A 138829-nucleotide genomic window follows, 5' to 3' on the forward strand; every position below is an offset into this window, starting at 1 on the left:
AGGTAGGCCAGAGACAGCCAGTGGCAAGGCTAGGCTGAGGCTGGGGTCACAACGGTGGAGTCTGAGATGGGAGCTGCCTTCTTAGCAGCCAGGATACCTGTGGAAAATTCTGGTCTTATAGCTGTGAAGAGATAGGTTTTGGTGACTCACAGAATTGGGGGGCTCCAACCCAGCGTGACCACTGCAGTGTCTGTACACTCACTAAGCCTCAGGTCCCACCTCTGTCACTTCCTACCTGATAACCTTGGAGCAGTGACTTCACTTCTCTGAGCCTCAGTTTACCAGTCTGCAAAATGGAGAATAGTAATTGTCTCTCAAAGGAGGATCAGAAAATATTGCGCCGCTTTTTAGACATCGTCTCTTTTACTTCTCACCCAGGCCAGGTTGAGTCCTGATAAAATTTAGTATGCATTTATGACATGCATCCTCCCCAGTGGGCATATGAGCACAAGATAAGTTATCATCAAAAGCTGACAGGAGGGGGCTTCCCTGGTGGTCCAGTGGTTAAGGCTCTGCCCCTCCACTGCAGGGGCGCGGGTTCAAACCCTGGTTGGGAAGTTCTGCGCTGCGAAGTGTGGCCAGAAAAAAAAAAAAAGCTGAAAGGAACGGAGGCGGGGGTCGGGGGGGGCAGCTAAAACCTCTAGCACCACACTTCTTGGAAGTGGGTGAGCTGGGACTTGAACCCCAGATTATTCGCATCCCAAATGCCCACGATTTTAACCACCGCATTGCTTTGCCTGCAGTTCTCTACTGCCCCGTCGTTTATTTTCCCCCTTGGGCCCTGTGTTTTGACTTTTACTCCCATATGGCCTGCATTATTAAAAAGTCATGACTTCCCTTTCCCATTCTTTATTAATCACAGACACAGAGATGGCACTCTGCGCTGCTAATGACATGGGCAGGCAGGGAGGGGCAAGCATCAGCTGATGCTTGCTGTGGAAGTCATTTCCAACTCAGGCTCACAGATCCTCTGAGCCAGCTCAAAACCTGTCCTGAGAAAGTGACTACCAGGGGGACACATCGGGAGGTGCCCAACTGGGGCCCACAGGAGGGAAATCCAGGTTCCCCTCACCTCCCAGAGGGGAGCTCCAATGCAGTGGCTCTGGAACCACTTCTAAGTGTCATGCCCAGTGTGGCCAGCAGGTGGGGCAGTGACCACAGAAGGCCCAAGAGCAGCAACTCCCGGGGACTGGCCAGGGTGTATATGTGTGTGCATGCCTAAGTTCCATCTGTGCTCGAAAGTCAGAAATGAATCAAGAAATGAAGATAAAAGTGCATAAAGTCTCCTTGAGGGAGACAGACCCGTTCCCAGCGTATCACTTCTTGACCCCAACACCAGACCAGAGCGGGCGCCTCCCTTTCACTGTGTTCTCGGTACATTCCGCGGCTTGTAAATTTGTATTTTTGTGGCCTATTGTAATACATATTTCTGTGATTATTAAATTCTCACCACCACTGAATTGTGAGCGAGGTAGGGCCAAGGCGGTGTCAGTCACTGCTATTTCCCCAGCAGGCACAGAGCAGCCGTGGGTCCAGAGCTGGCTCAAGGGAATGTGTGTTGAATGAATGAATGAGACGAAAGAAAGGAGGCATCAGAAGCCAGAGTCAGAACTGTGAGCACAACAGAAACACCCTTCTTTACTTGCTTCACTTTCTTCCAATCCTCAGGTCCTGGCTCAGCCATCTCCTCCTCCAAGAAGCCCTCCCTGATGTCCCCCAAGACTCCACCCTTCCCAACATCCAGCCCTGCCCACTCTGAACTGTGAGCTCCAGGAGAGCAGGGCCAAGGCTGTCTGTCCCTGCCATGTCCCCAGCATCATACGGACAAAACCTGACATACAGTAAGCCTTCAATCAGAGCCTGCTGAATGAATGAACAAACGTCTGTGCCACAACAGGCTGCAGTGAGGACCACTGTGGAACCCCAGATGCGCTGAGAGCGCCTGAGAGGAGTGATTAAGTCTTCAAGGAGGAAGAATAGCCTAAGCAGGAACTTGAAGGGCAAGGGAGCTTTTGATGGATGCAGAAGGGGAAACACTCTCACGGGAAGGGTGAGCTCAGTGAGCTAAGAGGTGGAGGCCCCAAAGGTCATGGGCTCTTTGGGGAAACCTCGGTTGTCTGCTGTGGCCAAGCAGAGAGCGTGGGAGTTGGCCTCCGGGCAGTGGGAGCCCTTGGAGCTCGGCAGGCAGGGGAGGAACCATTCAGACAGGACCTCCAGACAGGACCATAGCAGCCAGCGGAGAGGCTACCCGGGCAGTCAGGGGTCAGGAACCAGCCAAGAGAGGAGCTTCCAAATCATCCTGGAGGGGCCGAGGGAGTTGTTTGAAAACCCGCGCCCTGGCAGACAGTGTAGACATCCAGGCCAGAGCTGGTGGGGGGTCTAAGATAAACAGTGGGATGCAGAGGAGGGGGCAGATTCCTGGATGTTAGGCCTGGTGGGTAAAAGTCAGCAGAAAACCAGCTTCAACACTTAATCCTCTCCTCCCCTTAATCCACATCCGAAAAATAGGACTGATAATGGCACCCACCTTTGGTGAGGATGCTGTGGGTTCAAAAGCCCAGCCCTGCACTGCCATTCAGCGAATGCTGAGGCCAGAACTGACCCACCTTCCAGGGGCGGCACAGAGAGAGGAGGCAAGCGTGCCCCCCATCCCCGGGGTCTTGCCTGGACAGGCAGCCCTGCCCCACCTCGACTCCTGCCTGAAACGCAGCCCCTCCATCCCATCCCTTCCGCACGGTCCTCCAGGGGCACCTTTGGGCTGGTTCCCACTGAGGCTGGGCCAGGATTGGTAACAAAGACCGGACCCCACCTGATGTTTCTTGAACTGTTTTTTGGTTTGTTTTGGTACAAGTCAAATTTTTACTATTAAATTCAAGCAACAGGACTTCCCTGGTGGCGCAGTGGTTAAGAATCCGCCTGCCAATGTGGGGGACACGGGTTCAATCCCTAGTCTGGGAAGATCCCACATGCTGCAGAGCAACTAAGCCCGTGTGCCACAACTACTGAAGCCCGCGTGCCTAGAGCCCATGCTCCGCAACAAGAGAAGCCACCGCAATGAGAAGCCCGCGCACCGCAACGGAGAGTAGCCCCCGCTCGCCACAACTAGAGAAAGCCCACGTGCAGCAACGAAGACCCAATGCAGCCAAAAATAAATAAATAAAATAAAATAAAATATTTTAAAAATAAATGAAAAATAAATTCAAGCGATACAATATTACTCTGGCAAGACTGCTATAAAAGTTTCTAAACTTCCTCAATTTTTTTTTCCGTATTACATTTTTTTTTATTGTGGTAAAATACCCATAACACAAAATGTACCATTTTAACCATCTTAAAAAGTACAATTCAGTGACATTTAGTACATTCACGATGTTGTACAACCACTGCTGCTATCTAGTTCCAGGACATTTTCATCACCCCAAAAGGAAACCCCATACCCATTAAGCAGTCGTTTGACCTGTTTTTAACTCTCGCAGACACCCCTTCAAATGAAACATAATGTCTGGTGGGAAGAAGTCAAAACAATGGAGAAAAGTGTTTTCAAACCGCATTTGCCCAGATGCCAAAGACCACTACAATAGCCACAACAACAACAACGGCAGTAACAGTAACACATATTGTGGGCTTTACTCCAGGCCCTGTGCTAAATTGCTTTTCGGGGGAATTAATCCTCAGCACAGCCTTGTAAGCTAAGTATTAGATTATGATCACCATTCTACGCAAAAGGAAACCAAAGCAAACTCATCAGCCCAGCAGTGATCTGAGCTAAGGAGATAAAAAGATAGACCAGGGACTTCCCTGGTGGTCCAGTGGTTAGGACTCTGGGCTTCCACTGCAGGGGGCACGGTTTCCATGGCTGGTCAGGGAACTAAGATCCCGCAAGCAGCGAGGCACGGCCAAAAAAAAAACAACCTTGGAACCCTCACAAACCCAGCTCCACCTGCAGGCTGAGCTTTCTCCTGGGGCTGGTGATGGCCCTCTCCGGACCTTGATTCCAGCCTGGGTAGAAGGGCTCTAATAATAGCAGCCTGGAGCGGGAGGGTGCAATTCACGAGCGGAGGACTCACTTTAGCCACCTCTATTGTCTTTATAGGAAGCTCATGCCTCATCTACTCCTCCAGCCCTCCTCAGGGGCAGATTTATTGTTTTAACCCTGAAGCCAAGTGAGAAAGGGGAACCCAGGGCTTGGGGTGAGTCTGGGGGCTTTCCCATTCACCTCCTCCCACCACCAAAAGTACCACTTCCTTTCATGTTCACTCCTGGAAAACCCTGAGGGCAGGGGATGGCAACGAGAAGGGGGGAGGGGTGGATGGCTGGACATCACCCCAGCAATCAGAAGGGGAACTGAAGGCTGGAAATCACCCCAGAGGAGTCCAGGGTGGGGCCGAGACTGCTCTGTGTCCCCAGCACCTGGTAGAGTCAGCGCCCACTATTTGTTGAATGAATGAATGAATGAATGACATTTTTGTGGCAGTTCCCAGGACACAGGCGGTGAAGTGATGCTCTGCGAGGGGGCATAGGGACAGGCACAGGACTTAGGTCTGAGTTCTTGGGCCGTCCCTGGGTTCCGTACCTCCCACCGCTTCATTCTCCAGCTTCTCCCCCAGCCCAGGGCCCCACCATCCACATCTTGCAACTCACCAAGCCATGCAGTTTCCAGGCACCTGTCCAGTGGTGTCACCCACAATGCAACAGTCTCCCCTTCTTCACCTCCCCTGCGGGGACCAGGCCTCCCAAGTCTGATGGGGAATCAGAAGTAAAGGGAAGCAGGGAGCTTGTTGGAGAATCCTGGGCTCCCATGAGGCAGAGAGAGGGTGGCTCTTGCAGTGGACTGGGAGAGGGCAGGGCTGTCCGCCGGGGGTTTGGGGTGGGCATCCAGGGCACCCTGAATGAATGAGGATCAGAGCCAGAAGCCTCACCAGATGAGACCTGAGTGCACAGAAGCTGCTGGGAACTTTTCTGCCTTCTAAATATTTAGACAGTGAGATGGATGGGCAAAGCGAGGGCCAGACCAGGCCACCCAGGCCACCGGATATTTTGAGAGAACTGCTCTTTTTATGCTCCAGGATAATTGTTTCCTCTCCCTCTCTCCCTCCTCCCACAGCCCATCGTGGCCACCCTGAAGGAGGAGAAATAGCAGCTGATCACCCCCTGAATCCAGGGGGTCAACATTCTGACCGGCTGGGCTCCAGGATCCATCTCTGGGCTTGTCCACCCGCAGCCATCGGTCATGTCCCTGAATTTCTGGCTCCTGCTCCCGGAAGACAGGGCAGGAGATCACGGGGCAGATGTCAGCAGAGGGAGCAGGCTGTCGCGGACCCCACTTCGGACGGTGTTCCCACGGTGCTGCTGGATGGCTGTGGGACAGGCAAGGGTGCCCCCTGCCCCTCGCCCCAGGCTGACAAATGCACCCAGCTCCCTTCCTTCCCCCCGAGAGCAGTGGGGGCCCTTGAGCCCTTCCTCCCCGAGGCCGGCTGGGAGAGGGACGTCTGCAAGTTGCCCTGGCCGGGCCTCGGGCACAAGCAACAGAACCAGAGCTTGAGCCGCTGGAAGACGGCCTTGCGGAAAAGGATGAAGACCCAGGGGTCCAGGATGGGGTTGAAGGCATTGAAACGGAAAGCGAGGAGGTCCCCCATCTCACTGCTGTCCGGGGCGATGGCCTGGGTGAAGCCGCGGATCTGAGGGCAGAGTGAGGGTGTCAAGCAGCACCCACGAGTCCTCTGCCCCCACCCACACCCCACCCTCGATCCCCTCCCCCCACTTGCTCATTGGCAGAAATGAGGGAGGGGTGGCCTGTTGGAAGGGGCAGGAAATAAGATAAGATGAAAATTAACAAACAAGTGCGTCCGGGGAGCAGAGGGAGAGAAAGCCCCAGGAGACAGCCAGCAAAGCCCTAGAGGGAGAGAGATGGGGCGGTAGGGCTGGGTCCCAGGGCTGTGTCTGTGTGTGTCCAGTTTCTGAGTCCTCTGTAACCCCCAAAGGTTTGATGACCCTCAGATCTAGCCCAGCCCTTGTGTTTTACAGAAAGAGAAACCAAGGCCCAGAGTATAGACAGGATGACTGGGTGCCACAGGACCAAGGTTGGCCCTGCTGCAATTTGGGAGGGGCAGGGCAGGAGTTCCTGCAGGAAAGGGGCGAGGCCAGGAGATGCCAAGGGCAGACTCATGGGTGGGGCTGGGGAAGTGGGGAGCATGGTGGCGGGGAGATCAGACTCTGGCATCAGAGGAGCCCAGGGTGCAGACCTGCCTCTGCGTGATCATGGGCAAAAGATATCATCACCCCTCATCTGTAAAAAGGGTGACAGGGCAGAGACTTCGTCACATTTCTTGCTAAATGCTTGTGGAATAGATGCATAAGATCATTTTGGAGATTATCGGAGAAAGGATTTCTAAACCACTGAGCACAGGGTGGACAGAGAGCAATGAATGGCGGATCTTATTATCATTGCAGGGGTAGGAGAAGGTTGGTGGGGGGTGGAATTGGTAGGGTTGGGGGGCTAGAGATGTGGAAGGGGGAGACAAGGGTCAGAAGGAGTCAAATGGGGCCGAAGCAAATGGGGAGATTTCTCCAGCAAGTTGGGAGTTGTTTGACTCTGGACAAAGCCTCTCACCTCTTTGGGTCTCAGTTTCCCCATCTGTGAAATGGGTACAAACGACGGAGGATGGCGCTGGGCTCTGCCTTCCTGCCCACCGCCCACCCCGATCTGCCGAGGGGACTCACCGTGAGAGGCAGGGAGCACACGGCCATGATGCCCGTCATGAGGGCCAGCAGAATCAGGTGATCAACCTCATCTTCGCCCGCCCGGGGGCCGGGGACCAGCGAGCCGTGGTGGCGCCTCTGCTGGCGGTACATGCGGCAGAGGCTGAGGGTGACCGAGCCGTTGCAGAGGATGATGGCGGCCACCAGCAGGGCCACGAGGCTGGCGTAGGCCAGCGAGAATGCGCAGCCGCCCAGCTCGGCCGAGCGCATACGGATGAAGCACCAGCTGCCCGGGCAGTACTGCTGGTGTTGGCCCAGGCCCAGCAGGGGCAGCGAGCAGAAGACGGTGCAGAAGGCGTAGATGGCGGGCAGCGCCAGGCGGGCGCGGCGCGGCCCGTCCAGCTGGGCGTAGAGGTAGGGGTGGCTGAGCGCCAGGCAGCGCTCCACGGCCATGGCGAAGAGGATGAGCGTGGAGGCCAGGCCGAAGAAGGTCATGGCGAAGGCGAAGGCATCGCACAGCGCCGGGCGGCCCCGGGCCAGGCCCAGCAGCGAGCTGTTGCGGGCGTAGGCCGCGAACACCGCCGGGCTCAGGAAGCACGTGCCCAGCAGGTCGGTGACCGCCAGCCCGGTGACCAGCACCGCGAAGGCCGAGGAGCGTGACCGTCGCCGCGCCCCCAAGATGCCCAGCGCCAGCCCGTTGCCCACCACGCCCGCCACGAACATCAGGGCGCTGGTGGCCGGGCCCACCGAGTCCCGCACGTACGTGAGGTTCTGGCACGAATCCGCCATCCCCGGTCTCCCGCAGCCGCCCGGGCCGGCAGGGTCCCCGCGGTGGGAGGTGGCGACGGAGGGGTAGCCGGGTCCGCCCCTGCGACGCCCACCACCGCGCTCCCCTCCCCGGGGTCCTCGCTGCAGTTGGAGGTGGGGGGGAGGGAGGGTCCCAGTCAACCCACCGCAATTCTTGTTGTGCGACCGTCCGTCTATTTCTATTTCTCTCCCCTCTGTCTTCCCCAGGCTCCCGTACTCTCTCTCGCTTTCCCTTATTTCTTTCTTTCCCTACATCTGTCTCTCTGTCTAGTCTTTTCCTCTTCAAGCCCCTAGTTCTTTCCTTCTCTGTCTCTGTCCCCTCCCTGGTCCACCCCCTCTGCCTCCCTCCCTCCCTCCCTCTCTCTCTCCTGACAGCCGTCTATTCCCTTCTCTGCGTTTCTGCTTTCCCAGCCCCTCCTCACTGCATCTCTGCGGTCTCTCTCAGCTCCTCCTCTGTCCCCTCGCTCCTTCTCCGGGGTCTTGCTCGCTGGGTCCCTCTCCGAGTGTCAGATTCTCCCTAATTCCCTCCCTCCTCCCTCCCTTCCTACTCATCTTGCCTGCTCACCCCGGCTTTTTCATTTCCTCTCTCTGCCCCACGTTCCCGCCCCCTGCTTTCTCCAGAGGGCCCTGGCCTCCGTCCCCGCCTTCCCTGGCACGCTCCCTCCATCCCCTCTCCCCAAGACATCCATCTCCCGCCTCCACCTCCCCCTCCCTGTGTCCTCTCACGGTCCCCATCACCGAGCCACCTGCCACCTCGAACACTCAGGACTCTGCCAGCTTTCTTCCCTTCCCAGCGTCGGCCCGGGTGGGGATCACCTGAGTCATCATCACCCTGGAGTTGGGAGCTTGCCAGCAGGGACCTGGGCGGGACCTGAGGGGCACAGTTGACTAGTCTGCAAGGCTGTCTGGGGTGGCTTCTGGCATCTATTCTGGGCTCAGGCCCCGTGGGGTTAGAACATTGCCCAAGGATTGAGAAATGACCAGGAAATTCCTGCCTGATGTAGTGTTTTCCAGGCACTACTGAGCTTTCTTTTCCCTGGACACAGTTCACTCCTTCCATGAGCCCTGGGGAGGGGGTGTGGGGGGAGGAGAGACTTGGCATCTGCTGGTAGGGGACCGGCGCCCCCCCGCCAGGATTTCCACTGCTCAGTATCAAAGGGGAGCACCCTCCCGCCCTCTTGCCTCTCACCCTAGCACTCCCAGGCCTCAGGCCAAGCTCTGGTGACCTTGACTTCAAGGAATAATATTTTAGCCACAGACAGCCGTCCAGGGCTCCAACACTGCCGTTCCTTAATTTCTCCCACTCCTCCACAAACACATCACCAGCCGCAGAGCCGCCACCCTCCAGCCAGTGTGATCAGCCTGTGTGTCCCAGACGCCAGCACAGCGGTCACCAGTCCCTGTTGCCACTGAGCCCATGGCTTCCCATGCAGCCTCCCAACCCATAAGGGCCAGATGGGACCTCAAAGACCTTCTCAGACACCTCTTGTTTTTCAGGGAGTCAGTTTAAATGCAGAGATGACAAATTCAAGGTCTCACTCCATTTGACTGGAGTTTCTGTCCCAAATCGACCACCTCCTTGCTATGGGATAGTCCCAGGCCAGGATGGGAAGCCAGTGGACCTCAGTTTCCTAATCTGTACAATGGGCTTCATGGGCCTGGTGGCTGACCATGGCCAGTGGCCCATCCCAGACCCCTCTTTGTAACAAGGAGAGAGCCTGTGTACATACTGTATCCCATCCAAGGCCAGGAAGGATGCTCCTGACCCCAAGGACTGGACGTTGGGCAGCTACAGACTTCCCCTCTCCGTCGCCATGCCACCCCCGCCTCCATGACCACAATCCCTTCCCCCCTCCCCCTCCTCCATCTCCCTATCACCCATGCCCAGCTGGCACCCCCAGCTTCCGCCAGGATGGATGCCCCAGCTCCAGCCACACCAGGGGCTCCGAGAATGACCACTCAGCCCCACTCTGAGGGCGCCTGTGTGTGTGTGTGTCTCAGGCCTCCTGGCCACGTGGTACCGCCCTCACTCTCTTCGATCCCAGGCAGAGCAGAGGGAACTCAGGAAGTTCTATCACATTAATGAAGGATGATGCCTGGCAGGCTTGCGTCCTGTCTCTGCATCAGGGATGTTGCAGGGGTGCCGGAGGAGGTGGGGGTGGAGCTCTGGTTCCTGGAACTTCCCTCCCACTGGCTTCCTGCCCCCACCAGGCACTGCTGAGCGTTCAGAAAGTCCACGCTGCTCCCATGCCCAGCGGGGCCTCAGACAGGCCCCCCCACAGGCCTCAGTTTCCCCACCTTTGCCGCTGGGAGCCGGGAGCGCTGGCGACCCTGGCATCAGTTCTGGGCTCCAGAGCAGGCAGGAGAGGTGGCAACTGTAACTCATTCCTAAGGAGAGGACTAAGGGTCCCTGGGGTTCGTGCCAGTGTTGGACACGCTTACCCCACGACAAGGGCACAAAGCGTTCCCCTTCCACCCAGGTGCCCTGGGGTGAGAGGTCACCCCAGCTGGGCTGGGCTGGGGATGGGGTGGCTTCCGGGGGTGGGAAGAGCTGTGGGAAGGAACTGCTCTGGATGGGTGAGTCAGCACCTCCCCCTGCCACGAGTCAGGCCTCCCCAGAGGGACCCTGGGGCAGCGCCACAGAAGAGAGAGGACAGCCCAGAGACAACTGGAAATGGACACACAGCTCTGGGAGGGGGGGAAGAACGGATACCTGGGAGGGGGTGTGCTAGGGACTGTGGATGTGTGAACTTCATGTGTGGGTTTGTGTGACCTAAGCGAGCATCGTATCAGCCTAGTGAGTGTGATGTGTGTGTGTGTGTGTGTGTGTCAGTGGAGGGCATTCTTTCCTCTAAGGTCTCTTTGTGCATCTGTGTCTACTGGTGCGTCCATGCGTGTCTGTTTATTGGGGCCCACCTGTTTCTTTATGGCTGTGTTGGCCCACGTGGGTCTCTAAGCCTCGATGTTCTTCATCAAATGGCTGCCATGCCCTTGGGATGTTGTTGGAAGGTCAGAGACGGAATTCACCCTGCCTGCCTCTAGGAAGTCCTCAAACAGCTACCGTTGGTGTTGTTATTCATCCAGCGAACCCTAACCCACTCACCGTGTGCCAAGGGCTGGGGGCGCAGAGGGGCTCAGAGGGCACCATCCGATGGGGGCGCGGTCCCAAACGGCAAGCGACAAGTGATGGGAGAGGAAGGTCATAGCTGGAGCCTGGGCAGGCCCTCAGCTGAGTCATTCCATCTGGGTGGGTGTCCTCAAGAGGGCAAGCACCAACCAGGGCAGGAAATGGAACCGGGATGGGCTCTTCCACACCTGCCGCCAGCACCTCCTGCTGTCTGCCCAGGCCTGCCTGACCTAAGATGCCAGCCCGCCCTGCGCCCGACCCTCTCCTGGCTCCCTGGTTTCTGTCCTTCTGGCCCTGCCCTGGGAGGAAGCTGGCCTCACCTCGTACCCCACACACGCCACCAGCTGCTCACGCCTGCCAGGCCCGCCTGTCGCCTGTGCCCACTCACTGCTGTGAGAAGCCGCTGTGTGTCCATCCTGACCCATCCTTCCTTAGCAGGTCCCAGCCGCTCCAGCTAGGGGCCAGTTTTCTCTGCCCGCCGCCGTTCCCTCTCCGGCTCCTGGTGTCCCTGCTCTGTCGCTCCTTTCCCACCTTTGCCTGGGCTGTGCACCTCACCTGAGATCCCCTCACTTCTGTCCTTCAAGGCCCCCTTTGAACCCCTCCAGCCCCTCCTGAAGTCATCCATCGACTCCTCCCACTCCATCCTCAAGCCCCAGCTGACCAGGTGACATCACTTCTCCATGCCGGTCTTCCATGTCTGTAAAATGGGGATAAACAGAGTCTTTTGGGGGCTACCGTGAGAATTAAGGGAGATGGGGCTTGTGAAACCGGACTCCCAATAAGTGATGGCCGTGATTATGGCTCCTTCTGGCTCTGGGCTGCCCCACCCCTTATCCCCGGCCCCTCAGTGCCAAGCACATGGGTGGGGTGTGGAGGGAGGACAGCTGGGTGGGGCAGCCCCCAGCCCTGGGGTTTGGGGTGAAGTGGGAGAGAACTGCTGGGCGCAAGCACTACTCCAGGCGTTCACCTCTCTGCCTCTTGGCCTGGCTCTGACTCCAGCCTGGGCCTGACCCCAGAGCTGACTTCAGAGCTGGGGGTGGCAGGAAAGAGCAGCGGGTAACCAGAAGCGGGTGCTACGGAGTCATACCCGCTAATGAGGTTATCTGGTTTGCAGGCTGGTCACCCAGGACCTGCTCTGGCTTCTCCCTTCTGGCTTCTCCTCCCTTCCAGCCTCAGTCTGGGTGCAGGCTCACCCAGCACCCCCTCCTTCTCCAGGCAGACATTTCCTCCCACTCCCTGCCCCGCACCAGGTCAGCCAGCCCCACTTGCTTCTCCCCAGCTTCCATTCCCCGAGACCAGCTCCAAGATCCCAGGGCTCAAAGGATCTAAATCCCAACAGTCCAGGCTCAAGAAATCTTTACACCCCTGAAGTGCCGAGCTCCGGAATCCTAGCCCGACAAGGGGGCTGGACCCCAGCATCCTGGCCCCACACTGTTCAAAGACTCCAGAATTCCAGCCCTCCAAGTTCCTGGGATTCTAGATACCTTTGCATTTCAGGTTCTAAGATGCAAGGATGTTGGGTCTGTGAAATTCCAGAATCCTTCTGGCAACTTCCCTCCCAGCATCCCTCCTCCCCCCCACTCCCCACCCCGAGCTCATCCTTGGCTCTCTCTGTCCTCCGTCTCCCCTGGGGCTCCCACAGACATGATGCAACCAGACCGGAGCCAGCTGAGAGGTAGGAGACAGGAGGGAGATATAATTACAGCTTCTCTTGCCTCAATTCAACAGGAAGCTCAGAGTTGGGACCCAGGGGACCCTAATCCAATGTGAATAATGGAGCACTTGCCAGACGCAGGCACAGTCTCTCTCTGGGGAGGGGAGGCCCAGTGAGCCATCTTCATCCAGATCCAGGGTGCAGTCTCAAGACAAGAGAGAGTGAGGAGAGGGGAGAGGTTGCAAACTCAGTGGCCCTTGGACCAACCAGGTAAAATAATTAACCAAGCCCACAGGTCACCCAGTCTGCATTTCTTTTTTTTTTTTTTAAATTTATTTATGTATTGTTGGCTGCGTTGGGTCTTCGTTGCTGCGCGCGGGCTTTCTCTAGTTGTGGCGAGTGGGGTCTACTCTTCGCTGCGGTGCGCGGGCTTCTCATTGCAGTGGCTCCTCTTGTTGTGGAGCACAGGCTCTAGGCACACGGGATTCAGTAGCTGTGGCTTGCGGGCTCAGTAGTTGTGTCTCGCGGGCTCTAGAGCGCAGGGTCAGTAGTTGTGGCGCATGGGCTTAGTTGCTGCTCCGCGGCACGTGGGATCTTCCTGGACCAGGGCTGGAATGCATGTCCCCTGCATTGGCAGGCGGATTCTTAACCACTGTGCCACCAGGGAAGTCCAGTCTGCATTTCTTTATTTTCAACAGAGACATGGGTTCAAGATATTTTACCTTTCTCTTCATTCCTCTGTAAGAAGCCCTCAGCACAGGCTCTGTGATAAATAGTAACTGACTCTCAGCTTCCTTAACTGGGAGACAATAGGGTATGGTGGGGACTTTGGCAAACTAGAAGGCCCAGGGCCCATCTCATAGCCTCTGGTCACCCTGCAGGGTTGTGCAGGTCTGAGGTCACCAGCCCTTCCAAATGGAAGAAGCCAGAAATATGGACTTTTATGTGAAGTACTCCTATCTAACTGCAGGCTATATAGGTCCTGCAGACCACCAATGTGTGACGTGGGAAACACAGGACAGGAACCAGGGCTGTCACAGTCACCTGTGTTCCCAGAACAAAGGAAATCGGGAGGAATGCATACACTAATTTGTCTCCCGTAGCCACACATCTCTCTTCTCTGGGTCCCCAAGTTTTTGTGTTTGTTTTTTTTGGGTTTTTTTTGGCCACATCCCGCGGCATGCGGGATCTTATTTCCCCTGACGAGGGCTCGAACCCGTTACCCCTGCAGTGGAAGCACACAGTCTTAACCACAGGACTGCCAGGGAAGTCCCCTGGGTCCCCAAGTTTTATTATCACCATGTCCCAGCGCAGATGTTCCCTCCTCCAGGAAGCCCTCCCTGACCTTCAAGCTGAGTCAGGCATTCCCTCTGAATTCCCCCATCCCAGCCTTGCCCACTCTGAATCATCACTATCTGGGGACAGGTCTGTCTCTCCCACTGGATTCTGAGCCCCAGGAGCCCAGGGCCAGGACTGTCTCAGTCATGGCCGTGTCCCCAGTTTCAACCAGCACAGGGCCAGGAGTGTTTGGAAGAATGAATAAATGAACAGAGAAAAGTTCAGTGCTTAAGGAGAGGGGGGGCCTGTGTCAGGGACTAACCAGATGTGGGAAAAGGGGGTGGAATCATTCAGGGGATGAGAAAGGTGGACACTGGGGATTCTAAGAACCTCCAACCCAGGAGGCAGGAGAGAAGAGAGGCCAGCTGAGAGGTTCAGGGAGCGCTGGGGTCCAGTTTTCACCCCATTATCTCCTAGCCACCTTTGGCTTAGTTTCCTCATCTGTAAAATGGGTGTCATACAAGTAGCCAGCTGCTTTCTGAGGCTGCTGGGTCGATTAAATAAATTCAGGATCGCGGAACACTCTGTGGAGGCCAGAGCCAGGAGCGCTCATTTCCTCCCCTACCCCCTCCGCATCCACAAACCCTGCATAACCTCACGCCCCGCCAGACACTCCACACACACTCAGAAGGGGTGAGACGGGACACCGGCTCCCCTACGGTGGCCCCAAGCTCTGCGCGTGCCTCAGTGTCCCCGAAAGCACAGGCACCACCACAGTCACCACGTTTATTGGATTCATACTTTGACAGGGGAGGGTAAGCTGTCGGGAGGGCTCAGAGCAGGACGCAGAAGAGGCGCTTGTCGCGGAAGGGGTTCTCTGCGGCGGGTACCGGCGTCACCAACGGGTCGTCTTTGGCGTGAGTCTCGCAGAAGGCCAGGAGCTCGGCCGCCGCCTGTGACACCTGCGGGCACCCGGGTGGAGATGTTCACGCCCCGCCCCGCCCCGCCCCGCCCCGCCCCGCCCTGCCCTTTGCCTGGGCCCCTCCTCGGGTCAGGCCCGCCCCTTATCAGACCCCGCCCCCTTGTCCGGACCGCTCCCATTACCCGGGCCCGCCCTTGGGCCCCGCCTTAGCTCTGGCCACGTCCCTTATTGGGCTCCGCCCCCTTGTCTAGGCCCCCTCCCCGGGTTCTGTCCGGTTCCGAAGGGGATCTCTCCACGGCTCCTGGCCCCACTCCCAACACTGACCGGTCCAAACACCAGCCCCGGAGCCCCCGCCTTCCTCCCCACCCCGACCCAGCACCTTCATACGGTCGATGTTCACCTCCAGCTTCAGCTGTTCCACCGTCTTCCGGGCCTCCGCTATCTTGGCCATGTTGTTGGACATGGCTGCGGCGGGGACAGGGTTAAAAGCCGGCGGGAGTCGGGGCGGAGGGACAGGCTAGGGCAAAGCTGGGTCCCCAGATAGGGATGGCGGTGGTGATGGGACCCAGTAACAGGGGCGTGCGTGGAAGGGCGCACGAAAGGGGTGCCCAGAGGAAGGTGGAGGAAGGGACAGGAAAACAGAAGAAAAGGGGAGAGATGAAGATCTGCGCAGATGGGGGACCAAGAAGCCGGCCGAAAGAGGGACAGATGAACAGAGAGGAGAGGGGCAAGTGGAGGGATGGAGGGGTGCACGGATGGGGTACCTAGAGTCAGGTGGAGGGAGGAACAGAGAGAGGAAAGGGAAGCCAGGAGGGAAGCACAGATGGGAGGCTACGAGGCAGGTGGAGGGAGGGACAGAAGGACAGGGCCACAGGTGTTGGATCAAGATCCAGGGATCCAGGTGTCTTCACCTCCCGGGGATAGAGCATGAGCCAGGAGGGGGTCCTCCCCAGGCCAATTAGCGGTGGCTCCAGGGAGAAGGAGGAATTAAGATCACGGCGGGAGGGGCCCAGAGGGGGCCTCATTAGGGCCTTCGCAGCAGCTGCCCCCTCCGCCCCCCTCGGGGAGCCCCCCCAACCCCAGCTCTGGCCACCTCAAAGGCTCCTCTTGCTCATTAGCAGCCAGAGAGAGGGCTGGAGAGGGGGGCAACCCAGCCATGACTGGGAGAGGGGCAGAGAGGATGGAAAGAGGGACAAACAGAGGGGCAGAGGAAGAGACAAAATGACAGAGGCAGAGACTGAGGCACAGGGGGGAATAAAGAGACTGAGGAGGGATAGAAAGATGGAGAGATGGGGAGGGACGGAGTGATGGAGGGAGCAGAGAGAAAGGGAGACAAATAGAGGGGTAAAGAAAGGGACAGAGTGATACAGGGGGAGGGAAGCACAGAGGGGACGAAGGGACAGAGGGAGGATAGAGAAGGGGAGATGGAAGGGTTGGGGAGGGATGGAGTGATGGAGTGGGAGAGGATAGAGAGGGACAAATGGAGCGGTAGAGGGAGGGACAGCGAGGAGGGGGAGAGAGAGGCACAGAGGAGATAAAGGGACAGAGGAGAGAAGGGGCAGGGAGACAGAGAGAAGGAAGTGGAAGGGCAGGAGGAGAGATGGAGTGACAAAGGGGGAAAGAGAGGGGCACATGGAGGGACAGAGGGAGAGACAGGCTGATGGAGATGCAGAAGTGTAAAGTCATTCATTCACTCACGCATCCATTCATTCCCAGGCAGAGGAACTAGCTGTCGGGGCCAAGACCGGAGCCTCCTACCTGTTGCTGCTCAGGGCTGGGATGGCGGGCGGGTGGCAGAGGCTGGGAAGCAGCGTCTGGGTCCCCCCTCAGCCCCGCCCCGCCCCCTCTCCTGGGGCACAGTCCCTGAGGACCCGCCTCCTCCTGCCACTGCCACCACCATCCCCTTCGCCCTCGCTGCCTCGCCTCTGTCTCTCTGGGTCCTCTTGTTATGTCTGTCCGTCCCCCTCTTTGTCTTTGTGTTTCTGTGCCTCTCTCTCTCCCTCTATCTCTCTCGCAGTCTCCCCTCTCAATCTCTGTCTCTATCTCTGTCCCTCTCTCTCTCTCTCACACACACACACACGCACACACATACACACACTCACAGGTAAAGTCTCTCAAGATGTGCCCCATGCTCTGCTGCATTTATTCCACAGTCACACAAATCTCTCCTGTGGGTCCCACACAGCCTCTCACTCCATTACATATGCTCTGCCACCCTGTCACATCCCCCACCTCAGTGTCACCCCATCCCAGACGACCCCTCTCAGCAAGCAGACTCAGTCCCTGGCAGAGAGATGCACAGTATCTCGCTGTGTCACACAGTGCTGCACACAGTCTCCTGAACCAGCTGTGCTCAACACACAACCTATCAGAGCGCCACAGTCACACAGCCTCTCAAAATGCCACACACTCCCTCACAGTCTCTCCAAGTCTGGCCCATCCTCACCGGTGACATGTTACACAACTCAAGAGTGTCACGTATACACACACAGCTCCGCACAGGATCGCACACAATCTCTCAAGATGTCATGCCGAGCCTTACACAATGTGTCACACACAGCTGTCGCCCTCACACCGCAATCTCCTGGTGTCACACACGTACACTTACACACACGAGGTTTCTCTCGTACACCCATCTGAGTGCCCAGGACGGTTGAACACTCTCTAATGCACTGTCATGACACTGGGCCAGTCTCAGTGTCCCACACGATCTGTGTTACACACAGTCCTACCCAGCTTCTCATACGTCATCAGTGTGGCTGACACATCCTGTTTCACACTCACATGGTCACTCTCTCACACCCAGCTCCCCCGCCCCTGGGGCCTCTCACACTGCTTCTCACATCATTACTTGGTGGATCACACTCATTCATTCTCGCCCTCTCTCACACATCATCCGCCCGTGTGACACACACAACTCTCCTGTCCTCACCATGTTGCACACTGTCACACACGATCTCTTGCTCACATATGGTTTCTCGATGTCACAAACATCCCCCAAATAGTGTCTCAGGGACACCCAACCTCACGGTGTCACACGCAGTCACCTATAGGTCATATCAGTCACTTCACGTACACTGTCACACACAACGTCTCGGTGTAACACGATTTCACAGTCACACCCTGTTTCTGGTTGTCACAGAAAATCTCACAAGGTCACACAGCCACACACAACCTCTGGCGTCACACGCGATCTCAAGTAGTACACACTCACACAGTGAGTCTCTTGGCGTCACACACTACCTCCCGGTGTCACCCACGGGCGGCCACAGTGTTCTGCACCAGGCTCACCCGTGCGGGCGCGCACACTCAGCCTGCTGTCCTCTCCTTACAGCCCCCTGCGGGCCACACGGGGGCGCCCGCGGCCCGCCGAGCTGCCCACCCTGCCGGCGCCAAAGCCGTAGGAGGCTGTGGAAACCCTGAGGGCAAGGCGCCCCCGCTGTCCGGCTAGGCATGCAGACGTGGGAAAGAGACACAGAAAGGTGGAGGGAGCTAGAGGGAGATCATTGAAGATGGACTGGGACACAGAAATTCAGAGAGGGAGAGAGAGACGCAGGGAGAGACAGAGGCAGAGAGAGATAGGGACACAGAGACGGAAATTTGGAGAGACAGAGACCTAGGGGCTAAGAGAGACAGAGACAGGCAGAGGGTTGCAGAGAGAGACAGACATAGAGACGTACAGGGTACAAGAGAGACACACAGAAAAGTACAGAGACAGAAATAGTGACCGAGAAACACAGACACCCAGAGACACAAAACAGAGCGGGGTAGAGAGACAGACAACTCAGACCGCGCCCTCCGCAGGGGACCTGAAGGCGGAGGCGCGTCCGAGGGACCTGACCTCGGGGCCTGACCTCCGGGAAGCCAAAGGGGCGTGGTGGTTCGGGGCGGGGTTTATAAGGGGAGTGTTCGGGGGGGCGGGTCGGTCGGGGCGTGGCCTGGGTGCGGCGTGTCGCCCGAGTGGGCTGCGGGAGGGGCTGAGGCAGAGCCCGGGGAAGAGGTGGAGATGGGGGAGAGCCTCGTCTCTACTGCACTCAGCCCATCCCAATTCGGTATTTACCGCTTGAACAGGGAAACGAGACCTGCCGGGAGGGGATACGGGCCGAGGTCCCTGGTAGCGATTTGATAGGGGGGGTATCGGACTCTAGCTCCCCTCCCTCCTACCCCGCGGGAGCAACGGGGCCAGGTGGGGGAGGGGAACCAGGCTCACATCTGGAAAGCATCAGGCGCGCCGGACGTGCCAGGGCCCCGGGCCCGGCTGCGGAAGAGCGGAGGGGAGTTAGGGCGCCCCCGTTCCCCTCCCTTAGCGGGGTCGGCCGGCGCCGGGGAGGGGCCTGGGCGTACGCCGAACCTCGGCGCCTTCCGCAGCTGGTTTCCATCAGCAGTTTTGGCCCGGGCAGCCCCCGAGGAGGAAACGCAGCTTAGAGCGGGGAAAGACAGGGTGACAACCCAGTCTCCCCTCCCTCTCTCCGACGGCAGCCAGAGGCTGGGGGCGGGGGAGACGGACAGGGGGACATTGACTGAACGGAGCGTAACCTCCATTTCTCTTCCCAGTTGCGGACCTTTCCACCCTACGCATAACCTTAGTTTCCAGATGTGCAATCCTGCCCTGTGTTGCACAGGAATTTCCTAGCCTCATGACAATGGTATTACTGGCCCCATTTTCTGGAGGGAGAAACTGAGACCCTGGATTCGGATTCAGTTCTGACTTTAATTATTCAAGAAACATGCAGTGGGACTTCCCTGGCCGTCCAGTGGTTAAGGCCCAGCGCTTCCAACGCAAGCGGCACGGGTTCAATCCCTGGTCGGGGAACTAGGATCCCGCACGCTGCCTGGCACTGCCAAAAAAATATATTAAAAAAAATGAAAAGAAAAGAAAGAAACGTGCAGTGAACGCCAACAGTAATTCTAGTATCGAATACCCAATCCCTATTGAACACTGTCACCCGGATGTCTAGAGTATCTCAAATTCAGTGGTCCAAAACTGAGCTCCTAATTCCACCCGCCAAACTCCTACCACAGTCTTACCCATCTCAGTTGATAGTAAATCTTTGGGGTCAATCTTGACTCCCCTCCTCTTCTCACACCCCACAACTGATCTAGCAACAGATCCAATTAACTCCATCTTCAAAGTCTGTCCACAATCCAGTCACTTCTCACCTCCTCTGCTGCCCCCACTCTGGTCCAGGCACCATGCCCTCCAGCTTGGACTATTATAGTCGCTGCTCACTGGGTTTCCAGCTTCTAACTCTGTCTCCCTCAGCCTGTTCCTCACAGAGCAGCCAGAGGAACCCTAACAAAGTCCCCAGATAATAATAGCAAGGGTTAGTGAGAATGGCGAAACTGGAACCCTCATACACTGCTGGTGGGAATGTAAAATGATGCTGCCATTTTAGAAAACAGTCTGGCAGTTCCTCAAAAGATTACAGAGTTACCAGATGACCCAGCAATTCCATTCTTAGGTATCTACCTAAGAGAAATGAAAGCATATGTTCACACACAAACTTGTACATGAATGTTCATAGCAGCATTATTCACAATAGCCCCAAAGTGGGAACAACCCAAATATCCATCAACTGATGAATGGGTAAACTAAACGTGGTACATCCAAACAGTGGACTATCATTTGACAATAAAAAGAAATGAAGTACTGACACATGCTACAACATGCATGAACTTTGAAAACATTATGCTAAGTGAAAGATGCAGTTACAAAAGACCGCATATTGCAGGATTCCATTTATATGTCCAGAACAGGCAACTTTACAGAGACAAAAGTAGATTAGTGGTTGCCAGGGGCTGGGGAGACTGGAGGATGACAAGTAAGGGGTGCAGAGTTTCTACTTGGGATGATGGAAATTTTCTGAAATTTACTGTGGTGATAGTATAGTCACAGCACAACTCTGTGACTAGAATAAAAGCCATTGATAAGACATTGATAAAAGACATTGAAGAAGACATAAATAAATGGAAAGACATCCCGTGTTCATGGATTGGAAGAATATTGTTAAAATGTCCATACTACCCAAAGCAATCTACAGATTCAATGCAATCTCTATCAAATTTCCAATGGCATTTTTCACAGAAATAGAACAAACAATTCTAAAATGTGTATGAAATCACAAAAGACCCTGAATAGCTAAAGCAATCTTGAGAAAGAAATACAAAGCTGGAGGCATCATGTACCCTAGTTTCAAACTATATTACAAAGGTATAGTAATTAAAACAATATGGACCCAGCAATCCCACTACTGGGCATATACCCAGAGAAAACCATAATTCAAAAAGACTCATGCTCCCCAATGTTCATTGCAGCACTATTTACAATAGCCAGGACACGGAAACAACCTAAATGTTCATCAACGGAGGCATGGATAAAGAAGACGTGGTACATATATACAATGGAATATTACTCAGCCATAAAAAGAAACGAAATTGGGTCATTTGTAGAGACGTGGATGGACCTAGAGACTGTCATACAGAGTGAAGTAAGTCAGAAAGAGAAAAACAAATACCATATATTAACGCATATATGTGGAATCTGAAAGAAAATTGGTATAGACGATCTTATTTACAAAGCAGAAATAGAGACACAGATGTAGAGATCAAATGTATGGATACCAAGGGGGAAAGGGGGGGATGGGATGAATTGGGAGATTGGGATTGACATATATACACTATTGATACCATGTATAAAATAGATAACTAATGAGAACTCTACTCGATGCTCTGTGGTGACCTAAATGGGAAGGAAATCCAAAAAAGAGGGGATATATGTATATGTATAGCTGATTCACTTTGCTGTACAGTAGAAACTAACACAACATTGTAAAGCAACTATACGCCAATAAAAATTTTTTAAAAAAACAAAAAAAACCAATATGGTACTGGTACAAAAACAGACACATAGATCAATAGACCAGAATAGAGGGCCCAGAAATAAACCCATGCATACATGGGCAATTAATTTACAACAAAGGAGCCAAGAATATACAATAGGGAAAAGAGAGTCTCTTCAATAAATGGTGTTCTGAAAACTGAACAGCTACATGTAGAAGAATACACAAAAAGTAACTCAAATGGGGCTTCCCTGGTGGCGCAGTGGTTGAGAATCTGCCTGCCAATGCAGGGGACATGGGTTCGAGCCCTGGTCTGGGAAGATCCCACATGCCGCGGAGCAACTGGCCCATGAGCCAGTTGTGGCCCGTGAGCCACAACTACTGAGCCTGCGCGTCTGGAGCCTGTGCTCCGCAACAAGAGAGGCCGCGATAGTGAGAGGCCCGCGCACCGCGATGAAGAGTGGCCCCCGCTTGCCGCAACTAGAGAAAGCCCTCGCACAGAAACGAAGACCTAACACAGCCATAAACAAATAAATAAATAAATAAATAAACCCAAAAGTTAACATTAAAAAAAAAAAAAAAAGTAACTCAAATGGATTAAATACTTGAAACTAAGACCTGAAACCACAAAAGTCCTAGAAGAAAACATAGGCGGTAAGCTCCTTGACATCAGTCTTGGAGATGATTTTTTGGATTTGACACTAAAAGCAAAGGCAACAAAAGCAAAAATAAACAAGTGGGACTACATCAAATTAAAAGCTTCTACACAGCAAAGAAAATCTTCAACAAAATGAAAGGGCAACCTACAGAAAGGGAGAAAATATTTGCAAACCATGCACAGGATAAGGGATTAATATCCAAAATATATAAAGAACTCATACAACTCAATAGCAAAAGAAAAAAAAATCTGATTTAAAAATGGGCAGAGGATCTGAATAGACATTTTTCCAAAGAAGACATACAGATGGTCAACAGGTACATGAAAAGGTGCTCAATGTCGCTAATCACCAGGGAAATGCAAATTAAAGCCACAATGAGATATCACCTCACCCCTATCAGAATGGCCATCATCAAAAAGACAAGCCATAACAAATGTTTTCGAGGATGCGGAGAAAAACGAACCCTCGTGCACTATTGTTAGGAATGTAAATTGGTGCAGCCACTATGGAAATCAGTATGGAGTGTCCTCAAAAAATTAAAAATAGAACTACCGTATGATCCAGCAATTCCACTTCTGAGTATTTATCTGAAGAAAATGAAAACACTAATTTGAAAGGATATATGCACCCCTGTGTTCATTGCAGCATTTCTTACAATAGCCAAGATTATAGAAGCGACCTAAGTGTTCATCGATGGGTGCCTGAATAAAGAAAATTTGAATATAATGCAATATTATTCAGGCGTAAAAAAGAAGGAAATCATGCCATTTGTGACAACATGGATGGACGACAAGTGACATAAGTCAGACAGAGAAAGACAAATATCACATGGTCTCACTTATATATGGAATCTAAAAACAAAAACAGGCACAACATTGTAAATCAACTATACTTCAATAAAAACTAAAACTAAAAATAAATAAAATACAGTCCTTCAGCTAAATAAATAAATAAATAAAAACAAAAACAAAACCAAGTTCATAGGTACAGAGAACAGACTGATAGTTGTCAGAGGGGTGGGGGGGGGGGATGGGCAAAATGGGTGAAGGGGATCAAAAGCAAATTTCCAGTTATAAAATAAATGTCATGGGATGTAATGTACAACATGGTGACTATAGTTGATAATCCTGTATTGAACATTAGGAAGTTGCTAAGAGTCAATCTTAAAGGCTCTCATCACAAGGAAAGGAAAATAAAGAAACAAAAGCCATTGAGCTCTATCTTTTACATGGGTGAATTTTATGGTAGTGAATTATATTTCCATAGAACTGTTAACCCCCTCTTCCCCTCCAAACACCTAAGTCCCTCTTCTTCTCTGAGTTCTCCCATGGCTCCCATCTCCAGAGGAGTAAAAGCCAAATTCCTCACCATGGCCCACGAGGCCCCACAGGATGCAGTGGTCCCAATCATTCTTTGCCCTCGCTTCCCCCTCTTCTCCCCCTCACTCACTGCTCCAGACATGCTGGATTCCTGGCTATTTTGCCAACATACTAGGCACTGTTTTGGCTTCAGCAGTGGCTGACCCCTCTGCCTGGGAGGTTCTTCCCCAAGAGATACACAAGCCTAACTCCCCCACCTCCTTCAGGTCTCTGTTCAAATGTCACCCTCTCAATTAGACCACCTCTGATCACTCTACTTAAAATTACAAACTCCTCTCCTCCCCCATCCCTCCCAATTCCGTCATATCTCTGCTCAGTTTCCCCCCACAGTCCTTATCACCTTTAAAAATTATAGAATTTATATATTTATTATGTCAACATCCCCTCCTGCCCTCCCCCCCAGCCCCTATCCCTGTGAGCAGTTCCTTGTATATCTGTCTAGAGATGATCCATATAGAAATAGGCTTATAGGGCAATGGCTAACAGCATGGACTCTTAGACAGTCTGAACTTAAATTCTGGCTTTGCTACTTATTGGTTTCAGGTAAGTTACTCAAGAGATCTGTGCCTCAGTTTCTCCATCTGTAAAACGGGCATAATAATCATATCTACCTCCATGAAACTGTGAGGATTAAATGAGTCACTGAGAATAGAGTCTGGCATATAAAATAAGTGCTCATTGAGTGTCAGCTGTTATTTTTTATGATTAAGCACTAAAATCTTAAAAAGGAAGAAAGGTCAGCCATCTGTACTTCAACCATCTTGACCACTGTGTGGCCTGTGTATCCTTAGACAAGTCCCTTCCCCTTTTGGCTTTAGTTGCCCCTTTTATGAAACAGAGATGGGGCAAATATTCCCAAGGGCTTGAGAAGCAATGACTTTTCCCGCGAACTTTAAAAAATAACTTTGGGAGTTCCTTGGCAGTCCAGTGGTTAGGACACAGCACTTTCACTGCGGTGGCCCCGGTTCAATCCCCGGTCGGGGAACTAAGATCCTGCAAGCTGCGACTAAGAGGCCGCATGCTGCAACTAAGAAGCCCCCATGTCGCAGCTAAGAAGCCTGCATGCCTCAACTAAGAAGCCCGCGTGCCACAACTAAGAAGTCCACATGCTACAACTGAGACACAGCACAGCCCAAATAAATAAATAAATAAATATTAAAAAAAAGAAAGTAGGGAGACATGCTAATTAAAACAGAACACCATTCTGCACCCTCCCCCCCCCCGCCAGATTGGCAAAATGAAAATGATTAATAGCATCTCTTGTTTGGTGAAGGAGTGGAAAAATGGGCATCTCAGAAATTGCTGTTGGAAATGTCAACTGAGGGCAGTCTCAGTGGAAGGAAGTGTGACCATGTCAATTAAAAATTTTTAAATGATGGTATTGTAATGACCAAGCAAGTCTATTTCTAGGAGTGGATCCTACTGAAATACAGATATGTAAAAAAGAGGCATGTACAAGGACATAACTGCAGCAAGGTCCAAAATAGCAAAGGAACTGAGGAGCTGACAACAGGGTTAGATTATGGGCACCCCCGACCCCATGGAATCGTATGCAGCTACTACAGTGATAGGAAAATATGTCATTTAAATTTAGATGAAATGAACAAATCCCTAGAATACAACTTAGTAAAACTGACATAAGAAGAAATAGAAAAGCATAAACAAATAAAATAAAATAAATAGAAAAGCTAAATAGTACTAAACCCTCAGAGATTCAATTAATTAAAATCCTTCCCATATAGAAATCTCCAGGCACAGATAACAAAAAAATTGATAAACAATGCATACATATGGCTCAATTTATGTAAATATATAGTTTTACCTATACAGAGTATAACTATATGTATATGCACATAAATAGTTACATATATTTATATAGCTACAAGAGTCATATATGTATGCAAACACATAAAGGAAAACATACAAGGATGCACATCAAACTGATTATGATGACTTCTGAGAGAAGGCATTTGGGGATGTCCCTTTACCTATATTATTTCCATTTTAAAAATTTTTGTTTTTTATTTCTTTATTATTTCCATTTTATGAAACCATATTTATGACCAAACAAAACTCAACCAAAGGGGCTTCCCTGGTGGCGCAGTGGTTGAGAATCTGCCTGCCAGTGCAGGGGACACAGGTTCGAGCCCTGGTCTGGGAAGATCCCACATGCCGCGGAGCGACTAGGCCTGTGAGCCACAATTGCTGAGCCTGCGCGTCTGGAGCCTGTGCTCCGCAACAAGAGGGGCCGCGACGGTGAGAGGCCCGCGCACCGCGATGAAGAGTGGCCCCCACATGCCGCAACTAGAGAAAGCCCTCGCGCAGAAACGAAGACCCAACACAGCCATAAGTAAATAAGTAAATAAATAAATAAATAAAATTAAAAAAAAAAAAAACTCAACCAAAGGTCAGAGTCATTGAAGTAAAATATTCAATGGTAAGAAAATGCTATTGAGACCTACCCTGGGATCTGCCATCTGGTTCTGGACACTACCATACCCAAAGCAAACAGTAGTTGCTCAATAAATATCAGTCCAAAGGAAAAGCCCATTTAGCCACAGAAGGAGAGTCCACCACCACGTATGTAACACTGTGCATTTATTTACAAAGAGGTTAGAGAAACACACAGATTCTGGCCCCCCTGTGCACTGGGGAGTCACCATCGTCATAATAAATACAGTAAGTTTAAAAAAAGAAAAAAAATACTGGATCGGAACTGAGGGTCATCCTGTTCTCCCCCCACTCCCTCTCACAGAGGGTGGCACGAGATAGAAGCCATCTTCCTTCCCCTCTTCTACCCCCCAATCCTCCATATCTGTCCAGGGAGGGAGGTGAAAGAGTCTTTCTTTCCAGGTGTTACCAACTCCTACTTGACCCTCAAAACCCCAAAGTCAGTGCTCCTTCCCTTCCCAGGGCACTCTGCAGGCACCGTCTGGGTCAGACACAGAGTCTCTGACCAGGGTGCTAAGGGGGTATCCTACGGGTCCAGGGACATGGAGGGGGGCACTTTGTGAATGAGGGGGGGCCATATCTGGGCATGGAAAGGAGGAATAAGAAGGCTCAGCGAGAGAAATGAAGGGGAACAAACGGACTAAGTGTCTAAACTAAAATGGGGAAATTCAAACTGAATTACCCCTGCTGCATACCATAGTACACCCATAGTACAGATGAAGAAAGTGAGGCCCACAGAAAGGGAACTTTCTTGCCCAAGGGCTGCAGAGCCAGCAGCTGAACTGGGTCAAACAGGGCTCCTCCCCCATTCCTCCCTGTGGTGGAGGGGGAGCCTTTTCAACCAAGACTGCAGTGGATGGGACAGTGAGGAAGGGTCTTTGGAAGCAGAGAAAATGGTGGTCTTTGGAAGGGAGGTGTAGAAGGGTCAGTGATTGGGGGTGTGGTGGTGCAGAGGCCATGAAGGGGGAGCCCAAGCAAACCTCTAAACTCACACTGTAGTCATGACCTTGAGAGAACCCGAACGGAAACGCAATATCTTCTTCTTGAGCGCGTGGGAAGCCTTGATCTTCACAAAGACTTTGGCGGGGCCCGCGGGCGCCCCTCCACCTGCACCAGCCCCTGGCCCGGAGGCCGCGGTGGCTGCCACCAACTGCTGCGGCCACACGAGGCCACCGCTGCCATCGGAGTCGCTGGATGCGGAGCTGAAGGCAGGCGACTCCCCCTCGCTGGCGCTAGATTCACTCTCCCCGTAGCCGACGCCGATACCGCCTGTCGGGCCCCGGCGTCCGAGGGGCCCCAGGCGCCCGGCCGAGCACTCCGAGTCGCTGCCCGCGCAGCCATAGAGCAAACGGCGCTGAGGAGCTGACGGCGATGGGCCAGGACCCGGGCCTCGGGCGGCGGGACCGCGGGGCCGGCCTCGGCGCCCATCGGCAGCGTCGATCTCGGCCGTGGAGCGCCAGCGGCGGCAGGACCCCGCGGCCTGAGCCGCGAGAGTGGGCGCTGGACCACGGCGGGGCCGTGGCGGCCGAGGCTCTTCTCTTTCGGCTGTAGGGTACTTGGGGGGACCCGGAGGAACCGCGGCGGCGCGGCCCAAAAGGCTGGTCTCGGACTGGGAGCGAGCGGCCTTGCGAGCCCTGGGGGAGCCCCGGCGGCCCGAAGCCTCGGTCATGCGTCCGCGGCGGCCCGCGGCCCGGGGACGCTCCCGCGGTGGGGACTGCTCCACGCTGCGGCCGCGGGTCAGTGGGGGCGCTTTGCGGCGCGCCGCGCGGCCGGGGAGGCCGCGGGTGGCGGCCTGCGCGCCTGGGATGTACTGTGCCTTCACCAGGCGGCCCTCGGCCGGGCTGTCGGGGGGCTCGGGGGCAGCGGGCGGTGCGGCGGGCTCGGGGGCCGCCTCCGACTCCCATGGCGAAGCCCAGCCGCGGCCCAAGGGGGCCGGGCTGGCGGGACGGCCCACCGCGCGCTCCACCGGGGGCTCCGGCGCGGACCGCGCGCCTCCGGGGGGCGGGGACGCGTCGGGCGGCCGCTGGCGCACGCTGTTCTGGCGCCGCGGGCCCCCGTCCGCGCCCCCGGGACTGGTCCGGGGCTGGCCCGCCCCCCGGCGGCGGCGCCTGCGCAAGAGCGCCGAGATGTAGCCGTCCAGGGGCCGCCCGGAGCCCGCGGCGTCTGGCGAGTCCGGGGGAGGACGGCTGCACGGCCGCGGGCTGCGCAGCGCCACGGCGTGCAGGGGGCTGGGGGTCAGGAAGGGCCCCGCGCGGGCTCGTCGCTCCGCGGAGGAGCAGGCCTCCGGGACCGCAGCCGTCGGGTAGGGCGCCGAGAAGGACCGGGGCACGGCTGCCCGAGCGCCCACCGCCTCGTGTGCACTGGGACTGGCGTCTCCTAGGGGAGGGAGGCAAAAAGGAAGAGAGGCTCTCAAAGCCCTTTCCCAGTGAGCCTAGGAGGGGCAAATTGCCCACCGCCTCTCCTACTCTCCCACTCCCATTAAAAACAAGACAAACACACACACACACACGACCTGCTCTCACCCCTTCTCGCACACTAGGTTGATAACCAAATCTTAACAGTGGCCTATAAGACCTTGAATGGTCTGTCCTGCATCTGTGTCTCTGACCTCCAACTCCTCTACATTTATAGGTTTTCAGCTACACTGACCTGGATGAACGGGCCAGTCACGCTCCAGCCTCAGGGCCTTTGTACTTGCTGTTCCTGCTGCCTGAACTATTCCTCCCTCAGGGTATCTGCTTGGTCCACTCCCTCACTTACTTTAGGGCGCCACTCAAATGTCACAGTCTCAATGACGTCCTCTCCGGCCCTATTTTCTAAAATTGGAGTTCCCTCCCCAACTCCAAGGGACACGCCGTCGTCCCCTTCCCTAATTTTCTTTACATGGTACATGTCAATATCTAATATCCCGGGTATTTTACTTATTTGTCTTGTATATTATCTATTTCTCCCACTAGAATGTCAGCTTCATGAAGACAGTGATTTTACTGCTGTATCCCTCACCCCTAGGATATGTGCTAGGAATGCACATAGTAGGGACTCAGAAACTTACTTGAATAAATGAACAGCAATTTTTGTTTACCTAATGGCTACCATGTGCCAAGTTCAATGTCTTAGGGCAGAGGCTCACTGAATAGTCAAAACTTCCCTATGAAGTAGGTGCTGTCATTAATCCCATTTTAACAGATGGAGAAACAGAGGGCCAGAAAGAAGCAACATGCTCAAAATCACACAAAAAGGGACTGTCACAGCCAGAATTCGAATCCAGGTTGGTCTGACTCAGATGCTTGTGCTTAAAAGCATCCTCTTACTGTCCATTCCCTGGCTCTCGGGGGGCCCAACCCCACCCACCTTACCTAGGGACTTGGGCCTCTCGCTGGCATAGATGCCCCGGGGTTCAGAGGGACCCAGGCGTCCATACGAGCCAGATCCGGAGAAGCCACTGTCCCCACAGAAGGTCGAGGGTGGTGAGTCCGGACCTCCTGTGGAGCTGGGGTCTTCATAGAAGCCTGGATTCCAAAAAGAAGGGGAGAGACAATCAGGGGGGCCTGAAAGGGGAAACCAGGGGTGGGGAAGAAAGGAGGAGATCAAGAGGCATAGAGTAGGGAGCCTGAGAAACAGGAGACAGCGGGGTGGGGTGTCCCAGGCAGACCCCACTACCTCTAGCCATGCTTACCCGAGCTGCGCCCACTCTCCTGTTCCAGGCCCCCAGACTCCAGGCTCAGGTCTCCCAGCTGCTGGCCCAGGTCCCAGATGAGCCCGGGCAAGGCCTCCTGATGAGGTGGGGAAAGCAAGATGGTCAGAAGTACCCCCGAGTCCTCTGCCAGCTGGTCCCCTATTCTAGGAGCTCATGGGCAGAGTTTCACTTTGACAGGGAGGCTGTGATTTCTAAAAGGTAAAAGAGTACCCAAGTTCCAGGATCCCCCTCAAGATCTCTGTCCCTTCATCCCATTAGAAAGTTCTCTGGCTGTCTAACTCTAGTCCCTCATGCTGCAGTCACCTCGTTCCCTCTTAAGTGTGAGTGATAAGTCTTCAGAAGTCCGCATCCCTTGTCCCCTCCCTATCAGCTCTTCCCTCTATCTGGCGCTCATGGCCCCTTAACCCCTATTAGAATGTCCCTCTTTGAGTGTAACTTCAGGTCTTCTTGCTGTAAGGGCAGTTCACTGCTAAAAGTTGGTGTTGAGGACCTAGCAGATCTCTTAGCCATTCATTCGTCTGCCTTCTCCCAGACTTTGACTCTCGTTTCTCACATGCTCCTATCTTCCCCCCACTGCTCCTTATCACCAATGGAAGGTCCTTCTGCAAGTCTTCCTTAAGTCCTTCCTGCTGCAGATTTTTAAAAAAATAAATTTATTTATTTATCTCTGGCTGAGTTGGGTCTTTGTTGCTGTGCGCGGGCTTCCTCTAGTTGTGGCGAGTGGGGTCTTCTCATTGCAGAGCATGGGCTCTAGGCGCACAGGCTTCAGCAGTTGTGGCACGCGAGCTCTAGAGCGTAGGCTCGGTAGTTGTGGCGCAGGGGCTTAGTTGCTCCGCGGCATGTGGGATCTTCCTGGACCAGGGCTCGAACCCGTGTCCTCTGCATTGGCAGGCGGATTCTTAACCACTGCACCACCAGGGAATTCCCCTGCTGCAGACTGACTCTTTCCCTCATTTGGATGACATAGGCTGACCATGACTCATAAATCTTTGCTCCTCCTCTCAGAAAGAATCCCCCCCATGCCTACTGGAAAGTCCTTCTGTGAATCTAGCCTTAGTGGTATTGTACTACAGCGGTGAACCCCAACGGGTTCCTTTGCCCCCAGCAGGGACCACATCCTCCTCCTGCCCTTGCTCCATTCCCACCCAGAAGCCCCCATTGTCTGCCGCAGCTCTGCATCCCCATGGGAAATTTCGATGGAGTCTACCTTGGATCCTTGCTGCAGGAAAAGACCATTTCCTATCAGATGTGGATAAATGAAGGTGAAAACCCTTTAAAAGGGGAGTGACTATGACGCGGTGGGGGTAGGGGCTGAAGCAACACAGATGGGGTCTCCAAGACACTAGGACTTAACCCCATTTTGGAAAACAGGGCCAGAGCCAGGAAGAGTCTCACGCGGATCTGGGTGAGGCCAGAGGTGGTGGCAGCCTCAGGCAGACGGTTGACCCTCAGACAAAAGCGGCTTGTCTGGACGGCAGGCGTCAGGAGGGAGGGAAGGAGGAAGGAGGGGCTGAGAGGGCAGACGCCCAGCCTTGCCTATTTAGGGCAGAAAGACTGGCCGGCTCCCCCGCAGACAACGCCCCCCCCCGCCCCCGCCCCGCAGCTTCCTACTCCTTTGGCTGCTCTCCTGGGCCCCAGTCCCCACCCCTCCCCCCTAGAACAGAAGCCCCCATCTGGGCTTGTTTATGGGAGGAAAGTCAACAAATCGTTCCACTTTGGGCTCCTGCCCTGGGTGTACAGAGATGCTCAGGGTGGTGTCATCTTTGAGCAGAAGCCAGGAATGCAGCCGAATTGTGCAGCCTCAGGGGTGGCTAAAAAACATCAAGGACCGCCCCTATACCCCATAACCTGTCCCCCACTAATCATGCCCCCCACTCTGCTGGAGCCACACTGGCCTCCTTGCTGTTTCCTGAACATATCACACATGTTCCTACCTCGGTGGGATGTGTTTCCCCAGCATACCCTCCTGGCTCTCTCCCTTGCTTCATCCAGATTGCTACATGCTCCCTTCTCTGACCACTCTTTCCAAAATAACTCCTGACCATTCTGCACCTGAGTTGCCCTGCCTTTCTTCCAACATAGCAGTAATGACCTCCTGACTTAAAGTGACATATCAGGCTATTTGTTTATTGTCTTTCTCACTAGATTGTCAGCCCCAGCCCCAGGAGGGCAGAGATTTTTGTCTGTTTTGTATACTGCTGTGCCTTCCGCCCCCTCCACACGCACCCCCCCAACCCGCCCCAGTGTCTAGAACAGCTCCTGGCACAAAGTAGGTGCTCAGGAAATGTTTGGGGAAGGAATGAATGAATACTGCAGAATACTATACAGCTGTTAAAATGGAACGAGGCAATTTCTATATAGAACCATCTCCAAGACCTATCATGGAGTGGAAAAAGAAAAATGCAGAATGTATAGTATAAGGGTGAATCAGAACTACCTGGGGGTCGTGTTAAAACCTAAATTACTGGGTCCGACCTCGAGAGCTTCTGATTCCAGGCAGAAGCCTGAGAATTTGCATTTCTAACAAGTTCCCCAGTGATGCTGCTAGTGGTCCAGCGGGCCACACTTTGAGAACCACTGCCCATAGTCTCTGACACCTCACCCAAGAAACTGGAATTTGAAAAAAAGCAAAGTGAACTCTACGTTTCTTGGTATGTAAGCTGTTTCTGCGCATAGATGCAGAACTCACACCAGGGTGACAATGGTGGTGATCACAGGGGAGAAGGTGCATTTAGGGGGTCAAGGGAGGGATGAGGGGATTGGATGGTAGGATGAAGTGTTTATGGAGGCATGGCTGGGAGCCAAATTGCCAGGGTTCAAATTCAGCTCTGCCACTTCCCAGCTGTGTGACCTTAAGCAGGTTACTTCACCTCTCTGGGCCTTAGTTTCCTCATCTGTAACATGGGCATCATTCGACTCCCTCTCCTATGAGGTTGTTGTGAGGATTAAATGAGTTTAAACAGCAGTTCCTTTTAGGCACTTAATAAATGCTGGCTTTTATTATTACATGAAAGCTATGAATTTCTAACAAGGAAAATATAAAATCATGTTTTACTTGTGTAATTAGAAATAAGTGAAAAAAGATTTTTTTTTTTTCGGTAAGTTCTGCAGGTCTAATTTCAGTTCTTCCACTGCAGGGAAGAGTAGGAGTTTGGAAGGTAAACAGCAGAGGCCTCCTCCTCCCCTGTGCCTGGACCCCCGCAAGCACCCCCCTAGTCTACATCCCCCCCCATTTGTAAGTCTGACCTCATTTCTTCCAGCTGCAAAGGGATGAATCTTTAAAAGACCAGAAGGTCCTTGGCCTGAGTCTGGCTCCCTGCCTACCCACAATGCCCCTTATCCTTTTTTTGCAAGCCCTTCAGCAAGTGGGCCTGAGGCTCTCCAGCTCAGGCAGGTTTAACACGAATGTGGTTCAGACCCCTGGAGACCCCTTTGCCCAAACTTTCCCAGACCTTGGCTGCCCCCACTCACATGCCCCTAATCTGTGTCCAATTCCCTTTATCTCTGTTAGGAAGTCCTTCTGCAAGTCTAACTTTAATCCTTCTTGCTGGAAGGGGACCATTTTCCTTGGTGGGAGAGAACAGGACTCCTGCCCCCATTCAGGATTCTTGCCTCTTTTCTCTGAGATACCCCTAATCTTTCCCTTCATCCCCATCATTCCTATTAGAAACGAATCAACTCTGGCTTCCGTCTTTCTTGCTTCAAAGGGAGTGTATTCCTGGGAGGGGGGTGGAGGAGTGGGAGGGGTAAGCATCACACAACAGAGACTCAGGGATCAGAGGAGGCTCCCACCCCCTCTTTGGAAGGACCCAGGAACCCCCAACACCAGAGGAGTTTATATTTAGCGCTTCTCTGCTCCTCCCTCAGTGGCGCTGTCTCCTTCCCGTTGCCTGCCACCGCCTCCTCCCTGACGCTGGGACGGAGCTTTGCCTGGAGATTGTGGGGGGAAGAGGCCCCTCCACTACCACCTCGTTGGGGAGATACTGAGGGCTGGGGGGTAGACAGAGGGGCAGAGAAGGGGGAGACTGAGGCAGAGAGAGGCGGAGGATGAGGGAGAGGGAGGCAGGACACAGCTGGCCCATCCGCATGCTTTCTCCCTCTCCTTGGAGGGGTGGGAGGTGCCTTCCCAAGCCCAGCCAGCTCGGGGTGGGGTGAGCTGGTGAAGGCCCCTACAACGCGTCTCTAACTTTGGGAGGGGGTGAGGCCTCCCACAGCTGTTTCTGTTTCCAGAGAAGAATGTGCAGGGTCCCTCTCCCCGCCGGGGGTGGGGGGGCTGGGGGGGAGGGACTGGGCTTGCAGCCCCAGAGTCTGGCTTCAGAATTCCTCCCCATTCTCCATCTGGGGAGGGGGCAGTCGAGGTCAGTAGCAGGGAGAGCCCCCTCCCCCCACTACCTCGGCTCAGGTTTCCCCAAACGGGAAGCTCTGACCACACACAGGCTTGGGGATGGGATCAGCAAGTGAAGCCCGGGTCTGGGGCCTGGCGGGCTGGGGGGAGGGGAAGAGAGAGAGGGACAAGGATGTGGGGCAGGAAGAGAGAGAGGTGCAGAAATGCGAGAAGGGAAGGCCAGGAAGACAGAGATAGAGAGACAGAGGATTGAGAAAGACGGAGAAATAGACACAAAGTCACAGAGATGTGGCAGTTGGGAAAAGAGTGCAAGAAACACAGGAAGAGGTCAGGAGAATTAAGAAATGGCATAGAGAGGGAAAGAGGGGTGATGCTCCTTAAGTCATTCTGGAGACCTCTGCCTCATCTTCCACCATCAGAGCACCCAGGGAATCTAGAAGTCAGACACCCATGCTGCCTCAATCTGCCACCTCTTGGCTTAACCAGGGCTGTGGCCAGGTAGGAAAGGAGGGAAAGTGTCACAGAGGGTCAAGATCACCGTGGATCCTAAGGGACTGTGAACTTCCTCTCAGCAGCAATCCCTCCCTCAGGAGGCCCGAGGAGCCCCTCCCCCCTCCCCGCCCCCTCCGGAGATCTCCAAGCACACCAGGACTTAGGGAAGTCGGGGCCCCGGTATGGAGGCCGGGAGAGAGGCATGTTTGGATCCTGCCGTGTGACCTTGGGTGAGTCGTTTGCCTTCTCTGAGACTCAGGGTTTTTTTCTCTGTGAAGTGGGAACTATCACCCCCTGTCCCCCAAGCTGCAAGAAGACAACGCCTGCCAAATACTCAGCCTGGGCTTGACACATACTTGGTGCCCAGATGGATTTTCTTTGGGGAAGGGGTGTAGGGAATGGGCCTGAGGGTCCGGCCGAGGCAATGCAACCCCCTTCCCCAGTTTGGGGGCGGGGAGGCCTGATCCCGCCCGCCGCCCCGACCCTCCAGCCCCACCCCCCCTCTCCTTTCCCCCTCCTCCCTCCCCCACCCGGACGGGTGTCTGAGCATCCAACCGAGACAGGCGGACAGACAGACACAGACGGGGGCAGAGGGACGGACGGACAGGCGGCCCCTCACCAGCTGCTCTTCCAGAGCCGCTGCGGCCCGGCGCGCCGCCGCCGCATCTTCGTCCTCGTCGGCGTCCTCCTCGTCCTCGGCCTCGGCGCCCCCCATTCCGGGCTGGGCCAGCCGCAGCGCCTGCTGCACGCGGTACTCCTGCCTCTCCCGGAGCCAGTGTAACTCGCAGAGCCCGGCCAGGCTGCCCTCCAGCCAGCCCCGCAGCCGACCCCTCTCGGGGCTCACCGGGAAGGAGAAGGCCCGGATCATGGCTGCGGCCCCCCGCCCCAGCCCGGCCGGGCCCCGCGGCCACCCCTCTCCCGGTCCCACCTCCCCGCCCCAAGAGCCCGCCTGCCCGCCCGCCCGCTGGCCCGGCTGTCACCGTCTCATCTGCATAGGCGCCCGCCCATTGGGCCGCCCACCAGCGCCTTATCTGCATGGCCACGCCCCCGGCGACAGAGCAACCATCGCTTATTGGCTGGTACCCTTCCTTACGAAGATGCTCGGCTCTGCACCCGCGCCCCCCAACGCGACGCATGCTCGCAGCTCCCTACTCGCTCTGCTTACTGGCCTCTTCGCCACGCCCCCCTTCTCACCTCCCTTTGGGCCCTGGCCATGCCCCCACGCGTCAGAATGAAACAAGTCTGCCCTTGCCCCGATGTCATTGGTCCTTGTCTCCCCCGCAGCTGGTTCCGCCCCCTTGCAGGAGAGGTCTGGCTACCATTGGACTGTCCCGCGAGAGGGGCAGGGGTGATCTATAAATAGAGAATCTGTCCCCGTGACATTTTGGCAGCTGCTCCTCTCCCCCCACCCCTCGTAACCTTCAGCTTCTGAGGCTGAGCGGGGGGGCGGAAAGGGTTTGAGAGTCGAGTGCTGATTTTGCCTGCTCTTCCAGGAAGCCTTCCCAGACATTCAGCTGTAAAACTAGAGGGCCAGACCACTAAAAATTGGTAATCCTCCCATAAAATTGTGCTTCTAAGCGAGGCCGGCTTCACGGGCATACGACCGGCTTAGAAGGGCCCCGAGCTTGGTTTAATATTCTGCTGTTACTGTCTTGAAATTCTTATTTTTTTGAAAAGGGACCTCGCATTTTCATTTTGCACTGGGCCTTTCAAATTCGGTAGCCAGTCTTACGTCTAAGAGTTTAAGATCGGTCATGTCCCAAATTCTGGAATTATAAGACCCTGGCTGTAAGATCCTATGATTCCACCCGAACAGAATCTAAGCGTCTTTTGTCTCCCCGATGCTGTGAGGCTTTGCGCTCACCATTCTACGATTCCAGGGGCCTTTGTTCTACGTTCTAAGAGGCTTTGTTCTCAGCCTTCTAAGATGCTCTGTTCTCAACGTTCTGTGGTTCATAAGAGTCTGAGCCTGACGTTCGTTTCCAAGGTTCTCTCCTCCCTCCCCTGGCTCCGCGAGCGGGGCTGGCGCCCCCTCAGGCGGCCAGCCAGTGTCACTACGCCGAGTGTGCGTCCCTACAACCTTCAAGATTCAGCTTCAAAATTCATACCCATTTCTCAGACAGACCTTGACTCCCTAAAAGCCAGGGCCCGGAAGATCATGTAAGACCCTCCCTCTTTTATGATCCCAGGTTACCTTCTGGTCCTGAACTGGAGAGACAATGTTGGTGACTGAGAGCAAAGACTCCAGAACCAGACTGCCTGGGGTGAGCCCTAGCTCTGCCACTTTCTAGCTGTGTGACCTTGGGAAACGTGCTTAACCTCTCTGTGCCTCAATTTCCTTAGCTATATAATCGGAGTTGTAATACTGTCTACCTCATAGAGTTGTTATGAGGATTAAGGGAGATGTTTGTCAAGTGCTTGGAGCAGTGCCTTCCATGTATAAAGAGCCACAGAAGGGTCTGATAAATAAGTTAAAAATAATCTAGTGAGTCCCAAGGAGAAAAAATGAGTCTGGGTTTTAGTAGAGATAAACTTTATTTAATCCCCCTCTTGTTTTATTATATTATTATTATTATTATTTACTTATTTATTTTGGCTGCGCCGGGTCTTAGTTGCCGCACGCGGGATCTTAGTCGTGGCATGCATGCGGGATCTAGTTCCCTGACCAGGGATCGAACCCGGGCCCCCTGCATTGGGAGCATGGAGTCTTACCCACTGGACCACCAGGGATGTCCCCCCTGCCTCTTGTTTAAGACAGATGTAGACTGTCCTTACATTACCTTAATTTACCAACAATGGGGAGATGATCAGGCTGATGAAAGGGGACATGGAAAACTCTCTCTCAAACAAGATTTTCTTAGTAGTAAGTATCTGGGGTGATGTCAGGATTGGTTTTCATCTCTGCTGTTTGTGCAAGACCAGCTGAACCATTTGCTGTGTAAAATGTTGGATCTGGAGCTGACTTAGGGTTCTGGCCATTTGAAGATGGGTATTCCTAGGAAGACAAAAAGAGAATTATTCATGGTTGAATAAGGGAGTAAAATCAAGATTTGAGACCAGAGGGCAGCCATTTGAGAGGGTTCCAAGAAGGAGGTGAAGAGAGATCCTTGGTTGGTGGAGTCAGAACAGCGGTAGCAATTTTGTGGATTTCCTTGTTGGCCTTTTGATGTTGATGACGATGATGTCTGCAGAGTTCCTGGGGATGAACCTGGAACTTCCTGGTTCCAGGAAGTTCCTGGGGTTACTTCCAACCGCAGCACACAAGTCCCTTCCCTGGAAACCCCTGAAGAGTTGTCCAAACATGGTCAGAGGCCAGATGAAATCCTTGGAGTTTACTCCCAAGCATTTGGTTTCTTATCCCAAGGTTTCTTTGGGTCCTGATGAAAAAGGAGATTACAGACATCCTGGATCTTGTGTCTGCATGATTTTCAGCCTCCACAGGATTTGGCGGATCTCTCACGTTTGTGAGGAGTTGGGGGTTTGACAGGAGAAAGAGTAAATTCTGAGGTATTGATAGAATGAAGGGAAATTGAAACGCTGATAAGGGCTGCGAAGTCGCCACGTGTAAATTACGAATCATTGGGGGGCAATCCAAGACTCGTGGAAATAATTGCCTTATGTATTTGAGTGGTCAGAAAACAAATGTTGATTAAAGGTGGAAAACCAAGGAGAAGATGCAGGGACAGGACTGGGACCATGAGATGAGTCACAAGAGGCGCGATGCCACTGACACCAAGAGACATTGTCAGTGACATCTGTTGACTCGGGATTAGTAATATTGTGATAGCTGGAAAACCCAGGCGAGTTCAATGAGGAGGTGGTTCCTGCCATTATGGTTGTTATGGCGTCATTTAAAGTTCAGTGATTACAGAAACTGAGTCCCATGAAGGGGCCATTAGGGAAGTTGTATTGAATAAAAGGAGCACATGAATCCTGATTCATAGATGGTGGGGGCAGGGAGAACTTCCTGTAACAATGGAGCACTGAGTTGGGAGGGGTCTTGGAAGGGAGTATGTGGGACAATGCTCAATCCATCTGCAACGATCCTATTTTCCAAATCAGGTCACATTCTCCGATACTGGGGGATAAGACTTTCACATATATTTTGGGGGACACAATTCAACCCGTAACAGACCCAGAAACCACTGGAGTTGCATTTCAGTCTTGGGTGAAGATGAAATTAATGATGGGATAAATGCGTTCTGTGGATAAGGTTTTACCTTCAGGTGCAAGGTCATGTACTAAATAGTGTACTTGTGGCTTACATAGTTGTAATTTGTCCCCAGATATCTTGCGTCCCTATGGGCAAGGGCACGGGGTAGATATTGAGTGGCAGTGAGTGAGCTGTTGAAATGAACAGAACAGACAAGAAGATGATCCACGTTTTGGATTAGAGAGGAACTGCAAGGGAAAACCAAATCCTTCAAATTTACACTCAGCGTCTGAGAAAAGTAAATAGGAGCTTCAGTGAGTCCTTGAGACATACCTGTCCGTGTATATTGTTGACGTTCCCAGGTGAAAACAAAGAGAGACTGTGAATTGGGGGGTGTTGGAAGGAATAGAGGCTGGCCAGGAAGGTGTATGGATCGGGAGCTCTCGGGAACCAAGGTTTGACTATTTTATTTATGGCCTAGAGGTCTCGAACTAGCCAGTATCCCAATGGAAACATTGGGGTTCTTCTTGGTTCCCCGACCAGGGATTGAACCCAGGCCCTCGGCAGTAAAAGCACAGAGTCCTAACCACTGGACCGCCAGGGAATTTCCAACATTGGGGTTCTTGACAGTCAAGATGGGAGTGTTGCAGGGGCTGGAGGTGGGTATGAGGAGGCCTTGAATGATGGGTTGAGTGTGTCAGAGCGTGTGAAGGTGGTTTCAGGAGGGACATGAAAAAAATCTATTTCCACTTTAAGAGGCTCAGCCTCTGAGATGCACCCTATGTTTGCTGAGTTGGAGGCCCAAAGAGAATCAGGAGTTGGGGTCAGCATATCTTGACTCTGTGGGCCTCAGGGAGAGGTTGATGGGTTTTTTTCTGAGGGGTGAGGGAGATTAGTGATCTAAGATGGACAGTGGCAGTCAGGGACTGGGAAAAATAGGCTCTCTTGTGAACATGAAATGTTAATGTTCCCAACTGATAAAATATCCCTTCCTGAAAGACTTATTGGAATAATCTGAGTAAGAAACTGTGCTGGGTAGTAAGGGGCCTAACGAGACGGACGGAGAGTGGCTTAGACAACGGTGTGGCAAATTGTGGCATCTCATGGCAATCATTGCTGGGCAGGGGGCTTTTCTGGTGGCGCAGTGGTTAAGCATCTGCCTGCCAATGCAGGGGACACGGGTTCAAGCCCTGGTCCGGGAAGATCCCACATGCCGCGGAGCAATGAAGCCCATGCGCCACAACTACTGAAGCCCGCGCGCCTAGAGCCCGTGCTCCGCAACAAGAGAAGCCACTGCAGTGAGAAGCCTGCACACCGCAACGAAGAGTAGCCCCCAAGAAGCAAGCCACTAAAGAAGCAACGAAGACCCAACGCAGCCATGAATAAATAAATCAAATAAATAAATTTAAAAATCATTGCTGGGCACCGAGGGAGGGTAAGGGGTGGGGGGACTATGAGATACTTAAGGGGGTGAGGTGGCCCCTGTATCTACAAAGCCGGGGCTAGCACATCCATTAATAAGAATGGTTATTTCTCTCTGTGGGTTGAAGGGTGTTTATGGACACAGAGGAAAAAATCTGCTGGGAGTCCCTGAGGAGACTGAATCCAATTCCGTTCTGTATTTTAAAGCTGGACAGTCTCAAATCCAATGTCCCTTTTCTTTACAGTACCTATAGCTGTCTCTATCAAGATTTGGTTTAGTGTTTTGTGATGGCCCTGAAAGGATGGACCTTTTTTTTTTTTCTCCCATTGTTTAAGTAGCAGGGTCTTAAACTGGATTGTGTGGATTTTTTTTTTTTTCCTGCATTCTCATGTTGGGCTCTCTTGGAGTTCTGGAATCAAGGCATTTCTCCAGCTAACATGATGTTTTTCATCACGTCTCTAATTTTTGGTCTCAGAATGTTGACAAAACTCGTGGCCACGATAGAAGCAGTGTGATTGTCAAGGACCAGGCCTTTCCCTACATTTCCTGGACTGGCTCTATCATTGCAGATGGATTTGGGTCTCTGTTGTCTACACTCCTGGATTTTAGACCAGTCAGTTTTAGGAGAAGCATTCAGGATGGAGTCTAAGAGATATTCCCCCATAGTATTGGCTTGGATTATGCCTCGGAGGTGTTCTGGCTCATTTGGAGATCCTCATTGACTGAAGTTCATTTAGCTTTTTCAAACTAAAGAGGTGCAACTCTGGAACCGACCAGCAGATGGACTAATTGATATAAATTGGGAAGACTTGGAGCGTAAGCTCTGGGTACTAGCCTAAATTGGCTGCTAAATACCACCCTGTTTTTATGGGGCTCAGGAAAATCTCTAACTATGGCGTGTAACTCCAAGCGTGACCAAGGTGTAAAGAGAACTTGTCTAAGTGCATGCTCTGATCGCTTGCCTTCAGCTGTAGGGCCAAAAATCTGAGTGACAATGGGGAGCTAGGGAGCTGAAGGGCAGGGGTCAAAGGAGGAGAGAGGTTCCCTCTGTCTACAACCTCAGGGCCAAGGTGAACCTTAAGAAGTCAGCTCAGGGACTTCCCTGGTGGTCCAGTGGTTAAGACTCCGCGCTCCCAATGCAGGGGGCACAGGTTCGATCCCTGGTCAGGGAACTAGATCCCGCATGCCTCAACTAAAGATCCGCCTACCGCGACGAAGATCGCGCATAACGCAACTAACACCTGGTGCAGCCAAAATAAATAAATACATATTAAAAAAAAAAAAAAAGTCAGCTCAGAAGAGCTGCCCCACAGACCCCCAGGCTCCCTCTAGGCTGCCCCACCCTCTTGGGCTCTCCCATTCCAGCCCTCCCCACTCTGGGTCATCACTCACAGGGAACAGGTCTGTCTCCTCCACTGGATGGTGAACCCCCCTGAAGGCAGGACCTGGGCTGTCTCAGTCACCACCGTGTCCCCAGCATCATCCAGCACAGTGTGACAAATGGATGAACCAACGAATGAGCAATTCAGTGTGTAGACAAGTCATTGCATCAATTTAAAAGAAAATACCAACTATTGTGTATCAGCTTTCTACCATGGACCAGACTTGTGCTAACCGCATTGTTATTAATAGTTGTGATTAGTAGAAATAACACCAAATAAAAAATTAAACCGTTAAGCCATGAGATTACTTGCTTTTCTATAAATCCTTCCCCCCTCCGATCATATTCCTTCCATCTCTCCTCCATTACTCTTCCCTCTCCTCTCTATGCTCCTCCACACTGTTCCCCCTTCTCGTCTTCCCTCCTGGCGGTGCTCCCTCTGTATATTTTTTACCCCAGTTAGTCCTCCTTCCAAAACTCCTCTCCCTTCAGTGCTCCTCCCCCATCCCTCCTCCATCACATCTTCTTTCCAGGTGAACTCCATCTGGGTGAACAACAAACTAATGATAGGAGAGTGGGGTGTGGCCAAAGATCAAGGCCATTGGGCCAGGGATGAGTCCGTTTTAATTGCTGGGGAATTAGCTTTGTAAATAACCCCGGCCCCTGCCCCCAGCCCCGCCATGCCCCTCCCCCGGGGCGTGTCCAGTTTGGGCTGGAAGCTGCTTCCCCTAGAACAGTTCATCGCTGGGAAGGCGTGGAGGGCCCCTCTCCGAAGACAGGAGGAGAGCATCACGAGGCAGCCAGGGCGGGAGCACGAGGCCTCAGAGGACACTGATGCGCTCGGCCAGCCCCTGCATCTCGTGGTCCCGGGGTGGGAGGCTCCCACCGAGCTCCCCGTCGGCTGGCAGCCCCGGCCCGGGCAGTGGGTGCTCTGCCACGAACTGCTCCCAGCGCGCATCGTCACTCTCGTGCGTGATGTACCGTTCGCCCATCTTCCCCTCCAGCTCTCGGAGGTCCAGCCACGTCTGGTACTCCTGGGCGGAGGAGAACAGGGGTTAGTTTGGGTGCTGCACCAAGGGCAGGCAGTAGCGGCCAGAGCTTCGCCCCCATATGATCTGCCCTGCCAGTGAGAAGCCGGGTACGAGGGAAGGTGAAGGCGCACCCTTCACAAACTACCCAGCCAATTAGCTCCACCCCCTTCTACAGCCCAGCTAATGGGAGACTCAGCCACGTTCCACGTCCATGAAAAATGTACCTACCTCCTTCACTACCTTAGCAGCCAATAGGAGATATGGCTCCACCCCTTCCTCTAACCCAGCCAATGGGTCAGCCCCTCCCACTTCGCTCTCAGCCCCGCCCCTGCATCACCTGTAACCAGGGGTGGCTGAGAGACTTGTCCACGCTGTAGCGCTTGCGCATCTTCACCTGCAGCAGGTTGTTGATGAGGTCGATGGCTGCACCGGAAGGAGAGAGACAGCTCAAGCCCTGCGGGGTGAGGGGCCATCCCTCCTCCAACAGGCATCCCAGCCTACTCGCCTGCCATCCAGGCCTTCCTTTGCACCGGCATGGAAGCCTCACCTGCACTAATCACTCACCCACCCATTTCCTCATTAAATGACACATATATCCCCACCCCTCATGAGGCACACACACTAGATCCTACATCTCTTCTCCAAGTCTCTACCTCAGTTTCCCCATTCCTATGTCACCTTCATAAGTTTTGTCATACACAAGTACATACAGGTACATCTGTACTATTCTTCACTTAGTATTTTTCTTTAAGCCAACTCATTTACCCAAGATTGCTGGGATGTGGACAAAGCAAGTTGGAAAACATTGTGTATAGTATGCTGCCATCTGTGTAAAAAAGGGAAAAAAGAATATATGTCCACATATCTGCTTGCATATATATATATAAAGAGACTCATAATAGCCATTGCCTTTGGGAAGAATGGAAGATAAAGAGTAAGAGAGAATTTTCACTTTAGACCCTTTTGTATATATAAAAATTTGAACCATGTACATAACCTATGTAAAAATAGATAGAATTTTGTTTTAAATCAATTCACTTTTTTCAACTTTTTAAGGTGAAAATACACAAATATTATATATTTATATAATGTATAAATATATATATATATATAAATTATATAAAATGGAAACTTTACATCACCCTGGTCAGTGGAAACCCTAAGATCTCTTGCCATGTCCACAAAAATAAAATGAAAACAATGCTATAAGATGGTAGTCACCGGTTTCCTACAGAAGGCCCAGAGTCAGAGGCCTGCTCTTCAGGAAAAGGAGGATTAGTGAGTGTCAGGCATTCAAGACAAGCCAGCACTCGTCCGAGGCTCCCTCCTTGATCATAAACCTTGGAAGACACCACTGTGTAAACCCCTCTGAGTACAGGCCTTGTCTACACAGGCTCCCTCTCACACACCCATCCACCCTCAAATTCACTCACATACACCGATGACACACTTTTACCGGGGGACTTCCATGCAGGTCCCAAAAGACCACTCTGCGGACCTCCAGTATTACTCCAAGACTCAAGTCAATCCACATCCCCACTGCACAGTGCTTACCTCTCTTAGGCCACCAGCACCTTCTCCTTCACTGCATAACCCCTCTCTGCCTGCTGCATGAGGTCACACCCTTCTAGGGCCCTTCCCCCTCCTCTTCACAGACCACTCAACAACCGTCTCGATCCCTTCTCTCCAACTCATCCCAGTATTCCCAGAACCTTGGACAGTCAGTACCAGGCACAAAGTAGGCACTCAGCACATACTTGTTGAAGAAACTGTTATGGGTAAATGATTGCCTTTTTTTTTTCTTTGGCTGCGCCCCGTGGCTTGCAGGATCTCAGTTCCCCGACCAGGGATTGTGCCTGGGCCACAGCAGTGAAAGCACGGAATCCTAACCTCTAGACCACCAGGGAACTCCCAAATGATTGTCTTCTTAACTAACCTCCCTCCCACACTTCCTTTGTCTTCCTGAGCTTCTGGCTTCAGGACCTGCCCCTTGTTCTAACTTATTTTAAGGCTTCTTGATGCACCCCAGTGTCTTAGCCCTGCCCTTGGCTCACCCTCATACTTGGCTTTGCCCCAAAGCCACAGCCTCAGGACTTAATTTTCCCAGGCCCATCTTGAAGTCGGCAGGGGTATCACAAGGCCCATCACACTATCAGGCCACAACGCCACAGCCCCTATATGCAGAGATCCCGAGATCTGCCTCCATCCTGGCCCCCAACCCCTGCTGCCCCATGCTTCTCTGACCTCCACCTGCTCCCAGGTTCCAGGTGTGACTTTGTTCTCAGGGCCGGTCAGTCCTTCTCCTGGACAGCTTCAGAAACCCTCCATGGCCCTGCCCCTCCTCTAGCCATGCCCCTAAACCAGCTCCCTCCATCACTGGATCCAACACCATGGCCCCAGGCCCATCTCCATCCCAGTCACAGACCCAATACCCAACAAATTAGCCAAGCCCTTGTTCCTCAACCCTGCCTCATGGTCCCACCGCTTCTGCAGGACTAACCCTTTTGGGGTCATAACCCCAAAGACTCCAGGCCCCAGCCAATGCCTTGGGAGGATCTGTTCCTTCTTTTGGCCACCCCAGCCCTTTGGCTTTCTCAGGTCTAGTCCCTCTCCTGGTCCCACCCTAGACAAGCCAAGTCTTAGCCCCCAAGGCGGCAAGTGTCGGTCTTAGCGCTGCTAGGGCACTTCCTTTCCAAATCACACGACCTAGTCTAGGCCTGAGTCTCGGGACCCCGGTTCCATACACCCCCTTGAGTCCGTACCCCAAAGTCCCAGGTCCTGGTGCCTCCCTGTTTAAAAGACGGCCCTCCCCATGCCCTTGCCCCATCATTAGGCTCCACCCTCATGACACCAGGCTCTTTTAGGGCCCAACCCTCCTGCGGCCCCGCCCATTCTTCCCACCATGCCCCCACCAGGGGGCGTCGCCCCTCGCCTCCGCCCGGGAGTCAAGTGCGTCCCACACCTCCTGCTGAGATGCAGCTCCAAGGGCAGGCTGGGTACATGAAGGCAGCGTTCTGAATCTGGTCTTTGATGTCCTCATCCTCGTTGAAGGGAAACGTGCCACTGAGGCTGACGTACATGATCACGCCCACTGACCACATGTCCAGCGAGCGGTTGTAGCCCTGGTTGAGCAGCACCTCGGGCGCCAGGTAGGCCGGCGTGCCCACCACCGAGCGCCGGAACGACTTCTCGCCGATGATGCGCGCGAAGCCGAAGTCACACAGCTTCACCTGCGGAGGCGAAGGGTAGAGGGTCTGAGGGTGTGTGGAGGTCGCGCTTCCCGCCCCTCCGCAAGTGTACCCCACCACGGTATTCCAGACAAAATCGAACGCTGGTTCAAATCCAGGTTCCTCTGTTCACCGGCTGGGTGACCCTGGGCCAGTGACTTCCTCTCTCTGTGCCTCAGTTTCCTCATCTGTACGAGGAGGAGGAGGAGGAGGAGGAGGAGGAGGAGGAGCGTACCAACGCCTATATCAAAGGGCTGTCGTGAGGATTACATGAGTTCATCCATCTAAAGCTCACAGGACAATAAATGCCCGGCATGCAGTGAGGGGTCCATAAAGGCTGCCTGCCACTATACCTCTGTCACATCGAGCAGGTCTCAACCTCCTCGTGCCTCTGTTTCCTCTTTTGCACAGTGGAGATGCTAACAGTTCCTACTTAAAGGGTAGGGTGTATGAATTGAAATATACGGAAAGTGTTAGGACCAGCGGCAGGCATAGAGCGAGCCTCGGTGATCTCAGCGGAGGGACCTAACTTCTCCCAGCCCGGGTTTTGTCTTCTGGATTGGGAATGTTAACAGCAGCTGCGGCTCAGGCTTCCCTGGGGATTAAATGGGACCGAACATGTAAATCGCTGACGATGGTATCCAGACGGTAACAGGTGAGAACTTACCTTGCCCTTGTTGGGGCAGTCTAGGGTCATGGACAGGCTTTAGAGCCAACAAGATCTGGGTTCGAGGTCCTGTCTGCTGCTTAACAGTGCATGGGCAGCTGCTACCTCTATTCACATACTGTCCCTCCCCTACTCAAAACCCTTCTCTGGCTGACTATTGCCCTGAGCCTCTGCTGCCTTCAAAAACAGCCACACCCCAACCCCTGACCCAAATCTCAATGTGACAGCCATACCACCCTTTCCTAAGATCCTTTGCCCTTTTGACAGACCTTATAATCTTTTCTTTTTCTCAGATCCACCCTTTTCTACCTATCTTACAATGGAATATTATATGGCCACAAAAAGAAGTGAAGTACTGACACATGCTACAACATAAATGAACCTTGAAAACATTAACTAAGTGAAAGAAGCCAGTCACAAAGACCACATATTATATTATTGTATATTCCATATATTTAATTCCATTTATATGCAATGCCCAGAACAGACAAATCCATGGAAAGCAGATTAGTGGTTGTGGGTTGGGGGGATGGTGGGACTGAAGGATGTTGGCTAAGAGGTATGAGGTTTCTTTTGTGGTGGTGAAAATATTCCAAAATTGATCGTGGTGATGGTTGCACAACTCTGAATACATTAAAAGCCACTGAATTGTATACTTTAAATCAGTGAATTGTATAGCATATGCATTATATCTCAATAAAGCTGTTAAAAAAACAAAAGTACAGATCTTTCCACCACAGGGCCTTTGCACAGGCTGTTCCAGCTGCCTAGAACACCTGTCCCCCCAAAAAACTCCTCTTTCTTCAGATAGGTTTTCTCTGACTCTCCACTGGGCTATACAGTTATGTGAGCTCATAGAACTGTGTCACGGAACTCATCACAGATATAATTACATTTTTGTGACAATTTGATCAACATTTGCTCTTCCCTCTATGATCTTTGCTGTCCAATATGGTGGCCACTGGCCACATGTGGCTGCTGAGCACTTGAATGTGGCAAGTGCAACTGAGGAACTACTTTCTATTTAATTTTAATTAATTTATATTTTAAAAGGGATCCTAGGGACTTCCCTGGCAGTCCAGTGGTTAAGAATCCGCAGAATCCACTGCAGGGGGCATGGGTCTGATCCCTGGCTGGGGAACTAAGATCTCACGTGCCGTGCGGTACGGCCAAAAATAAAAAATAAAATAAAAAATAAAATAAAAATAAAAAGGGATTCTAGATTTTGTTATTGGAAAACTTTTAAATATGCTTGGAACAACTTGGGTGTGTCAATCTACTTTCCCAACAGTTAATTTTATGAAATCTAAGTACAAAACCGAGTATTTCTGATAGAAATTTAATATCTGAATTGAGATGTGCTGTAAGTGTAAAATACACACCGGATTTGGAAGACAGTATGAAAAGAAAGAATATTTCATTAATAATGTTTATGCTGGGACCTCCCTGGTGGTCCAGTGGCTAAGACTCCATGCACCCAGTGCAGGGGGCATAGGTTCGATCCCTGGTCAGGGAACTAGATCCCACGTGCTGCAACTAAGACTTCACATGCTGCAACTAAAGATCCCGCATGCCGCAACTAAGATCCGGCACAGCCAAACAAACCAATAAATAAATAAATAAATAAATATTTTTTTTTAATTAAAAAAAAACTCAATAATGTTTATGCTGATTACATGTTGAAACTGTCATATTTAGATATATTAGAATAATTATTAAAGTTAATTTCACCAGTTTCTTTTCACTGTTTAAAATGTGGCTACTAGAAAATGTAAAATTACACATATGGTTCACATATTTCTAGTGGATATTACTGCTCGAAGTCAGAGTTTCTCATTCATTGCACTATTGACATTAGGGAAAGATAATCCTTTGTTATGAGGTTGTCCTGTGCACGGTAGGGTGTTTAGATGCCAGTAGCAACTGCCCCCCTAAACAGTTGTGACAACCAAAAATGTCTCCAACATTGTCAAATGTCCCCCGGGGGGCAAAATCACCCCCCCACCCCCTGCTGTAAACCAGTGGGCATAGAGATGGGGATGTCTCTACTTACCACAGTTCCTAATGCCCCAGCATGGAGCCTGGCACAAAGTAGGCACACAGTAATTTTTAGTTGGTGACCAAAATGAACTTTTAAAATGAAATGAAATAATCACAAAACATAGATAATAAAGCAAAAGCTTCACAGGGATGTGAAAGGGCTAAATGAGAACCTGTAACTAAAGGCCCTTAAACACAGTAGGCACACAATCAACTGTAGCTGTTATAATCATCACTCTTGCTTAATCTGGTTCTGCCCCAAGGGGGTTCTCATCGACTAGTCAGAGGCTCATCAAAACTCTTTTCCTGGGGAGGGGGAAGGGTAAGCTGTGACAAAGTGAGAGAGTGGCATGGACATATATACACTACGAAACGTAAAATAGATAGCTAGTGGGAAGCAGCCGCATAGCACAGGGAGATCAGCTCGGTGCTTTGTGACCACCTAGAGGGGTGGGATAGGGAGGGTGGGAGGGAGGGAGACGCAAGAGGGAAGAGATATGGGAACATATGTATATGTATAATTGATTCACTTTGTTATAAAGCAGAAACTAACACACCATTGTAAAGCAATTATACTCCAATAAAGATGTTAAAAAAAAAAAAAAAAAAGAACCTGTTTTGGGGAGCTCAGAATTTATAAGAATACAAATAATGGACGTAAGAATTTTAAAATATTTCTTATTTATCTGTCTAGATCTTCTTTGCTTAGCTGATTTTAAACTTGAGAAGCTAATTAGGCATTACTATATTTGGGTTTCAAAATAAATACATTTCTTGGGCCTTAAAAAACAAAAAAAACAAACCAAAAAAAACTGTTTTCCTAAGAGACCCACAGAAGAAATTACCAGTGGCCCCCCCTCTGATATCTGTTCTCTGCTTCTCCCCTTAATAAAAATGCTGAATTTTTAATGAGCCACATGGCTACCCAGAATGAAAACTACATTTCCCAGTTCCCTTTGCAGCCAGCCACGACCATGTGATAAAGTTCCAGTCAATGGGATGTGAGAAGTGCCCCCATGCAACTTCAAAGTATTGCCTTAGGGAGGGTAAGGGGTGTATCCCCTTGTATTTCTTCTACCCTGTTTCTTTCCTCCCTTCCTCCACCCCCATTATCTTTTTACAATTGGGGGCACGGCAGCAGCACATCAGACCATGAAGACCAGGCAACACCATAGAGAGGCCAGAACAAGACAGCAGGAGCTGTGGTCCCAACACCATGGAACTGCTTTTTCACCCTCAAAATGCTTATGCTGGACCCTACACGAGTGAGAAACAAGCCTCTATCTCATTAGGCCATTATCTTGGGTCTCTGTGTCTGATTAATTATCTTGATTAATACAATCCCCAGCCACCACCAGTATTGGATGGACTTCCCCAAATCAGGAGGAGAGATGTCTGACCTGAGGAAATGGGTCCGCTGATGCCAGCAACACATTTTCCGGTTTCAAGTCACAGTGGACGATATTCTTGAAGTGAAGGTGTCTCAAAGCCACCAGGATCTGAGGGGAGGCAATGGAGCCAGTAAGAAAGTTAGAAAGGTCCCTGCCCCAAGAGTCTGCCCTCAGCAGCCAGCCCTCCAAACCCCATCCATGCCCCACTCTGTACCCCTAAAGATGCCCCCCAGGACTAGGGGAGGCACTGGAGCACCAACGAAGAATTTCAGAACCCCAGAACCATTTCCATCAGAGATAGGAGTTGGACATATAATTCTAGGAAGGCTGAACTGGAGCAGAGATTTGGGAAGCTCCTGAGACACTTTGGCATGTGGATCATAATGAAAAAGTGCTATGAATAAAGCAGTGGCTTTCAAGGAGGTACTATTGTGTGATTCCATTTTTAAAAAAATATTTTTCAGCCATTAAAAAAATGGAAACAATACAAACGATACCAATATGACATGTTATAAATTAAACGTAACACCTTTAAGAGGTGGGGGGATTGTAGAGCCAGCCTACTAAGGTAGCAAACCCGGCTCCACACTTACTAGCCTGTTGCCTAGGGCAAGTCTCTTAACCTCTCTGGGTCTCAGTTTTCTCACCTGTAAAATGGGGGTAATAGCAGTACCCATCCTCATGGGTTGCTGTGAGCTTTAAGTGAGTCGAGGCATATAGAGTGCTTAGGGCAGTGTCTGGCACAGAGCAAGCACTCCATGTGAGCTATTATTATTGTTGCTGTTTTTAGTTATTATTCTTGTGGTGGTCTGTTAGCAGACATATTCCTGTGAGTGTTTCAAGTAAAACTTTTCCTGCTGTATGTATTAATTCAAGAGTATTCTATGAAGGCAAGGTGAGCTGACTTAAAAAAAAACAAAAACAAAAAACTGTTACCATTTGTTACCACTAATCTATGGGAGCCATGATTTTCCTTGATTCTAGGTAACCCAAACAAAATGCCAAATACACCGGAAGTACAGAGTAATATAAGCATGAAGTTGTAATCTATATCTTAGAACTGAAGTATTTGTACTTTCTCATTGTCTTTGCTGGATGATTTTCGAGTACGGAAATGCTATTTGAAAGCTACTGCTGAGGTCCAAGCTCCTCATTCTACAGACAGGGAGACTGAGATCCAAAGATGTATATGGACATCCTCTTCTACAGATCTTCAGTTTTTTGATTTTTCCAACCCCTAGTAAATGTGGTGAATAAAAAGGGCAGATTGGAAGCTAGACAGACCCAGGTTCAAACCTTGGCCAGATTGCTACCTAGCGATGTGACCTTGTAGCTGTGTGACTCTGGGCAAGACCTAGGAACCTCCCTCCACCTCAGTTTCCTCATCTGTAAGATGTGGATTATAGTAATACCTACCTCAAAGGTGGTTGTGAAGCCTATAAGTTCACGAGGTATAGGGCTTAGCACAGGACTTAGGGTGGGGCAGGCAAGAGGCAAAGAGCAGAAATCTGCAAAGGGAAAGAGAAAGAGAGAGAAGAGCACAGGCAAAAAGAGAGGAAGAGATGAAAGACCAGAAAGAGAAAGTGCCTCAGTTGCTGAAGGCAGGCAGTTTCCTCTCCCCACCTGAAGTCTGGATGAGTCTGCCTCAGTGGGTTTCTATCCCCACCCTGCAAGCCAGCCTGACAAAGGCACACAGCTTGGGAGAGGAAGGGTGCTGGGGCTGGGGAAAGGAAGCCAGCACAGGGGACTTTGCAACCAACACAGAATATGAATCAGGTGTGGAACCAGCCAGGTGGGAAGATCTTTCTAAGAAGGCTGTGAAACTCAGAAAACGAAAGTAAACACCATGAACAAAATAAAGAGGAAAAGAAATACTGGGATTAGAGATGGGTACAACACAAGCAGCAAAGATCCAGGGTCCTTCATATACAAAGAGCTCTTACAATTCAATAAGAATAATCCAATTGAAAAATGGGCAAAGAGTGCATAAAGCACAGGTCAATAAACATGTGAAAATATGCTCAACTTCACCCATAATTTTTAAACCAGCAAATGAAGCCACATGAAGTATTATTTTTCCACCTTTAAAACTGGTGATTGGGCTTCCCTGGTGGCACAGTGGTTATGAGTCTGCCTGCCAATGCAGGGGACATGGGTTCAAGCCCTGGTCCAGGAAGATCCCACATGCCGCAGAGCAACTAAGCCAGTGCACCACAACTACTGGGCCTGCACTCTAGAGCCCACTCGCCACAACTACTGCGCTCACGTGCCACAACAACTGACGCCTGCGTACCTAGAGCCCGTGCTCAGCAACAAGAGAAGCCACTGCAACGATAAGCCCACGTACCGCCAGGAAGAGTAGCCCCCACTCGCCACAACTAGAGAAAGCCCACCCGCGGCAATGAAGACGCAATGCAGCCAAAAACAAATAAATAAAATTAAAAGAAAAAAAAGACTGGTGATTATATTGGGAATTCCCTGGCTGTCCAGTGGTTAGGACTCGGTGTTTTTACTGCTGTGGCCTGGGTTCAATCCCTGGTTGGGGAACTAAGATCCTGCAAGCCATGCAGCATGGCAAACAAAAAAACAAACAAACAAACAAACAAAAAACCTGGTGATTATATTATCCAGAGTTAGTAAGGAGTGAGAAAATAGACACCCTCAAACTTTGTTGGTGAGAACAAAGATTGAAGGAGGTTTTAGAGGACTTCCCTGGTGGCACAGTGGTTAAGAATCTGCCTGCCAATGCAGGGGACATGGGTTCGATCCCTGGTCCAGGAAGATCCTACATGCCACGGTGCAACTAAGCCCATGCACCACAACTACTGAAGCCCGTGCTCCTAGAGCCAGAGCTCCACAGCAAGATAAGCCACCGCAATGAGAAGACTGCGCGCAGCAATGAAGACCCAACGCAGCCAAAAATAAATAGATTTATTAAAAAAAAAAAAAAAGAAAGAGGTTTTAGAGAATAACCGGGCAACATCTTTTTTAAAAATTTAAAGCACATTTCCCTGGGCTCGGGAGTCTACTCTTCGAAACGTATTCTATTGAAATTCTGCCACCAGAACCTGTCGATGTTTGTAGACCAATGTTCACAGGATGTTGTTTGCAGTAGTGGAATAGTGAAACCAACTACATGCTCAGCAACTGGGGAATTTGGTGATATCCGTCATGGGACGCAATTAAGAAAAAGAGGCAGTTCTGCTAACTACACACTGAAATAGAACAGTCTTCCAGAAGCACTGTTAAAGTGAAGAAAGTAAGAAGCAGAACAACGTAGCGTTATATATGTGAAATCAATTAAAATGCATGGACTTGTGCACGTGCGCACACACACAAATAACACAAATTAGTTTGACTTTACTCAGGAAAAGCACAGCTCCTAGGTTTAAATCCCACCAGCTGTGTGACCCTGGGCAAGTTACTTATAAAGTCTCTGAGCCTCAGTAAAATGGGAGTAATAATAACCACTACCACATAGGTTGCTATGAAGATTAAATGAACTAAAACAGTGCCTGGCATAGAGTAAGTGCTCAATAAAGTTTAGTGACCACATTATTTGTCATCCTCATTATCAGCATCCCCCGTCCCAGCCCTGCCCACTCTGGGTGATTACTGTCCAGGGCTGGGGCTATTTTGGTCACCGCTGTGTCCTCACCTTGCCCAGTATGGCCAGGCACAGGGGTTCAGGCAGTGTTTGTTGAACCATTTAATAAATGAATGAATGAATGAGCTCCTCAGAGAAAGGCCTCTCTCCCCTTCCTTTTTTCTTCATGAATAAAGTCAGGCCCAGTGAACCTGACTCATTATATAAAGTAATAAAAAATATAAAATAATAATCATTTATTACTTTTCTATAATAATAGTTATTATTACCACTCTTATTTTCTACTTATCCTATTATGTTTCTATTGTTATTACTCTATTATTATTCTATTAACTGTTCTATTATAATCTATTATAATTTTAAAATTATCACTCTAATACTTTTTCTATAATTGTTATTATTACTCTATTATTACATTTTCTATTACTCGCTATTATGACTCCCACCCAAGGTCTGCCTGCCCTTCGAGGCCACAGGGCACATGTGCGTCTTGCAGGGCAGGTGGGGAGCCGGGGCGGGGAGGCTGGCGTTGGGCGAGGCAGTGGGCGGGGCAGGCGCACCTGGGTGATGAGGAACTTGGTGAGGCGCTCAGGCAACCGGCCCTTCTCGCTGGAGAGGATCATCTCCAGCATGTCCCCGTGCAGCTTCTCCATCACCACAAATACCTTCTCCGGGGTCTCGAACATACACTCCAGGTTGACAATCCCCGGGTGCCGCAGACTCTGGGGTGAGTGGGGTGGGGGGGCGGGGCGGGGGTCAGAACCCAGGTCACCCGCAAACTTGGGACCCCAGAGGGCAACCATAGGAGCAGGCAGACGACAAACAAGACAGGTATCCCCGGAGGGTCGGCTGTTCCTTCCCTGGGGGTGCCACTGGGGGAGGGGAAAGGGCTTCCACAGCCCCAGACAGAACCACCCCTCCAGCGCCACCAAGTGTCCAGAAGGATCTTTACATCATGAAATTCTGCTGAAGGTCCAGGGTTGCGGGAACAAGAGAAGGGGAGCGTGGACAAATGGGAAGGAGCTTTGTACATCTGTATCTTTTAAATCCCTGCCCTCCTTCCCTCCCCCAGCCCTTGCCTAGCTGAACCCCATCTCTCCCACCCAGGTCCCCACCCAGCCTCCTCCCTGGGGTCCAGGTTCCAGCCCCACACCCTTTCCCCCTACCCTCCAATAGCAGCCAGAGGGATCTTTCGAAAGTTCACATCTGACCCTGTCCCTTCCTTGCTCAAAATCCTTCCATGGCTCCCCAGCACCCTCAGGAGAAAGCCCATAGGGTGTGACCCCCAGCCTCCCCACTAACCTCACCACCCACCACCTTTCTTCACATAAACCATCTAGTAACCTTGAACTCCTTCAAGTTCCTAGAAGACTTCGTGTTCCCTCTCACCTCTGGACCTTTGCACGGGTTGGCCCCTCTGCTCAGAATACCTTCTCTACCCCTTCAGTCTCAACATGCATGGTGCCTCCGCTAGGAAGCCTTCCCTGACTACCCCAGACTGGAGGAAGTGGGAAGGGGGCAAAGGAGGAAGTGGGAAGGGAAGGCCCTTCCTGGGTGGGGAGGGGGGCAGAGCTGGACCACAGATCTCAGGGGTCACCTGCAGAATGGCCACTTCGTTCCGGAGTTGGCTCTCCTGCTTGGTGGGGAAACGCAGTTTGTCGATGACCTTTACTGCCACGTCCCGGCCTGTCTTCCGGTGCTTTCCTGGGCAGGGGGTAGGGGAGATGGGGGATGAGGGGAGCAGGACTTTCCAGTCCTGGCAAGAGGAAGCCCCCACCAGAGAGACACAGCCGGAGTTGGGCAGAGGTTGATGAAAGGCCATCATGGGGGCTCTGAGGGGTCCCCAGGAGAGATGCGAGGGGTGGGGGGCCCGGGGAATAAAGGTGGAAAGTAAAGACAGAGCTCCGAGGAGGGGAATCTATAACATGGGAAACTAGATTTATAACCAATCAGAATCTAGCATCTAGCTCTGTGGCCAATCAGCGTAGAATTTACCTTCCCTATTAATAATGGGAGAAAGTCATTGGCCTTTCCCAGTGAGAAAAGGTGAGCCTGCAACCATCTGCCCCCAGGATCTAGCTTTCTAATCAACTAGAAAAAGTGGTGAGCATGCAGGCAATCAAAGGGAAGGTCTGGGCTCAAGACCCCTTCCTGGGTCAGCTCTTGAAGCATCCTTACCGCCATAGACCACTCCAAACTGGCCCGAGCCCAGCACCTCATCCGGGAAGATCTGGTAGACAGTGGCAATGTCCTGCAGGGTGGGGACAGGGAGGGTGAGGGGTGCAAATGGAGATGGGGAGGTCAAGGAGACTAGGAGGGTGGGAGAACTGGGAGGCTGTTTGGGAGGGGGAGGGGGAGGGGGAACACATCCTTGGGGCTGTGGGATGTGGGCAGGGTCTCACCACATTCTCTTGGATCTGGCTGTTAGACACAGAGATGCTCAGAGAAGCTTGTCCTGGGGAGAGGGGGAGGCGGAGGTGAGGGGACCCCAGGCTCAAGATCACGTTCACCCATAACTCCACCCTCTGGAGCCAGTAGTCAGGCTACTGACTGACTTGTCCACGAAGAACCTCAGTTTCCTCCTCTGGAAGAATGGAAACAATAAAAAGACCTCTCTCCTAGGGCCAGTGAGAGGAGGAAATGAGACAGGAGCTCAAAAAGTGATGCCATGAATGAGTTCACAGAGCATTTCACTCTGTGATCTCAGCACCAAGTGATGATCCCATTTTACAGAGGAGGAAACTGAGGCTCAGTGGGAAACTCCAAACTGACTCCAGCATCTTCCCCTGCATTTGCCCCACTACTAATCCAACCACGGTCAGACATTTCCAAAGTCTTGATCCTTCTGCCATTTGAACCTCTGTCCCCTCCCTGAGGAACATCCGGCCCTCGCCCCTCAGTCTCCTCCCTGGTCTCCCTGCCCCGTTCTGCCCTCTCCTATTCGCCCTCCATAAAGAAGCCAGAGGGATCTTGCTGAAGCACAAACCTGACTCCATCCTTCCCCTGCTCAAAACCCTGCCATGGTCCCCCAGTGCCCTGAGGAGGAAGGCCAAGGCCCTTAAATGGCCTAACAAGCAGAGTTTGGTCCCTCTGCCTCTTTGACTTCATCCCCTCCCTTCCTGTTGTGTGTATTCCCGACATGCTGGGCCTCCGATACAGCAAGTTCTCTCCTATCTCTGGGCCTTTGCATTTGCTGTTTCCTCTGCCAGGAATGCTCTTTCCCTCATTGTGGACTTAGTTAAATTCTCCTCATCTCTCAGTCTCAGCTCAAATGTTACTCCTGGGGCCATGGCAGTTTCCTTTAGCACATGTTCTACGTCCCACTTGTCTTTCATCCAGGATGATCTGATGAATGTCTGTTACTCGCCCCGGGCTATGAGCTCCCTAAGGCAGGAACCTGGGACTCCCTGATCATCCTTTGCCTCTGCGTGAAAGGATCTCCCACTTCCTTTCCCTTCATTTCACCCCTCTTCAACTTCCAGGTCTTAGCTCAGAAGTTGCCTCCTTCAGGAAGCCCTCCGGGACACCCAGGCTGGGTTAGTCACCCGCTCTGAGCTGCCACAGCCCTCTGGCTCCCCTATCCCAGCCCTGCCCACTCTGAGTCATCACTGTCTGGGAACAGGTCTGTCTTCCTTACTGGACTATGAGCTCCAGGAAGGCAGGTCCTGGGCTGTCTTGGTCATAGCGGTGCCCCCAGCATTACCCAGCACAGGCCAGGCACAAAGGAGCATGAATTAAAAAGTCTGAACTCACAGTTTGGAGGAGTTGGCACCCCTGGGAAAAGACTCAGAAAGGGAAAGTAACATGCCCAAGACTGTACATTAGGTCTAGGCCTTAATGATTTAGACCCAGGCCTGCTGAGTCCAGAAGCCACATTCTCCACTCTGACATTCCCTGGCTCTTCCCTTCTCCAGGATCCCACCCAAGCCCTCCAAGACCCATCCTCCCAGGGACCCAGGGCGGGGGACTTACTGTGGGGCGCATGGCCTGGGGCACTGGGTGCATCCTGGAGGATGACAGGCATCAGGGCCTGGCGGATGGCTGTTTCCCAGCCCCGGGCAGTCTCGGCCCCCTGCCCGCTGGGCCCCCCTGGGGCCCCGCCAGGGGTTTCGCCCACAAAGTAGGTGGTGTTGGCAGTGACAATCTCGAAGCAGTGTGGGTTGGTGCCTGGTGGCACAAGGCTGAAGTTCTGGGCAGGCTCCACGGCAAGGATTTCAGACAGTGGAATTTCCTGGCCGGACACAGAACCAGCATCCGTGAGGGCTCCAGGCTGACCCTGGGGCTCTCCACTTACTCAGATGAGCACACAGAACCCAGTGTCATTGCAGAAGGGGCTGGTTTGCATGGAGTGGTCAGGAAAGGCCTCCTGGTGGAAGTTACATTGAAGCAGAGATCGGAAAGGTAAGAAGAGGCCAGCTGGTGGAGGAATGGGGTGGGGGAGGGGGTGGAGCATGTGCAAAGGCCCTGAGGTAGAAAAGGCTTGTGTTCAAGGAACATGCCATATCCCCATTACATGGATGGTGCCTGGCACACAGTAGGCATGCCATGTTTGATGAATTAATAAAGGATAAAAATAAAATAAATAAATAAATAAATGAATGAATGAATGAAATCAGGCTAGGGCCAGGCCTGCAGGGCCTCGTGGGCCACAGGGAGGAGCCTGAGCTTTGTCTCCAGGGCCTTGGGGAGCCACAGAAGGGTTTAGGGCAAGGCAGGGAGCAGTTCTCTCTGGCTGTGTGTGGAGGGTGGATGGGAGAGGATGGGACTGACATAGGAGACCAGGAAGGAGGCAGAGGGGGTCCTGGGAGGAGAGAGGGTGCAGGGTCTATGGGGAGGAAAAAGAGTGTGCTTTGAAAAGTGTTGAAAGACAAAGGAAGGGAGGAAGAAAAGAAGGAAAGAGTGAGAAAGAGAGACAGACTTATGTAGCCAATAAAACCAGGAGACAGAGACATTGTGGTGGGGATGGTATTTTAGATAGCGTGGCTTGAGGAAGACGGGAAGCATAAGAAGGAAGCAGCCATGGGAAGGGTAAGGAAGATGCTCCAGAGCAGGTAAACAGCGAGGTGTCTGGGTTTTATTCCAAGGGCAGTGGGAGCCATTGGAAGGTTGTGATGGTTTTAATGGACTCCTCTGGCCGCTGCGTGGGAAAAGACTGAGGACAAGGGCAGAAGAAGGACCGGGGAGGAGACTGGCTGGAATGCAGCGCTGGCATGGGAGGCGGTGATGAATGAATACAAAGAAAGAATTCAATAAATTAATTATAAAGTTATAATGATAACACACTTATAGTTACTGGGAGTTTAACGGAGCTTAACATATGCCTGGCCTTAAACTAATTGCTCCACGTAGATTATCTCTTTGAATTCTGGCATCAGCCCTGAGGAGAGGACTATTCTTTGAGGCCTTTTACAGGTGAGACACGTGGGGTGCAGAGAGGTGAGGTAACTTGCCTGGATCCCCTAGCTGGAAAGTGATGGAGCTGAGATCAAACACGGGGAAGGGCGTCCAGGTAGGCGACACTTGCTGATGGGATGGAAGCGGGCAAGCAGGGGGTGGGCAGAGAGTGTGATTCGCAGGTGTTTGCCTGAAGCAACTGGGAGAGGAGGGGAGAAGATAGCGGACAAAGAGGAGAGGTCTGGGGGATCTGGGAGCCAGAAGGCCCACCTTGTAGTATCTGTTGGTCGTGTTGTTCTGGAAGAGCGTGATGCACTTGCAATCCAGGCGCCAATAGTGTCGCTTCCTCTGTTGGGAGAGGTGCTTGAGAGACTGAGGTTGTCTGCCCCCCATGCTGCTAGGGCTCTGACTCTAATCCCAGCCAACCCCCGCCCCGCCCCTGACCTTGCCTTAGTCCCGCCCCTCCCCTAAATACTGTCCCTCCCCCTTCATCCTTATAGCCACCCCTCTAATTCTATCTCAGCCTTCGGCATGACCCCGCCCACTCCAAACCCCAACCAGCTCCGCCCCCTCAAACCCCGCCCCCCAACTCTAGCCCCACCCACCTGGCCCCGCCCCACCCACTCACCAGCGTGTCCTTGTTGCTGTAATGAACCACCCAACCCTCACGAAGCGTCGTGCTGGATTTCCGTGTTGTGTGTCGCACTGACTGCACCACCCTCATTAGGGGGATGTACCCCAGGGAGCTGAGGGTGGGGGAGAGGAAAGGGTGAGAGGTTACAGGCAGAAAATAGCCGTAGTGCCTGGGGCCGCGGCGGGTGGTGGTAGGGGCTGGTGCGGGCGGGGTGGGGGGGGGCGGGGCGGGTGCATCTCTGGGCAGCCAGGGGGTTTTTTGGCCACACTTTTTTCCTTTGTGGTTTCCAGATTTCCCATAATGAGGAAGGGACTCTTGAGAGGCCCACATTAAGAGGCTGCGTTCCGAAGCCAGGCTGCCTGGCAAATTACCTAACCACTTCGTGCCTCAGTTTCTCCACCCAAAGGGGTTGCTGTGAGAAGTGAAACCTTTCTTAGGAGCTTAGCACGGTACTTGGCACACAGTGGGCCTCCAATAAGTGCTAATTAGTACTGAGCCCATTGATTGTGGAGCCAGCTGTGTGACATTGGGCAAGTGACTCAACCTCTCTTGTGCCTCATTTCTCTCATCTGTGCACGTGCTATTACGACAGTGAGGAAATGAAGGCTGAGAGAAATTAAGTGACTTGCCCAACTTCAGAACCAACAACCTCTTGATCCCTGCGCTAGACCTGGACTTGAGAGGCCTTGGCCACTTCTCTTTGCCTCTCTGAGACTTGGTTTCCTCATCTGTGAAATAGGCTGCCTCTCCCAACAGCCCTCCCCTCCCAAGTCCTTCAAGGTCCAACTCTGATAGCCTATGATTCTGTTACTAAACACTCCCAGGAAAGACCTGGGAGAAAGGGATTCTGAGGTTCCAGGTGGCTAGGGCCAGGTGGCACTAGTAAGAAACTCTCGGTGACCACTGTGACCTGAATACCCGTCCCACCTCTGGCCTCACTTCCCATCCTCTTCCCATCACTCTCCCTGCTTCAGCCATCCCAGGTTCCTTGCTACTCCTGCAACATTCTTGGTTCTACCTCAGGGCCTTTGCACTTGCTGTTCCCTCTGCTTGGTAGCCTCTTCCCCCAGATATCTTCCACACCACTCCTTCCCTCCCCTCCCTCAGATCTCTTTAAAGCTACAATATTTCCTCAAAGAGGGCTCCTTTAACGACCCTAAGTAAGACAGCATGTCCCCATTTTCTATCCCCTCTCATTTCCTTTCTAATTTTATTTTTGATAGCAGTTATCAGTATCTTATAATAACCTAAAATGGAAAAGAATCTGAAAAAGAATACATATATTCTTCTCTCTCTCTCTCTCTCTCTCTCTCTCTCTATATATATATATATATATATATACTGAATCACTTTGCTGTACACTTGAAACTAACACAACACTGTAAATCAACCATACTTCAATTAAAATTTTTTTTTCTAAAACATATGAAAAAAAGTGAAAAGGTTCAAAGGATGAGATTAAAAATAGAGAAATGGAAATGCAAATATTTTCTTCTCATACCTCCAAATGGATCATCTCTCACCCTTCCCACTTTAGAGATTCAAGATTCAAATACTAGGGATAACTCCTTTTCCATTTTCTGAGCACTTATAACCTGGCAAACACTTTCCCTGCATGATCAAATAGAATTTGCACACTCTGTAAGGCACGTCCTCAGTCCCCAGGAGGAAACTGAGGCAGGCAGAGAAAGGACCAGCAGTTTAAGTGATGGAGCTGGGACCCATCTCTCAGCCTCCAGTGCCCTGTGCTTTTAGCCCTGCTGCTTTCCTGCCACCTCAATAAACAGTCATCCATGGAGGAAGCCAGGCCTTGTCCTAGGCACTTGGGAGACGGATAAATATCCTTGCCCTCGAGCACTTGAACTCACATTCTAGTGAAGCTGAAGATTAATTCCATTTCTAATTTAAAATGTGTAATTAAGTAAAAGTTATTATTTTTCAGAGCTTCCATGCCAGAAGAAAGCCATTGCCTGTCAGTTCGTTGGGGATATTTTCCTTTCCCCATTTTACAGATGGGAAGACTGAGGCACCAAAAGGAGAAGGGACTTGTTTAAGGCCATACAAATCAATCCAAGGCCAAAATGGTTGAAAGAAAATGGATATTTTCCCTTCCTTTTTAAGATTTAGGGCTCTAGGATAAGAGTTAAACTAACACTTACTGTATACTAGGTACTCTTTTACATACTTGATTTACATTCATTTCATTCTCGCAACAACCCTATACGGTAGGTACTACTTTATCCCCATTTTACTGATGAGAAAACTGAGGCCCAGAGAGGTTAATCTCTTGCCTAAGGCCATACAGCAGTCTGGTTCCAGAGTCCATATTCTCACTCACTCTTTGTACTGTCACTTTGTCATATGGACTGTTTCTGGAAGGACCCACCAGAACCTAATCCCACTGGCATCCTCTGGGGAGAGGGGCTGGGCAGCTGAGAGGCAGGGAAGTGGGAGGGGTTGACTATATACGTTTTGAGTGACTGTATTACCAGTTCCAATAAAAGAAAAACAATATAAGTTAAAATAGGCTTCCATTAAAACTTGTTAAAAATGTAAATCAGGAAAAAAGGTTAGGTTAAAAAAATAAAGTTTGGATGCTTGAAAAAGTTCGCCTCAGGAACCTGGGAAATTTATAAGAACGGGGTGATGTCAACCCATTGTAGGGACGGAGAAGGGCCTTCGCTGGAGAGGGCCCTGGGTACCTCTGGGCCTTGCCTCCCTCGCCTTCCTCCTCCTCGCTGGCATGGAGAGCATTTTCTGAGTGGGAGCCCGGGACGAAACCCGAGTCATCTGACTCATCCATGAGGGAGCTCTTGTCAGCCTCGCTGAAATCAGTGGCCTCCTCCATCGGCACATCTGGGAGGACAGGGGCATCAGAGGGGCCTCCGGAACCCAGTCCTGCTGCCCTTTCCCGCTCAGCCCCCAGCCTCTTACCTCCGTTGATGAGTGCCTCCCCCAAACAGTCATTAGGGACTCGGGTGGCGCAGCGTTTGTGACAGTTGAACTTGCAATCTGGTAGGAGGACAGGGAACATGGAGGCGGGTGGGAGGGGGAAGAGAGGTCACCTCTAAGGGTTGACCCTTGACCCCTAGCCCCCAGTCTCAAAAGAATTTGGTATTGCTTTTTGGGGCAGGAAAGCTAAATGACCCTTCCCTGGTCATCCCTCCTTTAAGGCACAGTCCCCAACTATGGAGAGGCTTGATTAAATAGAGGAGGGCCAGATGAAGTGTCTGTGGCTTGATAGCCCTAGTACTCTAAGGGTCTAAAGTTCTAACAGTGTAAATATCCGTCACCCTAGATTTCTACAATTATAGAGTGTAATCGCATGTAACATTCTATGATTCTAGACTTCAGGCTTTTGAGGGAGGGGTTTCTCAACCTTTGGCACTATGAACATTTTGGGCTGGAAAATTCCTTGTTGTGGCGGACTGTTCTGAACATCATAGGATTTTTAGCAGCATCCCTGACCTCTGCCCACCTGATGCCAGTAGCACCAGCCCCATATGACAAACAAAAATGTTTCCAGACATTGCCAAACATCCCCCCTTGGGCAAAACTGTCCTTGGTTGAGAAGCATTGCTTGGTTGAGAAGTTTGAAGACTCCGAGGTTCTGGGCTGCTATACATCAAAGATCCTGGAATTGTATGAAAACTTATTTTGCTAAGGTCCTTATGATTCTAGATTTCTAAGACTGCAGAGTTTGATGTCCAAGTTTCTAGAACTCTACACATCTATGCTTCTACAGTTCTACAGTTCTAGACTGCTCAGATTCTTTGATGTCTGAGGTTTTAAGGTTTTATGTATCTAAACTCTAGAATTCGGTGACTCTACAGTTCTATGATTCTAGACTTCTAAGCCTCTAGAATCTGATAGTTCCAAAGTTCTTGGGTTCTGTACACCCAGGAATCTAGAACTTAATGTTTCTATGGTTCTTTAGCTCTAGACATCTAAGATTCTAGAATTTGATTGTTCTGATGAATTCTAGAATTGGATGGCTCTAACTTTTTATGGATCTAGACTTCTGGTATTCCAGAATTTGATCATTCAAAGTTCCAGGATCCTAGATTTCTAGGACTCCAGAATTTGGTGTTTCCAAGGCTATATGATTGTAGACTTCTAAGACTCAAATGTTTTGCTTCTAGGTTTCTATTCTTCTCAATTCCTATGGTTTTAAAGTTCTAACATTCTGAGAATCTATAATTTGATAGTTCTAATATTTATGAGTCTAAAGTTCTATGATTCTTTTTGCTGAATCCTATGATCTAGAATTCTTGAAACTTATGTTTCTAAGGTTCTCTGATTCAAGAATTCTCAAGTTCTACGGTTTTAGAATTCCATGCTAAGTATCATATGAATCTAGATTTCTTAGGTGCTAGGATTCCAAGTTTCTAATGACTGAGGTTCTAGGATTCCAGAATTCCAAAGGTTCTAGAACGTCAGGATTCAGGGCACTCCCTTTCCAAGGCCCCGTGCTTCTAAGGATCGGAACAGAGATTTTTGTTTCCTTCCACAAGTCCAGCTGAGATCCTAAGCCTCTGAGTGTGTCTGTGTGATGGGGGGTGTTCTGACTCTGTCCCTCGCCACCCCCCAACGTGGGGGGCCCCCGCTGACCTTTGCACTGCAGGCCCTGGCGAAAGAGGCCCTTGAGCAGTTTCTTGCAAGCCTGGCAGACGGTGGGCCGCGTGTAGCTGTGGATGAGGAAGGTGTGTGGCACCTTGACCTTGGACAGCAGCATCTTGTCCAGCTCGATCGGGCGACCGGTGTAGGATGAGGCAGAAGATGAGTAGGACGAGGACGGAGGGCGGCGAGGGATGAGCTCGGTGGTGCTACGGCTCTATCAGATGGCAAGTTGGAAAGGGACACCTCAGCGCGTTGTCCCTGCGCCTGGGCCTCATCAACCCCCAACCCCCACCCCTTCCCACCCCTCCCCACTCCCCCAGCCGCTCACCAGGTCATCAGCCATGCTGAGCAGGGACTCAGAGGTGCCGAGGCGCACCGAATGGCCACTGGCCAGAGACGTGGACGACAGGCGTCGCTTGCGGGCCCCACTGCAGTTGTTGGGGATGCTGAAGGCGCAGCGTTTGTGGTAGTTCAGTCCGCAGCCTGTGTGGGGCGCCCGACGGTCAGAGACATAGCCTCCACCTGACCTGGGCACTAAAGCTCAGCTCCCTCCCCCCAGCCACCTTCTCCTTTTCTGAAGATCTGGAACACAGCAGGTCCCTCAGGATGCCTCTTCCTAGTGTAATTAACGTCAGCGGAAAACTACAAAACCCAATGCAGGCAGAACTGCTAATGGCTGAGAGCCTTCAGGAATAAAGGTTTGGGGAACTCCCTGGCGGTCCAGTGGTTAGGACTCCGCGCTTTCACTGCCTAGGGCGCGGGTTCAATCTCTGGTTGGGGAGCTGAGATCCCACAAGCCACTCGGTGAGGCCAAAAAAAAAAAAAAGGAATAAAGTTTTGGGCCACCCCAACAGACAAAACACCATAAGCAGGTGAGGTGCTGGCTGAGGGCAAAGGGAATATGGACCAGGCAGTGGAGAAGGAAGAGAAGGAAGCCACAGCCACGTGACCAGTTGCAGCCGTGAGGACAGTCATAGTATTTCTTCCTTACTTTGTTATGAATATGTGCGTACACCAAATATTTTTGTTTTCTTCCCTCTTCTACCCCCTTATCATCTAACATAAGATATTAATAATAATTAACTTTATACCGTGATATTTGTTACGGAATATCAAAGGAGAAGAGGGAATATCACACAAGGACATCGTCTTATGGGGAAAGAGAGCATTTTCAGTTGTACTCGGGATGGTTGTATCATATCATGTGGAAGTGTGACTTTGTTCTTTCTTTTCTTTTCTATTTTTAATCCTTGACCATGAAAGAGTCAGGCTCAGCTTGTCATTTCCTACTGGACTTCCTGAACGCTTCTCCATACATCTCTGGTGATTCCAAATGATTCCAGGATCTCTTTCTGGAGTAAAGAATGTTCCTCCAGCCTTTGGAAGCTTCCTTCGGACATTTTATGAAGCCTGTCTTCTGGCAGCCGGCCTGTTATAGACTTTCCTGCGCAGTAATTCCTCATCATAGGCACTGTCTCAAATGCACAATGTCACGCTGCAGAGGCAAACTTGGGGATTGCTGTTGGTGCTACGAGGAGAGTTTCAGGATGGCAAATTGCGCACAGGAACCATGTCCCAGTTTTGGCCTTTAATCACTCACATGCTTCACAGAATTTCAGAATCTCATCTATGGCTCCTGTTATGAGTATCAAGGTAGAATCAAACTCCCGTAGGAAGGCGTCGATGGCATAAAGTACAGGCATCTGGGCCTCTTTTGGAACCCTATGAACTTGGACCATCATCTGTGATGCTGGGCCGATCAAGTCCATTCGGAGAATGGCCATTAGAACTTGGTGATACCAGGGTTGCTCCATGACAACGGTTACATAAACCAAGACTTCAAGAGTTGGATATGGCATGTGGACGATGGCAATATTGATAGCAGCTTTGAATGCAGTAAACTGGTTTTTTGCAGGCCTGATACAGCTATTATCCCTAGAGTCCTTAAATAATGCCACAAGTGTATTTAACTTTTTTTTTTTCCGTGCCGTGTGGCATGTGGGGATCTTAGTTCCCTGACCAGGGGTCGAACCTGTGCCCCCTGCAGTGGAAGCACAAAGTCTTAACCGCTGGACCACCAGGGAAGTCCTCCACAAGTATATTTAGGGCTGCATGATAACAATCCTAGTCGATGCTGTGGGTCATCTGGAACACAAGGTATCAGGGACTCCGGATCTCTATAGGAGCATGACAGCCACAAAGCTGGAGATCCTTAGGCAATGGAACATCTGAGAATACGCCTCTAATAGTGGGGCACACTGAGCAACAATGGAGATGCAGGTCGTCATCATATAATGGATGGTCTTCATCCGCTGTGTGTAGAGCAGAGCCAAGGCGGGTGTGCGGCCTTCCACTGCAGGGGAGGCGTGATCTCAGCATTCCCCCTCAGAAGCATCAAAGACAGGAACAGTAAACCTGAGGATCCTGACACTTGGGCTTAACCTTGAGACATCTTGTCTCAAAGGAACACACTGTGTTCCTTTATTTTTTTTAAGTATGATTTAGGGAGACGTGTATGGGTGCCTGTTATGGACTGAATGCTTGTGTTCTCCCCAAATTCATATGTTGAAGCCCTAATCCTCAATGTGACTGTATTTGGAGATGGGGCCTTTAAGGAGGTAATTAAGGTTAAATGAGGCCATAAGGATGGGGCCCTGATCAGTGGGATTGGGGTCCTTATAAACGGAAGAGACATGAAAAATCGCTCTCTCTCCATGTGCTATGTGAGCACAGGAGGAGGCGGTGGCCATCTGCAAGCTAGGAAGAGAGCTCACCAGGAACCATATCTTGTCAGAACCCAGATCTTGTTTACACCACCCAGCCCGTGATCTTTTGTTAGGACAGCCCTAGCAGACAGAAGTGCCAAGTTGCCAAGAGGTGGACTCTGAGAGTCAGCTTTATGTGTCACATCCGCAGTTAGTCAAACGATAATCTGCGTGTTGCTGCGAAGGTATCTGGAGATGTGATTCAAGTCCACAGTCAAGGTGACTTTAAGTGACGGAGATCATCCTAGTTAATCTGGGTGGGCCTGTTTCAATCAGTTGAAAGGCTGAAAGAGCCGAGCTGAGATTTCCCAGTTGGAGAGCAGCTTCATCTCCTGCCTGCTCTCCCTGACGACCCGCCCTGCGGATTTCAGAGTGGCCAGCGCCCACAATCCTGTAAGCCAATTCCTTCCAAAAATCCCTTACTATATGCCTCCCTACAGGCTCCGTTTCTCCTGTTGACCCCTGACTGATATAGGCTCCGTCCTCTTCCCCATCACCCCTGTTCTCCCCCAAAGCTCTGCCCCTTACCACTCCCTCGGAGCTCCACCTCCCAGTCCCCACCCCCAAACGGAGTCCCACCCAGACCCCTCCCTCCACCTAAGCCCCGCCTCCTGTTCCCACCTCCAGTTCCTCCCCCAAGCCCTGCCTCTGGGCCCTCACCTCTCCCTCCGAACCCCACCTCTTAGGCCCCACCTCCTGGCCCTGAGCTCCATCCCGGCCCCGCCCTCACGCCCACACCCTACCTCTTGGCCCCGCCTCCAGCCCCTCCGCCTCTCACCGTCACACTTGAGGCCCTGGCGCACTAGGCCGAAGAGCATCTCTCCGCAGTGGTCGCAGAAGGCAGGCGCTCGGTAGGAGTGCACCGTGAGGGCGTGCGGGCGGATCTGGAAGTCCTCGAAGGTGGCCGAAGCTGCAGGCAGCAGGGAGGAGCGGATGGTTGAGTCGGGACCAGCGGTGGCCATTTCAGCCTCCGCATTCCCAGGTTTCACACAGTCCTCTCAACTGCAATGTCTGATCTTTCCTTCAATCATTTACTCGCATCCTACATTTCATTCGACCTGGGTTCAAATCCCAGCTCCACCATTGGCCAAAACACCTATGTACCTATGCCAGGGACCGGGGAGGGGGAATGGGGAATTGTTTAATGGGCACAGAGTTCCAGCTTTGCAAGATGAAAACAGTTCTGGAGGTTGGTTACACAACATTGTGAATGTAATTAACACTACTGAACACTAGACTTAGAATATGGTTAAGATGGTAATTTTATGTTGCATATATTTCATCACAATTTTAAAAAACTTAATTAAAAAAACACAGATAGGGCTTCTCTGGTGGCACAGTGGTTAAGAATTCGCCTGCCAAAAAAAAAAAAAAAAAGACAAAAGACCTGAAAAAGGTAAGGGTCTGGACCATGCAGGTATCTAGGGAAGAACATGCCCAGTATCATAATAGTATCGCCTTATAGTTCTTTTCTTAGAAAATTTATTTTGATGAATGTTCCGCTTACACTTTTTTATTTCTATTTTTTAAAATTAATTAATTTATTTTAATTTTTGGCTGCGTTGGGTCTTCATTGCTGCGCACGGGCTTTCTCTAGTTGCGGCGAGCAGGGGCTACTCTTCGTTGCAGTGCGCGGGCTTCTCATTGCGGTGACTTCTCTTTTTGCGGAGCACCGGCTTTAGGCCCGCGGGCTCAATAGTTGTGGCTCGAGGGCTCAGTTGCTCTGCAGCATGTGGGATCTTCCCGGACCAGGGCTCGAAGCCGTGTCCCCTGCATTGGCAGGCGGATTCTTAACCACTGCACCATCAGGGAAGTCCCTATGGTTCTTTTTTATGGGTTAAATGGATATATGGAAAGCTTTTTTTTTTGGCCGCGCCACGCGGCTTATGGGATTTTAGTTTCCCTACCAGGGATCGAAACCGGGCCCTCAGCAGTGAGAGCACGGAGTCCTAACCACTGAACCGCCAGGGACTTCCCGGAAAGCTCTTAAAACAGTACCTGGCTCAGAGAAAATGCTCAATAAATGTTAGCTATTATTTGTTTTTAATTTTTATTTATTTATTTATGGCTGTGGTGGGTCTTCGTTTCTGTGCGAGGGCTTTCTCTAGTTGCGGCAAGCGGGGGCCACTCTTCATCGCGGTGCGTGGGCCTCTCACTATCGCGGCCTCTCTTGTTGCGGAGCACAGGCTCCAGACGCGCAGGCTCAGTAATTGTGGCTCACGGGCCTAGTTGCTCCGCGGCATGTGGGATCTTCTCAGACCAGGGCTCGAACCCGTGTCCCCTGCATTGGCAGGCAGATTCTCAACCACTGCGCCACCAGGGAAGCCCAGCTATTATTTTAAAGTTTCATTTTTGGACTAAATCTTGTTCCTCTCCCCACCCCCATCCCCCCCCCCAATTTCTGTCTAATATTAAGCTATTTTTCTTACTATTATGCAATGGAGAGGGGACTCTGTTCTATGTGCCAAGCACTGTTTACACGCGCAGGATAAAGCTCTGAACAAGAGAGTTTCACCACTCTCAGAGATCTGACATTCTTTTGAGGAGAAGGAAAAGATACATAAAACAAACAAACAAACAAGGACATTTCTGACAATGGAGGAAATGGCATTTAAGCTGAGATCCAAATAACAAGAAGGTGCTAGCTATGAGAAGACAGGACAGGGTCGGGGGTGGGGGAGAAGGACAGCAAGTGCAAAGGCCCTGAGGTGGGAGGGAGCTTGATTTCTTTAAGGGACAGAGGGCAGACAAGATGGTTGGAACAAAGAAAGTAAGAAGGACAGTGTTAAGAGATGAATTTGGGGAATTGGCAGGGCCCAGGTCATGGACAGCCTTGAGACCACGTTGAGGAGTTTGCATTTTGTTCCGAGGGTAATGCAGAGTCAGGGGAGGATTCTGAGCAGTGGAGTGTCATGAGCTGACTTAGGTGCTACTGCAATAGTCTAGGCAGGAGGTGATGGTGGCTTGGATCAGTGGAGGGAGTAAAGAAATAGATTCAGGATGGGTGAGACCAGTAGGTTTGAGGATGGACCAAGTGAAGGGGTGAGAGAAAAAGAGGAGCCAGGGATGGCCCAAAGTTTGGGGCATGAGCACCTGGGTGAATGGTGATACCCTTCACCAAGCTGGAGAAGACTGTGGGAAGAGCAGGTTTAGAAGGGCGAAATCAAGATTTCTGTCTTGGACAGGCTGTATCTGAGAGGCCTGGAGCTGCCGAGTAAAAGTGTCAGGGAGACAGCTGCACGAACAAGACTTGGGTTTGGGGAGAGACCAGGATGAAGATAAAAATCCAAGGGTGGCAAGCCTATATGAGGGACGTAAATCCAAACTTCTTCTTTTTTTAATGATTTATGCTCTTTATTTATTTATTTATTTTTAATTTATTTTTTGGCTGCGTTGGGTCTTCGTTGCTGTGCGTGGGCTTCCTCTAGTTGAGGCGAGAGGGGGCTACTCTTTGTTGCGGTGCGCGGGCTTCTCATTGCGGTGGCTTCCTTGTTGTGGAGCACGGGCTCTAGGCGCCCAGGTTTCAGTAGTTGCGGCACGTGGGCTCAGTAGTTGTGGCTCACAGGCTCTAGAGTGCAGGCTCAGCAGTTGTGACGCACTGCGGCATGTGGGATCTTCCCGGACCAGGGATCGAACCGGTGTCCCCTGCATTGGCAGGAGGATTCTTAACCACTGCGCCACCAGGGAAGTCCCATTAATCCAAACTTCTAACTGTCATCCATCCATCCATCCAACAAATTTTACGGAGCATTGCAGTACTCCGGGTGGGGGTGGGGGGCAGGGGAGGACATACAGCCATGAGTAAGGTACCTCCCACCCCCCTACACCACCCTCCTGAAGGAACCAAGGGCTAAAGAGTCCTCTAAGTGCTGAGAGCTTGCCCATCCATCAAATGGGAATGGCCAGTGGGTGGACTAGATTCTGGCTGAAAATACAGGTACCCGGGTTTCATCTCACGCCGCAGAGTCTGATTTAATTTAGCATTTCACTGGGAGGAGGCACAGGCAGCAAAACATTTTTAACTTTACATCAAAGTGTAACGTAGGTCTAGGAAAGGACATATCAGAAATGCACAGCTCAATGAATTGTCAAACTGTACATGCCCATGTCACCAGCATCCTGATGGATAAATGGAAGTTTAAACCATTGTGTCCCCCCACCGAACTCCAGCTGCCAAAAAGGTACCCACTCTCTTGGCTTCTAACAAAATAGCGTAATTGTCTTTGTGCTTCGTAAATGGAATGATACAATATGTAGTCTGATGTCTAGCTTCTGTCCCTCAGCATTAGGTGTGTGAGATTCATCCGCGTTGCCGTGGATGGTTTATGTTCAGTGCTGTGCGAATTCCACAATGTGCAGGCACCACACCTACCCATTCCGTAGCGGTAGTTTGTAAAAAGCTCCCGCGGTGATTCTAATTTGCAGCCAAGGCTTAGAACCGCTGGTCCCTAACTTTAAGAACTAAGTTTCTGGGCCCACCTCCCCTCCCCCTCCTCCGGATGCCCCGCCCCCGCTCGAGGCTGCGCCCCTAGGCCTGCCTCGGCCTCTCACCCGACAGTACCACCTCCACCAGGTCGCCCTCCTGGATGTCTCCGGCGGAGCGCACCAACTGCAGGAGGTTGGCCGACGTGGGGTCATGTTTGAAGAGCAGGATCTTGTCGTAAAGGCCATAGAAGCCACACTCGGGGAACTGAGGGGCGGGAGAGGGAGGTGGTGACGGAAAAGCTCAAAGCAGCGGTCTGGAACCCTCCCAGGGCAGGGCCGGCTGTTTCCCCCGGAAACTCAGAGACCCCGCAGCCCCTCGCTTCCTGCCCGCTCCCTCCCAAGCCCAGCTCGAGCTGAGCTGGGCAGGGTGCCAGGGCCCCAGGTGTGCTGGGAGAGAGCGCTGGTCAGAGTTTGGGAGAGTGGCTCTGGGAGCGTGGGCACCTAGAATCTTCTGGAGATGGAGGGGGGTAGGGCTGAGTGAGTACCCCTTCCCTTATCTCCCCACCACCTCCCGCTCCCCCTCACCCCCAGCTTCCTTCCTGGATCTATTGTTGTCCCTGTTACCTGGCTCCAGGCCCAGCACTGGGGCTGGGCGATCTGGAAGGAGGGGATTTAGGACTCCTAGTTTGGGGGGGGAGGGGGGTGCGGAAAGGCTAGGGCTCAAGGGAGCTGGAAACTGGCACGGTGTCCCCCACCCAATGCCTCAAGGACCCAGGTGTCCCGGTCCCCAGCTTGGGGAGGCGGGGCAGGAAATGAAACCTGGTAGAACAGAAAGTGAAACCGCCCAGGTGGAGCCACTGGAAGGAAGGAAAGGGGCCCTACCACACCTGGACTGGGTTTGGGGGGGGGCAGAAAATAAAACTGCGGTGAGGCCTGAGGGGGTAGGCTGAGGACTTGAGCATCGGATAAAGAATTTCACCCAGGGGACAATCTGCCCTCTCCCCAGCCTGTTTTCCCAAGGAGCAGGCTGAGTGCGAGCTGGGCCTGCTAGTTTTGGGGTTTGGGGTAGGTGGCAAAGGAAGCTCTATCTGTTCTTGTTGCTGGGAGAGGGTCCACAGGTGGCCAGGACTGCCAGGGTCCTGACTGCCTTGGAGGTCTTTCTCTAAGCTTCAGTTTCCTTGTCTGTAAAATGGGGGAGTTGGCCCAGTTCCTAACGTTTTGTCTGCAGCCCAAAGAATTCATTCCCAGGAATCTAAGAAGATTCTACAATTTGGGTATTTTGGGATTCCAGCATGCTCACATTATAGGATTATACATTCTAGATTCCAACAAATTATCATGATAAGTTTTAGGATTTTAATAACCTAGATTAGTAGTAGTCTAATATTTTAAAGTTCTAGGAATCTGCCAAACTAGGATTCTAATATTTGAATATCTTAGCATGAAAGGATTTCAATGACCCAGCATTCCAGAATTCTAACATTTTTATGCTCTAGGAGTCTAACAACGATGGAATCAAATATTCCAACATTTTAATGTTTTAGTATTTCAACAACCTCGGGTTCTAATGTTTGAACACTTTAATATCAGAGGAGTTCAGTTACCTAGCAGTTGCATATTCCAACAATTTAGAATTCTAACATTTTAACACTTTTACAGTCCAAAATTCCAACAATAGAGTAGCCCACTATTCCAATTTTTTTTTTATTCTAACTTTTAACATTCTAGAATCCAAGCATTGCGTCCCACCTGATTTCCCCTTGCCGTGCTCCCCCAGGCCCCAACCCCAGTGACCCTGGTGTCCAAAGTGAAGAGTGGGGTGGGATTGGGGAAGGTTCGTTTCAACAGACTAGCATCAGAACTGGGGGGGGGGGGAGACACTGATCAGGAGAGGGGACACAGACCTCAGAGCCTCTGGGGATTGTGAAGAGGCGCACCTGCCCCTCCACACACACTCAAGCCTGGGGGAGGGCAGAGATTGGACTCTGAGACCTCACTTGCCCCTGGCAGCTACTGCAGGCACCCGCACCCACACATGTCACTTGATCGCCATGGCCAGCCTGGCTTCAATTTCTACTGTTTCCACCAAATGGGAGGCCGGGGATAGGCCTGGACAGGGAGGTCCCCCGACATCTGTTGCTCCCACCTGCCCCTTCCTCTCGGCTCCTACACCTCACCGGTCCCTCCCTTCCTCCATGCTGTCTGCAGCAAACAACAACACTCAGGGACATGCAATTTGGGGAGGCCTCTGGGGCACCCCACCCGTGACCAGGCCTCTCTCAAAGGAGTAGTGGGGTGAGGAGGCAACTGGGGGCCAATGCTCCACCCCCACCCCTCAGTCGCCCAAGGCTTATCCCCCTTCTCTCCCTCTTCCTTATACTGGGCTGGAGATCGCCTCTGCCAGCGCCTCCCCCCTCTTCCAGACCTCTCCTCAAGCTAGATGGGGGGAACCCTGTGCCCTCACCTTCTGGTCAACGATGGAGCAAGCCAGCTGCTTCACGTGGGCCAGATCGGAGGCGGTGGGCAACAGCACGAACTCGCGGGTCAGCCCGATCTGGATGTGGAAGGACACCCCCGAGCCCGGCGCCGGGACATGGGGCAGAAGCGGTGGCGGCGCTTGCAGTTCCAAGCTGCCAGAGGGCGGAGGAGACCCCGGCCCGGGAGAGCCCGGGAGCCCGGCGGGATGGGAGGGGGCGGCGGCCATAGGGCGAGGCCCGGGACCCGCCGCCCGGCGCCCACCCGGGATCCGGCTGCAGGAGCCTGAGCAGGGAGGCTCAGGTCCCTGGATCCGAGGTATCTTGTTAGCTGGTGGTGGGAGCGCGGGGATCCCGGGGATCCGAGAAGAAAATCCTGGCAGGTTGAGGGAACTCGAGGATGGTGGGACCCTGGGAAGTTAGAGAAAAGGAATCTAGTGGATCAGACGCCCGCCCGGGGATTAAGGGATCACAGACGATCAGAAAGGAGAAATCTAATGGTTTGGGGGGCCCAGCGATTGGGAGATTCCAAGAAATAAAAAAAGAAAATCTAGTAGGCCGGGGTCACAGGGATCAGAAGAGCCCAGGATCCAAAGGCTCCCTGGAGAAAGAAGGGATTGGAAAGGGAGCAGGTGGGGCCAAGAATCCAGTGGCTCTAAGAGGAGGATCCATATAAGAAGGGAGCTCGAGGGATTCACCAGATCTTGGGGTGGAGAGCAGGAGTCTCTGAGTCGGGGATCGAATGGATCCCAGGGATCCGACGGCGGGCCTGGGAATGGGCAGAGGGATTCCGAGGGCTGGGGTGCTAAGGCGGGAATCTCACGGGTCTCGGAAGTTGGAGAAAAATTCGGTCGGGGGCCGCGGAGAAGGGGGTGTTACCGGCGGCAGTGGGGTGGCGGGGGGTGGGAGGGAAGGGAGGGTCGTCCGGCGCCGGGCGCCGATGGCTCTTTTTCCCACTCCAAAGTTTAATTCGGCGGCTGCGGCCCAGGAGGAAGTGTCCGGAGTGACAGTTCAGTCGGCCAATCGGCGCCGGCCTCGGTGACGTCGAGCGGGCGGAGCCTGATGAGGGCCTGCGGGCGGAAGAGGAGGGCGGGCTTAGCGCCTCTGAGTTGGGGGTAGTACATCCCGCTCCCGGGTCTGGGGACCTGGGGTGGGAGATGCGGGGAAGGGAGGCGAGACTGATTCCTTCCCACCTCACACCCAAGTCTGGAAAGCTGACTTTTCCCTGAGCTGGAGAGGGAGGGGCAAGCCACCCTCACCCCCACCACAGGTCGCGAGGCCGGGGCTGAGGAGGCGTCTGGCCCTTTAAGGAAGGGGGCCGTTCTGCCTGGCCTGCATCCGGCGCCCACCGCTGGGGCAAGGGTGGGAGGCGGTGTCAGGTCTGGCCCGCTCTCCGGGCCGGGCCTGCCTCTTCCCAGGGCGTCACCACGCCCGCCCCCTCCCCCCACTCCCGAGCCCATTACACAGGTGGGAAGACCGAGACCTCCAGATGGGCAGGGGTCCTTGCCTCAGGTCTGTCTCCAGCGACCTTGGCCAAAGTGCCAGGAGCAAACTGCAGGGGCCAGGGCTGGGTTCCCCGTGCGCAAAGAGAGTCAGGCACAGGGCAGGTGGAGAAGGGGTGTAGTTTCCTTCCATCAGCTCCCCACTCCACCCCAGTGTTTAGGAGGGTGAAGAGCCAAAGAAAAGCCTGGGGGGTGCCTGGAAGGACCATAGCGACCAGGGAGGACCACACATCCACACCACTTCATAGAGGGAGAGCACATAGTTCTCCTGGGGAAGTGTGCACGTGCCTGTCTCTGTGTGACTTTAGGTTGGTGACCTCCCCCCTCTGAGCCTGTTTCTCTCTTAGATGGGACAATAATAGGACTGACCCCAGAGGGTCTTTGTGGGGATTAATGAGATAGTTTAAGGGTGCCTACAACACAGCAGAAGCTCAGTAATGGTGACCGTGGCTATAATGCGCTGAGATAAAGGGGTGGGCATCTCAGGCACTCAGGTGTTTGTGGGTGGGTTTGTTCATTTAGTCATTCAGCAAGTATGGATTGAGGCCCTACTATGTGCCAGGCCTGTCATAAAACACCTCTTCCAGGACCAATTCCAACTTGATTTCTTCTCCCCAGCTAATAATGAGTGGCTACCATTTAGTTTACGTACAGGAAGCTGAACCCTCAGAGAGGCAAAGTGACTTGTCCAAGATTGCCATGCGAGTAGCTACCACCCACTGGCTTCACTGAGGGGCCAAGGCCTGGCTGAGCCCCAGAGGCATCCCAATAGAGATGGGCCACCGGCACCTAGGCTCCCGACCAGCAGGGCTGGGTGGGGATGAGGAACTCATGATGAGCCCCCATTCCTGGTAAAGGGCTGTTGGGGGTAGCTGAGGTCGGCACAGTAGCGAATCTGTCACCACATCCGGGGGCTGGCTGGGGCTGGGGAAGGAAGTCTGAGGCTGGAGCGAAACCCTAAACCACCACCTGGGGAAGCTGCACAGAGCCCAGAGGGATGAGGGGGCAATGAGGCCGCATGGCACCCATAGCTGGGCTCCTGTCAGCCTCACCTGGTGGCCATCTGCCCACCTGTGCCCTTTGTCCAGACCGGCGGACGACCACCACAGTGAAATCCTAACATGAGTGTGCACTTCTCAGGCCTTCATCCTTCCTCAAGTGTTCATGGGGCCCTGACAGGAGCCAGGCCCTGTTCCGGGCACTGGGGTGCAGCCCTTGATAAGCCAGGAGGTGGGCATTACTGACAGGCTCACTTTCCAGGGGAGGCTGAGGCCCAGGGAGGTGCCAGGACTTGCCCAAGGACCCCTGGCTGGTAGGCAAAGAGGCCTCATAGCAAGTAGAGGGAGTCACAAGGGACTGGATACAAATTCTGATTTGTACCCTGCTGGGCCCTGAGCAAGCTCCTCGAGCCCCCGCCTCCATCTCTCGTCCTTTGTTAACACGTGCATAATGCTCCGCTCCCCACTTTTTGAGGTTGTGGGGACCTAGTGAAATGGCACGTGAAGAGCTCTGAGGGCACAGCCGACTACTGTGATTCAGCCACCGCAGAGAAGGGAGAAGGGAATGGACTCCTCCGGGCGCCTGCAGCGAGGGGTCAGGCACTTGCGTCTCCTCCTCTGGCAGCTCCCAGCAGGGCAGAGGCGTTCCGCGCGGGCACGTCCCAGGGTCTCTTCCTTCCCACTCCATGTAGGCCCAGGCGTGGGGCAGGGAGAGAAGGGGGGCGTTCAGTACTCTGGGTTAGCACTTTGGCCTCACTACCAACCATCACACGGGGGGCGGGGGGGATGAGGAGCTGAACCGTCACATCGCTTCATCTGCTAGTCAGGGCTCTGCTGTAGCCCCTGGGGAGGGAGCGCTTAGGGACAGAAAGGAGGGGCACAGGGAGATTCGGTCCTTGCCCCCACTTCCGTCCCTCCACCCACACCCCACCCAAGATCTGGGCCCCTCTCTCCACCCCCGCCCTACCACGAAACCCCAACCCATCACATCCCCTCGCCAAGCTCCACCCACCCCTGGCAGAGCCAGTTAGAGAGTCCCCGGTCCCCTCAATAGTCAGCACCGCCGCCCATCTTACTCCAAAGGGTTTATTGAGACAAGGTTCACAGGCAAGTCCAGGGCAGAGGGGATGGGGCTTATAAACAGGAACCTGGAAGGGGGCCCGAGGGCACAGGGTGGAACCCAAAAACGAGAGTGAAATAAATAGAGGAAGAGAGTGGAGGGTCAGGAGAGGAGACGGACGACTATCACACAGTGATAACAACATGGGTGGGGGTGGGGCTCCATTAAAATCCCATTTATTTATACAGATATACAGGGAGTTATGGGGGACCCGGGGACCCCACTCCACCCTCCATGTGCCACGGAGGGGCAAGAGAAGGCCATCTCTCCCCATGGGTGACCCCACGGGGGTTTGGGGGGGCTGCCCGTGGAGGAGTGTTGGGGGGAGGTAGGGGCGGGCACCTCCCCCGAGGGCATCACCAGCTCCCCAGGCAGTTACTGGCCCTGGCGGCGTTGGGTAGTGTCTGGAAAGCTGTGCTGAGGGAACTGGAGGGGAGGGGGTTTACTGGGCGCGCTCCCGGGGTGGGCCAGGCCCGCACCTCCCTGGAGGACAGCCCAGCCTGCAGCTGGCTCCAGGGCCCCGGGAGACCCAGAGCAAGGGCATCGGGGGCTCCTCCCGGCACAGCTCCCACCCGGGTCCAGGGAGGTGGAAAGGAGGGGTCAGGGGTTCAAAGAGAGAACCTGGCACCTTCTGGCGTCTTGGAAAAGCTAATCCCTAAGGACACCCAGCCCTGGCTGTACGGCCCCTGAGAAGGCAGCTCAGAGACCTGGAGTGGGTGTCAGGGTGAAGAGAAAATTCCCAGAGACCATCCTGGAGGGCGATTCCTGAAGGAGGCCATGCCCTGGTGGGATGCCCGGGGAAGGACGGGTCGAGGGGAGGGCCTCCTGGGGAAAGGGCCAGTTAGCACCACCAGGCTCCAAGGCAGGCAGGAAGAAGCCAGGCCTTGGGGCCTCCAGACCAAGGCTGGGAGTCACCTATGGGGGACAGAAGGGAGGGGAGAATGGACCATGACCTCCAGGGTGCAAGAGGCCAGGCAGCTCCAGCCCCTCTAGGCCCCAGCCCCTCCTCTGAATGCCCAGGGGCTACCTTGGCAATTCTCACAGGGCATCCCTACTAGGATTTCGGGTCTTGGCACCCTCTAGAAATGCCAAGCGAAGGGGTGTTTGTGAGGGCCCCATTGGGAGTGAGGATGCAGGGGGCTTCTGCCCTCCCAAGCCAAGCCTACCTCCCATCTGGCCCCTCACCTCAGTCCCACCTGCCCAGCCCCGCTCCCCAGCCAGCGTGGCGGCCTGGGCGGGGCCAGGTGGGCATCATACGAAGACCTTGGCCAGGGCATCGGCGCCCGCGCTGGCGATGAGGGCCTTGCTGGGGTGGCAGGCGACAGCATGGATGGCCTCCTCGTGCTTCTTGCGGTGGGCCGTGATCTCCTGAACGCATGTCTTATTGTCCAGGCTCCACAGACGCAGGGAGCAGTCGTGGCCTGTGCAGATGTGGGAGCAGGAGGGGCCGTCACCCAGCAGCTCCGGGTCCCCCCGCCTCCTTGCCCAGACCCGCCCCCCGAACCTGGCCTCGTCCGAAGGCCTGGGAGTTGGGTGGGGCTCGCTCCTCTGCCCAGTTGCCTCCAGATGCCCAGTGTGAAGGACTGCCCTTCTGACCAGCCTATCATCCAGCCATCTAGGCACCGAGTGTTCACTGAGCACCTACTGTGTCCTGCACTCGGGGGCGTGGTGAACAAAACAGGCAAATCTCCCCGCCCCTGTGGTGCTGCGTCCCAGTGTGCGAGAGACAGTTAACAAGAGAACAGGATAAACGAGGCCAGGTGGTCACAAGTGCTGTGAGCACAAGTCAGTCAGTGTGAGGACCGTGTGGCCCAGGGGGTAGGGCAGGGGGGAAGAACCTTCCCGGCAGCGGGGACAGCCAGGGGCAGGCCCTGAAGACTGACAGCCTGAGCAGGCAGGCGGGGGGTGGGGGGGAGTAGACTGCGCCGGGCCTTGGGGCCATGAGCCACTGCGGGGAGACCGCCGGACTTAGGCGTTACCGGGATCCGGTGGGCTGCGGTGGGGGGACCTGGGCCCTGTACTGAATTTTTGCCTGGGCCTGGTCTCACTGACTGTTCCCTCAACCGGCGTCCTCCCTGGAGACAGCTGTAGCACCGTCCTGGGCCACCCCCGCCCTCCACTGCCACTGCTCACGCCTGTGTGTGCACTCGCTCGCTGACACCCCGGGGCAGGCTCGGTCTGGTCAGGCCTCCGTGGCCGCCAGCGCACACCCTTCCCCCCCTGGGGAGCTTCAGCCCCTTCTCCATCTGCCCAAGTCCCAGCCCATCCCGTTGAGGCGCAGCCCCACACTCACTGGGGCTCAGTGCCTTTATCCACAGACAGCAGGTGCACCAAATGCTAAAATTTCTCGTGGGGACTGAGAGTCAGATAAACCTGAACTTCAATTCCTGCAACCCAGTGGGCTGTGACCAAGTGAAGTGACTTCTCTAGCCCCAGTCACCACATCCGTGCAGTGGGAATAACAGTACCAACCTCATTCAAATCCAATGAGATGATGCGGGAGAGGGCCTACAGTGGGCTCCGGGGCACAGTGCTTTGCTGTCCCCACCCTCGTGACCACTGCCATTCCAGCCACGGAGGGGCTCCAGGCCCCTGCTCGGACAGCACTCCCACCAGCTCCCCCCCCTCAGGGAGCCCCCGGAGTACTCCCTCGGGACCAGAGCCTGGCTCTCTTCCTCTTCCTCTCCCCAGCCTGCCGGGAAAGGCACACGCCCTCACTCCTTAGGAGCCAGGAGGCTCCCGACTTACTTCCTGACATCAGGAATACGCCATTGGGGTCCACGGCTAGGCAGGTGACCGCATCCAGGTGGGCAACCATGGAGTGCACGGATTTCCCTGAAGGGAGAGAGGGTGGGCAGCAGGTTACTTTCCACGCTGCGCCTTGCCTGGGAAGGTGAAGGGGCTAGAAGGGACACTGAGCCTTCAACGTGGACACCAGGAGGTCTGCCATCTGAGCCCGGTTAACCCCTGCTCCCCGTGAGCACACGTGAAGGGGCGGCCAGGAAGGTTGGGCCTCACCTGTCCGGTTGTCCAGGAAGCGGATGCCTCTGTCGTCATGGGCGGTGATGGTGAGGGGCTGGCTTGGATGACTCACCACCTGGTTGATCTGGGTTGGGCCTGACAGGAAAAGGAGGGAGAGGGGAAGAGGTCAAGGGTGGGAGGGAATCAGGGAGACCGGGACAAAGAAAAGAGGAGAACCACCATCCCATGCCCGTCCTCTGCTTAGACATCAAGCAGGGCTGGGCACTCCGGCCACTCCCTCCCGGGCCCAGTGCTTCACCCGTGCGGTGGGCACTGCGTGGCCCTGGGGCGAGCAGGAGGCGTGACAAACACGAAGACGGTCCTTCTGCGCCGCCAAGTGGCCCACGCGCGAGTCCCTCGTGATGCCTCTCCAGTCAGCCCTCCCGAGCACCCTGTGCCGTCCACAATGGCAGTGACCGGGACCTGATCTCCGTCCCTCTCAGAACCCCCAAGGGGGCAGGGCAGCCACCTTCCGCTGACTGGGCAGCAGGTCACCAAAGCCACAGGAGAAACTGGGGCCCTCCCTTACTGCTGTTCCCCCGGGAGTCCAGTGTGAGGACGGCACTGCCAGCCTCCAGGTCGTACAGGACGGTGTCGCCAGAGCGGAAGGAGGCCACAATGTGGGCAGGCTCGGTGCTGGTGAAGGCTACTGAGGTGGGGGTCCCGTGATCTGAAGGCGGAGGGGAGAGAAGGCTGCCTAACAGCCCCGCTCCTCCCTGGGTGCGGGGGGTGCAGGGGGTGCAGGGGGGGCACAGGAGGTGCCCATCCTCTGGGGGCCTCCGGCTCTGTACGACTCCTGTGCCACCTGTCAGGGTCCCGCACGACCCCATGTCCCCCCCACTCACCGCTGGCTGTGGGGAAGGTACAGAGGCAGGTTGGGCTGCTGCCGCTGGGGTCCCAGATGCGGACGGTGCCGTCAGCAGAGCAGGAGGCCAGGCGCTGGGAGGTGGGACTGAAGGCCAGGCCCCACACTGCGTCCCCGTGGCCCTCCAGGACGTGGCTCAACACGCTCGGGTCTGGACCCGCCGGAGGGAGAGAAGGGCTGCGTCAGGGCCGCCAGCCCCGGCCCCAGCCGGGACAGCCCCAGAGCACCAGTTCTGCCGAGACGCAGGCACTGAGCTCGAGCTGCCCTTTCGCCTGGCTTCGTACCCGAATCCTCACGCCCTCAGAGCTGCTCCTGCTCTGACCACTAGCTGTTCTGTGAAGGTTTTAGGGCTCTGAAGGTGCCCCAGAGTGGGAGCTCCAGAAGGTAGGGATTTCCTTGTTCCCTGCCGTCCCCGGAGGCCCGGGATAGTGCCTGGCACAAAGCCGCTGCTCGAGACACACCTTTTAGGACTTAGTTAAGGGGACGAGGGACAAGGGTGGCTCTGTGGCCCTGGGACCCTTTGCAGCCTGGCCCCTGTGGGTCAGCCCCACCCTCGGTCCCTGTGGTCTTTTCTGCCCAAGAGCACGGCCTTGCCCGGTCTCTCCAAAGCCCTCTGGTCATTCCCACCATTGCCTCCCTGGTCACTCGAGTCCACACAGGGTGCTCTGGCTGGGTCCTGCTGACACCCAACGTGTGACAACTTGCTTGGTCTAGAGCAGATACTGCCTGGGACTGACCCTTGACCTTTGAAAGGGTGAGACTATTCTTCAGAAAACAGTATACATTCTCTGAGAGGAAACACAGACCTCTAAACTCTGCCATGACAGCCTGTAGTATGGAGCCATGTGTGTGATCAAAAGGGTTATCAGAAGAGGCATCAGAGGGCAGGCACACGGACACTGAACAGATGTGACAGTCTGGTCACTTCTCCACTTAATCTGAAAGGTGGCCCAAGGATACAGCCAAACTCCCTACAGCCTGGCCCAGCTACAGTCTCCGTCTCACCTACTCTACCTGCTCCCTGCCGGCTCCCTCCGCCTGACCATGCAGACGCGGGCAGAGCTGAGCGGAGAGCTGCCAAGGCCCACCACACCTTCGCCCGGGCTGGTCCCCGGCCCCAAAGCTCAACCCCAATCAGCTCCTCTGCGACACGCTCCCCCACCGCCCCCCTGCTGCCTCGCCTTGTCCCACCCTTGGGCACGTGCTGAATCGCCTTGGCCCGTGCTTCACCAGACCGGGAGCCCTTGGCACGCCCACCCCCAGTACCCAGTGTGAAGCCTGGGGGCTGCGGGAACCAAGAGGCCCCGGTGGCAGGTGGGTGGGGGAAAGGAAGGCAGGGGAGGGAGCTGTCCTCACCGTAACCGTCGTACGGGTCCATGTTGAGGTCTGGAATCTTCCAGCTATGGATGCGGGCATCTGCCCCACCGCTGTAACAGTATTCACTGTGGCTGCCCATGGTCACTGCCAACACGGGGCCCCTGGAGGATACCAAGTTGGGTGAAGCGGGGAGACGAAAAACTCCAGGCTCCCCCTCCCCCACGGGACCCTGAAGTGCTCCACTAGCATTTTTCAAGGCTGGCAAAAAGGAATCCAGCGTCTGGACCTCTGGTGGTGCCATCCAGGCAAGGTGCCTGTCCCACTCCCCGCGTCTGTTTCCTCCTCCGAAGGCTGTGCTGAGAACCAGCTACGGGGGCACTGAAAGTCTGCAGAGTGCCAGGAGCGAGGTGGGGTGTGTGCAGAGGGTCACAGGGACTCAGAGCCCTCCTGCCACCCTGCCTCAGCCCCCAGGATGGCAGTGAGTGGGCCAAGGGGCAGGCAGCCTTTGGGGGCACTTCCCTACCTGTGAGCCCGGAAGGCATGGATAGGTTCCACGTCTAGCGCGGCATTCCTGGGGGGAGACAGAGGAGCTGGATGTCGCTGCGAGCCCCTCATCACCCTGTCCCCTGCGCCCAGATGCCCTCCCCAGCCCCCCACCCTGGGGCTGCTGCTCTCACTTCTTGGCTGTGACCGCCTTCTGCAGGTTCCAGAGCTTGAGCGTGCCGTCCTCGGAAGCAGTGAGCAAAGCCGACTGGCTGTGATGGAAAGCCAGGGAGCGGATGCCGTCATAGTGGGAGCGGAGGGTGAATTTGGGGTTCCAGGTCTTCTTAAAGGCATCCTTGCTGTCAGACAGCTGGGGTGGGGGAGCTGCCTCAGTGTCTGCTCGTGCATCCCAGCTGTCCTGCAGACACCAACTCCCAGCCCCACACGGGGCACCTCACAGACTGGCCTCCAGCCCGGCCCTCTCCCACTTCCTCCTTGCCCGCAGTGTCCCCTCCCTCACTCAGCAAGTGCCTGCAGTGTGCAGGGACTGGGCTGGCTTCTGGGGAGGCAAAGGTGAGCCCAAACCCTGGGGATCTCACCATGCAGAGGGAGCCTGGGGGAGACAATCAGATCGTCTCCACAGCGCAGAGGATTATGACCTGCGAGCAGTGCCACGAGTTACAAATGCACTGAGAGGAGGTGTGGGGCAGCCTGTCCTCCTCTGTGGGGGGTCAACAAGGCTTTCCTGAGGAACTGACAAGCCATCAGGACGTAACCAGATAAGGGGAGGGGACAGAGGATGGAAACTGCATGGGCAAAGTCCCTGAGGCAGAGGCAGCAAGGGCGGATCCTGAGCCTGAGAGGAGGCCTGGGATGCAGAAAGCAAGGGAGAGAGCGGCAGGAGATGAGGCAGGAGGGCTGGCCAGAGCCACAATAGTGGCCCGCACTCAGGAATGTGCAGCTCATCCCAAGCGACAGGGGCGCCACAGAAGGGTTTAGAGCAAGGAAATGACACAGCTTCTTCCGGCCGCCCCGTGGGGGGGCTCGACTGGGGAAGACAAGAGTGCCTGTAGAGAGGGAGGTGAAGAGGTCCTGAGGGAAGTCTCCCAGGGAGAGGTGAGGCAGACCAGATGCTGCGGAGTGGAGATGGGGACAAGCACACAGTGGGGAGAGACTGGGAAGCTGAATCAATAGGCCTCTGAGGGAGAGTCCCAGAGACACTCCACAGGTCCTGGCGGACGATGGTGTCACCCTCCAGGTGGGGTACCTGGGGAGGGCCGTTCGGGAAAGGAGACGAGCAGATTGTCAGTCAAGCCTCAGTGCTCTGCCCCAAGATGAGGTGTACCCCTGATGAACCCCTTCATCTGGGCTCTGTCCCCCAAGGTCACCACTTCTGCCACAGAGGTTTAGGCCGGAGGGTCTACCCCCTCCCATGCACGCTGCCCCGTGGGGGTGGGTCTCACCTCGGGGAGAGCAGAGGCGCTCTGCAGCGTGCTCCCTGCTCAAACCCTCCGCTCCAGTCTCACTTCCCAACACCCCACAGCAGTGTCCTACCCTTGCTGGGATCACTTGAAATCTTGCTAGAAGCTGTGGTAAATGTCCTGCTACAGGAACATGCCCACACGTGCCGGTTTCAGAGATGCCCAGATAGCCAGAGGCCCGGCCACGGATCTCAGGACACTGGCCCTAAGGTCTCCCTTCATTCCAGCCCAACATATCAGATCGGCCTGATTTTTTGTTTTGTGGCTTAAAGTCACCTTCCCTTCCAAAGTCAGCTCAATTCTCACCTCCTGCACAGACTTTCTTACCCGAACTGCCGCCAGCCCAAAGCCCCCTTCCTCTGATGCTGTATTTTGACTCAGCACCCCCTTCACCCTTGCCTCCTGCCTGCGGTGGGTCCTGGACTTGAGGTGCATGGAAGCCCAGGGTGGGAGGGAGCATCGCCGGGAGAAGGAGCCTGGCAGCATGATTAAAACACAGGCGCCAGAGCCTTTTAGGCCAGGCACCTCGGCGACCCCAGCCAAGTCCCACCGCCTGTCTGTGTCGGCACCCTCTGTGAAACAGTGAGCTGGCGAATGATCTCACATCGTCCTCATGTGTGAGGGGCTGGGCACAGGCCGGGCACACGGTCAGAGCTCAGCCAGTCCCGGCACTGCGCCGACGCCTGATGGGGGCCTGTAGGGGGTGGGCACCCTGAGAACTTACATCACAGCTGAGGTCGTTGTCGTTGGTGACGGTGAGATCTGCCAAGTCCCCCAGGCTCACCTCCCCGCCCCCGATAGTGTCCATGATGAAAACGTCTGAGGAGAAGCCAAAGGAACCTGGTAGGGGGAGGGGAGGGAGAGCGCAGAGAGGGGCAGGGAGAAAGAGAGAAAGACAGAGAGAGGCAGAGAGAGAGGTAAGGAGTGAGAAAGAGAAACAGGGAGAGAACAAGATCAAGAATCACAGCTGGAAAGAAAGAGACAGGGAGAGACAGACAGACAGGGCAGGACAGACAAAAAGAGAGGGAGACAGAGACAGACAGACGAACTTTTGGGACAGGGAGGCTGCAGACTAGAGGCTGGGCCTCGACCCTGAGGACACAGAAGCCCTGGGCTTAGCTCTGCAGCCTCCCTCTGCCGCGGGCCCCTCAGGACTGGGCCAGGGTGGAGGGGCCTCTTACCTTCGTGGGGCCGGGGCTGGGGTGTGCCGGGAGGTGGGCCGGTCACTTTGGGTGGCAGCCCATCCACATCCCGAAGGTCGGCCAGAATTCCCTGGAGTTTGACCCGCCGGCTTTCTGCAGGGACAAGGCACCGGGCAGGAGTCACTGACTGGTTCACTCAGCCACGTGCAGGCGATGCCTTCCCCACCTCCGAGAGCTCTCCTGCAGCTGTGGGGAGGCCGGGAAGCCCTGGGCTCCGGGTGCGGATGGCGGACAGGCAGAGAAGACAGACTGAGATGGGACCCTCTGTGGGCCGCCCTTGCCGGGGCCTCAGTCCCCAGCCATCCTCCATGACCCCGAGGGCCTCGCAGCTTGGAGTCACAGGACAGGACGCGGCGGCTCTGCCCCGTCTGCCTCCCCCACTCTGGCTCCGCATCCTGTCCACCCCGCCCCCTCCAAGGTCGCCAACAACTGGCTGCTCGAGTGGAGGGCTGGAGGCCCTGCCTCAGGAAGAGCCGGGCCTGCCTGTGTCCCCACAGGGGTTTTCCAGGGAAGGAGTGAAGGCCTGGCCATCGTGGTGCAGGCCTCCCGCTCTCCTTGGCCACCCTCCTCTCAGGAAGTGTATCCGTCCGGTGGAGACCCTGGGGCAGGAAGCAGCTGCAGGCGGCTGTGTGTGCCTGCAGTGAGGAAGGTGGGCCAGAAAACCCCCAACTCACCCAGTTCATGGTGGGTCCCCTCTCCGGCGCATCGCCGGGGGTCTGGAGAGCCCTCTCCGTCCTCTCCTGAGCCCAGGAAATCAAATTCGTTGATGGCATCCTCTGAGTCGTCCTCCTCGTCTTCGTCCTCCATTTCAGGAACCAGGGCCTTGGATGGCAGCTGGGGCGTGGAGACAACCAGGGGTCAGGGGCTCTTGCATGGGCGCAAGCCCACCCAGTCTCCAGGAACAGAGAAACCAAGGCTCCTGGCCTCGGCCCGCAGGGTCCTCCCCAGCCCCACACTTTGATGCCATGCTCCCCCTGCTGGGAGCGTTCAGGGCTGCTCCTCACTGGAGGAGCTGCTCCCCCAGCCTGGCTCTGGAGACCCCTTGCGCTCCTGCTGCCTCCAGCAGTGATCCCCGCACAGGGCCCTCCTCCTGGCTTTCACTCAGGCTGTTCCTGCTCCCCCATGCCCCGCCCCCCAGCACAGTACTTCTCATGAAAAAATGTCGGATAATATGACAGCCTGTTTCGGGGGCGAGGGAAGATGTATGTGTGTCTACGGGTGTGAGTGGAAGGAGGCGCTCAATCAAAGTGAGAACAGATCCATGAGTACAACAGTAATAATAATGAACACTTACTGTGCCAGCCTCTCTGGGTTATTCAGTGCACTGAGTAAGCTTCACATATATGATTTCACAACCCCATGAATAATTACCATTATTGTAATTATTATCCCCATATTACAGATAAGGAAAACTGAGACTGAGCAGAGTGAAGCCCCTTGCCCAGGTCACCAGGTCCAAGCTGTTCCTTATACACTAAGACGGCTCTGGGGGGTGAGATTACCTGAGGTTCTCCAAGTCTTCCTTATAACTTTCTACACTGGCTGAATTTTTGTTTTCTTACATAACAAGCAGGAGCTACTTTTAGAATGAGAGAAAACACCCCAATTCCTCCATTTTGAGAAACAGAATGCTGGGCGAGTGAATACTGAGTTTGCTATTTCCCACAGTCGGTCTTAACCAGGAGCAAGAACCAAATCATCCTGTTTTCCTCAATTCACAAGCTTGGACCAAATCCCAGTCTTGTGAATTTGGGAGCAGCATCACACCTGTGTTTCCCCACACGGACACCTTTGAGATGCAGCCTCATGAAGTGACATCTTGCATATGATTCTTTACCCTCTTGTGGCGTAAGCATCACTGTGTTTTACATAAAGTGCCATCCGGGAGCTGTGTACTTGGCACTTCAAAGGCTGCACTTAAATGGCTTAAGGGAGTTTCAGAATTTTCAAATACAGTTTTGAATCCGAGTTCTGCTTTAAGTGCTTCGGAGACCACTGGTTCCAAACACCACCTCTTCCAGGAAGGCTTCTCCCTCCTTAGTGTTCCCTGCCTGGGCCCAGCCTCAGTCAGACTGTGAATTCCTCGAGGGCATGGCTGATGCCCCTCCTCCCAGAGGCTCAGCATCCTGAGCTGGGTCTGGAGGGTAGGAATTTGGAGCAGCTATGCTCAGGCTCAGGCATCATGGAGGGCCAGCCTCTGGCCTGTGTGGGAGGAGGGGGATGGGACGTGAGTGCCTTCCTCTTCCTTCCTGGGAGAAGACCCAGGGTCAAGGTTCAGATAGCCTGCCCAGAGAGGTAATGGCAGGGCTCAGTCCACGAGAGGGGCCCTCTGCGGTTACGTCCTGCCATCACTGCCTGGGACTGTTAGTGCCAGGCCCCTGCCAAGCACTGCTAATACTGCTGCCGCCGAGCACCTGGCCTGGCAGCCACCGTGCAGCCAAGGGCTTTGTACACATGAACTCATTTTAATTAATTCCTCAACAACCCAGAGACAGGGACTATTAGCCCCTGAGACTGAAGCCAAGACAAAGAGAATCACGTGCCCACAGTCACAGAGCCAGGCCACGGCCACTCTGGGAGTCACGGGCAGGTCTTCTGAATCAGGGTCTGGTCACTGAAGGTCTGCGTGTGGAGACAGAGGGCTTGGGGAAGCATGGGACCCCTACATAACGAGCCACCTGACAGGGCATGTGGGACAGATGCGGTGACTGACGCAAAGGCCGAAGGGAGTACGCGATCATTTCTGATGGGAGGAGCGGAGAGGAGTGGGAAGGTTTCCCAGAGGAGGCTGAGGGGAGACCTGCAAAAGGAGTGAAAATCCCAACAGGGGGCAGAAGGGACCAGGTGTTCTGGACCAGGCGAGAAGCTTAGAGACCCCGGACTCAGTGACACCCTGCTTTTCCTGCAACCCCAGTGCCAGTGTGCCGGCTCTGTGCATTCCATGCCCCTCAGTGCGTTCACTGAGCGCCTGACCTGCGCGGGACCCTGCGCCGAGCCACGCCGGGGACACTGGACACAGAGCTGAGGCCAGGACAGACCTGACACCAGACAGGGAGGACCCAGAATGGTCCCGGTCAGGACAGGGGAGCCCACAGGAGCCTCCTGACCCTGTGGGGGGAAGGGGAGCAAGGGCGAGTCAGACAAGGCTTTCTGGAGTAGGGGCGTGTCTGAGGTGAGTCTGAGGAGGGAGGGCTGGAGTTCGGGTGGGAAGGCCGGGTCAAGGAAAGCCCCTGAGGCCGTCTCCCACAGGCTCCCCTTCCCGGGCACGTGTCCCTGCATCCACTGTGGCACGTCGCTCTGCCTGTGACTACCTAGAAGCCCGCACTGGCCCCAAGCTCCTCCACGCCGGGACCGAACCGGACCTCGGTGTCTCCATGTCCTCACTGCCAGCACAGAGCTGGGCCCATGGAGGCCCACATGGTCGTTTACTGGACAGATGAGACCCGGCCTCTCGTAAGGACGGCACCATCAGGATGGCGGGAGCACGGGGCTCTGGCAATTAAGGAGTGGGGGGAAATGCGGTGGGAGCCGTATCTCCAGGCCAAGCTGAGGAGATGTGGGCTCTACCTTGCGGGCAGTGTCCCTGGGCCTGGGTCCTGCCACCAACAGCAGACTGGACACGCACATCCTATGAAGTCCCCCCTGGAGTCCCCCGACCTGGCTCCAGGCTGAGCCCTGGGCCCGGCCACATTCCCTCAGGGTGCTGGGGAGGGAACAGTAAAAGACTCGCACAGTCCCTGCCTCGTGGAGCTCACAATCTACTGCAGGAGACAAGTGGCAGAGTCACACCAAAACAATTCTAAGTCCGACTGTGGTCAGGCTGGCCGGAAGGAGAGCACACTGTGAGAGGGCATCTCAGAGCTGGCCTAACCTGGAGATTCAGGAAAGGCCTCTCGGGAACATCTGAGCCCAAGGAGGGAGGATGGAGAGAATGACGGGGGTGCAGGTGGAGAAGGGGCCGGCCCTGATAGAAAAGACCTAGGCGCCTCCCAAGGTACCTGAGGCAATGGCACGGCGGGACAGGAGATGGGGACCCAGGGAAGGGACAGGATCAGGACACAGACCAGTCCTTAGAGGCAGCCCCAGAGCACGCACAGAGGCACTCTGCTCTGCACACAGCAGGGGTCCGCTTGCAGCAAGGGGGAGGGCGCCCCCTGAGCTCACGCGCTCACCTTCACGCGCTGCTTCTTGGGCTGCACGCTGTCCAGCTCATCGTCCTCGTCGCTGTCCTCGTCCTCGCAGTTCTGCAGGAAGGGAATCTGCTCCAGCACCGAGCCACCCAAGCGCTCTTTGCCGTCTTTGCCGGCCGCATTCCTGCCCACGACAGGGGGGCAGAGGGGGCATTAGTCCTGCCAGGCGACAAAGCTCAGATGGGAGAGCGCCGAGGCTCGGGGGCCAGAGCCTGGACCCGGCTCTCAGGAGTGCCGAGCCCACCCAGACCCCAGAGGAACCTTGACTCTGACCACACGCAGGGCTTCAAGCCCAGCCTCTGCCTGACACACCCCAGCTGGAACCCTCACTGGGACCACAGACCAGGCCCAACCCCTCACTGAGCTCTGACCCTCCCTGAGTTCCAGACTAGCCCCCAACCCTGACGGCACGGCCCTGGCACATGCTGAGCCAGAAGGAGAGCTGGACAGCAAAGCGCCACTGACTCAGCAGCCCCCATTCCCACGGCCCGCTCAAACCACGAGCACAGAGCAGGCGAGTGGCGGGGACAAACCCAGCAAGAAAGAGGACCCGGTCACTCCATGGTCACTCCACGACCACTCGGGCCCCTCACGCCGGCACTCTCCCCACTGACAGACTCCCCTGTCCACCCCGGGCCCGCTGTTTAACGGCTCCATCGGGATGACAAGTTTTAGCGAAGGAGGTTATTTTCCAAACCTGACTCCAGGGCAGAAAGGAGGGTAGAACTTGACGTTCAGATAAATGCCAACATCCTCCTTTTCTGCCACTGGGCTGATGTCCCAGAGAGTTCTTGTCAACTGCCCGGGTGGACGGCTGCCACTCCGCCGGGACGCTGCGCCCAGGCTCTCCTCCCGCTCGCCAGCTGCCTCGGCCTGGCCTCCTCTGCTGGACCGCCCCAGGGCTCGGTCCTCGGACCTCCTCTCGGCACCATCGACACCCTCTGCCTCAGCGACTGCCGCGTCCCGTGGCTTCCCAACCCGCCCGTGTGCTAGTGAACTGGAGGTGCATTTAGGAATCAAGCGCCCCCACCCCTCCCGCTGGGGGCCAGACAGGCACCGCAAACTCCACTCGTCCTCAACGGCCCCCGTGAAGCCCCCCAACCCTTCGTCTCCTGTATCTGGGTCAGCGCTGCTCCCAGCTGCTCAGACCACACCCTTCAGTCACCCCTAGTTTCTTTTCCTCTCCCCCCACAGGCAGTCCTTTAAATAGTGTCGGCTCACCCTAAAAACCCACTGAGAAGCGGCCCCCTTCTCACCCCTCCACTGCTAATGTCCATCATTTCTTACCTGGACGTCTGCAGCAGTCTCCTACCTGGCCTCCCGGCTCCCACCCCGACCCTCCGTCAGCCTCTCCTTCTCCAAGCAGACCAAGTATATCAGATGATGTCACACCCCTGCTCGAAACCACTGGCTTCCCAACCCCAGACTCCAAGCTCCTTCTCGTGGCCCGTGAGGGCCCGTGTGATCTGACCCCCGAGATTTCAGTGCACCGCAGACCACAGCCCCCATGTGCTCACGCCACTGCAGACACACCGGCCTCTCTGCCCGCTCCCGAACGCTCCAGGCCCTTCCCGTCCCGGAACCTCTACACTTGCTGTTCCCTCCGCCTAGAACATTCTCCTTCCAGCTGCTTGGGTGGCTTAGCCTCCACTCTATGCAGTTCTCTGCCCAAATGTCACCCCATCCGAAGCAGTACTACTTCTCCCATCATTCTTTCTCACTGCGTTTTATATAGCAACTCACGTCACCACCCATTAAGTTATTTATTTTGACAAATTACAATTACTGATGAGAGAATGAAAAAATGAGAGCTCCCTGGGGGCGGAGACCACATGCCGTGCCCCCCTCACCCCCTGGTCCTGGCGTGTGGCCCGGGGTCTGCCTTCAGCCGGGGCTCAGTGTTTCCTGGGGAGCACACAGCCCTGAGCCTCAGGGGGGGCCGGGCCAGCGGGAGCTGTGGTGCACACCAGCACCAAGGCAACGCCAGGGGAGGGGAACCCAGGGGAACCCAAGACAGAACCTGGACACCCCACAAGGAAGGGACAGAGGAGCCCACGATACACTCCAGGAAGGAAGCGGCCCCCAGAGCACGGCTGACTTCCTCAGGACGGAGAAAGCACACAGGGGTGCGCCCGCCAGACCCAGGGGCTCACCTCTTGATCTGCTCCTCGATCTGTTTCACCAGCAGCGACTCCCCGCCGCCGCTGAGTCCCCCGGGGCCCGGTGTGGCCCTGGGGCCGCCTTCGCTGGGCTCCACGGCCCCGTTGAGCTCCAACGAGCGGCCCAGTAAAGAGCGCACGCGCTTGGACCGCATGTCCAGGATGGTGTCGGTGTAGCCCACCTCTTCCAGGTACCTGCGGGGAGGCAGAACCAGGGCGGGTCAGGGGCCTTGTGGCTTCTTCATACGCTGCGGGGGGCCGATGCAAATTGGGCCAGGCTTTTTGGAGGAGCAACTTCAGACTATACATCAAAATTTCAAAGAAGCATACCCCTGACCCCGCCGTTTCCCCTTTGAGACTATTTCCAGTGGAAGCCTTCCTACACGGGCACAGTGCTGTCACAGATGCTTGCGGAGACACTGCACATACGGGTGAGCCAAAACGCAGGGGCCAAACTACACGTCCGCTGCTGAGGACTGTGGAAGCAAATGACTGCTGGGACACTACGCACAAGATAAACGGAGCAGAGTGCCAAGGAAAGAGGGCCATGATGAACAGTGGAACAAAAACTGTAAGTTAGGTGTTCCTTACAATGCAAGTGTTTGTGGGAAAAAAAGAATGTGCATATAAGTATAGACCACACACAAACACACATTTGTATCACGCCCCTCGCTAGGCCTAGAGAGAAACACACTAAACTTAAGAGCAGTGACCTCTGGAGAGCGAGATTGGGGATATTAATAGGAACTTCTGGCATTTACTCTACTCACTTCTACGAATGAGCATTTATTACTTCTGCAATTACAAAAACTGAAGCCAGCTGGGACTGGTCTAAAAGCTGAAAAACGGGAAAAAAATCAACTATCAGTATCTGTGGTTTCAAAAGACTGGAGACAAAGAGTCCCATGCTGGTCCTCAGGAGGCGCCTCCAGAGCCTCTTCTGTTGAGCCTGACCCTGCCCCTTTGGGAACATCAGACAGCGCCTGCCTTGGCCTGCTGTCTGGCCTGCTATCTCACCTCGGGTACCTGTGTGTGTCCAACGCTTCCCCTCCCCACCAGTGGAGGGGCAGGAAAGTGTGGTGTGGAAGGAGTTGGGCTCTGGGGACAGGCTGCCCGAGATCACACCTCAGACCCTCTGCTGATTAGCTGTGACCTTCCATAAACAGATACCCTCTCTGCCCCTCGGTTTTTTCATCTGTGAAAACGAGGGGAATGCTAGCAGTTACACCACATGGGGGTTTATGTGAGGAATCCTTGTGTGCAAAGCGTTTAGCACGGTGTCAGGCTCGTAACAGGTACCTGGCAAGCGTCGCCTGTGATGATCTTTCTGTTGTCACTGTTTGCATACCCTTTAAGCTAGCAATTGCACTCCCAGATATTCAGCTTAAGGAAATCAAGGATATGGACAAATAACTTCCTGGTGTTTGTCACACTGTCTACTGAAAAAACACCTTCAACGAAATACACAAGAGATTGGCCATAGGAAGTTATGATTATCCACGTGACAGACTACTATACAAGTCTTGAAATGATGCAACATAACTAATTTATGTGGGAAAATGTTCACAACACTTAGCAAAAGCAATGCATTATGAAACACTGCGAAGGGGGAGCCCCGACTTTTATAAAACACACACACACAGACACACAGACACACAGACACACACACACACACACAGGCACAAATACATATCCACGGAAGAGAAAGCATATGTGCCAAAATGTTTACAGGGGCATGAAATTCCTTGGGTGGTGGAATTATGAGTGATTTTTATTCTTTTCTTTCTGTTTCCCTGTTTCCCAAGTTTTCTAAAACACACACATCTCTTTAATAAAAAACAATTTAACATTATCCCTGGGGAAAAAAGGCACAGAGGCACTTGGGGTCGCTTTCCAAGAGTGGGGATCCCCCCACACCTGCCCCCTGCAGGGAGTCTCCCCTTGCTCTCCCCAACAGGGTGACAGGCCGTCTCAGCTGTGGCCAGCAGGGATCCTGATAGCTCAGGGTCCCCAGTGGGGATAGGAAGGACTGTGGAGTCTTCGGGCTCATCTCTCAAGCCAAACATGCCTCCTCGCCCCCCCAGCCCCCACCCCGCCCTCCACACACTCACTGTCGGAGAAGCTGCCGCCCCTCTTTCCACACCAGCGGGCTGTTCTCCAGGGTGACCGACTCCAGCGGGCCATTGGAGACTGGAGGGTGGAGAGAAGGGAGGCGGGCTGTCTTGGTCAGGGCACCACCACGCACCCATCACCTCCTCCACCGTCCTCACCCTCACACCCAAACCGGTCACTGGGGAGCCCCTTCCTGAAAGCGTCTGAAGCCTCCCTCAGCCCCTGTGCTCCTCCTCTCTAGTCTCTGGGTCACTTCCCCAACCATTCCCAGACTACCCTCAGACTCTACTTATGTTATTTTCCCATATGGGAAATGGGCTCAGTTCTGAGCGAACGGGCAGACTCAACCGCGTCCCAGCCTGGCTCTGCCGCTTCCCGGCTGTGTGGCCTTGAGCAGGTTAGTTTACCTGAGCCTCAGTTTCCTCTTCTGAGAAACGAAGTAAATAATCTCAGCACCTACCTCTTGGGATTGTTGTGAGGATTAAATGAGACAACCTGTTTGTTTTATTCATCGAATATTTATCGGGCATCCACTATGTGCCTGGCTAGGTGCCTGGACTACATCAGTGGACAAAACCTCCTGCCCTGGTGGAACTCACACTCTGGTCAGAGGAGTCTGACATGAAGAACGATCACTGTCAGCCTGGCCTCGAAGGCCCTGACCCCGTGAACACACCACGCTCCTTCACGTCTCCGTGCCCCAGTACACTCTTCCCTCTACCTGGAGGGCCTTCCCTACTTCCCTGATGATGAACTGATGCCTCCTTCCAGGAGCGGAGACTGTCGGGCCTTGTGTGTCTGTCTATCTCACACAGGGACAGCAGGCAGCACTCCCAGCCTTCTTCACCCCGTGCCCCCACTCCCCCGAGCGCCCAGCACAGGACCTGGCAGAGCAGCCTACGGGGGAGGGACACTGAGAGTGAGACCCAACCCCTCCCTATCCCAGCCAAGCCTGCTTTCTGTGGAGCACGGTGAGAGAGACGTGGCCCATCTCAGCTTTCCTCTGTCACAATCGGTTTTGTTGGGAGGGGGCAAGAGGGGAGGATCGGGGGTGGGTACCTTGTTCCGACAGTTCTGGTTTCTTCTCCCCTTGGTTCAGGTCTGTCCCGAATTTCAATTTATGATATTTGGCCCTAAAAGATCAAGCGATTAACCAGTGAGAGACACGGAAGAGTAGATGGGGCCAGCCCCCACCTCAGGAATCCCAAATCCCAGGTTCTCTCTAATCAGCTCTCCTCCCTCTGAAGCTGAGCTGCCCGATTAGGAAGCAGCCCAGGCGGAGGGGGCATCACGGATGGCACTGTGAAGAGCCCACTCTTTGGAGTCAGGCAAACTGGGTTGCTATCCCAGCTCCAGAGTCCTTGAAGAAGTCCTCACCCTCCGGAAGCCTCACCTGTACCCATTAGGCCACTGGAAGGGATAAATGAGACAATGAATACATGGTGTTTGGCACGCAGTGCGCCACCACCATTATGAATACTGTTATCAGTTGTTTACCCCGAGTCCCACCCACTATTTCCTGTTCTGTCCCCCTCTCCTGGAACCATGCAGGACTGGGTGACGGGGAAGAGAACGCTTGATCCCAAAGGCTTGATCCCTGAAGGCAGGACGGGGGACAGCAGGGCTCACCTTTCCTGCTTCAGTGCATATTCTAACATCTTGATCCGCCGCACCAGGTCTGTCTTGAGATTCTCTTGCCCCTTCCTTTCTCCCTGGAGGAAGGCCACCTGAGCCTGCGGGGGGGAGAGAAGGAGACAGGAAGACAGCAGGGCTCAGGCTCACTGACATGTGTCCCTCACTCACTCAGGGACAATCAGCTCCAGCCCTGCCCCCACAGCGACACACAGCAGCCACTTCTTCAGGCGTGAAGACCCTGAGCCAGGGTTCCACGGAGCGGTGAAAGGGTGGCTGGATCTGTCTCCATGTCACCCGCAATGAAACAACTAAAGAGAAGCCCTTAACCCCTGAAATTAAATAGGGACAGCCTGGGCCTAACTTGGTCCCCACCTCTGGGGAGGTGGGCCAGGGAGGTATTAACAGCCCTGGGTGCCTCCACCCCACCCCAGGCAGGTGCTGTCCCTAAGGCTGCTGGTGGAGGTGGCGTGCCACTACTCCTACCAGAGCATCTGTCTCTGAGAGGCGTGGGAAGCTACTTCTGGCGTTTAGGGATAAGAGTGGGCGGCTCGGCTTAGCTCCCGCTGCAGCGCAAAAGCTTCCCCACCCGACCCCCACAGTGGGGACCAACCTTTCCACTGGAGTCTGCCCAGGGTGAGGGAGACGTGCCACAGCCACGACCCAGGGCCCCTGCCAACCACTTCACACTGTCTGCTGGCATGGGCTGCCCCCGTCTGCTCTGGTCTGTCAACAGGTCTTTTGGAGACACTGGGCCAACGGCCTTTGAGGCAGGATCTTGGCCCCTGACCAGGCTCCGGAAGCCCAGTGCCAAAGCCCTGAGCGCAGGGCTCCTCCCTGGCTTCTCCCCAAGGCTCCTCTGCTCCAGGCTTGGCTCGGCCACTTACTCGCTGCATGATCTTAGGCAGGTCATTGGCCCTCTCTGAGCCTCCGTTTCCCCTCACGTGTTAAGTTCTTCTCAGTCCAAAGCCTGGCACAGAAGAAAGGCTAACAAATGCCAGCTCCTACCTCTTATTATTTTTATTCTCCCTGTCCGTTCTTCTAGAGTCTTGAAATGGGCCCAGTTCTTTAAGAGAGCTAGGATCCCTCTGAGACCTGAGGCCCATCGAGCAGAGCTGTCTGTGGCTTACAGCCCTCCTGCCCCACAGGCAGCTGCGCCTTCCTGGAGTCAATCCTCACACACCAAATGCTTACTGAAGAACTTCAACAACTCCCCCAGAAGCCCCCAGTCGCCCCAGACACCTTTTCCAGGCGGTGAACATTCCCAAAGCCTCGCGCTCAAGGACTGTCCGTTGCTGGCGGCCTCTCAGACGCCCACGAACACGCCTCTTCCTCGCCTTGGGGCTCAAAGGGCCCTGACCTATCTGCCCCCAGCACTTGGAGCACAGCACAGCCCTGTGCCCACAGGCCTCCTATCACCCTTGTCCTGCTCCAGGGACCAGGTCTCTCCCGCAGGTTAGCATAGAACCAAATGTGTGCTAAGTATTGCCAAGCACTGGCTAGGGCCGGGGGGCCAGGGAAACAGGCACACTCAGACACCTCTGGTGGCGCCATAAATTGACAAACCCTTCCGGGAGGGCAATCTGGCTATATCCACAAACATGTTAAATGCACATTCCTTTTGCCCTAGCAGTTCCACTTCTAAGGAATTTACCCCACAGGCATAATTGCAATGGTAGGCTTCCTTCTGAAAAAATAAAAAGGCATATATGTATACTAATGTATGACAAAAGTATCATTCATTCATTTATTCACTCCACAAATATTTATTGAGTCCCAACTATGTATCAGATACAGTTGTGGACAGAGGATACAGCACTGAACAACATGAGGTTTATATTTTAAAAGAGGATGTGGGAAAAACAACAAACAAATAAATACACGTCACAGGTACGCTATGGAAAAGAAACCTCATCTATCCATTGAGAGAAAGGGACTCCCCCCAATACTTTTTTTTTCTACACTTTAATCAGCATATACGTATATAAACACCTAAGGCCAGACAGGCGGACTCATACATGATCAACGTCTCAGAAGTTTGAATTTCTGTCCTTTGTGTACCTTCTCAGTCACCCTGAGGTCTACTCTGTCCATGAGTTGTTAGAAGGTGGGGGAGTGGTGGAGAGGAAAAGGTCGATCAGCAAATACAAGTCTGGGGTCACGGCCTGCCTGTGCCCTCACCCTTCTGGGCTTCCGTCCATGAGCTTCTGTTTCCCAGTGCCTGCGTGGCCTGCTGAGCCCACACGCGTTCAGTATCTGACACTGGTGACCGCCTGTGACGGGCCAGGTTCTATGTGAGGTGCTGGCGAAGGAACGGAGAAGACGAGTGCCTCCTGTCCCCGCAGAGCCCTCAGTCTGGCTCAGGCGACAGACAAGAGCAGCCACAACTAACACAGGACATGATTAGGACCCCAGGGAGGGAGCAGAGGTTAGGGGAGGGACACCCAACCCACTTCTGGAGTGAAGAAGTGACAGTTCAGCTAAGACCTGAAGGCTGATTAGCAGTCGGCCAGGGGCTGGAGCGTGCAGCTGGCCGAGGCCAGAGACAAGGGTGGCACGGTGGGCTTAAGGAACTCTATAAAGGCCAGTGTGGCTGCATCCGAATGTGTAAAAGGGTTAGTGAGGAAAATCAGAGAAGCTTGCAAGCCCGACAAAGGATCGCAGACCATGTGAGCAAGTCTGAAATTCATCCTAAGAGCACAGGGGAAGCTATGGAAGGGTTTTTCAAGCAGAGAAGAGATATAATCAGATTTGCATCTTACAAAGGTAATTCCACAAGCTATAAAGTGGAGAAATGATAGCTGCAGGGGGCAAGGGGAGGGCAAAGCTAAAGGCCAAGAGACCAGTCACAGAAGGAGGCGATCCCAGGAATCCTAGGGAGAAATGACGGGGGCCCAGACTAGGATCAGGCAGGGGGGCAATGAGTGGATTTAAGGTATTAAGGAGGTGACCCTCACCTGTGGGGGAAGAAAGTGGAGTCGAGGGGCAGAAAGCAGGGTCCAGAATCACACTCAGACCTCACACCTGCTCAGCCTCCCGCACCCCCTTGCCCCACAGCAAGCCCTGATTTCCCTTCTCCTAATGATGATGCAAGAATCTCACTCTGGGGGACTTCCCTGGCAGTCCAATGGTTAGGACTCTGCGCTTCCACTGCATGGGACACGGGTTTGATCCCTGATCGATCGGGGAACTAAGATTCTGCATGCCGTGCGGTGCAAAAAAAAAATCTCACTTTGCTCTGTGGTCCTCTTCCCAGTTCCTCTGGCAAAGAAGGGAAAAAAGAGAACCAGAAACATGTGGCTGAAGTGTCCCGAGTTGGCGGAATACCACAGAGAGGAGAAGTGCTGGTGGCCAGTCCCTCCCACCCCGCAAACACCAGCAGCCGCGGCTGCCTGATCTGTTGGCAGGTAAGGCTGGGATCTGGAAGTTTTCTACCCACCACGTCCACCCACTGCCACTCGGAGACAGGGCCGCCGCCTCTCCTCCGGCTGTTCCCTCTCCACCCAGGCGGCATGGAAAAAGCTTCCGGAGGGGCCTGAGCATCTCAGTCCTCCCGGGGGCCGCTGATGACTCTCTGCACCCCAACCTTTCTGTCCCAGCCCGCTCCCCGTCCCCACTCAGTCCCATCTGGCCCTGCATCTCCTGCACTCCACTCGTCCTCCCCAGGGTCTGGGGGCTCCTGGCAGGGTTGAGTCCCCATGGATCCCCCAGAGCCCCTTGTGAGGCTGGCAGTGGAGACGGGCCAGCTCCATACCTTCTCCACCAGCTGCTCCTACATGAATGTCCAGTTCAGGCCCCGCCCCCAAGGTCCCTCTTGTCCTCAAAGAGCTCACTCCCCTTTGCAGAAGTACCAGAGACCGTGGGCAAAGCCACGCAATCAAAGACTCAACTGCGTCAGTGTGTACAGTTCTCTGTAACCTCCTGCACAAACCAGCCTTCTCTATTAGCCTGGAAGTTTCTGAAGGGCAGAAACCGCATCACCTCCTTCTGGGAATCCCCCTACCTGGCAAAGTCCTGCTTATTATCAGACCACGTCGATGCCACCTCCCTGCTCCCACCTTCGGGCGCCTCCTGGCAGGACCTCACGAGAGGCTGCCTTTTCTGCCGCTCCCCACACGCTGACTGCACGTGGGTCCTGTGCCAGGAGCAGCTGCACGCAGCTACTTGGAGAAAAGGTATTCAGAGTTTATCAGAAAAATCTGACGCAGTCCAGGCCTTAAAGGGTCTCACGGGAGAAGTCACACCTCCCTAAGTGATAAGGGCTCGAGTAGAAGTGTATAAAAAGGGGTGCTGCTGCTGGGAGTGTAAACGTGGGGCGACTTGGCACAACTAATCACCCCTTTATAAACACATCTATTCTACCATTCCACCCATCTATTCTGCTGTATACTCACGGGGAACCCAGGGACATTCACTGCAGCCACTTCCAACGGGCAGAAACGGGAAACAACCTAAAAGTTCAGCAAGAGGGCTCAAACTAAATGAGCTGCGGTACAGACACCAGTGGAATGGAGTTTTCAAAAATAATAAGATCTCTCTCTGCTGATATGAAAGGAACACAAAGACACATAAGTATGCAGAAAAAAAAAGTCACCGAATGATGCATGTAGTATGATCTCATATATTACACACATAGACGTGAATTACTTTCATAGCAATAGCAGTTGGGGGGGGGGACTTTCCCTTTACACTAGCGTGTGTGTGTGTGTGCACACATCTATACACGCAGACGCTTCTGAGATCTTTGAATTTTTACTAATGTAACAGAACAAAACAAAATAAAAGTACAAAGGAAGAGATGCTGGAGCCTAGACAAAGAAGAGCCTAACTGGGTGCTATCCACAACTTCCTCTCAAACGCCAAGAAGGACCACTAAGTGCGGGAACAGACACATCTTTTCTCTTGTTTGTCTCGAAGATGAGGAAGCGGGGTGGTGAGTGCTGTAGGGTACACTGGTCTGTTACGAGCGCTGGATGATCCTGGGGAGGCCACTGGGTTTCCTTGGAACAGGCTTCTCATCTGTCCTGGGCGTCAGAGAGGTAATAATACATGGGCTTGAAAGCCCACAGACCACCCCTGCCACCCACAGGCTGTGACCCTAGATAAATCACTGACCTTCTCAAAGCCTCCATTTCCTCTTCTGATTATTTTTAAAAAAAGGGGGTGGTGGTGGAGGGGGAATAATATCACTTACCTTCCCAGAATGTTGCAAGGATTAAATGATACCATGTATCTGAAGTGCCTAATACAGTGCCTGGCACATAATATGTGCTCAACAAACAGCAGCTGCTATCATGATTGCTAAGTGAGGGCAATGCCATTGGCCCTGCCTCCATAATGGGGTACTGAGAAGATCTAACAAGATGTACCCTGGGAAAGAGTTCTGGAAGTAGAGATGGGACACCAAAGCAAGGGATACTTACATAAGGATTTCTCTCCCACCCCAACCCCAAGCCTCAGCCACCACACAGCTAAGATCCCTACTGGGGTGGGAGAATTGTGGGATGCTCTCTTTATTCACCCTAAGGACAAAATTCTAATCCGCTATTTACTTGGGTTCCCACCTCAACTAGATAGGAAACAGCAAATCGGAAGGGGAAAGACGAGCTGCTAGAAGCAGGTACTGACTTCTGCTAATAAGGCCCCAGCCCAGAGACCCTTCAAATCCTCACAACTCTGACACCCAGGCTCCTCATGACACTGCCAATCGACCCACACTTCTCAAGGTCACAAAACCCAGTCCAGCCTCAGCCTCTTCCAGTCACCATCCGAGGGCACATCCTTCCCCCAAGCTACTCCACAAACCATAGGGTCCTTTCCCAGAAACTTCCACAAACACCTCCCCCCAGGATCCTTCTGAGATGCTTCCTGTGGCTGCCTTCCTGCTCTACAAAATGCTCCCCCTGCCATCCCTCAGGTCCCCCGGATTGCTCCTCACATTCTCCATCCCGCCTCCCATCTCCACAGCTGGACATGTTTGACCCTCCCCCACTCCAGTTCGGGGTTCTCCATCCGACTTCCTACACACTTCCCATCTCAGGGCGGGAGTCCCCACTCCTCCACACCCCCAAAGAGTTTCGGCTCTCAGGCTCTTCCAACACAGGTTCTTGAGGCACGTCCTGGCCCCGTCCGTGCTTCCGACCCAGGGACCCCCTCCCCTGCCCTCCGAAGCCACACCTGCCAGGGCTCCCCAAAGTTTCCTCCTCAGAGGGGAGGGCACACATCTTCATCGAGGACCCCCCGACACCTTGCTCTCATCCCCCGAGTCCTCAACACAGCCGCCTTTCAGTCCCTCCTGTCCAAACGCTCCGAAACGCACCCGTCCCGAGCTCCCTGACTTCCTCTTCCGACTCACCCGGGTTACCCGCCCCGACCCGCTCTCGCCCCCAACGGATCCCAAGTTCCCCCGACGCCCCTCTCTCCCACCCGGGGCCCAGCGGGCTCCACCTCCAACGCGCACCTGGTCGGGGACGGAGTGGGAGTCCCTCGGCACCCTTGGAGCTTTCTGCTCACTCGCATACAAGACTCCTCCATCCCCTCTCATCACCCTTTGCTGAGTTCTCTTGGGGTCCCCTCGGGGCCCCGAGGCGACTCTCTCAGGAACCGTTCTGCCGGTCCGTTCACTCCCACTCCCACTTCCAGCCGGTTCTGCTCCCCTGCGCCCCTTCTCTCGGCGGCCGCGGTCGGGCCCTCCCGGCCCTGGGCCCCCCTCCCGCCTCCAGCCGCCCGGGTGCCCTTAGGACCCCCCTCGGACGGCCCCTCACTCCGTCTCGGGGCCGGTCGCGGTCCCCTCCCGCCCCCCCGGCCGTCCCGGCGGCCATTGCTCCAAGATGGCGGCGGCGGCGGTGGCGGGTGAGGCCGGGCCGGGCCGGGCCGGGCGGGGGGTCGGGGGTCCCGGGGCGGTTCTCACCTGCAACTCGGCGCGCTCGGCCTCCCAGCGGGCCTTCTCCGCTTCGAAGCGCGCCCACTCGTGCTGGATAAAGTGTAGGATCCCGGGCAGGCTCAGGGGCTCCGGTCCCGTCGTGGGGCCGGGGCTCCCTCCACCGCCGCCGCCTCCCTTAGCAGCCGGGCCGGGCCCGGGGGCGGGGGCAGAAACCGGGGCCACCCCCGTCGGGCCGGGGCCCGCGCCGGCGCCGAGCGGGCGGCAGGAGGAGGCGGCGGCGGCGACCGCGGCGGCCGCTCGCTCCTCCATCATGGAGGCCCCGGGGCCGGCCCGCGCGCCCGCTGTGCCTCGCGCGCCTGCGCGGCCGCGCCAACAGTCGCGCGCGCGCTTGGTGGGGGCCGGCGGGGCCGGTGACGGGAACGAAGTCGGACGCGCGCCTCGCCCACCCGGGTCGACCCCGAAGGCGCGCGCGTGGGGGGACGGGGGGGAAGGGGCGGGACGGGGGGGAAGGGGCGGGGCGGGACGGGGGGAAGGGGCGGGGCGGGACGGGGGGAAGGGGCGGGGCGGGGCGGGACGGGGGGAAGGGGCGGGGCGGGGCGCGCGCCCGAAGGAGGGCAAATGCGACCCAGGCCCGGCGCGAGGGTTGCCTTTGGGAAGCGCGGGACTTAAGGAGGGGCCGCTTTCTGCCCCTCTCCTCACGCTTCACCCCAAAGAAAGACTCTAGTACTCTCCAGACCCAAACACCATTCTCCTCGACAATCACTGTCACTCTTTCAGAGACAGAGCGACCACCAACGGTGGTTTCAGCAATGGCCCCATCCTGATTCCTGGCCCAGGTCGGTTGCCATGGTAACTCTTCCCAGTCGGGAACACCCTTAGCCTCCCCTCCCCTCCACCTTTGTGGTTATGGAGCTCCAAACCTGTCCTGGCCCTGCACCGGGAAGAGGTTGCTAAGGTATCCCAAGTCCCTGGTGGTCCTTATACCCCTACCCTCATTGGTTACTATGGCAACCTCACCTAGCACTCAGGTAGAAAGGACCCCAGCCCCAAGGACACTGCTGAGGGAAACATCTCTTTCCCAACCCCTCCGCCCAGCCACCCAGTTGGCATTACCATGGTAACCATCTATCTCCCCCTTTCCCATCAGTGGGGGGGGGGGGGTCTACGGACCAAACCAACCAGGTGTTTTTATTTAGAGGAGATGCTCTGCTGAGGAGTAGTTGCTATGGTTACAAGGCCTGGACCATCCCCAGGGAGGTAAGAAACAAGCAAAGCCAAGTTCTGGTTACTATGGTAATGGGGGCAGTCCCCCTTCCAGTGACCCTAGGAACCAGGCCCACCAAGGTACAGGACATTTTAGGATTGTCTCTCAGGATGGAGTGTGTCTAGGAAAGGGGTTGTCATGGTAACACCTTCTGTCACTTCTAGCCTTACCTTTCTGGACACATTTATGAAAGAAGGGATGGTTATAGGTTGCTATGACATCCTTCCCTTCACTCCTTCCCTTCACAGATGCTTCAGGTGGTCCCTGAGCTTATGAGATTTAAAGAGAAATGATTCCTTGACCTTCTCATTGCTACTTTTGTAGGTAAAATGAAATTGTGCTCTATTGTGTGAATTTGGCTGATTTGGGGTTTTCTGGTTTCTCCTTCCCTCAGCAGTGCAGCTGAGCTGGGCTGGAACCGCCCCCCTGGAGCTCCCTCAGCCTGCAACCTAGGAGGTAAGAAGCCCCTCAGTGTCACCTGCACTCACGTGGGAACTGCCCTTGTCCCCAAAGGTTTTTCCACACATCACTCATTTTCTCTATCCATCACATTCCCATTCTACAGATGCAGCAACTGAGGCTCAGGCCAGGTGAAGTCTAGCCTGAAGTGAATGTGCATCCACTTACCTTGTTTTGTGGGCAATGGAGAGACAAAGTCTCAGCTTAACTGTCCTCTCCTCCCCTGACCACCTTTTCTCTCTCACGCTCCCTGCTGGTTTCCTGCTCTATCTATAAGTTGTTTGCAGGGATTTTGTCTGTCTTCCTACCTCTGGAGGGCCTGCCCAACCACTGCCTGGTTCACCCCGTGTCCCCAGAACACAGAGGGCACTCAATAAATGAGTTAATGAGTTGAATTAATTAATTAATGTGCCATATTCAGCTTTGAAAGCACCTGTCAAGTGAGGGCAAGGGAAAGGGGTTATCTCACTGAAGATGGGCTGAAAGTTGGACTGTCTTTGTGGACCCAAAAGAGACAGCAGAGTTTATTGGCTAAAATCACAACACTGGAGCCAGCTTCCCGGTCAAATCCCAGGTCCACCACTTCCCAGCTGTGTGACCTTGGGCAAGTGACTTCACCTGTCTGTGCCTCAGTTTCCTCATCTTTCAATGTGATCATAATGTGAAGATTAAACAAGCTAAGATCGGTAAAATGCTTAGAACAGGGACTGGCACATCAAGAGCAGCTAGAATTGTTGATATTATTATGATCCTTCAAAATCATCGTTTCATCCACTTTGCCCCAGTGAAGGAGTTTTGAGTCCTTACAGTTGGGGAAGCCAAGACTGACCTTGTCAGGGTACTAGATGATTCCTCTCTCTCTCTACTCTGGTTCCCTCACCTCCTCATCTGGCTGTCATACCGCTGGTCTCTGAGAAACTGGCTTCTGTCCTCTGTCCTTTTGGGCACCTCCTGGCCCAGAGTCAGCCAGATAGCGCGTGTTGAGAACCAGGTTCTGGGGGTGGAGACCTGGGTTCTGCTCCCTCTGGCCTTCCTCTCTCTGTGCCGCAGGTTCCCCGTCTGAATAACAGGAGTCAGTCATTCATTCCACACAAATTTATTGAGCACCTGCTGTGTGCCAGGTACTGAGCCGTGTTCTGGGTGTACAGCAGGGAACAAAACAGACAAAACAAGAGACAAGATAAGTAAAATCTACATGAGAACTACTAGGGGAGGAAAATAGCCCAGGGATGGGACATAGGAAGTATGTGGGTGATAGGGAGAGGCATTTTTAAGTAGGGTGGCCAAAGGAAGGGATCACTGGACAGGTGACATTTGAGCAAAGACCTGAAAGCCAGGGGAGAAGGCATGCAGCTGCTACCTGGGGAAGAGCATCCAGGCAGAGGGAACAGCCAGTGCCACAGCTGGGGTCTCCTGGGTGTATTTGGAGAATGGTGTTTGGTGGCCCACGTGGCTGCAGCTGAGCGGGCACGTGGGAGAGGGTGGGGGATCACATGGAGCCTTGTGGGTCCCAGCGAAGACTTTGGCTTTTCCTTTGAGTGAGTCTCAAGCCACAGAAGGCTTGAGCAGACGCAGGACAGAATCTAATTGAAGACTGAACAGGATCCTTCTGGGCTCTGAGTGGAGCACAGACCATAGGGGACAAGGCCGAAGCAGAAGGAAGGTCTCTTTAGAATTGTTAGAAGATTCTGAAACCATCTAAGGGTTTCCTCTCTGTTTCTGTGTACCTGAGAGCTAAAATTCTAAGATTTTTAAGACCCCAAAGATTCTGTGGTGCCAACGGTTCCTCCCCCCCACAGTAATGTTGAGTTGCCCAAGCTCAGTGGTATTGTCTGTCTCTTGTGTGTTATGTGTCCACGGCTGTGTCCCCGGGGCCTAGGACAGTGCGTGGTATGTTGTAGGAGTTCCACAACCTGGAAGGATGGAAGGAAGGAGGGATTGATCGAAGGTCCAGAAGGCAGTTCCAAGGTTCTGAAGAATAACAAGTCGCTCTGAAAGTGCAACTCAGATTCTTAAGTGCCATCTGAGTTGGGTCAGAGAAGGGCAAGCAGGCCTGGGATGGATGAAGAGGGATGAGAGGGCGTTTCTGGAGGGAGAGAGAGAGAGGAGACAGGGAGACCAGGGCAGGGCCCCAGGTGCATGGCCGCAGTGCAGAATTTGGCCCTGGGGACCTGAGTGGGCTTTACAGACACACAAAAACCCTGCCCCCAGTCACCATCTTTTCACCAAGTGCATTTTCAGTGCCCAGTCGTGTGGGAGGAACACAGTGGTGATTGAGACAGTCCTGGCTCTACCCTCCTGGGGCTCACAGTCTAGTGGGGCAGACAGAGCCATCCCCAGACAGTGCCAAACCAGAACAGGCAGCCCAGGGGTTCCGGGAGCCCAGAGGGGACTTCTGACTCAGCCTGTGGTTCAGGGAGGGCTTCCTGGAGGAGGGGCCATCTGAGCTAAAGCCTGAGCATAAGTGAGTTCTCCAGGAGAAAAGAGGCACGGGGAGAAGGAGTGTTCGAGAGGAGACTCTTCTAGGCAGGAGGAACAGGATACACAAAGGTTTAGAAATAAGATCTGTTTGAAGAAAAGTCCAAGATGGCTTAGGCACAGAGTTCGAGGATGCATGGCAGGAGATGGGGCTGGAATGGTGGCAGGCAAGGGCCAGGTCATACGAGGCCTGGTGGGACTTTGTAAGAAACTTAGACTTTCTCCCCAGGGCACTAGGGAGCCATGGCAGATTCTGAGCGAGAGAGGGAGAGGTCAGATTTGTGCTTTATGCAGACCCCTCTGGCTGCCATGAGGAGGAGACTTAGGAGACCGTGGGAGGCTGGGTGGGGATCTGGGTGAACCGGGGTTGAAGGGAGAGCTGTGGGAATGGGAAGGAGGGGGTCAGAAGTATTTAGGAGGTAGGAAGATTAGCGGGGTCTCTGGCGTCCCCCTCTCCGGGAGGGGCAGAACCTATGAAGATCCTTCACGGGGAAACTTTAGTATCTGCTCAGAAGAGAGAGTTAGTTATTCCTTCTGTGCTGGAGACCAGCCAAATCTTCAAGTTGTGATGGGGACATGGAGACAGCGCCGCCTGTGGGTTCCTTAGGAATGTGGCCCATGAATAGAGGTGGAGGTGCCCTATGGAGGGAGCACAGCCTCTTTGGATGCAGCCCACTGTACTTCAAAAAAAAAAAAAAAAAGATTTTTTAATTGTGATAAAATACACGTAACAAAATTTGTCATCTTAACAGTTTTCAAGTGTGTAGTTCAGTAGTGTTAAGTATATTCATATTATTGTGCAAACAATCCCCAGAACTTTTTCATCTTGCAAAACTGAAACTCTATACCCATTAAACAACAACTCCCCGTTTCTGCCTCCTCACAGCCCCTGGCAACCACCATCTACTTCCTGTTTCTATGAGTTTGACCCATTCCATTAAAAAAAAATTAATTAGTGGCCAACATTACAAACTGGAATAATTCTATGATTTAAGAAAACATTTCTAGCTTTCCTTGCAAAACCAAAAACATCTGGCTGACCATCAGGAAAAAGATGGCCAGATGGCAGAGGATTTGAGGAAGTGAGAAGGAGGCAGCAGGGGAGGGGCTTGGTGGCCAAGGCTCTGACCCTGGGGCCAGGGTGTGGGGGGGGGGGAAGGGAAGAAGAGATCAGGGGTGAGAGCAGGGAATGAATGGGGTCTGGGCATTTATAACTGAACCTGAATCTGAGTGAGAAGTTGACAATGAATAAAAGGGTGGGACTGAACAAGGAAGAAGGGAAGGTGATTCATTGGATAAAAACTTCCTGAGCATCTAATGTGTACCTGGCTCTGTGCTGAGTAGCCTTGGGGACCCAACAGTGACCAAGACAGGCTCAGGACCTGCCCTCACACAGACTGGTCCCTACTCACTGATGAATGAGAGTGGTAGGCTAGAGTCGGGGAACCCAGGGGGCTGAAGAAGCCCAGAGGGGGTTGCATGACCCAGCCTGGAATCAGGGAGGGCTTCCTGGAGGAGGAAATGTTGGACGTGAAACCAAATAAGGAAAAGGCTGGGAGAGGAAGACAAGGCTGAGGATGGGTGGGGGGGTTTCTGACAACCAGCTCCAGTCTCCCCTTTCATCCCTGCTCCCCAGGATACCCGGGAAGCCCAGCTAAGGGCCTGACTTCAGCCCCATGCGGCTCACCCGCTGCCAGGCTGCTCTGGCAGCCGCCATCACCCTCAACCTCTTGGTCCTGTTCTATGTCTCGTGGCTGCAGCACCAGCCCAGGTACTCCCCGGCCAGGGGCTCCCGCCGTGGATCTGCCTCCGGCCCCCGGGTCACCATCTTGGTGCGGGAGTTCGAGGCCTTTGACAACGCTGTGCCAGAGCTGGTGGACTCCTTCCTGCAGCAGGACCCAGCCCAGCCGGTGGTGGTGGCAGCCGACACGCTCCCCTACCCGCCTCTCGCCCTGCCCCGCATCCCCAGCGTTCGCCTGGCGCTGCTCCAGCCCGCCCTGGACCGGCCCGCTGCAGCCTCGCGCCCCGAGACCTACGTGGCCACCGAGTACGTGGCCCTGGTGCCCGACGGGGCGAGGGCCGAGGCACCAGGCCAGCTGGAGCGCATGGCCGAGGTGCTGCGAGCGGGAGGCGCACGCCTGGTGGCCGCTCCCGTTGCTTCGGCCAACCCTGCCCGGTGCCTGGCCCTGAACGTCAGCCTGCGGGAGTGGACGGCGCGCTACGGCCCGGCACCCTCCGCACCCCGCTGCGACGCCCTGGACGGGGACGCCGTGGTTCTCCTGCGCGCCCGCGACCTCTTCAACCTCTCGGCGCCCCTGGCCCGGCCCGTGGGCACCAGCCTCTTCCTGCAGACCGCCCTCCGCGGCTGGACGGTGCAGCTGCTGGACCTGCCCTTCGCCAGGGCGCGCCAGCCCCCGCTGACCACGGCCCACGCGCACTGGAAGGCGGAGCGCGAGGGGCGGGCGCGGCGGGCGGCGCTGCTGCGGGCGCTGGGCATCCGCCTGGTGAGCTGGGAGGGCGGGCGGCTCGAGTGGTTCGGATGCAACAAGGAGACCCCGCGCTGCTTCGGGACAGTGGTGGGCGACACGCCGGCCTACCTGTACGAGGAGCGCTGGACACCCCCATGCTGCCTGCGTGCGCTGCGCGAGACGGCCCGCTACGTGGTGGGCGTGCTGGAGGCGGCCGGCGTGCGCTACTGGCTGGAGGGTGGCTCGCTGCTGGGGGCGGCCCGCCACGGGGACATCATCCCGTGGGACTACGACGTGGACCTGGGCATCTACCTGGAGGACGTGGGCAACTGCGAGCAGCTGCGGGGCGCCGAGGCGGGCTCGGTGGTGGATGAGCGCGGCTTCGTGTGGGAGAAGGCGGTGGAGGGCGACTTCTTCCGCGTGCAGTACAGCGAGAGCAACCACCTGCACGTGGACCTGTGGCCCTTCTACCCTCGAAACGGGGTCATGACCAAGGACACGTGGCTGGACCACCGGCAGGATGTCGAGTTCCCCGAACACTTCCTGCAGCCTCTCGTGCCCCTGCCCTTTGCCGGCTTCGTGGCGCAGGCACCTAACAACTACCGCCGCTTCCTGGAGCTCAAGTTCGGCCCCGGGGTCATCGAGAGCCCCGAATACCCCAACCCAGCACTCCTGAGTTTGGCAGGAAGCAGCTGAAGCTCCAGCATCTGATCTTGGAGTCAGGAGCACATTCGGGCACAGGGCATTGTCCTTTGTCTTGGTGCTGCTGGCGTTTGGTGGGCGGGCCAGGGATGCCAAGCCACCCTGCTGGGCCCAGCACAGCCCGGGACATCAAAGGTGTGCCCTGCCCCAAATTTCCAGGGCTGGGGCAGAGTTTTGGAAAGAGAGGGAGAAAGAGTGTAGTTTCTGGGGCCAGACTGCTGTGACCCAATTTCTCTGCGCCTCGGTTTCCTCCAGTGTGTGCCCTCAGGGTCTAGCACACAAAGAGCCCCAGGACACTTGGCCGTTGGGGTTGCTTCCGCCACTAGAGGGCGTCCTTGTCCTACCGTGGGGCCAAGGCGAATGTAAGCCCGGGACCTCTGTTCCACGGCTTTCACGTCTCTTGAGCCTTTGGTCTTCCCTCTAGCCTCCTGTGACTGGTGGGACAGGATGACTAAATCCCCTTCTTTCAGAAAACGACCTCCTTCCCTCCTGGGAGAGCGCTGTGAGGTGCATGCTGCTCTTAACCCCATCTTGCAGAGAAGAAAACAGACTCTGAGGTGCGGCTGTGGTTAAGAACCGGGTTCTGGATCCCGGCCCCTCTCCATTTAACTGTTACCTCATTATTTTAGCTCTCTGCACCTGTTAGCCACTTGCAAGGTGGGGTAAACAATAATCATAGCTCACATTTACTGAGCACTTACTGTGTATCAGGCATCGTTCTCAGTATTTCACACGGAGTAACTGACTTATCCCTCACCTTGACCCTCTGAGGTGAGAGCTGCTGTTATTTTTATTTCACAGATGAGGAAACTGAGGCCAGAATGGTAAAGCCACTTGTCCAAAGTCAGACAGCTTGGGAAGTGTCAGAGAGGGGACTTGAACCCAGGCTGTCAGTCTGTAGCCTGCGTTGCCGTTGCCTGCTATGCCCCTCTCTGGTGATAGTACCCAAGGGGGGCTTTGGGAAGCCACACGGCTTAGCAGGTAAAGTGACAGCAGCCTTCATCTTGTGTGCACCTAAGAGGAGATACTGTTTGGGCATGTACCTCCAATAAGTATATTTATTTATAAATTATATCCAGGTACTACTAGCATTCTGTATATTAGTAATAAGGCTTAAATTATTCCATTTTAAAATTAAAAATAAATAGAGAGGGTTTTGTTTACCAGCCTCATCCCAGTGACTTGTCCTGCACACCCCTTGGGTGTACGCACCTGGCTTTGAGACCACAGGCTCTGAAGTGGGAGAGGCCTGGGTTCAAATCCAAGTGCTTCAAATCCAAATCCCACTGTGAACTTGGGCCACCAGTGACTCTGCCTCTCTTCACCTTGGCCTTGCACCTGGGAAACAGGGGTAATGGTGACCCTCACCCCACAGGAGTGCTGTGAGGCACTTGGGTGGTAAAGGGGTCGGGAGTCAGGGCTGGGTGTGGCTCCTGGCTTGGCTACTTACTTTCTTTGCGACCTTAGGCGAGTCACTGCTTCACTGAGTGGGTGGCGGGGATTGGTGATATTGCAGAAGCGTGAAGCCCTTGGAGGAGGAGGCTTCACAGACCAGCAAGAGAAGATAAAAGCTGACTCCTGAGGCTCAGACATCCGAAGCCTGACTTATAACGCAGCCTCTGTTTTTAACCACTGAACCTGCCAATGGCTCGCAGTCTGTTAGGTTCCCAGGGAGCATTCTGGAAACATATGGGGATGATTTGGATTATTGCTATGATTGGACCGTGCTCTTGGCTCTTGGAAGGCACGGCCCAGGGATGGAGATGTCTTATAATATATGTAGGGCACCTCCACCCAATGAAGCAGGGTCCCTTGTCACATACTATTTTAAAATGTCCCATTGGGCATTCATGAAGGACGGTGATGTTAAAAATATTTTGCAACTGGTGTGGTAATATAAATACATAAATCAATATCTGCATCACATCTTAAAATTTTTTTTAATTCTCAAAATAATCAATATTAGCTATCTATATATACATATTTCTTTAAGTTGTTGCCAAGAACATAAGTTGAAGCTCAAATCACTCTTAAATTATTGTAATGGTTTTGTTTCATTTAGAAATTGTTGGTGTGATTTCTTGATTGGCACAGCTGTATATACATAAAATAACATGTTATATATGTACATATGGATATTTAAAATAACCTTGTCTTAGCTGTGGTTTGATAAGGGAACCACATCAAATGCTTTTAGCAACTACCCATTAAATTGAGAATCATTAGGACTTGAGATCTCAATAGATAAAGAATTTCTCTTAGCAGCAACTGCAGTGTTTTGGTGTTTTTCTCCTCTCTTTGCTGTTCCTGAACTAACAGCAATTACATCTGAAGCTTTCTAGCCCTTAAAATATTGTATTGGGGCTTCCCTGGTGGCGCAGTGGTTGGGAATCCGCCTGCCAATGCAGGGGACATGGGTTCGTGCCCCGGTCCGGGAAGATGCCACATGCCACGGAGTGGCTAGGCCCGTGAGCCACAACTACTGAGCCTGCGCGTCTGGAGCCTGTGCTCCGCAACAGGAGAGGCCGCGACAGTGAGAGGCCTGCGCACCGCGAAGAAGAGTGGCCCCCGCTTGCCGCAACTGGAGAAAGCCCTCGCACAGAAACGAAGACCCAACACAGCCAAAAATAAATAAATAAATAAATTAATTAAAATATATATATATATATATTGTCTAATAGTTTTGTCTATTCAATATCTTTATTACCAACTAAGTAATGGGATGACAGAAAACCCATCACAACAACAAACTTGAACTAATTTATTGCAATACGTATTATTGAATTTTACGATATCTCACTTACTCTTATACTATTCACCAGCCAGAAGTATTTCAATATTTTAACAACCAGCCCATCCATACTAGTGCAAACTATCGAAATTTTAGCCTTACTTGGAAAAACCTGGTTAAGAATTATCTGAGCCTAGAACCTAACTCTCCTTAGGCAAACACGAAATCCTTTTTGGATGGTTTTCATAGGTTCTGACTTTTCCAGGAAGTGCAACTACCATGTAAGATGAGGGAAGCTTGTATCGTGTTTTGTTCGAAACTTGGCCAAGGATTGTCAACAATATCAGAAAACCACGTTCCACCTGGTTCTTGGTAATTCAACACCTACACCGCATGTTTACAGCCGCGTTAGGAGCTGCCTATGTTTCAGGTGTAAATGTTTGTCTCCCTCCTCGGGTTCTAGGAAGGTGGCCCCGCACATTTGCATATTGAAATGCATATTTTAAATTCCTATCCTTTTATTTCTCCTTTTTCTTACAGTTCAGGCAATGGGATCATTTTTTGTATGTGTGTGAAGTATTTGCTTTTGTTTTATTTATTTTTATTTTTTATTGAAATATAGTTGATTTACAATGTTGTGTTAATTACTGCTGTACAGCAAAGTGATTCAGTTATATATATATATGTACACTCTTTTCTTTTATATTCTTTTCCATTACGGTTTATCATAGGATATTGAATCTAGTTCTCTGTGCTGTACAGTAGGACCTTGTTGTTTATTGGAATCATTTTTAATATCACGTGCCCGTGGGTTATATCATCCGTGAACTTCATTTCAGGAGAGCCAAGAGGACTTTCCCAGAGCTGACATTCAAGCCAGCACATGCACTGGTGTGGCCATGCCTGTGGTTTAAACACAAAAGCATTAAATTATGGGTTATTAATCCATTGGTAAATGGTCACTGCCAAGAGTCCCCTACTATTACCCTCCTGGCTCTCCCTGGGGACCCCCTGGGTCTCCCCCTGACCCAGCAGCCCAGGGGTTAACACTAGGCACAGTGGGAGGAAAGAGGGTCCCAGGGACTGTGGAATGAGCCAACGCATTTACCAAGTAACAAATCTTCCGTGTATCGCCCCTGGACATTACAAAATATTTGCTCTGAAAAGTGAATGGCACTCCAAGACATGTTTACAAATGTGCCTTTATGCACGTTAACTCAAACTGGAAACTGCCCAATGTCCGTGAACACATGAGACAAACTGTACATCCAGACAATGGAATACTCAGTGATTAAGACGGGCTGGGGGGGCCACAGAGGGGAGGAATGAACTACTGATACATGTAAAAATATGACTAACTCTCAAAAGCATTATGCTGAGTCAAAGAAGCCAATGCAAAAAGCCATATACCATACGATTCCACTAACGTGAAATTCTAGAAGCATCAAAACGAATCCTTAGGGACCAAAAGCAGATCAGTGGTGGCCTGGGCCTGGGAGGGGATGGAGGGAAAGACAACAAAGGAGCACGAGGAAGTTTGGGGGCAGGTAGGAATGCTGTGTGTTTTGATTGTGGTGGTGGTTTTTCAAGCGTGTATGTATCTGTCAAAACCCACCCCGTTGTCTGCTTTGATGGATGCAATTTATTGTATGTAAATTATACCTCAATAATGTTGACCCCCAAAAAGCAGATGGCGGAGAGGGGCCAAATGGTCTAGAAACATTGATCTGTCACTAGAAGACAAAGCTGAGTCATGTCGCTGCCTGCCCGCCAGACTGTCACTCTGAGCTTGAACCCAGGCCCAAGTCCAATCCAAGGCCAGCCCGAGCCCTTCCTCCCATGCCAGGCTCCTTGGGAAAAAGCAAGAGGGGTGTCCCAATAATAGGAGTGGGTGGGGCAGGGGAGAAAGGGGGAGAGAGATGGAGGCTAGGCTCCAGAGAGTGGCCCTCCAGGGCTTTTTTCTTCTGCTCTTATGTAACCTTCATCAGCGGCCTTTGGGTGAGGTGTAACAGAGCCATTGTCACCAGATGGTGACACCTGGCAGTGCTTGCCCAAAGTCACGTAGCTGGTAGGTGGCAGAAGCGGGATCTGCACCAGGGTAACAGCCTCTTATAGCGAGGAGGCTCTGTAGCTGGAGCCCAATTCATTCCTTCTGCAAATATTGAGTACCTACTCTGCGCCAGGACCTCTGCTGTGCTCTGGACATACAGCTGTGAGCAGGACAAAGGTGGCTCCCTCCTGGAGTGCACATCCTAGTGGGGACAGGGTCTGGGAGTCACTTGAGGCCCTGTCAATACCGAGGAGGCTTGAGATGGTTCCAGTCTTTCTATATGACCTAGATCAGCATTTTAGGCAAACTAATGGCACGTGCTCAGCAATTTTAAAAAATGGAATAGAGTGCTTGCTTTGGCAGCACAAACACTAAAATTGGAATGATACAGAGATTAGCTTGGCCCCTGCACAGGGATGACACGCAAATTCGTGAAGCGTTCCATATTTTTCTAAAATATGACACAAATGAACCTATCTACGAAACACACTCACAAACATAGAGAACAGACTTGTGGTTACCAAGGGGGCAGGGGGTGTGGGAGAGATGGGTGGGAGTTTGGGATTAGCAGATGCAAACTGGTATGTATAGAATGGATAAACAAGGTCCTACTGTATAGCATGGGGAATTTTGTTCAATATCCTGTGATAAACCATAATAGAAAGGAATATGAAAAAGAATGTATATATATATGTGTGTGTGTGTGTGTGTGTGTGTGTAACTGAATCACTCTGCTGTACATCAGAAATTAACACAACATTGTAAATCAACTATACTTCAATTTTAAAAAATGGAATAGAAAAAATTTGGTAAGTGGGAATTCCCTGGCGGTCCAGTGGTTGGGACTCTGCACTTTCACTGCCATGGCCCGGGTTCAATCCCTGGTCGAGGAACTAAGATCCTGCAAGCTGCACAGCGTGGCCAAAATAAAAAAAAAATTTTTTTTTTTCACACACACACACTGTATTTTATTTTTACAAGAGATAAATAGACTGACACCAAGCATTGTACATGGATGACCACAACAAAAGCAACGATTGCAATTACCAAACATGAAACACACTCATACTATGTCATAATATTGACATTCAGTCCAGTAATCCTCCACTGTAACAGCTCCTTTACTTTGCAGTGAAAATTGATTTGTATATTCTTTGCCTCTGAGTCCTTGTGGGATTTTTTTTTTTTTAATTCAAACAGAAAGTCACAAAAATTATGCTCATCCTCATCAGTTCATTCAGTCCCATGGAATTAATTTTTTTTTCATCTTGATCTTTTGTTAGCACTTTTATGAGTTCATCAGTTTTTCATTAGAGTTCTGAAAATGCTTATTCATTCAGTTCAGCAGTACAGTCAGTTACCAGAAACCTGTACTTGTCAGAGTCTTTTCCATGAATTTCTTGAAGATGAAACCCTTTTATAGGAACATATTTGCAAAAGCATCAGAGTACACCCAGAACTGTCTGTAAATGACAAAAGACTTAAAAATGACCACGGTTAAAGATTTGATGAAAGTTCATAATAATGCAGTTGATAAGAAAATTAGTTATTTCTGAGATATACATTTTAAAGTAATAACTAGGATTATGACTTATAACATTATACCAGAACATATAAGATTTTTAGAAATTTCATATAATGTCTGAAACATTTATATTAACATATTTCCATACAAATAATTTTAAAATAATAATTTTTAATTAAAAAAATTTTAAAGAAAATTTAAAAATGGGTAAGTACTGTTTGGTGGAACATGGCCCAATTGTATGTACATATATTTTCTACATAGATTGTACATGCAAAATATTACATATGTAGGTGTGTATCTCTTTAAACAGGCATCCCTCATCATCTAAATCTCATCCATTCTCCCAAAAGCATGAAATAGAAAATTGGGCAGTAAACAGCTATTTCAAGTGAGGAAAATAATGCACTCCTAGCTCCATCCAAAAATCCCAACTGATTTCCCCAAATATCATTTAACACTCTTATTAAACACTTCTGTAACAACCCACTAAGGCTTCTGGCATAATGGAAATCATTGAAAACAATTACTTTTTATTCAACACTTAATGAACTCATTAGTGGCTATGTTTGTGTGCAATACACAACTTTGCACAGAATCAGATATGAATGATATTTCCCTGCCACACAGCAATGATCAGGAGAAGTAACTAAATAAACCCAAAAAAGGTGCTAAAGCTGTAACATCTATAATTGGTGGTGCCTCCAGGCACCTGGCAGAAGTCTACATAGGGACCTAGGAAGGAGGAGAGAATATCAGTCACGAGTAACATGCTTCAACAATGCACAAGACAGGATCCTGTTAGAAGAGGTGAGCCTTGACTGGTGTCATCCGCGTCCGGGACTCAAATAGAACTGAAAACAGTTGCAGGACAGGTTTTTGATTCAAACAGCAAATTGGGGGTTTAAATAAAAAAAAAAAGAGCGAGTCATTATTGGGACTATTAGGATAGTGAGAGTTATCAAGGGGTAACTGCATTCCTAGGGAGGTGGTTATAGTCGGAAATGAATTTACCACAGGTGGTACAAAATTTTTAACTGGAAGCTCACATACCTAGGGTACATAATGCACACATCTTAAGTGTACTGGTTAGTTTATTTTTCCAAATGTTTACATATGTGTAAGCATCAGTCATATCAAGATATAGGACATTTGCTGTGTCATAGAAAGCTCCCTTGTGCCCTCTCCTGATCTATATATAGATCCTCGTAGGTCACCATTGTTCTGATTTCTCTCACCATAGACCAGTTTAGCTTGTTCTAGACCTTCATTTATAAATGGAATTATAAGGCATGTACTATTTCTGGTTCCTTTCACTCAAAATGTTATCTGTGAGATGCATCGTGTTGAGTATATCAATACTTTTTTTGCCCAGCAGGCTTCCATCGAATGATGATTGTACCAGCTAATCCAATTGATTTGTTTCTAAATTTTGGCAATTACAGAGAGCAGCTATAACATTTGTGTACCAGCTTTTGTGTGAATAGGAGCTTTCATTTCTCTTGGGTCAATACCCAGGAGCGGGATTCATGAGCCCCATGGTAAGTAGATATTTTAAAATACACTTTGATATTAAAGTGCCCAGTTTTTATAAGCAACTGCCCAGTGATTTTCCAAAGTGACCGGACCATTTTGCATTCCCACCAGCAATGCATGGGCTCTGTCCAGTTCCGCATTCTCATCAGCACTTGGTATTGCTTTTGTTTGTTGCCATGCCAATAAGTGTGTGTAGTGGTATCTCACTGTGGTTTCCAACAGTGTTGTGTGTATATATATATTTTTTTATTTTTTGGCTGCGTGTTTTTTGATGAACAGATATTTTATTTCAATGAAGTCCAATTTATCATTTTGTTGTTGTTTTCTGTGTGGCTAGCACTTTTAGTCAAATTCTTTTTTTTTTTTTAATAGTTTCTCTTTTTTTAAACTTTTTTGGGGTTTATTTATTTATTTATTTATTTATCTTTTGGCTGCGTTGGCTCTTCGTTTCTGTGCGAGGGCTTTATCTAGTTGCGGTGAGCGGGGGCCACTCTTCATCGCGGTGCGCGGGCCTCTCACTGTCGTGGCCTCTCTTGTTGCGGAGCACAGGCTCCAGACGCGCAGGCTCAGTAGTTGTGGCTCACGGGCCTAGTCGCTCCGCGGCATGTGGGATCTTCCCAGACCAGGGCTCGAACCCGTGTCCCCTGCATTGGCAGGCAGACTCTCAACCACTGCGCCACCACGGAAGCCCTAGTCAAATTCTTGAAGACATCTGATTAGATATACTTGACAATTTTATTGCTGAGAAACATCCTCTGGAGTAACAGCAGTGTGTGTCCTCAGTCTCCCCTCAGGGTTCCCGGGAGCGTTTCTGTTACTGTGAAGGGAACAGAGGGCCTGGGGACAGGGTGGGATTGTACCGTGGAGAGTCACAGAAAACACACACACACACACACACACACACGCACGCACGCACACACACACACGCACAGCTAGAGGTACGGCCACCAAAATAACCATCAAAGGAGCCAGCAACCTGTCAGAACATCCTTCTGCTTGAAGAGGGAAGAATTTCCCATGGTGCCCTGTGCCCTGAGACACGAGGCCATGCAGGCTCCCAGGATGGGGTGTGGAGGCCGCTACTTCTCCATCTTGCTGTTTCCTAGCCTTGGGTGGGGACAGAAGTTGAGGACTGGGGAGATTTGGGGACAGACAGTCACACACACACAAGCAAACGCATATACCCCAGCAGCGAGGCCTCCCAGATCTCATGGCTGGGAGGGAAGCTGAGGCCTGTGGCTCCCCGAGTGTGTGGGCGGGACTCTCCAAGAGGCCCTGTGTGTCCGTTCATCCATGCCGCATGATTCCAATGTCCAAAGCAATCCCCCCACTGGGGCAGGGAAGGTCCCTACTGGGATTTACATGACTGATTCCTTCTCACAGGTGTCAGCGTCCCCAGCAGGTCCTGGACAGCGTTTGAGGAGAGGGCTCCCTTCCTCGGTGAGGACCGGCCGCGCAGCCAAGGGCGCCTCACTCTTCACTTGGATCAGCTCGGGCACTGAACTGCGGGACTCTGTGCGATCCACGTAATTTTGGAGGAGTCCTGCCCCAAAGGCGTCACCTTCCACGTTGAGGACGGTACAGGACCGGTCCCTGAAGGGGGAACAGTGAGGGGGAAGTGAGAGGGAGGGGAAGGGTCAGGGCCCAACTCTCTCCCTTCTCCCTGCCGGTTACCTTCAAGTCCCCATCATGCCCTCCTTCCCAGAACCCTGTTCTACTCCTCTTAGGAGCTCATCCCTCCATCCTCCCAGGATCCCAAATATCCCTTCCTCTAGAACCTTAAAGATCTTTTCCTCTAGAACCCCAGAAGCCTCCTACCCACCTTCCTTCCCCTAGAATCCCAAGGGTCCCATCAGGCTTTCCCTGCCTTAGAACCCCAAAGATCTCCTCCATCCTCCCTGGATCCCCAAAGATCCTTCTTCCAATCAAATACAAGATTTGTTCCTTCTGGAACCTCAAAAAATCATGCCTCCCTTTCCTTGGGGCCCCAGAAGACCCATCAATGCCTCTTTCTTCTTCTGAAATACTAAGTTCTCCCTCAGGCCCTTCTCCTCCCTAGAATCCTCAGGATCTTTTCCCTTCCTCTTTATATACTTTTTGTGTGGGTGTGTGTGCCATTTAAAAAAATTGAGATACAATTCACATACCATAAAATGCACCCTTTAAAAGAATACAACCCAGTGGTTTTTAGTTTACCCAGAGTTGTGCAACAATCACCACTATTTAATTCCGGAATATTTTCATCACTCCAGAAAGAAACCCTCGTACCCATTAAGCAGTTATCCCCCATTTCCTCCCATCCCCCAGCCCTAGGCAACCACTAATCTACTTTCTGTCTATAGATTTGCCTATTCTGAACAGTTCATATAAATGGAATCATACACAATATGGTCCTTTTTGTGTGGCTTCTTTCACATAGCATAATATTTTCAAGGGTCATATGTTGTAGTATGTATGTTTGTATCACTGCTTCATTCCACTTTATTGCTGAATAATATTCCATTGTGTGGACATATGACACTTTGTTTATCCATTCATCAATTGATAGGTATTTGGGTTGTTTCCACCAGTTCGCTATTACGAATAGTGCTGCTATGGGGATTTCCCTGGTGGTCCAGTGGTTAAGACTCTGCCTTCCAATGCAGGGGACACAGGTTCGATGCCTGGTCGGGGAACTAAGATCCCACAGGCCTCGGGGCAACTAAGCCCGTGTGCCGCAACTACTGAGCCTGTGCTCTAGAACCCATGCACCATTAGAGAGCCCGCGTGCCACAGCTAAGACCTGACTCAGCCAAATAAGTAAATTAATTTTTTTTAAAAGGTGTTGAATTAAAAAAAAAAAAAGTGCTGCTGTGAACATTCACGTACAAGTTTTTGTGGACATGTTCTCAATTCTCTTGGGTTTAAACCTAGGAGTGGTATTGCTAAGACACATGGTAACTCTCTATTTAACTTCTGAAGCCAGACTGTCTTCTAATCTTTTACGCTCTTAACAGCTTAATCATGATAGCTAACAATTACGTAGCATTTTCTACTTACTGTTCTAAGTAGTTGTTCTAAGAAAACTGCGTGTATTAAGTCATCTAATCCTCCAGGAGAAACTATTCTCTCCATTTTACAGACGGAGAAACTGAGACACAGGGAGAGTAAGTACTTGCCCAAGGTCATTATAGCTAGCAACAGTGGCTCTGGGAGCCTGGTCTAAGAGTCTGCTCTATTAACCACTGGGACATGCTACCTTTCTGGGGTTCCTCTTGGAACCCCAAAGAGCCCTTTCTTCCCTCTGATTGGAACACTCAAGGTAAGGTCCCCTCCCCTTTCTTCTAGAACCCCTTCCTTCCTCTCTTCTGCTCAGAGGCTCTCAATAACCCTCTTGCTCATCCCCTTTCTCAGGAGTACCCCTGAGCCCCCCGAACCCCCGAACCACACTCACACTAGCCAGTCCACAGCCAAGATCAAGGAGATGTCGTGAACCGGCAGGTTGACCGCCTCGAGGATGATGGCCAGAGTGAGGACACCTCCAGCGGGGATGCCCGCGGCGCCCACACTGGATGCTGTGGCGGTGACCCTGGGGGAGGAGAGGAGAGGTCAGGGAGAGGCCGCTCGGTAATGGGAGAAGCTGTGGGGGTGGGGCTGCTCCTCCCAGCTCGTGTCCATTCTCAAGGGAGGGGTCAGGTGCCTTGGGGGCACTATCACTATCCTGTGAGTGCGCAGCCCCCCCCCCCGCACTCACAGGATAGTGATAATCTTCACTAAGTCCAAGGAGCGCTGATTGAGCTGTGCAATAAACACTGCAGCCACACACTGGAAAAGCGCGGCACCGTCCATGTTGACCGTGGCACCGATGGGCAGAATGAAGCGGCTGATGTGCTTGGCCACGCCGTTCTTCTCCTCCACGCACTTCATCATCAGCGGCAGCGTGGCGGAGCTGCGAGGGACCGCAGATCTGAGTTAGCGCGAGCTCACCCGGCCAGCCCGACCGGGCCCCGCCCACCGCCCAAGCCACACCCCCTACCTCCCCTGACCATCCCCCGGACCAGGCCCCGCCCACACAGTACCTCATCTCAGGCGCAAGCTCTGCCCACCAGCCTAGACCGCTGCTTCCCACGACCCCGGGCCTCCACCCACACGCCTTAGCCCTCCCCGGCTCGCCATGCCCTTCTCTTCTCAGAGCTAGAAGGCACTAGGGATCCCACAGAATGGAAGCATTCCAAAATATAGGGAGTCTTGGACCTCTGGGAGATTACCAACGGCTACTCCTTAAAATACACATAAAAATTCTAGAATGTCTGAGCGCTCACTGACTCACACCCCTTCCCCATCTCTACCAATAACTCCCCATCTCTACCAATAACAGACCTCGACTAAGAATTACTATACTCTTGGGGATGCTGTTATAGGGAGGGTTGGATCCTGAGGGGACAGGGCCAGCAGAGATGGACAAACTACTTAGGAGAAGTGGAAGGAGCTTTTAGAGGTTGGATCCAGGGTAAAGCACTAGAGTCCCCCAAGGCCAGGCCTTGGGGTGGGGAGGGGTTCTCAGGAAGGGAGGAATAAGTCTCCAAGGCAGTAGTTTCCTAATTGGGGGGGGGGGGGGGCGGTTCTCTGTACCCAGATCCCATGTCCCTAGACAAAATTTCAGGGGTCTTTAGACATCTGATGCCTGCTCCAGGCCCCTTAAGCTTAAAAACCCTGCCCTGGTCTGCCCCAAGGTCACACCTGGAGGAGGTCCCGAAGGCAGTGGCCAGCGGCGTCATGATGCCCCACAGGAACCGGTAGGGGTTCTTGCGGGTGAAGAAGAAGTAGATGAGGGGCAGCACCAGGAGCCCATGGATGGCGTGACCAAGCAGGCAGCACAGGATGTATTTGCCGAGACTGGCGAAGAGCATCCCCACGTCCTCCATCTCCACGATCTTGCCGGCCACCAGGAACAAGATGCCCACAGGGGCATACCTAATTACCCAGGAGACAGACTGCCACCTCTGACCATGTGCCCACCCAGGGCCAGGCACTGTGCTGGGCACATGGCCTGACCACATTTCTCAGCCTCCCTCAAAGTCAGGAAGCGCCCACAGCAATGTGGGCTGATGTTGGGGCACCTCCCCTGCCATCCTCCATTCTCTCCCCTTGAACATAGTGCCACTGGGAGATAAAAGAAGTTTGGGTGGTTCCATCAACCACTTGGAGTAGAGTCACCCACCAGATTTGGACTTAACACATGACCAGGAAAGAAACACCCACCATGCATATCATTTACATTTTCTGGGTTTTTTTGTTACAGCAGCTAATATGACATAAACCAATACACTCTCTCACCATGAAAAATAAAAACCGTGGCTCATGTCTTAATGACAACTCCCAGGTATGAAGCATTTATGATGTGCCAAGCCCTTGAACGGGAATGAATCTTCACCACAACCCCACAAGGGAGCTCCTATTTTGAGTCTCTTGCCGCTATCATTGAATTAAAATCAAATAGGTCTGTAAAACAGGGGCCATAATGCTACCAACCTCATAGGAATCTTGGGAGGATGAAATGAGATGCCAGTTGAAATGAGCTGAAAGTTTTTGTACACAATAAGTGAAGTCTATAGACTTCCGCTGGGATTTATTATCACCCTCTCCTGGAGGGAAGATCCCAGGGGTTGCATATGTCTCCCAGCCAGGAGGGCTCCCAACATCACTTCCTTGATTGCCTGATCGCTATGGCTACTTGTCTCCAAACCCCTTCTCCTCTTTAGTTACAGAAGAAAAGCACCATTTCCCAGCCACCTGTGCACCTAGGTTTGGCCAAATGCCCAAGTTCTAGCCAGTGAGATGTGCCCAGAAATTATACAAGTACTTGACAAATATTAGCTAAGCTTGTTTACTGTAGGCGCGCTATAGGTCAGGCACTGTCCCAAGAACTTTACACGTATTAACTCACTCGTGCCTGGTACTAACAACGCCGTTTTCCAGATGGGGAAACTGAGGCACGGCGGGATAAGTAACTTGTCGTAGGCACACAGCTGGGAAGTAGTAGTAGCGCCTGGATAGGAACTCAGGCTGCCCAGCTGCAGAGCCTGCTCTTACCCACACACCAAGTGTTTCTATTAGTTCCACACAGCAGCTTCTTAGATGTCAACTACCCTGGAATCACGGTTGGGGTGGGGGGAGATTTGGTAAAAATGCAGCAGCCCTAACCCACCTCCTGATTTCTGACCTTCTGACCCAGGATGGGTCCTGAGAATCAGTGTGACACCATGTGGAGATGAGACAGGGGAGGTGGCAAGGGTGAAGCCGAAGGCCTCTGCATGTGTTTTTTCCCCTCATTATCTGAGGCCCTTTAACAAAAGCTCATACATAATGGTGATAATCGTAGCTGACAATAACTGAATGCTCAGTAGGTGTTAGACATTTAAAACACTTTCTAAGTGCTTTACTTACACCTCAGTCACTCATTTCATCTTCATTATAACCCTATAAAGCAGGCACTATTTTCCATTATTGATCCAAAGGCAAACATTTGATGACAGTGACATCTCAGAAACTGAGATGCGTTAGCCAGGCTGCGGCCACAGCTCGGCGGTCTTTTTGTCACCTTCCAATAGGATCAAGAAGGTTCCAGGATCAGTCTTAGCTCTCACGGCATACAGCACTGTCCTCACCTTATAGACGAGGAAACTGAGGCACAGAGAGAGTAAGTCACTTGCCTGAAGTCACATAGCCAGGGAATAGTCGATGCTGGATTTGAATCTAGGCCGTCTCGTTCCAAGGAGCAGACAGGATCGCCCCACCCCGCCGCACCAGCCCAGTCTCCCACCACTTACCACATGATCCAGGAGACCAGCACCATGGTGGCATCGTTGAAGGAGTTGAAGAAGCGGATGAGCAGCTCTCCCTCAGGCCCCAGCTTCCGCAGGGCCACGCCAAAGATGATGGCAAACACCACCAGGCCCAGGATGTTCATACCCTCCACCTCACCCCCCACGGGCATCTTTGGGCAAGAACACATGGGGATGGGCGGGGCCATTCAGTCAACCTGCACAGTGACTGAGGGCCTGTCCTGCGCACTGCTGGGACCCAGCAGAGACAAGACCATTCCCCAGGCCCCATCCTCCCAAGGCTCACAGTCCGGGTCCAGGGACCACCCAGAGTGGACAGGGCTGGGACGGGGGAACCCAGGGGAGTATGGGAACCAAGGAAGGTTGTGCTGGCAAGCTTGGAGGAGGGGAATCAGGGAGGGCTTCCTGGAGGAAAGGGCTAAGACCTGGAGACCGGGGGTGAACAAGGTAAAGGGAGGAGAGGGGTATTGTTACCTCTTCTAGAGAGAGTTAACAATATGCAACAACCTTGAAATGACTCTAACTCAGGCATTCAAAGAACAGAAAGAAATTCACTGTGGCTGGAGCAGAATGGGCCAGGCAGAGTCACAAGATGAGGCTGGGTGGGCGGATGGGCAGGGGCAGGACCTCACAGGGGCCCCGGGGACTATGGCGAGGAGGCTAGGCTTTCTTCCGAGGGCACTAGGGAATATGACAGGGCTTTAGGCAGGAGAGAGGCTGGGTCAGGTTTGTGCTTTGGAAAGAATACTCCAGCTGCCAGGCTGAAGGTGGGCGGGAGGGGGTGGGAAGGGAGGGGAAAAGAGGAGCCTGGACCTGAGTGTGGCTGTGGGGAGGGAGAAGAGAGGGCAAAATGGAGATTCCAGAAAGGTAGAAAAGACAGAAATTGGGGAGGGGCTTCGGAGAGTTTAAAACAGATTGCGCCCAAATGTTAGAAGACCCAGGGGACTTCCCTGGTGGCGCAGTGGTTCAGAATCGCCTGCCAATGCAGGGCACACGGGTTCGAGCCCTGGCCCAGGAAGATCCCACGTGCTGCAGAGCAACTAAGCCCGTGCGCCACAACTACTGAGCCTGTGCTCTAGAGCCTGCGAGCCACAACTACTGAGCCCGCGTGCCACAACTACCGTAGTCCGCGCACCTAGAGCCCGTGCTCCGCAAGAGAAGCCACCGCAATGAGAAGCCCGCGCACCGCAACAAAGAGTAGCCCCCGCTCTCCGCAACTAGAGAGAGCAGCAACGAAGACCCAACGCAGCCAAAAATAAAAATAATAAATAAAAAAGAAGACCCAGAGGGCAGACGAGACCAGGGTAAGAACAAAATGGAAAAACCAAGGTGCAGGGCCCCCCACCGCCTTCCCAACTCTTACCTTCACCGGGGTTCCGTCGAACAATCTCTCCTTATAGGAGGTAGCGTACTGCAGGTGGGGTTGGGAAGAGTCAGCATCAATTGTCATCGAGGCTCCCCCACCCCGTCCTGGCACTGACAATACTCAAAGCCCACCCTAAGTTTCCCTTAAACGTGATCTCATTCCATCCCACCAGCAACCCTGCTGCAGTAGGACTATTCATACCCCCATTTTCCAGAGGTGGAAACTGAGGCTCAGAGAGGTAAAGGCACTTGCTCAGGGTCACACAGCTAGAATTAGAACCCAGAGGAGGCTCAGAACCCATATTCTCATGAGGGGTGTGGATGGGTTTCATTCAGAAATCACCCAGGAGCCCTGCAATATGGCCTGTAAATATGTGGGCACGTGCGTTTTCCCAGGCACCACCCAAAATCAGGCACCAAGGGGCTGGAACTGGCTGTCTCCCTCCCTGCCCACCCCACAACCCTGAGGGACACCCCAGAGGACTCACTGAGCGGAAGGCTGCGGACACCAGGTTGGAGGGGAAGATATTTCTGCAGAGATAAACATGAGGGGGGGGGAGTATTAGATACCACAGGAGGAGGTCAGGGGGGCTGGGTTGGCCTCTTGGGGTGAGGGGAACCTTGGAGGCCCCATCTGTACCCAAATGTGGTCCTCACCCATGCCTCAGCCAGGTTCAGCCAGGCAGAGATGGACCTGGGCCTGCACATCTTTCCAGGGTGTGCAGAGTCTCAGCTGGAATCCTGGGGCCCAGGAGGCTGGTGTTCTAGCCCCGAGGGAATGTGGATTGAGGGTGAGGAATGCCAGCTTCCCAAGGCAGGCTGGGGCAGGGTTACGGGGCCTGGCTCCACCCCACACTCAGCACCCTCAATACTCTGGACACCTTGCATCAGCCACTTCCTCCTTGAGGCCTGGGAGGGCTGAGGAAAGGGCTGGCCCTGGGGGCTGGCTGGTGGGTTGCAGGCTGTGGGGAAGATCTGGGTGTGTTAGGGAAGAGGTGGTGAGAAAGTGACAAGGATTGACTGTGTTGTTGTGAATGCGCCTTTGTGTTTATGCAGCCACTCTTGTGTGAGGGTGTCTGGGTGTGATTAAGTGTGCAGCAGCGTGCATTAAACGCCACTGAGCATGTGAGGGAGTCGGACAGTGGCCCCGTGTGCCTCAAGGCAAGACAAAAATAACAGCCAAGGTGACTACGGGCGCTGTACTAAGTGCTTTATATAAATCAACTCATTTAATTCTCCTGACAGCCCTCAGGGCCGTGCACTATTATCCCCATTTCACAGAAAAGGAAGCTGAGGCACTGACAGGTGAAGAAACTTGCCGTTAGGAAGTGGCAAAACTGGGATTTGAAACCAGCCAGCTGGTGCCACAGTCCGAACCACTCGTCAACCTCGGATCCTCCCTCTCACCAAAGACGTGGGTGCACAGCTGGTGGTGGTGGTTGGTAGTTTATCAGGTGTTGGTATCCGGTTGGGGGGCGCAGGTTAGTGTTCAGATATGTGACCCTGTTGGTGTGTGGCCCTGTAGGCATGTATGTGAGTGTGTATGTGCTCTTGAGCTGTGTTTAGGCAGTGTTCCACATGTTGGTGTGGTCAGTGGCATCAGTGAGCGTCTGCGTGCCCGTGTCCAGTTGTGTGTCAGTGGCTTATAAAGTGGGGTGGCTCTGAGATGTTCCAGCTAAGTCGCTGAGTGGCTGGCCAAATGAATTACATGGATTTGGGCACAACAGGGAAGCTTGCACACATAAACAAACTTCAAGTGGGTGTGCCCGTCTGCAGGTCGGCCTGTACCCACCCAGGCCAGCCAGGGCTGGGTCAGGACACAGCTAATCTCTCCCAGCCAGGAGGTGCCCACCCGCTGTAATTTCTGGACACCAAGCCTCCCCCCAATATCGGCCTGCACTGATGCCCCAAGAGACTGAGGGGAACCGTGGTCTGTGACTCATCATTTCCTTCCCCCACTTCCAGGAAGTCCCCAACCAACCTGGAGACACTGAATCAGCAGGCCTCACAGGCAAGGCCATGTGGATCCAGCAGTCTGCCCTCCTTAAAAGGGGGGAGAGAGCCATTCTTGAGGGGAGGGGAGCAGAGGCCCAAAGGAAAAGAATCTGCCCCCTTTCTGGGCAGCCTAGTGCGAGGGGAGGGCAGCTGGGTACCAGACAGAATAGGAAATGGGATGGAAAGTTTGTGGAGGTGGCAGGACTTACCTACCAGGAACATATAAAGGGGAAGCCAGGGTCCTGCCCAGCTGAACTGGGTGGGGAAAAGAGGCTGAAAAAAGGACCTGGCTTTGTCTGGGGGACACGTGGTGTGGGGAACCACGTGGGAAGAGGGCCTGGTGGGGGGTCATTCTGATCTCTTCAGGTCCTGCAGGGGCCCCTTACCCAGGGCTCCCAGAACTTTTATCCAGACACTGGACTTAAACCTTTACCCAGAAGCCCCATCCTGGGGCCCCTGGCCACCCAAAGATCCCCTTCCAAGTTCCCCTCAGGATCCTCCCCCCTCACAGCAGAGACCCTCTTATGTCCCCCTCAACCCTGCCAAGCATCACTTCTCCCTCTATAAGATTTCCACGCCCCTATCACCCTCCTGTGGGGTCCCGCTTATGTACGCAGGCCCCCATATTTAGAAATCTCCTCCAGGAGTCTGTTCTCACCCTCTGTACCCTGACCCTCAAGGGGCCAGAGCTCCCCCCAACTATCCCATCCCGTCTTCCTGAGGCCCTGGGGATGTCCCGGACACGGAGGACCCAAAACCCCCCTTCCGTCCACGTGGCGACTCCCGCCAACCCTAACACGCGTCCCCTCCCCACGAGGCTGAAGCACCCACCCCCTTCCCCCAACCCCTCCACCGGGAGGGCGGGGTCTGACCTCACAAGATCCAGGAACGAATCGAGCACCTCCTTGCTGGGGGCCTCTTCCACGGAGCCCATGGCCCCGACCGAGGCGTTGATGGCGGCGAAGGCGGCGCCCGGCTGCAGTGCGAGCGCCAAGCCCACGCCGAGCGCCGACGCTAGCAGTGTAGTAACCAGGAAAAAGAGCAGCGCCCAGGCGCCCAGGCGGCCGAGCGCGCTCGGGTCCAGGCTGGCCGCGCCGCCGATCAGGCTGCACACCACCAGCGGCAAGATAATCATCTTTAGCAGGCGCAGCAGCAGCTCGCCCGGGAAGGCAAAGGCCTCCAGGCGCGCTGGGCCCAGCGCTAGCGCGCCGCCGGCCCCCGAGACCCCCAGCCCCAGAGCCACGCCCGCCACCACTGCCACCACTGTCAGCAGCACCAGCAGGTTGGCGCGAAGGCAGCGGCGCACCTGGTCCCCGGAGCCGCAACAGCCGCCTTTCGCCGAGCCTGGGTCCTCTAGGGGGACCAACACCGAGACACCGTTGGCGGTGGGCTCCGCCGCCGCGTACCCCTTGGGGTCTCCCTTAGGTGGATCGGCCACCATGATGAACGCCCCGGGGTTCCTCAGCGCCTGGAAGCTGGGAGCGCTCGGGGCTCCTTCCCAGGACGCTCTCGTTCCTTAAAACTTTGTTGAGTTAACAGAGCCTGGAAGCTGGAACTTTGGAGGGTTCCTTGGAGTTGTGAGTTCACAGCGCTTAAGTTCCTGGTCTCTTAGAAGCTGGAGTGTTTGAGATTCCCTAGGCTGGGCGCTGGGGCTCCTCTGCTCTTCGTTTGTGCCCGGCGCTGAAAGCTGGGAGGTGGGAGCACCTGGGGTTCTTTACCCTGGGGGTTAGGAAGACGGGAGTTTCTCAAGCTGGGACCTAGGGTCCTTGGCTCCGGAAGGCTGAAGGCGCCCAGGCGGCAGAGGTCTTCAAGAGGCTAGGTCCTGGTGGCGCAGATCCGGGAGGCGGGGACCTGGGGTGCCTGGGTCCTGGAAACGGAGAGCTGGGGAGCCTGAGTCTGGGGGCCGGACGACGGAGCTCCGGGAAGAGGGGGGCCAGGCTCTTGGGTCCAGACGGGAAGATCCGGGCCCCTGGGTGCCGAAGGCGGCGGCCCGGGATCCCGGGAAGAATCAGCTGTTAGCCGAGACCGCACCTCCCGGGCGCGCCGCGTGGCTCTGAGACTGCTTGGCGGAAGCTGCCCGGATTAAGAACCCGGGGCGAGGCTTGAGAGAACGCGGACTAACCCACCGGTGCCGATTGGCTCCGTCGGGTTCAGGGCCCTCCGGGGCGGGGCTTTAGCTGGAGTAGGGCCAAGTCACCCCGATAGAAGGCAGAAAAACAATGGTTACATTCAGGGGCGGGGTCCGGGTGGGGTGGGGGTGGAGGGTCCGAAGGGGGCGGGGCGTTGGGAGGAGGCTTTTCCGTGCCGGAGGATAGGGTATTGGGTTGGGGGCCTTTAAGCCACAAAAGTGCCTGGCTCGAGGGTCTCTAGAAAGTGCCAGGTGATCCGCGGGTCTGCAAATCAATTTAGCCTGAAACTCCTCTTCCGCCCTAAATTCCGGTCTTTTGTCCCTTCTCGTCAATCCCTCGAATGTAAAATACAGATCCCTCACGTGATTGGTGTAAGAGTTAAATGAGATGGAGTGATTTATTTAATAATGTTAATAATTTTCAAAATAAAAGTTCTCAGTTCAGAGCCCCACACGTATCAATTAATGGCAGTTATTATATTAGGATTGTAATCCACTTCCCCCTAGGTACGCAATTTGCAATTCATCCATTAAAAATTATAATTCAGTTTAATGACTGTGCTAATGCTTTTGCTTTCACCAGATATTGTCCCCTTTTTTTAATTATTAAAAGTTAAAAATTAATTAAAATTTTCAAACCTACAAAAAAGTTTAAAGGATTTTAGAGTGAACATCCATATACCCACCACCTAGCGTCTACAATTATTTCACAGTACTTCTATATAAAATTTCTATCCATTTATCTATCTCTCTAGCCATCCACCCATTTACATCCTTTTGATGCATGTCGAAGTTGCAGATATCAGCGCACTTTCCCTCTAAACACTTCAGTATGTATGCCTTTATTAATCAGAGTTCAATATTTCTACGTGGTCCTCTTAGTTCCCTGACCAGGGATTGAACCCGCGCCCTGGGCAGTGAAAGCACAGACTCTTAACCACTGGACCGCCAGGGAATTCCCTGTCTGCAGTCCTCTTTTTCACAAGATGCACAAACCGTAAGTGACATCTGCTGATTTTTGACAAATGCATATGCCTGATTTCACTGGAATCTTCATAACTGCTTAGTGAGGTTGGGCCCACTATTCTACCCATTCTCCAGATGGGCAAAACTGGGGCTTATGGCAAGGGGAAGTCACTCACCTTGAGGCCACACCTGGGGAGGCTGGGAGTTGCAAGCCTGCCTCTCAAGGCCCTAACCTTAAAGGGAATCAGCTGTGATTGGCTACTCCTCCTGGCAATATTGAAATCCTAATTCCTTCCCCACCTGGCCTGTTCTCTGATAACATATCAGGTGTTCACACTTGCTCAAAGAAGATCGATAGTGATCATCTCAGAGACTTCCTTCTGAAGCAGCTGTGGGGCCCTAGGCAAGTCACCGCCTCTAGGAGCCTGTTTCCACATCTGTAAAATGGGAGAATAATAGTAGCTCAGACCTCCTTGGGTGCTGAAGAGCAAATGAGATCCCATGTTCAAAGCATTTAGACAGGGTATAGGTTAACCCTTAATAAAGTTAACTACTACTACTACTGTTGTTGTTATTGTCATTATTATTGAAGAACATGGTTTGGGCCTCAACCAGCTCCAGACACTGCTGGGCATTGGTCACTTGGTCACTGCCAGCCCTAGCCCTAGACCTGCTTGGGAAGGAGCTTTAAGAGCTTGTGATGACATCCTGCAGGATCTGAGGGGCCAAGCCGAGCTGAGAATTTGCCCAGGATCTGATGGACCTACCACCCAGGCACAAGCGGCCTTGCAGACCTCCTTCCTGTGTCTCCCGGACACTCTCCCCGCCCAAATTCTCCCAGCTTCCATGCCACCTACTTCAGAAAGCCCCCATTCCCCATTCCACCCTCCAAGTCTGAAGTCATATTCATTCAACAAACTCACGTTAAACTCCCACGTGCTTGGCTCTGTGCTAGACACCGAGAACATGGGTGCTAAAGCCACACAGACATTGGATCGAATCCTCGTGCCACCACTTACCAGCTAAGCATCAGGTTCTTCATTTGTCCTAGAGTCAGTGTGAGCGTGTTTGATGGTGTTCACGGTGACCCTCGATCAAAACACGAGGGGACAATTCCTGAGCACTCTATTCACTCCACAAATATTCCTCGGGCCCTTACTAAGGGCCAACTGCTGTTTAAGGTTCTGGGGATTCCACAGTGAGAAAAAAATTAAAAATAAAAACCCAGGAACTATAGTCATTATCTTTTTTTTTTTTTTTTGGTCATGCCGCCGTGGCTTGCAGGATCTTAGTTCCCCGACCAGGGATTGAACCCGGGCCCTGGCAGTGAAAGCGCCAAGTCCTAACCACTGGACCACCAGGGAATTCCCTCAATATCTTATAATAACCTATAATGGAAAAGAATATGAAAAAGAATGTGTGTGTATATATATATGTGTGTGTGTGTGTGTGTATATATATATCTGAATCACTTTGCTGTACACCAGAAACTAACACGACATTGTTAAGTCAACTATACTTCAATACAAAAAATTTTTTAATAAAATATAAAAACTCAGACAAAACTCCTTGCCAGCATTCTAGTGAAGAGAGACAAGGAAATGAACTTGGGCTGTCAGGTGGAATAAGAGCTGGAGAAAAGGAAACCGCTGCACAGCAGAGAGAGAGGGAGCAGTCAGGATGGGCCACTCTGAGGAGGTGACATTTGTGATGAGACCAGAATGACAAGAAGGAGCCCACCGGGACAATCTGGGAAGAACTTTCTAGTGAAAGGGAAGATCAGGTGCAAAGCTCTAAGGCAGCAGGAGAGGCTTCCGACCCTGTCTGAAGTAATGTCAAAAGTTATCATATCTTCACTAATCTTTGCAGTCAATCCTGTTTTAGTGACTTGGAAGCAGACGGGATAATGAGGTTTGTTGTGGCCTAACCCCAACCTGGGCAGGGATTTGAACTCAGGTGTCTCTGCATCCTCAACCCTTACCTGACACCCCAGCTACCCTGCAATTGGCTCCTCCCCAAGCAGGGACATTTCCTTCAAGGGACCATCGTTTATTCTGATCAGTGTTGGGCCCTATGTTGGGAGGTGCCAGGGACCCAGCAATGATCAAGACAGTCCTGGCCCTATCCTCCAGGGAAGCACAGTCCAGAGGGGGTGACAGACCCACCCTCAGACAGTGACAACACAGAGTGAGCGGGGCTGGGATGAAGGAGCCCAGAAGGGATGCTTGACCAGGACTGGGAGGGCTTCCTGGAAGAGGAGGTATCCCAGTTGGGATAGGGAGGGTTTGGACCAAGCCCAGGGAAAGAGTATTATTCCAGGTAAAGGGACAAGTACATGCACAGCCTCAGAGTTGAGAAGGGCCTGGAATGTCTGAAAGCACAGATCTAATCTAGTAACCCCAGTGACTTCCCTGGGGATAAAGTCCAAACTCTTTAGCCAGGCATCTGTCTATTCAGTATTGCATTCCTTCAATCATTCAACAGACCTCATCTAGTGAACGGAATGCTGAGAGGCATCAAATAGAATGAGACAGATGGGGAACTGGGTGGAGGGCAGGTTTCAGTACCAAATCAGGTGGTCAAGAAATATTGCTAAGGGACATCCCTGGTGGCACAGTGGTTAAGAATCCACTTGCCAATGGAAGGGACATGGGTTCGAGCCCTGGTCCGGGAGGGTCCCACATGCCGCGGAGCAACTGAGCCCGTGCGCCACAACTACTGGGCCTGCGCTCTAGAGCCTGCGAGCCACAACTGCTGAAGCCGGCGCGCCTAGAGCCCATGCTCAGCAATGGGAGAGGCTACTGCAATGGGAAGCCAGTGCACTGCAGCGAAGAGCGGCCCCAGCTCGCCGCACCTGGAGAAAGCCCGAGTGCAACAACAAAGACCCAATGCAGCCAAAAATTAATTAATTAATTAATTAATTAAGAAATATTGCTAAGGAGGTAAAGGCAAGGTGCGGAGTGGGGGCGGAATATAGGACAGGGCACCCTATCACCTGTGGGAAAAAACAAATAAACAATATTAAAAATATATATATATATATATATATATATAACAACCTCTGTTTCAAATGCATTGATTATCTCTGCAAGAATTCACAGAAACTGCTCAGAATGGGAGCTTTCAGGAAGGAAATCTGTGGCTTTGCAGTTCAGCACTGGCACCCTGAAACTGTCTTCTTGTCTCACGGCTTAGCAGCTGAATGACCTCAGGCAAGTCACTCAATCCTCCAGCCTCAGTTTGCTTGACCGTGAAATAGGGATAAGGGGTAGCATCTGCCTCGGGGATCATGGAGGGTGAACCAAGTTCATGTGTATAAAATGCTTTGGTTGGTGCCTGGCAAATCACAGCCTCATGGTATTTTAAGCTGTGATGACCTTTTGAGATCACCATTATACCTAAGGGTGAAAGTAAAAAAGCCCTCTTCCTCGAGTTCCCACAGACTCACAGGCTGGTACTCCTCCCCAGGAATGTTCAGGCCCCAGGGACCACTGAGCAAAGGAGCCTGAGAGGCCCCAGTTGGGACCCGGCAGCAGGTGGCCAGGCTGGGGGCCAGCAAGCTCCTGGCACCCCTCCTGGTAATCAGGGCCCCCGGGGATGGGGAAGTGGCCCATGTTGCCAGTTGGGTGATGTGGGTGTGGGCCGGGCTTAGTCTAGTCACTGCCCACCTACAGGGGTGCCAGACAGGGAGGAGAGGGAGGGAGAAGCCTCCAGGACTCAGGGGACCCTAGAATCCCAGAACCTTCGGGAAGTGCAGGGTGGGTCCGGGCCAAGAGGGCAAAGTTTGAGGGTTTGGTTCAGGATTGGCCATGCATGTCCCACCCTCTGCCCTCCTCAGGCTTGGAGAGAGAAATAGACCAACTGGTCTCAGCCAGCTTTCTTCCCAATCAGCCAAACCTCCTACCCAGATTCAGATTTCATCATCAGAAAAAAAAAAAAAAGACTCCAGGAAGGAGGTAAGAGGGTCCAGGAGGAGGCTGGGCTGAGCGGTGGGAATCTGAACCCCACAGAGCAAGAAGGCCCTTCCTGGCCTCAGTTTGCCGCCTGTGAAAAGGGTGTTGTTGTGAATGGTGTCCTCCCTGAGAGGACCGAGTGTCTGACAGCAGGAGGGATTGAGTAAACTCCAGGGCTTCAGCCTTCTCCATCAGACCTGTAAACAGGCCTCTCCTCTCAAATTTGCATTCATGCATTCACCAAACCTTTTCTGAGTACCTATTGTGTGCCCAGCCCTGTGCTGAGTGGTACTGGGGACCCAGCAGTGGCTGAGACGAGCCTTGCTCCCACCTTCCCAGGTTCATAGGTCAGCAGGACAGACAGACAGTGATGATGCCGAGTGAGTAGGGCTAGAATGGAGGAGCTCCGAGGGGAAACGCAGCTTGGGAAGTGGGGTCAGGGAAGGTTCCCTGGAGGAGGGCACATCTGAGCTGAATTTGGAAGCATGTCAGAGCCAGCCAGTGAAGGGAGGAGGAAAAGGGAAGGTATGGGCAGAGGACACAGCAACTGCAAAGACCTGCAGATGAGAAATTTATGAAACGAAGAATAGTTCCATTTGGTCACAGTGGAAATTGGGGAAAACTGCTGTGAAATGAAGTTGGAACGGTGAGCTAGACCAGGTAGACAGAAATAAAAAGACTGAAGTTAAAATCATTCATTTAGGGACTTCCCTGGAGGTCCAGTGGTTGAGACTCCACGCTCCCAATGCAGGGGGCCCGGGTTTGATCCCTGGTCAGGGAATTAAGATCCCATATACCCGCAACTAAGCCCGCGCGCCGCAGCTAGAGGAGCCCGCGTGCCGCAGCTAGAGGAGCCCGCGTGCCGCAATGAAGATCCGGCACAGCCAAAATAAATAAATAAATAATAAATAGAAATTTTAAAAATCATTCATTTAACACATCTTACCTAAGCGCCCGGCTCTGTGCTGCGTCCTGCCGGGGTCTCTGCGGTGGCCAAGGTGGGTTCTGCACTGTCCTCATGGAGTTTATCACCTATGTCACTGTTTCTTAAATTTCCCAAGTCTCACAGCTCCCATTGTCTGTTAAAATGCAGATTCCTGGGCTCCAAGGCTACCTTCCAAAGGGAGGCAAGTACAATCCCACCAGGTGCCCAGAAGGAGAGGAGGAGGGGAGTATCAGTGAACAGCCCTGAAGACATCACACCTGCTGATTCTAGAATTCTGCTCCTTTGATTGGAGTCTGAGCATTCTTAGCACAGCCTGGACATCTATATTTTCTAACCTCAGGTGTCAACTGATTAGTAGGGCATGAAATAAAGTAGTGAGTCCTAAGCAGTTAATTTTTTAAAATGTCAAATAGAGCATATTGTACAAGTAATTATTGTATCGTGACATTTTAATTTACGTGTGTGTGTGCACACTTGTTCATACACATACTGTGTTGCAAGCAAAATATACCTTCTATTGTGTATCAACTGTCTCAAATTCAAAACAGTTTGAAAAACAGTGGTCTGTGGACCCCTGCGTGATCTGCCCCCTCCTTAAATTTTTAGTCCTCTTTTTCTCATATGCCTTTCTCCTCACTTAACCAAGATCTTCAGATTTCCACTCAGGAACCCCCTGAGTTTTCAAGACCCTGAGGCTGGCTCAGGTGTCCCTCTAGGCTCCTCCAGCCCCTTGGATGCCCCCATCCCAGCCCTGCCCACTCTGGGTGGTCACTATCTGGGGATGGGTCTGTGCCCTCCCTTGGGCCAGGGATGGGAACCGTCACAACCACCGCTGAGTCCCCCCAGCATTGCCCTGCATGGGGCTAGGCACACAGTAGGGACTCTGGGAATGTGGGTTGAGTCTTTTAGAAACAGGAAGGAAAGGAGGAAGCGGAACCCTTGGGTCCATCAGGGCCAAGAATCATGGGAACTTCATGCATTCTGGCCTGGCTGGGAAGCTGCAGCCTGGGGGACTGGAGACTGGCCCAGACCTTCCCTTCCTACATTTCTAATTATTTATTTAAAAGTTGGCTTGTCTGGGCTGCTCTGCCCTGCCTCCCCCAGCTGCAAGCTGCCCAGCCCCTGTGGCTTGTGGTACAACGTGTAACTCGGGTTTCTTGAGGCCCAGCGTGGGTGTGTCTGGCGCTGCCCTCCACACCTCCCCCCAGATCCAGCCAAGGCCATAAGAGCTGTTTTCCAAGGCAGTTGCCCCTGCCACCACTCCAGGTCCTGCCGTGGGACCCCAAGAGGTGTCCAGGGGCTCGGGTGACCTGGAGAGAAAGACATTTGATGCTTCCAGGGAGACAGGCTAGGATAATGGGCAAGGGCATGGGGGTAGGGCCAGAGAGATGAGCCCTCCCACTACTTAGCTGACCTTGGACAAAGGATTCCACCTCTGAGCCTCAGGTCCTCATGTCTGAAACAGGATGAAGGTAGTTTCTACCCCAGAGGTGGCACGGGAATGAAACGAAACCACATGACAAAAGCCCTTAGCATGGGTCTGGACAATGTAATAAGAGCCGGTATATTGGGGAGGCTTTTATTCCTGTGATTATTAGCGTCTCCCTTTAGAGAGCCCTGGTCAGAGGCGAGCCAGGCCCCGTACAAGGGGGAGGCCGAGGGGACACAGGACGAGTGTGAAGGACGAGGCCTGGGCAGGAGCCAGTTCTGAGGGCAGATAGTCACACAGCATGTTCCTGGGACTGTGTGGGCACCGTCTCTGTGGGCAGCTGGCCGGAAGGACTAGGACGTCGTGAGTCTGCAGACAATTCCCACCTCTGACTGCCTGGGGCTCGAGACCTGGAGAGTGCGGCCTGGGCCCATGAAATCTGCGGACATGTTAGAAACCTGTGGGTCCAGGGAATTCCCTGGTGGTCCAGTGGTTAGGACTCAGCGCTTCCACTGCCGTGGCCCAGGGTTCAATCCCTGTTTGGGGAACTGAGATCCCCCGCAAGCTTGGCGGCGTGGCCAAAACAAACAAACAAAAAAACAGAGAAAAAAGAAAAGGGGTCCAATCCCCTCTTGGTACAGACAAGGAAACTGAGTTCCAAAGACCCACAGCAAATTATTGCAAGAGCCAGGGGAGGAGCCGTGAGCCATGCCAGCTAAGGTCCCTGGTGGGGGTTGGGTATCAGGCCTGGAAGAGAGAAGGGCCCGAACCATCCAGGATAACAAAGCCTCAAGTTCTCACAGCCTGAGAAGGACATCAGGCTACATTCCATCTAATTTTCTTTTTTCAAAGTACCCATGAAGGGCTTCCCTGGTGGCGCAGTGGTTAAGAATCCGCCTACCAATGCAGGGGACACGAGTTTGAGCCCTGGTCCGGGAAGATCCCACATGCCACGGAGCAGCTAAGCCTGTGTGCCACAGCCTGCGAGCCTGTGCTCTAGATCCTGCGGGCCACAACAACTGAGTGTGCATGCCACAACTACTGAAGCCTGTATGCCTAGAGCCCGTGCTCCACAACAAGAGAAGCCACCGCAATGAGAAGCCCGTGCACCGCAATGAAGAGTAGCCCCGCTCGCCACAACTAGAGAAAGCCCACACGCAGCAACGAAGACCCAACACAGCCAAAAATTAATTAATTTATTTATTAATTTAAAAAACAAAAAACAAAGTACCAATGTAAAAGAATTTTTGAGTTGAAATTCACACAAAAATTAACAATATTAAAGTGTATGACTCAGTGGCATTTAGTACATTCACTTCCGCGTAGTTCCAAATCATTCTCATCATTTTCCCAAAGGAAACCGAACACCCATTCAGCAGTCACTCCCCATCCCTTCCCCACAGATCCTGGCAGCCATTAATCTGCTTTCTGTCTCTATGGATTTGCCTATTCTGGACATTCATA

General features: G+C 53.1%; 7 protein-coding genes and 1 non-coding gene across 19 annotated transcripts; 2 read left to right on the forward strand and 6 right to left on the reverse strand.

The window, feature by feature from the left end:
- Positions 1–3272: 3272 nt before the first annotated feature.
- On the reverse strand, positions 3273–7826 carry PTGIR (prostaglandin I2 receptor). Of its 3 annotated transcripts, none has more exons than XR_009697832.1 (3): positions 6721–7826; positions 5179–5678; positions 3273–4739 (listed from the first exon to the last, which is right to left on the reverse strand). XR_009697832.1 is itself a non-coding variant. In XM_061172954.1 (2 exons), exons 1-2 carry the CDS (start codon positions 7486–7488, stop codon positions 5292–5294), a joined length of 1155 nt encoding a protein of 384 aa, XP_061028937.1. In that variant the 5' UTR covers positions 7489–7826; the 3' UTR covers positions 3273–5291. The 3 variants fall into 3 exon arrangements, 1 of the variants encoding a protein (XP_061028937.1); XR_009697831.1 differs by having other exon boundaries at positions 3273–4504; positions 4642–5678; XM_061172954.1 differs by having other exon boundaries at positions 3273–5678.
- A 6511-nt stretch (positions 7827–14337) lies between these two features.
- GNG8 (G protein subunit gamma 8) lies at positions 14338–16306 on the reverse strand. Its single transcript, XM_061173697.1, has 3 exons — positions 16246–16306; positions 14867–14952; positions 14338–14527 (listed from the first exon to the last, which is right to left on the reverse strand). The coding sequence occupies exons 2-3, from the start codon at positions 14948–14950 to the stop codon at positions 14399–14401; spliced, it is 213 nt and encodes a 70-aa protein (XP_061029680.1). The 5' UTR covers positions 14951–14952; positions 16246–16306; the 3' UTR covers positions 14338–14398.
- A 9679-nt stretch (positions 16307–25985) lies between these two features.
- DACT3 (dishevelled binding antagonist of beta catenin 3) lies at positions 25986–35258 on the reverse strand. Its single transcript, XM_061173164.1, has 4 exons — positions 34969–35258; positions 29492–29588; positions 29172–29324; positions 25986–28191 (listed from the first exon to the last, which is right to left on the reverse strand). The coding sequence occupies exons 1-4, from the start codon at positions 35215–35217 to the stop codon at positions 26804–26806; spliced, it is 1887 nt and encodes a 628-aa protein (XP_061029147.1). The 5' UTR covers positions 35218–35258; the 3' UTR covers positions 25986–26803.
- A 6649-nt stretch (positions 35259–41907) lies between these two features.
- Positions 41908–74606, reverse strand: PRKD2 (protein kinase D2). Of its 3 annotated transcripts, none has more exons than XM_061172848.1 (19): positions 74461–74606; positions 73572–73992; positions 71234–71372; positions 67461–67592; positions 64246–64400; positions 63909–64131; positions 62232–62309; positions 62000–62153; positions 59292–59409; positions 58934–59011; positions 57242–57500; positions 55672–55724; positions 55448–55520; positions 54867–54973; positions 53830–53991; positions 49672–49770; positions 45300–45567; positions 42675–42760; positions 41908–42340 (listed from the first exon to the last, which is right to left on the reverse strand). In XM_061172848.1, the coding sequence occupies exons 2-19, from the start codon at positions 73809–73811 to the stop codon at positions 42128–42130; spliced, it is 2637 nt and encodes an 878-aa protein (XP_061028831.1). In that variant the 5' UTR covers positions 73812–73992; positions 74461–74606; the 3' UTR covers positions 41908–42127. The 3 variants fall into 3 exon arrangements, with proteins under 3 accessions (XP_061028831.1, XP_061028830.1, XP_061028829.1); XM_061172847.1 differs by having other exon boundaries at positions 74280–74606; XM_061172846.1 differs by having other exon boundaries at positions 73572–74606.
- Positions 74607–77151: 2545 nt separating this feature from the next.
- On the reverse strand, positions 77152–102858 carry STRN4 (striatin 4). Of its 2 annotated transcripts, none has more exons than XM_061173514.1 (18): positions 102574–102858; positions 95661–95764; positions 95091–95164; positions 94031–94109; positions 91914–92114; positions 89743–89884; positions 86245–86404; positions 85550–85663; positions 85093–85187; positions 83082–83257; positions 82928–82975; positions 82444–82565; positions 81068–81238; positions 80752–80892; positions 80220–80318; positions 79950–80036; positions 78387–78622; positions 77152–78116 (listed from the first exon to the last, which is right to left on the reverse strand). In XM_061173514.1, exons 1-17 carry the CDS (start codon positions 102856–102858, stop codon positions 78453–78455), a joined length of 2268 nt encoding a protein of 755 aa, XP_061029497.1. In that variant the 3' UTR covers positions 77152–78116; positions 78387–78452. The 2 variants fall into 2 exon arrangements, with proteins under 2 accessions (XP_061029497.1, XP_061029496.1); XM_061173513.1 differs by having other exon boundaries at positions 85093–85208.
- On the forward strand, positions 102477–111083 carry FKRP (fukutin related protein). Of its 7 annotated transcripts, none has more exons than XM_061173519.1 (4): positions 102501–102515; positions 103324–103382; positions 104205–104266; positions 108384–111083. In XM_061173519.1, exon 4 carries the CDS (start codon positions 108424–108426, stop codon positions 109909–109911), a length of 1488 nt encoding a protein of 495 aa, XP_061029502.1. In that variant the 5' UTR covers positions 102501–102515; positions 103324–103382; positions 104205–104266; positions 108384–108423; the 3' UTR covers positions 109912–111083. The 7 variants fall into 7 exon arrangements, with proteins under 7 accessions (XP_061029503.1, XP_061029502.1, XP_061029501.1 ...); XM_061173518.1 differs by lacking the exon at positions 102501–102515 and adding an exon at positions 105320–105390 and having other exon boundaries at positions 103162–103803; XM_061173516.1 differs by lacking the exon at positions 102501–102515 and adding an exon at positions 103743–103803 and having other exon boundaries at positions 103162–103382.
- A 3962-nt stretch (positions 111084–115045) lies between these two features.
- LOC133079249 (U6 spliceosomal RNA) lies at positions 115046–115149 on the forward strand. Its single transcript, XR_009698128.1, has one exon. It is a non-coding gene; the product is annotated as a U6 spliceosomal RNA (small nuclear RNA).
- Positions 115150–118475: 3326 nt separating this feature from the next.
- On the reverse strand, positions 118476–130014 carry SLC1A5 (solute carrier family 1 member 5). The gene is given in 9 exon segments (XM_061174287.1): positions 118476–119173; positions 119175–119352; positions 121193–121327; positions 121493–121687; positions 122479–122712; positions 124569–124735; positions 125947–125994; positions 126437–126479; positions 128816–130014. Coding segments are annotated over 9 exon segments (1635 nt in total). The 5' UTR covers positions 129385–130014; the 3' UTR covers positions 118476–119107.
- Positions 130015–138829: the final 8815 nt, after the last annotated feature.

This window comes from Eubalaena glacialis, chromosome 18 (assembly GCF_028564815.1).
Source record: "Eubalaena glacialis isolate mEubGla1 chromosome 18, mEubGla1.1.hap2.+ XY, whole genome shotgun sequence".
NCBI classification, from domain to species: Eukaryota; Metazoa; Chordata; class Mammalia; order Artiodactyla; family Balaenidae; genus Eubalaena; species Eubalaena glacialis.

What these genes read in the sequence shown, in the direction of transcription:
- PTGIR (XM_061172954.1), bottom strand. Translation starts at nt 7,488, where the DNA reads ATGGCGGATTCGTGCCAGAACCTCACGTACGTGCGGGACTCGGTGGGC. An exon ending in TGTGCTCCCTGCCTCTCACG is followed by an intron (nt 5,679 to 6,720) that starts GTGAGTCCCCTC and finishes CTCTGCCCTCAG; the next exon opens with ATCCGCGGCTTCACCCAGGC.
- GNG8 (XM_061173697.1), bottom strand. Translation starts at nt 14,950, where the DNA reads ATGTCCAACAACATGGCCAAGATAGCGGAGGCCCGGAAGACGGTGGAA. An exon ending in TGAACATCGACCGTATGAAG is followed by an intron (nt 14,528 to 14,866) that starts GTGCTGGGTCGG and finishes GGGTGCCCGCAG; the next exon opens with GTGTCACAGGCGGCGGCCGA.
- DACT3 (XM_061173164.1), bottom strand. Translation starts at nt 35,217, where the DNA reads ATGATCCGGGCCTTCTCCTTCCCGGTGAGCCCCGAGAGGGGTCGGCTG. An exon ending in GGAGAGTGGGCGCAGCTCGG is followed by an intron (nt 29,325 to 29,491) that starts GTAAGCATGGCT and finishes TTTGGAATCCAG; the next exon opens with GCTTCTATGAAGACCCCAGC. An exon ending in CGAGAGGCCCAAGTCCCTAG is followed by an intron (nt 28,192 to 29,171) that starts GTAAGGTGGGTG and finishes TCCCTCCCCTAG; the next exon opens with GAGACGCCAGTCCCAGTGCA.
- PRKD2 (XM_061172848.1), bottom strand. Translation starts at nt 73,811, where the DNA reads ATGGCCGCCGCCCCCTCCCATCCCGCCGGGCTCCCGGGCTCTCCCGGG. An exon ending in GGAGGCACTCATCAACGGAG is followed by an intron (nt 62,154 to 62,231) that starts GTAAGAGGCTGG and finishes CTGTCCTCCCAG; the next exon opens with ATGTGCCGATGGAGGAGGCC. An exon ending in ACGAAGTGGCCATTCTGCAG is followed by an intron (nt 53,992 to 54,866) that starts GTGACCCCTGAG and finishes CACTCACCCCAG; the next exon opens with AGTCTGCGGCACCCGGGGAT.
- STRN4 (XM_061173513.1), bottom strand. Translation starts at nt 102,858, where the DNA reads ATGATGGAGGAGCGAGCGGCCGCCGCGGTCGCCGCCGCCGCCTCCTCC. An exon ending in CATGCCTTCCGGGCTCACAG is followed by an intron (nt 82,566 to 82,927) that starts GTAGGGAAGTGC and finishes GGTATCCTCCAG; the next exon opens with GGGCCCCGTGTTGGCAGTGA. An exon ending in CTTCCTGGACAACCGGACAG is followed by an intron (nt 80,037 to 80,219) that starts GTGAGGCCCAAC and finishes CTCTCCCTTCAG; the next exon opens with GGAAATCCGTGCACTCCATG.
- FKRP (XM_061173520.1), top strand. Translation starts at nt 108,424, where the DNA reads ATGCGGCTCACCCGCTGCCAGGCTGCTCTGGCAGCCGCCATCACCCTC.